The 144179-nt window shown below is 38.7% G+C and overlaps 5 protein-coding genes across 6 annotated transcripts; 1 reads left to right on the forward strand and 4 right to left on the reverse strand.

Annotated features, from left to right (window-relative positions):
• Nucleotides 1-213: 213 nt before the first annotated feature.
• On the reverse strand, nt 214-4357 carry LOC114662125 (ankyrin repeat and SOCS box protein 12-like). 2 transcript variants are annotated; one of them, XM_051934510.1, is made up of 3 exons: nt 4181-4357; nt 3053-3896; nt 214-728 (listed from the first exon to the last, which is right to left on the reverse strand). In XM_051934510.1, the coding sequence occupies exons 2-3, from the start codon at nt 3864-3866 to the stop codon at nt 595-597; spliced, it is 948 nt and encodes a 315-aa protein (XP_051790470.1). In that variant the 5' UTR covers nt 3867-3896; nt 4181-4357; the 3' UTR covers nt 214-594. The 2 variants fall into 2 exon arrangements, with proteins under 2 accessions (XP_051790470.1, XP_028671306.2); XM_028815473.2 differs by having other exon boundaries at nt 4177-4341.
• Nucleotides 4358-11720: 7363 nt separating this feature from the next.
• Nucleotides 11721-37855, reverse strand: mtmr8 (myotubularin related protein 8). Its single transcript, XM_051934504.1, has 14 exons — nt 37707-37855; nt 32023-32145; nt 31468-31630; nt 26484-26641; nt 24901-25033; nt 24547-24677; nt 23060-23192; nt 22867-22976; nt 21039-21164; nt 19894-19943; nt 19101-19301; nt 15074-15202; nt 14781-14907; nt 11721-14446 (listed from the first exon to the last, which is right to left on the reverse strand). The coding sequence occupies exons 1-14, from the start codon at nt 37728-37730 to the stop codon at nt 14147-14149; spliced, it is 1908 nt and encodes a 635-aa protein (XP_051790464.1). The 5' UTR covers nt 37731-37855; the 3' UTR covers nt 11721-14146.
• A 14586-nt stretch (nt 37856-52441) lies between these two features.
• shisa2a (shisa family member 2a) lies at nt 52442-55751 on the reverse strand. Its single transcript, XM_028815475.2, has 2 exons — nt 55101-55751; nt 52442-53524 (listed from the first exon to the last, which is right to left on the reverse strand). The coding sequence occupies exons 1-2, from the start codon at nt 55357-55359 to the stop codon at nt 52980-52982; spliced, it is 804 nt and encodes a 267-aa protein (XP_028671308.2). The 5' UTR covers nt 55360-55751; the 3' UTR covers nt 52442-52979.
• A 48576-nt stretch (nt 55752-104327) lies between these two features.
• On the forward strand, nt 104328-114188 carry LOC114662128 (uncharacterized protein C8orf48 homolog). Its single transcript, XM_028815476.2, has 5 exons — nt 104328-104576; nt 106886-107026; nt 109686-109915; nt 113083-113235; nt 113555-114188. The coding sequence occupies exons 1-5, from the start codon at nt 104351-104353 to the stop codon at nt 113660-113662; spliced, it is 858 nt and encodes a 285-aa protein (XP_028671309.2). The 5' UTR covers nt 104328-104350; the 3' UTR covers nt 113663-114188.
• Nucleotides 114189-119701: 5513 nt separating this feature from the next.
• LOC127529773 (uncharacterized) lies at nt 119702-121470 on the reverse strand. Its single transcript, XM_051934509.1, has one exon. It carries the CDS (start codon nt 121199-121201, stop codon nt 120248-120250), a length of 954 nt encoding a protein of 317 aa, XP_051790469.1. The 5' UTR covers nt 121202-121470; the 3' UTR covers nt 119702-120247.
• Between the last annotated feature and the right edge of the window lie 22709 nt (nt 121471-144179).

The following is a 144179-nucleotide window of genomic DNA, read 5'->3' on the forward strand; positions in this document are numbered from 1 at the left end:
CTGCAAGCTGCTGTGTATGTGCTATGCAATGGTAAATAGATGGCTAGATGCTGGTATGGATTTAGCAAATCCCCGTGTCTGTGCAAGTCCAATCTGGCTGTTTCATAATAACCCTCATCCAAAACATTTGCAAAGTAAATTCATTGGTGATTGTATGTGTAAGTGACATCATGCCAGGTGCCTGAGGCTGTCCACTACCTGAGACCCTGGGTTCTCTGAAATAAAGAGAAAGGACTAAGACAGTGAAGTGACTTCAGCAGAAAGAGAGTAATTTTTTTTTAAAATAAAACAGAGAAAAAGAAAATCACAATAAGCATACAGTCAAATTAAGCAAAAGGCAAGATCAGAAAAGTCTGATTGTCAGATATACACAGGCTGCAAGTGTTCATTCCATCCAATGCTTGGAGCAATTGAGCCCTGTAAACCTGAGCCTGCTGGTAGCCCTGCTGTGTGAACTCAACATGGAGAAATGGTCTCTTGGTTTTAAGAGAACCCAAAGGGCAGTTTGTGCTATTTATCATAAATATTTGAGGACTGTTTAAGGGTCACAACACTGTGTCCCGCCCCCTCCCTCCAATCACTGAGAACAGCCCATCAGATTCTGTGCTGCAAGAAGCTCTTTAAAGCAGATGGGATATCCAGGTCCTCAATGGAATGAATTCTGTTGGCCATTCTTAAGTAATGGCGAGTGACAAGCCGGCACTGGGACATCAGAGATTTTGGAATAACTGCAAAAAATACAATAAAAGGAATGATAAATATGAGAGATTCATTTTGTAGTCGTAAAAGAACAACAGTGTTTTCTCCGTATTTTGGTGTGCTCTTTTCATGCATCTTGTACAGCAGCCACAAGTGCCACGCCTGGTGAACTTTCACACTACTTGGAAAACATGCAGTGAATCAGAACAGGATTACCACATTAGCCGAATACACTGTTGTGTATGGGTGGGAGGAGAACAAGACATAAAGTAGGATTGTATGAAACTGTAAATGAACACAAGTTAATTCATTCTGGAAAGCATATTTGGCAAACTGTAATCCACAAGGTTTCTTCATCAGTCTCACTCTACACTGAGTAATCACCTTTTCAAGCCCTCCATTCACCCTTTAAATATCCTGAATTTATTGCTTTGTAGACTTAACAACAGTGTCAGTCGTGTGGTGCATTGATTATACTCCACGTCAGCTCCCTTGCCTTCACTATTGTTTCAATTTAGCTGGTGGTGAATCTCTAATCCAAAGCTCTCATTCCAGCTCACCAGCAGATGTTTGCCAAATCTGAGCTCTGGTGACAGGGTAGGCCATTGGATTGGGCTATATAGGCTTGCATTCATTTAAAGTACTGGCCCTGCATCATGAAGCATTACCCTGCCGATGAAGACCAGTTTGCTGGCATGAAGATGCACACCTGCAGAAAGTCTGTCACTTAGACATGTTGCTTACACGTACCTAGAATACCATATGCACCATAAAAAGGCACTCCACCGTACTGGTCAGCACTGCTGGCCCCTAGAAGGATAGTTGTGGGAGTTTTCTCCATTTACTGGACCACCACTTTTTAGATTAGGATTCATCAATGTAGTGCAGTGTTTGTGTTTTTTAGCCCACTATAACCACATCTTATTGGAGCTGAACTCGGCTCTTTGGCTAACATAGATCCACACAGCAAACCTGTCAATTCTAATACACCTCCTTCTGTCCCGCTAGCATATTCATCTATTAGCTGACTGACTGCAGCCGTCTGCGCAGGAACTGTCATCATCTGGTGGACCCCCTGTATCCATACTATGCTGCCTGCCATAGACCTGTCACTGGCCTGATGCTTTCTATGTGAAGTTCCAGTTCTTAGTCTCCAAATCCACTAGAGCTGGCATGTTGCATGCCCACTACCAGGCTGCATTCAGAACCACCTTATGTGCGTATGTATATTCTGGACACACCCAGAAATGTTCATTTTTTAATAGACATTGATACTTTATTTTATCAAGATATCATTCAATTGATTTAACAATACAGAAAGACATTAATAGTGTTTCTAAAGGCTATTACTGCTTGAAATTACTGATTTTTAATTTGTTATTCACATATGGCTGCAAAGTCTCATTCCTACAGCATCCTAATGGTAAACTCCCTTAGTTTATCCTTAATTAGTCATGTTTAAATGCAAATTGATTATTAGAGAAACCTTCATAATTACTTTAGCACCAATGAAACCTGTTATTCTGTTCACTTGTGTTATAAGGTACTATCATTCCTAAAATTAAGGTCTGGGTTCAAAGATGGCTAAAATGAATCAGCTGTCTCAGGGAACATGTCAGTCTATTGTTCTTTGGCAGAATGAAGGTTATTTTTAGTGACAGATTGCAAGGAAATGGAAGATTTCATACAAAGTTGTCTATTATTTCTAGCCACACCTGACTTTTTTATGAAGTTAACAGGTGACAAGCTAGATGTCAGTCAGACAGTCATTTTCCAACCCGCTATATCCTAACACAGGGTCACAGAGGTCTGCTGTATCCAATCCCAGCCAGCACAGGTCGCAAGGCAGGAACAAATCCCAGTCCAACGCAGGGCACACACACACACACACACACACACCAAGCACACACTAGGGACAATTTAGAGTCACCAATGCACCAAACCTGCATGTCTTTGGTTTGTGGGAGGAAACCGGAACACCCGGAAGAAACCCACACAGACACAGGGAGAACATGCAAACTCCACAGAGGGAGGACCCGGGAAGCAAACCCAGGTCTCCTTACTGCGAAGCAGCAGCGCTACCACTGTTCCACCATGCTGCCCCAAGCTAGATGTTCCATCTCCAAATCTGAACAAAGGCTTGGGCAGAAAACTGAAGCAAAGAGAAGCATATTTAAAGAAGCTCATGCACAGTGCAGGTCCCATGACAGTTTTGTACAGAAAGCAATTGACGGTGTCTTGCGGCCACAATTAGTTGTCAATAGGGACCACTCCCCCAATCTCCCTACCTCAGTCTGAGTTTCAGGATATTAGAAATTACAATTTCACCCCTTGAAAGTGGCTCCTTTCTCACCTCTTTCCTTTATGAGAAGCTCTACTGCCTCATTCTGCTTAGTGGTCTTGTCAATAATGAGCGTGGGGAGGTAGACGTTTGCTCCAAAGTCTATCAGGAGCTGGATGTACTCGGCTCCACAACCATGTCTAAGGCACATCTCTAGTACAGTCTTGGGCTGCTTGATCTTGGCAAGAAGCCTTTGTTCAGTGCAGTTGAAGTCTGGATCAGCTCCATAAAGCAGCAGCAGTTTAAAGCAGTCCAGGTGCCCATAGACCGCAGACAGGTACAACGGTCCAGTGCAAGCAGAAGCATTTGAAGCCCAGTCAGGAACTTTAGCTCTTACATTTACCTCCGCAGCATGCTCCAAAAGCTCCCTCAGGATCTCCACATCCCCTTCCCTGGATGCTGTGAGTACAGGGGAACAATTATTGTAGATGCTGCCATTGGGGTCCGCTCCTCCTCTCAGTAAAGCTTGGACACAGTCCAAGTGCTTCCCGCTGACCGCCGTAAACAAAGGTGTTTGGGCCTTCACATCTAAGCTGTCCACCTCAGCGCCATGTGCTAGGAGAACCTCCACGCACCTCAGGTGACCCCTAGAGGCAGCCATGCGCAGGGGGGTCCCAGGGATACCCCAGCCACTCCTGCTGTTGATGAACTTTCTGTAACGCTCCTGTGACAAGAGTTGCAGAAGCAACTGGTCATCATCACTGGAAACCGCCTGGTTGATGGCCACCCGCTCACCATTGTCTTCCTCATCCTCCTTTGGTTGGAGCATAGAAAAGATCTTGGAGATATCCACTAAACTCATACTGCCCAGGCTGCTGTGCACCATGTTTCACAGTCTTGCAATTAAAATGAGCATCTAGAGAGAGAGAGGAGAGAGAGAGTTATTTAAGCCAAGTGTAACAATGGCCTGACAACTCACTCGCTATCTGTGAACACTTCATGCCATACCATTGAGGGTTTCCAAACAGGAGGCCAGGCTGCCTATCACAAAGCAATAAACAACTTCCATACTCAGCAGCATCAAGGTGAATACTGGAGAAGCTCCATGCAGACAAACCCTAAACACCAATTCACATGTTACCTCCATCCAAGGGACTAAGACAAATCTAGTAAGGATCATAGCAAAGCCTTCTTACCCACAAGCCACCAATTTCAGCCGCTGGTCAGTGCTGCAGAGCTTAGTCCATTATAAATTGACCGTCACATTTGAAAAACCACAGTGAGAAAGAGCCTGTGGCCGAGGGCTGTGCAGACTGATGGGAGTCGAGGCGAGCAAAGTGGCCTGTTCTGTGATGCTGCTAATTTTAGATGCTTCCCCCACCCAGACTTCCATTCTTGGAGAGGTGTAGCTGGGGAATACAAATATAGCGAGGTGAGGGGCATGTGCTTCTGTCAGTCTGCCTTGGACAGCAGGGTGCTTATCTGACATGTTGGCGTAAGTCACTCTTTTGGCTTTTGGAGTCAGCTGGGATGTCACTTCATTCTTGTAAAAAGGCAAGGCCCCTGTCAGTTTTGACAATCTCAGGATAGTAGCAAAGAGGCCTGGTAACCTATAAACAACATGGGGAGCTCATGCTGTTACATTGACCAGCTTGCTTCTTATCAGCTGTGAGTGTATCAGCTCCCAGTACAGTGACTTTATACTAATTATATATATTTATTTTTATATATATATATTTACACACTGTATATTCACATCAGGCAAAAATGGACAGACAACAGTGGCTTTGACATTTATTCACTTTGGACATGTTTTTATCCAAGGCAACATACAAAGTGGAGTAGTGGTTAAGACTTTGCACTTCAAACCCCCTGGGGGTTGTGGGTTCAAATTCCACTTCAGACTCTGGGCCACCATGAGCAAGTCGCTCCAGTGGCCTGTACTCCCAACTGGAAAAACAAAACAGATATTACCAGTTGTAGCTCAAATGTTGTAAGTTGCCTTGGATGGAGATGTCAGTGAAGTAATAATAAATTTCACATTTTGGGTGACTATTTGGAAAATGCAGTTTAACATAGAAAAGTGCAAAGAGCTACACAAGGGCAAAAGGCTCCTTATAAATACAAGATGAGAGACACTGTCCTACAAGAAGCAACCTCTGAAAATGATTTAGGGGTTTACGTTGGCACATTTTTTATCATCTAAACAAGATGCAGAATCTATTAAAAAGGCAAATAATATGCTAGGTTATATCATTAAGGACATTAAATATAAACTGAGGGCCATTGTACTATGACTATAAGATGCTTTAGTAAGACTGCATCTGGTGTATTGTGTGCAGTTCTGGTCACCACACTATAAGAAAGACATAGCATCACTTGAAGCTGTGCAGAGGAGAGCAACCAAATTACCACAGGACTTAAGGAAATGTCCTACAATGACAAAGTGAAACCTCTTCAGTCTCGAGCAATGAAGACTGTGTGGGAAACCAATCCATATCTCCAAAATTCTCAAAGGCATTGATACAGGGGATCCAGCAGAATTCTTTCAACTTAATGGTGAACCATGGACTAGAGGACATCAGTGGAAATTAAGGGGAAGAGCACTTAGGGCTGAAGCCAAGTAGCAGTTTTTATGCTAAGAGTTGTGAGACTGTGGGACAAACTACCAAGTGATAAGAGTTGAAGCAGAAACCCTGACAACCGTAAAGAAGAATTGGAAACAGCTATTAGTTAAACAAATGAGCTTGAGGGACAGAATGGTCTCTAATTTGTCAAATTTCTTCTGTTTCTTATGTAAGAGAGGTCAACAGAATTAAGTAAACATCTGTCTGGAGGGCAGTTTGGGAACAAGCGTTACAAGAAAATTGATCACAAGTGAAAAGTTCAGAAGAAAATGCAAGCTAGTTGCACCTCCTTAGTTACGAGAACCTATCAAAGCCTTTACCAGTTAGACAGAAATTCACACAACAAGAGAGTCTTCAAACACTTTGAGGGAGTCAGGAGTTTGAATGGAGGTGGGTAGCTTGTCCAACCAACTAAAGCTACACATGGAAAGAGTCTGGATTAGGATTGATGCCATGAAGAGTTGACATAACCAGATGTCGTTCAACAGCAGACTCAAGTGGGCGAATAGGAGCACAGGACCTTACAAGTGTCAACCTATACAGTACATCGGTGCTGAACCACTGACTACTCTGTAGGCAAGCATCAAGGATCTGAACTACATTGCAAGCCAATAGAATGCTCTGAAAAGGAGAATGACATGTGCCCGCCTTGGCAGGTTGAACACCAGGTGTGCCGCTGCATTTTGACTCATCCACAACGGCTTAGTGTCACATGCTAGTGTGCTGAATAGATGGATGAGCTGGGATAACAAGCTGGTCTGGCTTTGCCTGGTTGAGCTGGAGATGGTGCTCTTTCATCTATATAAATAAAATGTATTATTATTATTATCTAGGTTGCTGTATCAGTGAGACATGCACAGATTCTAGTTGAGACAGTGTGATTCTCTGGCTTCTTTGGTAACAGCAGTGAAAGACTCCACTAAAGGTGACTTTAATGACCATCTCAAAGAAATCTGGCAACCACTTGATCATGTAACTGCATATTAGAAACTTGCTGCCTCTCCCTTAAACCAATCACTTTCTAACAAACAACAAAAATATAATTGGATTTCCACAAACATCTGAGTTACAAAATCAATTTTGTTTGATTAAAAAAGGTTAGTGCATATTATAATGCAAGAGAATGCAGTCATGTTCTGACTGCAAACACATGAATTAAGATGGTCTGGAAGACAGATGGATGAGAAAAGAACATATGGGGACCATCAGATTCAATACACAATTTAAGGTGCCATTTTCATGCTCTTATATTTAAAAAGCCAATCCAAAATGGACAGATATAACCACAACATGGAGGCAAATCCAGTTTATATTTTCGACTTGTATATCTCTCTATAAACATGGTGGCCCAAAAATGTTTGGCACAGACAAAGTGGTCCAGTGTGGGATAACGACTACCCTTGCCTACATCATCTGCTATTTACAATCACATCTTGTCACATATTTAGGCATTGTTGAACTCTTTATAATAATTGGATTTGCACTTAAAAGTAAGTGTTGTAGTGATGTCATTGATTTATGCTTGTTCACTGAGAAGAGAGCTAGAAAAGACTAACCCATCCATCCACTGCCTTAGCCCACTTCATTGAATTGTATTATTTCAGGATTAGCTTAGAGTCTACCCCAGCAGCACCAGGTGCAAGGCAGGAACCAAATCATGGAAAAGGCATTGATCCACAGCAAGCCACTATAGAAGAATAAAGCCTACTTTACTTTTTTGGGCGACATGGCATAGTGATTGATATTACTGCCTCACAGTTTCACTCACCCATGCCCCGGTTAGAATCAAAGAGGCAAGGCAGTTGATTTACCAATGTGGTAGACTTCAGGTGGGAGTCTACAAAATACCCAATAAGTTATTAAAGGATCATGCAGAGGAATGTAGAGATCACATTTCCATCTCACGTGGATGTAACACCATTAACAAGTTATGTTCTAATTTCCTAGTGAGCAGGAAGCTCTCTACCCTGTTTGGCATCCAGTGTAAAGACCAGTACTGCAGATACCATCCAGTTAGCTTTAATGGCCAAACAGTTCATACATTTGTCAGACACTGTGGCACAGTGGTCAAGGTCTTAGACTTCAAATCCCACTACCGACACTGTGTGACCCTCTTCAAGTCACTTCATCTAATTGGAAAAACAATAAACATGTAACTAATTGTTATCTCAAATGCTGTTAATCACCTTGGATAAAGGCACAGGCCAAAACAGAAATAATAATTATATAGTGCATTCCACTACATTTTTCATACATTATTTTGATAGAACAGATGATCACCATGTACAGACTTCTGTTATTAACGTGGATCTCAATGTGGAGATGTCTCAGGTTTTACAAACCAGCACCAGAAGAAAAGCAGCCGCATACAAGTGCAATGTTTAGCAGAAATCAGGCATATCACACCATAATCCTCTTCTGGCACAACCAGCATTTTACTTTGAGGAGAATCACCCCATTTCCCATTCAGCTATAGTGGATGGCACACTCACACAAAGTCCAGCCAGTGTCATGAGCATCTGGAAATACCCACAATATGCAGCAGGCTTTCCTAAGCCGACTGCATTCTTCAAATTCTAGCCCTCCACCAAGATAAACATGGCAGGCAGGCAGACATGCAGGGACAGCAGGGTGGAGTGGAGATCAGCTGACGGAAACATATCAGCTTTTATCTGAGCCCCACTACACTTGTTCAGGGAGGTACTTGCCGGTTCAAGGCTACCAATAACTGATAAAAATGTGCGTCTCCTACTCTCCCAACTCCCTTTTTTAACTAATAGCTGTGTGTGGTTGAGGATCAGCAGCACTCCATATACACGTGTTAAGTTTAAATGACTGGGTGAAGAAAGAGGTGGGGAGGGGGGGGGTTAACTAGTCAGATTCTTAATTCACTCACAGATAGCAGCCACAAAATCCTATATATGCCTTAATACCTCAAGACAACAACCAAGAATTACACTAGAAGTGCCCTGTCCCTCTTTGACCTTAACAGCATCATACCATTCATTCTTTAAGTGCAGTCAGTATGCTCTTTGGACTCTCAGACTTCCATGACTAATTAACTGTTGGTTTTCGTTCCAAATGACATGCCGATTCTCCCTTCAAATACTTCCTTAGTTGTCCATTTTAAATCTTATAGATTGATAAAAAATACTACAGGAGATTTCTAAGCCAAACACACATTTTAATTAGTATTTTTTCAGCATATTGTATAAATCATTTCACTCCTTCTAATATACCTAAGATATGTGGATAGAGATGCACATGACATCCCTGTTATCAGCTGCTAATATGACATTATGTCCCCCAGCTGTTTTTTTACTTCACTTTATTGCTACACGGACTATTTCATTCTAATTAAGCAAGCTGCCTCTAATATCAAAGGAGTCACCAGGCAATGGATATGACACACTATGTGGGAGTGTTTATTGTATCAGGATACATCTTTATGAAATTAAAAAGAAATGTGGAGCTAATGAGTATTTCTGCACATACCAAATTGTACAAACATTGTAATAAGAAGCTTAATTAAGCAAAACAGTTGAACTGAAGAAAAGAAATAATCCTTTTCTTCATAGAGTCTCGCTGAAATGAAATCCAGCAAACACTCCAGTCTACAAGGAGCAACATTTGACAAGTCTTTTATAAGCCTACCTATTCAGTCTAGAAAAAGTGAAACAAAAAATCTAATTAAAAAGGATTTCAATTAAAACGCAGAATTAATCTATAATTACTAGCTTGGCTGGAATAACTAAGAACAGTCATTGCAATGCGTTGTTGAACTTGAGCAGTCTGACGCACTGAACTGTATTGTTAATTGCTTTGTAAAGTGCCTGCTATGAGAAGTATAACATGGAGCTTGACTGATAATTCATCTGATGTATTCACTGTAGTAAATCCACTTTCTGTCCTAGGGGTTGTAAATAAAACAGTGCAAAAATGAAGCACTAACCCACTCCTAGGGGACTAGGTAATAAAGGGGTCTAAAAAAAAGGATTTTTTTTCTAACACTACCAGCTGGTGTCTTCAGTCATGACTGCTATGGCAAACATTCCCATTGCCTAACACTCTCAAAATAACATTCTCAAACCTTCATTATCTGAATTTGGATCCCAGCAGCATCGTTAGAAATATAGAATTTGTGCTATTAGAATAGATAAATCCAAGCCAATATACTTTATTAGATGATGTGTAACTTCAGTCTAATTATTATTTAGAAGACAATTAGACAGTGATGCTTGAGAGCTTTATAAAATGAGTGGGAGAAATTATACTGTCTTATCTTGAGCTGAAACTATGTAATTAATAGGCAATACTGTAACACAGTTACTGTCCTACAAAATGAAGAATAAACAACCAGAGGATCCAAAGAGAGCAGTAAAATTAAACTATGCAGAAAAGTTATTCCCCATATTCTACAGCTCATTGATACAGAGGAAGCCAGAAAAACATCCAAAGAACTTGGCTTGCTATGACATAACAAGACAAGACAGATGGATCTTCATTTGCCAATTTGAGGAATAGGGGACTTGGCCTTTACAGAAATTATGGCACCCTTCATATGTTCTACAACTGTTATAGCCAGTTTGATTTTCTAATCTGAGGCTGGTAACTTCACTCTGAACAGGCCCACCGAATCAGCAAGCTGATTGAAAGGACAGGCATATTTACAGGACACACTCTGGACCCTCTAGAGGTGGTAGTAAAGGAGAAAATTTAAACAAAACTGAGTGCCATTATGAACGATTCTGCACATCTTCTTTCTGACACACTAACACTGAGGACTTTCAGCCAACAAATTATTCAGCAGATGCGTGTCAAGAAATGCTACAGGGGCTCCTTTACATCAATGGTGGTACACCTGCACAATGCCTCACTGTTACTGCTCTTTTTATCCTTGTCATAATATATTTATTTATTGAACTTCTGTAAAAGGTTAGACTTCCCTCTGGTGAGAAATTAAGTGTCATCTATTTTTTTGTAAAGTGCAATATAAACCAAGAAGAAAATAATTGGAGGCACAGGCCACAGAAATATGGGACATGTAAATGAGTCAGAATGTCAGAGCATTTGAATGAGCTGCACTACTAAACAGAAAACATATTAAGAAAAATACATAACTTTACAAAGAAATCAGATTGACCTAATCACCTAGAGACTTTTTGGGGATTTCCATGTGCATTGCAGGTTGCCATAAAAAGATGAGAGAGCACGTACAGTATTTATGACTAATGTTTTGGATTAAGAATGATTGTTAATTTGTGACATCAGGACACTTACCAAGAACAGTACATTCTGTGACAATTTACTTTAAAGAAACATTCTACTCAAAAATTATGTTTTATATGTTACTTACCCCATGTAATTTGTAGAGATGGGCAAGAAAAATATTTGATCTTACGTTTTCATGCAGAATCGAGAAATTTCTGACATAATATGCGTCTATGGTGAGCAATGCTGGATAACAAAGCAATACAGTATCAAAGAGTCCATGAAAAAAATCTCATGTTACTGATGATACACAATCCACATGTCTGTTCATCCAGTTGTATACTCACAACATTCCAAGCACATGCATTTTTAATACAATATTTTTAAATAAACCACTTCTGGAAAATATTCTTGTGAACAAAAAATGGAATGTACTTTGGAGCACCTGAGCATTTGGAATTGTGAACTCTCCTCCTGTTGTTCCATTTATGTTCATAGTGGTAAGCCATAACTGGAGAACTCTGGGATTATTTAATGGCCATCAAAAGATAATTTTTGACAATGGTTTCTCTTCAAAATAACTACAGAGAAAATCATAGTTAAGCTGTTAAATATCTACTTCATAAACAACACGATTAAAGAAAAAAAATGTGATTAGATTAAAATACTTACTTTGACATTCAAAACACTCAAATTGTTGTTTTTGTCAGTTACTCACAAAACAGATATTAAAACAAGGATTAAAAATCAAAACCATATTTCGACTGCCTAAAATTTTCCTTTAAATCCCCTTATTTAAAAATGATGGATACCTCTTTAGTAAAGACATTTAAATACTTCATTAAATATTTCTGGATGGATTTTCTCCCATCCAACCACTCATAAGCATAAAGGACACTAGATTGTAAAATACATAAAGCATGTATTTATTACACAGAGATCTTGAAATAAAAAATAAATTTCACCATTTAGAAAATACATCTTTTACAGAATCAAAAATTTAAACAGAAGACAGTAAAAACATTAACAGTGCATCAAGTGTACTTATATTGACATAGAAATGTAAGCACAGCAGCCACACTTCATCACTCTGCAAGACATTTAGGTGTAATAAACACTACTGGACACCTAGTAAACTCAGATTCCACATGTTCCCTACAGCCTTTTGTTTTCCCACTCTGCTGTATTTTTACACTTTCACAACAGCAGATGGGATAGCAAAGCAGCCATAACAAAAGTTTCTCGCACATTCTGTCAAAATCATTAAATCAAAAAGAAGAATGCTGTGCTGGTGGACAAAGATACAGCATGCTGTGCCTCCTGGATGACAGACAGCTGGTTCAGGAAGAGTCCAACAGCAAACTATGGACTTGAGCAAAAATGGAAGCAAATGCAACATGCGATTTTTGCACTTTTGAGTGTTTTAATCCATGTAATAATATATGTAAGGTTTGAACTTACAGAAAGCAGTCTGGGATATGTGCTCTGAAGCACCGTAGTTCTAAACATAAAATCCAACTTTCCCTAACTAAACCAGCCGCTCCTGAGGCTTTTGACTTTTAAAAGCATGTGCAGCACAAGTGGAAGACAAGTGTGAGGATAAGGATTGCTATTCTATTAATGGCACTGAACTGATGTGTGCACAGCTGCCTAAAGTATAAAAACAGTCTACTAACAAACCCCAGACATCTTTTGTTCAAGCTGGAGAACAGCCTATTTAACTGGACATGTTACAGTATTAAGACGCCTTTCACTCCACACCGCTGATCAGATGCATCAAGGTGTGGCTCAGTACATAGCAGATGAACATAAACGTTTGGCATTAATGTCCTTATTTTTAAACTGTAAAAAATGACTGATGAAAATGACAGTCTACCATTTCTGCCTGCAAATGTCATGACAATTACCAAAAAGTGTAACAAATTAATGTGCAAGAAATAGCATCAAAATTATATTTTTTCTATTTTTCCAAAAAAATGAAACCATTAGAAAATAAATTGTAAATCATTTTCAGAGATAATACATCATGTATCTATAAAAAAAAAAAAACAAAATACAAAATTATTATTTAATCCCTTTCCACAGTGCTGAGTATAGAAAAATTAAAAAGAAGTAAGCAGTGTAAAAGGTAAAGTCCCTCAACAGAGGAAGCCTATTAATCTGTGTGCAACTGGTGAAAAGCTTGCCATAAATCAAGGCAACCAACAGCCCACAAATTAACTGCATCAAGTACTTCAGTCTTATTTGTAATCTCACACCCACTATAACCTCAGGTCAGTGCTTTTTCTAACAAAAATGAGGTGTTTTGAGGTGGGTTGCTCCCCTCTTGCTAACTAGCATGTCCCAGGACTGAAAAGTTTGTACTTTTTTTTGCCCCAATACTTTCACGCACACACACACTCACATTTGAAACAGCTAATCAAAGCAGTTTTTAACAAGTAACTACATGACTACATAATAGGCAATAACTGATATGTCACTGAGTGACACAGATGACATTGCATAGCTTTTCAAGTCAACAACACATTTTTAGCGGCACTTACTGATGGGTAAACAAGACTAGTCCCTCTCAGTTGCCCAATGTTAATATATATTTGCATATTGCTCTAGGTAAATGCCATTTTACCCATTACACTGAAGTAATTTTTCTAATAATAAGTAAGGCCAAAACCAACAACTCGCTCATGAAACAATACCTTTTCCAACACAATTAACAGAAAACAATGGATGTGAAAACTAAACTGCACTCACTTGTGCATACTCAAAAGAGCCATGGCTTTGGCAATATTGTGGCAGCTGCCCTAAATGTCATTAACAAATTAGCATTTTTTTGGTCCTCAAAACAGGATTTCAGTATATTGTGCTTGACAAACTTAGGTCTATGAACTGAGCTGCAACTGCTTTCTCATGTCCTCTTTTAGCTCCTACTTTTGGAAGAAACGGGCCTTATAACTTCTGCTTTTGGCTTCACCTTTCACTGTGGAATACCTATGTTGCTACTTGCTTACAGAATATCACACAAAGAGCTCTGCTTCCTTCCACAACACTGACCTTAGTGCAACAGGCTGAAGTGATTGGAACATTCATTACATTGTGGTGATCACACCAACACTAATGAAAAAGTCTGTTCATAATGGGAAATAAAATGTCTCAGCTTTACGTTCTAGGGTATCTGTGGTGGAGGTTGACACAACTCATGACACCAGTATGTTGTAGTTACCCCTGTGGAGATATGTAGTAAAAAAACACTGGAGGACAAATCTCTTCTTGGGTTACACAACTCTTGTATTTTTACTTACTACAGCATTCTGCTGGAACTCTGTCTAAACTACTCTTTTATGACACGGTCAGTGATGACAGCATTTTCCACTGGTGGGAGACTAGCTTCAAAGGTTTCAGTAGGTAGGTATTTTTCATGAGGACTGTGTACTTTCAGATCGCTATTTGATGGAATGCCATCTTGCTCCAATTCTGGAATGCCATCTTGCTCCAATTCTGTCCCATTGGCAAATGAAGTTCCACTATCATTCTGGATGGGTTTGAAAGCACTGGGAGATGACAACTTGATTTCATCCACAGAGACTTTATGAGAATGAGAAGAGCTCTCTTCTGATCCAGTGCTTATTTTCTGGAAAATAAAAGTTTAAGTAAAAAGATAGACAAAAAATGAATTGCCAGTTAGTACAAATTCACTATGGACTACCTTAACTCAGATTATGCCTAATAAACAATGTGGAGTGGCTTTTTTGTTTTGTTTGTCTATTTGCAGTATATCAAATCAGTTTTAATGAACAATCAGCGCAGAACAACTTAATTTCTAAAACGTTTGGGACCACAGAATAAACAGGTCAACGCAGCAAGAAACTGTTAATTTAGAAAGGGTGCAATGGAATACACATAGTTAAAGATTTTATTTATCTCTTTTCTTAACCCTAAAGGCTTGTGAAAGACTAATGAAATACCTTCTGAAGTTCCTTCATTTTTCCTTCTTCTTCATGTTTCTTACTGATGATACTCAGTAAGTGATCCAGCATTGACTGTCTGGGATGCATCCCCTTATCAAACCGATTGTACATTGCACACCAAAACCTATACAAATAAAACCAGAATCAAATAAAAAAAATAGCTCAAGCAAGTAAGTTCTCTGCAATTGAAGAGAATAAGTAATAATTAACTAAAGCTGAACAATGTTGTACATCAACCACAATAAACAAATGATCAACAAGCACAAAAATGCAAGGTGGAAAAAACTCACTTAAAGTTGAATGGTAAAGTGTTGGGTTGTAGCACATCATGACTCCATCCTTCTTTGTAAACAGGATTCATGTACTGTTGTTTTTTCTTCAAAAGAAAAGACCAGACAGAGTAGGTCTTGTCCTGAAGTCTGCAATGATGTTAAAGCAAATCGCAAATCTAATCTCAGAACACCATAAAACCAACATAACAGAGTGTCAAATTAAACAGTTTCTTCATATCTTTAACCTGGTCTAATTATTTGATAACCAATATTTTTGTGGTCTCTGACATAATATAGTAAATGAGAAAATGCATGCAGTACATCAAAGCAGTATCTTTCTTAAAAAGCGATAATCATCATGCAGTCACATATATCTGTCCTAATCCATCAAAAGGGTGAATTAATCAAAAACGTAAAGAAAAAAAAAGAAATTGTATATGCAAATAAATCTATAAAATGGACTACAAAAAACAGCCAGAAAGCTAATAATAGCATCCTGATATAGGACCCAATTTAACATTACTTTGAACAGTGCTAATTTGGTTAACATTGACATTATAAATAAAGTATGTAGTTCCAGTATATGCTGCTTTAATGTGGAGTTTGTTTTCCTCTGATACTGTATATCAGTTCTCCTTGTATTAGAAAAATACTGCTTTATTTACTAAATTTTTTTTTTAATAAAATCAACATTTAAAAACAACAAGTACTCAAGTATGCAAAAGCGTATTTCCATTAGTTCATCAATATTTGGAATGTGCAATGCCTTGCAATTTCATATCATCAATTCAAAATATTGACAATGACACAACCTTGGCAGGGTGAAGAGATAAGAGACATGCTTGTGAATTACAATTAATTAGCTGCTCTACCCATATACCCCAGAAAGTGTAGACACTGGGTGATGAGGAAATAGTGCGTGGGCATTTTAGCTTTGGACGCAGAGGTTAGTTTTGTTGTCTCACAGATTGCTGCAGCTTAGCAAAAGTAGAAGTGTTCAGTAATGTTATTACAATGATTCAAAGGTGATTCAAGTTCATTTAAAATTGCTACAAATCACAATACCATTTATGCACAAAACTCTAAAATTATATCTGCCTCATTATGAAATGGATTTGAATAAATGTCTGCCAACAGAAGACTAGTTGCAGAACTTTTACTCACTTAAACATGGCTTCTTCGATTTTTCTCTTTCTACCATATTCTGAATAAAATGAGCATGCATTATAGAAAAAAATCGTTCTTCGTTGTGTTCATTGTGGCTTGGCTATAACGCATGTCCTTTTCTTAAAATGTGCGAAAACAACATGCTGCAAAAAGCACACAACACTGAGTGCTGATTGATAAGCTTGCAATGTACAATGTGCATACAGGAGGACAACGGCACTGGCTTTTAAAAGAATGTAATGCACGGCCTTGATATATAGTTTAATCAATAATAATAATAATACATTTTGTGGAGAAGTGGTGGCTCCGAGGCTAGGGATCTGCACTGGCAATCGGAAGGTTGCCGGTTCAAATCCCGTAAATGCCAATAGGGACTCTGCTCTGCTGGGCCCCTGAGCAAGGCCCTTAACCTGCAATTGCTAAGCGCTTTGAGTAGTAAGAAAAGCACTATATAAATGCAAAGAATTATTATTATTATTATTACATTTTATTTATATAGCTCCTTAAGAGCTTGAAATGGAACCAAATTACTAGCAGCACTCTGTTTAGTTAGCATCCTCCTCCCAATTAGCTATTACTTTTACAAAATAGGGCAGGGGGCTCCCCCTAGGAGTTTGGAGTGCATGCATAGTAGTATATAGGCAGGCAGTGTGGTGCAGTGGTTAAGGCTTTGGACTTCAAACCCTGAGGTTGTGAGTTCAGATCCTGCCACTGACATTGTGTGATCCTGAGCAAGTCACTTCACCCACCTGTGCTCCAACTGGAAAAAGAAGTGTAACCAATTCTATCTCAGATGTTGTAAGTCAGCCAAATAAGTAAATGTAAATTTAGTTTATGATATCCTCTTGAATATTGAGTGCCACTGGTACCGGGCCACTTCAAGCACTACCACCAAATCTCACTGCTTATGATAAATGTTAACACCACCAAGATAAGCTACACCTGCCCCCACAACCCTGTCCAAGATAAGGAGGTTAGGAAAACAGTTGGTGAATGAAAAATATTGCAAAATTTCAGACAAGTTGCGTTAGTCTGCAGAGGACAGTGAGGTACCAAAAAAAAGTGATGCAAAGATTAAGAAACCATGGGCAGCACAAGTACCGCAGTGGTACAGTGCTACAAATATATCTTTCACTCTTCCCATTCCAACTTTGTGCATGACACACTGGGCAGACTGGCCTTCCTCAGCTATGGCGCTCTCCTACTAAATTAGCATAGCATGTACATCTAACACACTTCCTGCTGCGAATATGAGTTTCTGACAGATTTCTTGTGAGGCATGCAAGATTAAAAAAAGAAGAAGAGTGATGGCCGCACTGTGGTGCTTTGTGGAAATTTCTGTAAATGTTTGAAGTCCATCCATCCATCCATTTTCCAACCCGCTGAATCCGAACACAGGGTCACGGGGGTCTGCTGGAGCCAATCCCAGCCAACACAGGGCACAAGGCAGGAACCAATCCCGGGCAGGTGGCCAACCCACCGCAGGACACACACAAATACACCCACACACCAAGCACACACTAGGGCCAATTTAGAATCATCAATCCACCTAACCTGCATGTCTTTGGACTGTGGGAGGAAACCAGAGCGCCCGGAGGAAACCCATGCAGACACGGGGAGAACATGCAAACTCCACGCAGGGAGGACCCGGGAAATGAACCTGGGTCTCCTAACTGCGAGGCAGCAGCACTACCACTGCGCCACCGTGCCACCCATGTTTGAAGTCAATCGACGATTTTTATTTAACGAAGATGTGTGTGGCCAATTAGTGATGGAGAATATCTTTGACCATCAGCTTAACCCTACACAGATTACATTTGAATTTGTGTGTGTGTGTAAATGTATGTACTGTATATGTTACATGAATTTGTATGTTACTAATACCTCAACTTATTCCTATATAATGTACTTCCAATTAGGAACTAAGAACAAAGTACACGCATACAGACAGACAGGTGACACATGAAGCACAGCTGTCTCTTAGCTCTAAAAGACATTTCAAATTCCTGAATACTGACTACATGTGTGGCTGTTTGCACATTTTCCTCTTGTTTGAGTGGCTTTTCCTCCCACAGCCAAAGGACCTGTGTGTTATATGTTACATTAACTAATGAAACTAAACCAGCCTCGTACTTGTTTGGGTGAGTACATGAGTGTGCTGCTGTAACAGGCTTTTTGAGTTGTGTGACACTAAACTTGAATTTAAGAAGGTTAGGTAATTGTTTATAAAGCTCCTAACTATATCAGATATTTAAATTTTACCATTTACCAGTTAAGTTAACTCCAGCTAGTAACAGTTAAATAGAAAAACACAGAAAGTAAACATCTGAGGCCCGGGATCAGCAAAAGTAAATGGCAGTTCAATGTCAATAAAGCATTGGTCAAATATTACCGTTTAATAAACTGTAGATTTAATTAAGTACTCAAAAGCAGTATTCTGGGAAAAAGCAAAACAAAATAGATTTAACTGAACTGAATATGTCATTTGTATCCCCCCCCCAAATTATGGAGACATAAAGTTAATTTCTGTCAAAGACTAGCTACAGTGTTGTCTACATACTTAACTCAATATTTTACAGTAATTTCTGATGGACTGGTAGGTGGCTCAAGTCCACTTCTTGGCATGTGTCTAATGCTCTTTGAAAAGTCTTCAGCTTCATGTAACAATAATTAATTAAAAGCAGGTATACAGTATTGATTGATAAAGAGCAGCGGGCTATTTCTAGTTAATCCTCTCAAATGTTATATAAATTAATAGTAACAACTATGTCCCAATTGTTTAAAACAAAAACACATGAAAAATAGTTAAATATCAAACATTTATAGTGCTTGGCAAGACTACACTAATGACAGCTGCAGAAGCATAGCATTGCCTTACTTTAGGTCTTCTCGCTCTTTCTGGCAGTTGCCAATGAAGTTCCCAAACTGGCACGAATGGACGTGATCATGAATGTCAAGAAGCAGCTTCTCATTAAACTCAAAGGCACAGGGGAATTGCTCTGTGAGGTGCCAAAGACACTCAATGAACTGTGTAAACACTGGAGACACTTCTTTGGAATCCCCCTCTAAATGTCCACATCTGAAAAGATGCAAAAATATGGAATAAAAAGTGGTAGGTACAGTATGGGTATTCCAAGGTACAAAAAATGAGGAAAGAAAGGGTTCACCAGACAATGTATTAATACCATTATGGCATATCATGTGTAAAGAACCGAAATCAGTAGGACAAATTCATTATTTAGTCATCTACAATGTCTCTTTCAATCTGTACTTCACTACAGCATTACAGGTACTAAAGCATGCTTGTACACACTTGTGTACATGTAGTAGTATTGTTCTTGGTGGCACAAAGACATTACAGAACATGTCAAGAGTTAAAAAGCAGCATGCTAATGTCTGAGGGGAATAGATAAAGGCACTATATGACAGACAGACAGACAGACAGACAGATAGATAGATGCACTATATAAAAGATAGATAGACTGACTATCTCTGTAATTCAAACAAACACAAACAATATTTAATGCAGATACAGAAAATCACTGCAGTGTATAGCCGTTCACAACAATGTGAAATGTTCACCACAACATAGTATTATATTTCACTATACTAGGGTAAAACAATAGCAGTCAGATAGTTAAAGTGCCCCAGCTACTCTTTTCAAAAATTACCTTTGTGAAAACTTGTGTCCCATTGATACCCAATCCTTTTCAATTAGGACCTGCATTTCAAACAAAAAAGTCTTTTGCATTAACAAAACCTCAAGTGCACAAATTGGCTTTTCTATTCCATTTTTTAGTTTGTTACTGTATAATGAATGATTTATAAAACAGAAATTTAAAAATTAACCTTTCAAAGCTGGGTATAAATATAACAAATTCTATTTGGTGAACCTTAATAACAAAATACTAAATTATACAGATCTTCTCATGAAAAAAACAGATGTAAATTAATTAAAATGAGTAAACAAATTAAGAATAGTCTGCCTGATTCTGGCATATAGTTTTCCTTTAATTTTCCAAGTCTGTGTTGCTTGTACAGGGTTACAGCAATCCAGAGTTTATATCTACAGAAATAAACTATGAAACAGTCCTGGACAGAATGACAGTCCCTTTTCTACATCAGGCCAAGTCACAGGGCCAATTACACAACATGTCTCTGGATTATAGAAATAAACTGAAGCTTCTTAGAAAGATAACACAAAGATGGGAAAAACATACAACTCCACAAAGAAAGAACCCCTTTCGAGATCTGAACTGCGATCAAAATGGTGCAAGGAAGCAATGATACCCTGCTACACCAACCAGATATAGTTTTAGTTATCAAAACTGATGTATATTGTATGAATAACTGAAAGTGTGAACATAGAACATTGTGGTGTTTACCAAATTGTCCTAATTTAATAACCCAAAAGGATAGTACAGCTTTTAACAAGGAAACTATTATTCAGGGTTTTTCCACACTCTCTTTGAAGACTGACTTCCCTTCTGCATTTGAGAGACATATTGTCAGGCAAATTAAAATGTATATTACTTAATGTTATGTATTTTATGGGATGCCATGTTGTCTGTTTTGAGTCACTACCATACGTCCTCAGACAGGCTCCAGATAAAAGTGATCCAGAACAGGAATAAGTAGGTATGCACAAAGAACAGATGGATGGGCAAGTTTAAATGAATGCTTGCCCCCAAGCCAAATTTAATAGTGTAATTAGTTCAAACATAATTGACTGAATTTCCCTGATGCACACATAGTGCAAAAGTTATAAAGCAAGAGCCTAAAAACATTTCACTTTTTCTTAGCAAATGCATCTTACCATAAGTCCTTTAATGGTTCGGTAATAAGGGTCCAACAACAAACTAGCCAAGGAGCACACTTGAGCCGTTCGATCCCAACCATCTGAACAGTGCACTAGAACACTGGCTCCTTCATGAGCAACAGCCTGATGAATACAAAAAAGTTGATAAGAACATAAGAAATTTGACAAATTAGAGGAGACCATTCAGTCCATCAATCCCATTTGTTTAGCGAATAGCTAAGCTGTCCCAACGATCTGAGCAACCAAATCCTAACATGTATGACAAAGTTTATTAAGCAAATCCAACATTTAGGAAAATATGTCAAATTATCTAATATTTTTTAACTAAACATATATTCTCCCTGAACAGAGTCAACACTGTACATAGTCACATCTCAATATTTTTCAGTTCACACAGTATCGTGTCACATTTAGTACATCAGAATGGGCATCAGAATTTCCAGTGTTTAAGCAACAGATATTTTATGTAACACATTCCTTAAGTACCCATCTGCTCACAGAAATTGAGCAAACAAGTTAAGAAAGTATGTTCTGATTACACAACACAGGTAGCAACCGGGTAAATAAGAGAATGAATGGCACTACTCAGAGCAAAAAGCTGCATAAAGCCAATAGCCTCAAGTACCTCTCACTGCTGGATTGGGTGGGGTCAAATGTCTGAGTGTTACCACATAAGGAAGGTATAATGTGTGTATTTATTTATTCAGTTTGCTAATAATTATATATTTTTTAAATTTGTTAGTTTGATACTGTCTATCCATTACCTAGAATGATATTGTGTTTTTGATCACTTTACAAAGTAAATACCATAACTTACAGTGACAGAATGCAGGAGTAGGTCTTATTATATGCTAAGAATCATAGATATATACCCCCACAATATCCCACATCCATCAGCAAACACCTAGTCTTGTATGTTAAAACTTGGACAACCCACCTTGTCTATATGTGACCCCAATGAATCCCATGTTCCACAGCAAGGACCCTCTCAAAAACCTAACTATAGATGGATACAGCCTGCTCAATTACTGACTTACACTATCACTGTATGTAGAGCACCTGGGATTCACAAGTAGAAATTAACGCTATGCAGTGACATGAATAGCAAAGTCCAGCAAAAAAAAGCACTTATAACCTCTGTAGCTTTCAACACACAACCTCCAGGACAAGCACGAGAAACACAATCTTAAACCCACTTAGTCTAATTTAGGGTCAAGGGAGACTGAAGCTTATCCCGGCAGCACAGGGTGCAAGGCAGGAAAACACACTGGACTGGAAACCTGTCCACTGCCTACCCTATTCACACAGGGCCAATGTGGTGTATAAAATAATCTCCAAGTAAACTATTGTTCCATTTTCTAATTAAACACATTCTGTTATGTATGTCTGGTAACATACACTATAATGGATGTACACACCATAATATGCTCCAATTTTATAAACATGTGGTTTTCATATTCATTTTATAAAATTATCAAAACTTGTAAGAAGATAAATCGCAGTACTTCCTTTTGCAGTTTTTACAAGTGCACAATGGCACTGCAGTTATGAACACTGGTTAAATAGCACAATTTTTCAAATTAAGGAGGAGGCTGAGCAAAACAACGTTAACACTGATGGATGCTTCTGCTGAAAGTCAGTGAAACATGGACTCAGCCTTACAAATCAGGATGAAAAGTATTTGATACCTTAAACTCTGTAGTCAGAGACTGAGAAAAATCACTGGACCTTTTCTGTGAGGAGCAACAATAGTGAGCTCTCCGTTACAGCAGCTTCTCTTTTATCAGTGTTGACCCAGACTATACACAACTGCAAAAAATATCACCTTAACAAGGAAAAGTGCTGCATCCATTACAGCCTTTATGTGACGCAGCCATCCAGAACTCTCCAGGCCAGTTAAGTAGTCACTCATAGAGGGAGATTTCATTTCACATACTGTCAAGACAAATTCAATATGAAATTAATATGCAATCACACTTTAATAAAAGGCCACTTGTTTATGTTACAATGAGAATCACCTTCCAACAGCTTCTGAAGGCTATTCCTCATTATGTGGATGTTTTCAATACCAACAAATTGAAATTTGATGTTGCAATAATGGTCCTCATTTTCATAACCTTTTCCTGCTGCTCTGTTGGCTATTGCATTCAACTAAAAGGAAAAAAATACAAAAGCTAAGTCCCACTTGTAAACTTGTTATAAATAAGAAAGACTGAAAGAAAAAAAAGTGCTTTCATAGTGCAGTCACTATTCAGTTCGAAACGGCATCATATGTTAAACACTGTTATTCAAAGTGAGTTGAGAGCTGCCAGCTGACTGCATGTGTTCAGTTTACACAAAAAGCAGGAAATGGTAAAGCAATGGGTGCCAAATAAGCTGGCATGTGCATGTCAGGAAAATCAACCCTGATGGAGTTTTGGAGGATTTCTGCTGGCAAATACTCAGTTATGATAAGGGTTAATCGAAGATGAAAGACACTTGTGCAGAAAAAAATCTGAGCCACATTCAGTCAACTAACCGCTGAGATGATATGTGGTGCCAAAAGTGGTAAATAACCATTCAACCTGTCGTACATTGTCATGAAGGAAATATGGTAGCCAAGAATCCAATGGAGTTCAGCTTATTCCAACAAAAAATGAAAGAAAAAAAACTGTACTAAGGAAAGGAATGAAAAACACTAGACACTGCAGGATTACAAAACATGGTCTGGTCTGATCAATCACATGTCCTGCTGATTCTCTATGATAGAAGAAGAAAAATACCAAAAAATAAATAAAGGCAACCATAAATAAAGCTTGCCAGACACTGCGAAGGCAGGCTGGAAGGGGTGGTATAATGGCAACTGGTATGGATTTGTGGCATATGTCTGGTCCCTTGATATAAGTATATTAATGTTTTAAAACGGCAGGATACCCGAAAGATGTACTTATCCTGATATAGACGTTTTACAGTAGGGTAATGCTTCAAATTAGAAATTTTTAGTATGGCGGTATGGCTTTTTAGTTTTTAGCCTAATCAATGGCCAAAGCATCTGTGGGATGCGATGGAAATAACTAGATGTGGCAGAGACAAACAATTAGATAATTTGTTAGCAGGTGGAGATTCATTTTTAGTGTGGGTATTTTGTCATCCTGATGATAATACATAACTATTAAAAAAAAAACAACAACAACACTGTGGTGACTTATACTGGTCACTAGATTTACATTCATCTGATTTTGCTGGTATGTTCTGCCTACATCTCACTAATTCCACCATGTGCACTATTTTTAATCCTTACATTCAAACAGGTTATTACTCTGAAAAGGAAGCTGTGAACATGAGTCAATAAGAATTTCTCATTACTACAGTTTAAACTAACATCCTAGCTAACCAAGTATAAAAATTAAGCTAACACACAATTCTTATCACTGCTGATCATAATAATGGTCATAGTGACTTATGTATTTCTTTGACATAGAAATTTGTAGGTATAAACCTCTGCCTTTCACACTGGATTACATACCTTAGGGCGGGTGTCCACTACATACATTGAAGGAGAACTCTTGTTGGCATCACTGATTGCTTGCAGCATTTGTTCATCCTCTACACAGCGTGCATTGAAACCAGAAAGAGGCTGGCTGCAGCGACAGATAGCTGCCTACAGACCACACAAATACAAATAAAACAAAAACTTCATGACTCACCTGAAATAAAGTCATGTCACTAAATAAAGCAACTATGCATATTTTAAAGACTTTACCCAAGAACCTACTGCACTCAAAACTAGAGTGGTAGGGAAAGTAATTATTGGATAAAGCTGAAAAATAGTCAAAAACTGCTTCAAATATCAGTTGCATTAATATATAAATAAATGGACTTGCATTATTCTTCTTGTAAAAGTAGGAAAGTACAGGAAACCGTCCTCTGCTCCGAAACTTAGAGCTTCCCACAATAGTTGGCTTACTTGCAGTTTTGGGTACACCAAGCAGAGCTGGATATGTGCTGCAAACCTATAAGAACAAAATAGGATGAATAATATTGAAAAAAATATATTACAAGAACAACCATAATTTTGAGAATATACACAATTTTATACTTTAGGTATGTGATTTTAAAAAAAAAATTAGTAATATACCATTTCTGCTTTGTATGAGAAAAGTACATAACTACAGGAAGAAAAAAATTATCTTCTGTGATAACAGCTTCATAACCAACAACCAACTTTTAATTAGATGTCAACTCATAAACCTTTTTGTTTAAAAAAATATTTTGTCTCTCTGTCTATAGGTTCACAATTACTTAGTTTCTTTTTCTGCTGTGAAATGCATGAATGCATAATACTTTTTATGTATACTCTTAAATATGAAGATCAAAGGTGTTTTGAAAAACAATTACTTTTTTACATAGGGTTCATAAGATTCGATTTAGATAACACATTTACAAATTTATTATTTTCATGGTTATTATAACAAACTGAGCATAGATACTGTATATGTGCCGTATACACAGGAAACTGTTAGTCACCCTTGCAATTAACTTTGTCTGCTTTTTCGAAACAACCCATTTAGTTGTTTCTACAAGTGATAATTTTATTTGTATTTGTGTCTGCACATTGTTAACTGTATGTTTTTGAAAAAATTATTAACAATTAAAGTAACCCAAGAAAATCAAAAATTAAAATACATTTACTGCAAAGAGATACAACAATCCTATTTATGCTTCTAAATTTCAATAAGTTTTATATGATGACTCCACAGACTCAACAGCAGAAAGAAGCCATTATAAAGGTATTTCTTTAAAATTAATCTGAAGAAAAAAAACATCAAAATAGTGGTCTATCACACTGAAAGACAATGGGGAGATGGAGGAGAGGCTCTCTGTTTAAATCTCTGTACCTAGGAATTTTAATTCAACATTTCCCTTGACCAGTGGGTAAACTTGCTCTACAAATGAGCTCTAAACAGAGTTTTCAGTTCAGTATGTTAAAAATATATTGTAATAAGTTAATTTTGGGCATTCACATTATATGATAGTCTTTAACAAACTGTACTTACTGTGCTTTACAAAAATTTCATAAAAAGAAATATTAATATAAAAAATAAGAAATATTAATAACCTCCTTCAACAGAGTGTCATTTAAGCAAAAAACATCCCAGAAATAAAATATCATAGCAGAATACATGACAGAAAGAAATCTAAAAAAAAAAATAAACAGATGTAAATATTGTGTATGCCCTACATGCCAGTATCTCTAATTTATGTCTGAAAACATCTTATTTTAGAGTCAAAATGGCAAAGAAATACAAAAATATGTATCATTAAAGATAGATCACACTGCTATGTGTCTTAATATTGCAATGGCAAATGTGCAAAATCTAACAAAGTTAAAAAAAAACAACTATGTAAAACATATACAATCAGATGGTAATCTCAAGGACAGAGGGAAATAAATCTGCTTACTCCATAGGTGGCATTTATGTCAGTTATCTCCCAGTAATCATTGGGTAACCCCATATGCTGAAAATCTGCATTTACATCAACTGTAGTCCATCCAATTTTTCTGCTTGCTTCTCCTTCTTTAGGGTTATACAGGAACGCATAGAGGTCTTCAAAGTTAACTGCAAAAAAAAAAAAAAGACCAAAAATAAATACATACATAAGAAAGACAGCAAACTCCCAACTGGGCAATGTAAACTGAACATTAAAGGAAGTTGGAAGATATTAACATGAAAGAAAGCTACAAGAATTAAGCTGAAAGAGTAAATAATCTCTCAAAAAATGATGGACTAGAAAAGACAAGCATAGAATCCTGATTTATTTGGGAACTTGACTACAACTTTAAATTTCGTAATCATTAACTGGATAGAACAGTGGCTCAGTGAGAAATGTTACCACTTTATGTGCTTCAATGCTTCCTATATAGAACTTTAATATTTTATTCAAGTTCACTGGATTTATACACAATATTCAATTTTTTCCCCACTCCTCAAACACATATTGCTAAATAAAATATAAACATTAACTTGTTTCCATGTGAACAAATTTGGGTCCATGAAAAAACTTGGAAACAACCTTACAAACCTGTGCGTGAGGGAACAGTTACAAGACCTAGGTGTGTGTGTGCTTAGCACATTCATGTTACTTTTAATTAGCACTTAGTTACAAGCAAAATATTGCACATAGAAAATGGAAGTTGTTGCATCGGTTTAGCCATTCATTAAAGAACATGTAGACTATAAAAAACTGTCCATGTTCAATGAATATGGAAGTGATGCAAGTTTACTCCAATGGCCTGCAAAAAATGGTTAGGTGTACGTACACAGAGAAATAATGACTGATGAAGCATCTAATCAGCTGAAATGCAGGCTGGGTTCTTCCCCATGCTTCCATTATGTCACATTTATAATCAGAAATAGATTATCAGTCTGTAAGAAGTTTAAGGTCACACCTATGATGTTGCCATAATAAGACTGTCCCTCCTGAAAGTCACACCAAAAAAAACATAAAAAAAAAGAGTCTAGTTCTGGACGACGCTATAAGGAAAATGACAATTCTGAAAGCATTATAAAGCTTAATAAATGTGATGGGAGATTGAAAGGAGATAAAAAAAATCTCACACCAAGCTTGAAGAACAAAAGTATATAGTACTATACAAACAAGAAGGAAATATTATGTAATCAAATAACTGAAGAAATTGTTATATCTGGAGAAAAGTCAGAGGAACCCTCAATCAGAAGCAATTTTATAAGCTTGTCAAGTGTATGGCGTAAAGCACAAACAACATTTAAAAGAAAACTTGTTTAAGTATGATAAAGCAGTATAACATGAGTGAACAAAATTCCATTCTTTCTGCATGATAAAATAAACAAAAGACCAGAGCTACAGAGGGGTTGCTTAAAGCATAGGAAAGTTAACTTCTTAGAGTCGATAAATCTTTGACTTTAGTATCATCATATATTTTCCACAAATTAATGTCCATAAGTAATTACCAAATATCTAGATTGAGCTTTGATGAACTCTTTCAAAGAGAATGTGAAACCTGAACCACCCCAAAGCTGACATTACTTGTATGTTTTAGCAGCATCACTGAAAACAGAAAAAGATAAGTAAAATGTTTGTATATGTTATGTATGGTGTATGTTTGGAGCTATAGTCATATTCATTGCAGATCACCCAAAAGCATTGTTCTACCATATAGATGTCTGAAAATTTCAAAACACCTTTGACTAACAAACACACTTCACTTTTGCTACACACACACTAACACTCCCGATTCAATGTGCCTTATAAGTATATACAAGGTCTGTCTATTAAATGGCGAGACTGTATTTCTATCTCTTAAACAAAGCAGTGAAAACTGATTATGCGCATTTGCCATGCAGGTTTAGATCTCTCTAAACCTACACAACAAACGACAACACTCTGCTGTTTAGTTGAATGTCATACACCGTTTTCATGCAGTTGTGTTTCCCCTTGTGTGCCGTAATTGTGAGAAGTTTAAAAGTTGAGCAACATGTCAATTTTAGATTGAACAAAACACCAACGGAATCTTTTCAAATGCTTACTGAGGCTTATGGGGAAGACTGCATGTCTCTTGTGTGTGTGTTTTTTCTAAATTGAAATTGGTGCTTAAAGGAACAAGTTTTGAGTCAATGGATGCAGTAAAGAAGAAAACGTCAGATGTCTTGAAACGGCTGAGAGAAACTGATCTGCCCCACACCTTCGACGAGTGGAAGCCAAGACTGCATTGGTGCATAATTGCGAATGGGGAGTATATTGAAGGGGCCAAGCATTACAATTGTTATATAAATAAAAGTAAGTTATTGTGTCAGTCTCGTTATTTAATAGACAGACCTCATAAATTGTAAATTTAAAAGTAGAATCACCAACATATAATAATTGTACTGAATGATTAAGCCTTCAATATTTTATTAAGCATGAGGAAGAAGTAGACCATTTACATTTTTCAATTTTGTATTCTGCTAGTAATGTTTAAAAATAACACTGATAAAAGCCTGTGACGTACTTTTTTGTCTCATTTTACAGCTTGTGGTCAAGGAATATTCCATTCTGTTAACCAGAACCAAAGTCACACACTTTCTACCTTTCTTAAAAAGCAGACCACTAAACTATCAGCTAGCTGAACGTAATTGCAAGCCTATGTTCAGGCCTAATAAAACCACTGACAAATTCATGTACTCAGGTGTTATCTCACATGTGACTCTTAACTAGGATTTTCTGGCCCTAGTGTTGCAGTTCCATAGATTCCTAAAAATGTCATCTGCTCTAAAATGAGAAAGTTATTTTACATGCCTGTGTGTCCTGTAGAGGTGGGTGGTATGACCAAAATTCTATATCACTGTATTTTTCTAAATTCTGCCGGTTTCACGGTATTAGACGGTATTTTTTTCCCCATGCATGAGTGGATGTTAACCACATTTTCCACTGCAATTACTGCAGTAGACTGGCTAAGAATAACCTATTTGACTGTTATGAGAATTGTACATCGTACAAAAAGACATTTTAATGTGCACACAAGTATTAATCCAGGTTTGCATGGCCCCATAAAGTGATAGTTTTCAAGGGGGTGGCACTAAAGAGAAGGGAATCACATTGCATGACAGATGCAGTCAAAATATAGAACCTTTTAATTGAACAAATTTTGCAAAAGCTTAAACTATGATTTTGACAACATATTTTCAACCAACCAAAGAGGCATTTAGACTTAGTAAAATATCCAGAGGTGTTTGTCAAAAGTTGGATTGCACTGAACACGTCTTAGAAAAGGAATAAATAGTAAATATTTTTTGTAAACCAACTACACTTTCTGTTAATGTTAACAATCTCTGTCCAATGACACATTAAAGTGACTTTTTAAACAATTTTACCATCATTAAACTGCATAATATTTAAACTAATAAATAATAACAATAAAATACATAATTATATTACTGATACTTGCACCATTACTTCAAGGCTTCAAGCCCAGGTGCATTACACAGTATTCACCAAATTAAAATAAAATAAAACAAGTGCAACTTGGTGATGACATCTTACCAACTGTACCATCATTTAGGCAAACTGCATTAATATGGACCTTGCTTCAAGCTAAGCTATATACATAAATAATAAAACTGCAACTTGCATTTATAATACTGTTTGTGGTATAGCCCTATGGAAGCGCATTAGGGCCACTGTGAAGAAAAAAAAATATGGACACGGATGAAAAAAACAAACTATATGTCGAGAATAAATTCGACATGTTGACTTTATTCTTGACATTTCCACTTTAATGTTGACGCTTATGTCAAGATTAAAGTCGACATTTCCACTTTATTCTCATAGTTTATTTTATAATTAAAGTAGAATGTTGTAAACTAAACTTCATCCTAAAATCAATGTTTAATTTACTAGATTTTCTCAAACCCCGTCATAAGTTAATGCAGCACATCAAATACTTTGTGTTAAGTGTTCCCCGATCCAGTCGTTAATCACTATGCTTCTTAAACTGACTTCCTCCGCACTAAGAGCTGGCGCCTGCAGCAATCACCGCACAGAATCCATTCACTTCATGATATTCCTGCTCTCTACCAAAACCCCAGTTCCTATCTTTCCTTTTTCTTTCTCCACATTACCAATCACCACACGATAAATGTCTTTGTGAAATTAAAACTAGTTATTAACTTAGCCAACGGAGTGTTCAGAACTTTAAAAATATCTTCGTTATACATGTTTAATTATGCCATCCATTCAGTGTTGCGCCCATCTCTGAACGAGTCGCCAGCACATCGCATGAATGAATACAAGCAAAACATACACTAGCAAGTACAAAAACAAGTACAACTTGGCTTGCAGTATTATCCAGTAGTATAGAAACAGTATTTACACATCTGACCTTTTAAAACTAAAGTATCTCCAGGCGACGGACGTGACTCCTTTTTTTCGGCGAAAGTTCTTCTGTTGTTCATGTTCAACTTTATCGTCGGCTTCAGTTTTGAATGCTCTCTGTCCATTTTTTACATTTCACACAACTTTAATTTATTTGCGCATTTATTTATTTATTTTATTTTGTCCGAAATAGTCCTCCATATACCTATGCTACTGCCAACTATTTGGTGGTGTAGCAGTGAAAAAGAGCCCTAGTGCAACAAATCTGTGTTTAGCGGTGTAGCAGTGAAAAAGGTCCCCACTTGAACAGTTCCCCGCTGCGCCACGTTCCGAACGTCGTTTAGGCAATTTAAACCGGTGTTGCAGTATAAGAAAAATCCATATCATAAAAAAAATTAAAAACGGTTTTCGGTGTGAACCGGTATACCGCCCAGCACTAGTGTCCTGGTATAACACCTAGAATAACTCCTAGCAAGTCTGCTTTTACAATAGTGGTTTGGTAAGTAGACTTGAAGTCATAAAGTACCTAGCTACAGTTCCTGACAGGTCTACATACCTGGCTGGCAGAGTTTAAGTAGTGACAAATACACATCTTGACAGTCTCGTTCACGAGGAATAACAAAGTGTACAACACGAAAGTTCTTGCATCGTATCAATAAAGGGCATCCAGTAGCAGTGAGGGGTAGCTTTTCAACATTGGAAATGTGGTGGTGAAGTATCTAAAAAGAAAAAAGCAACACTGAAAAAAGTGAAAAGAAGTACTGTCTGAACAACTACAAAGTACAGTTTTTCTCTTTTTAAAATACTCTAGAATCCAGAGCAAGTCCTTTCTATGTATATCACCTATGTATATACTGTAAATCCATGTTTAACACACAATAGTACTCTGTATTATGCCAAGCACACCATTTAAAAAAGACAAACACTTTAATATGCAGTACAGGAAAAGTAAGTGGAAATCTTTAGAACCTGCCAGCTAACTTTAGACAAATTCATCCCACAGTACTTTGTGATATTAAAGATGAAATGAAGCTGAGGTATGAACGGCTGCAGCTCACTTCTGAACACAGAAATGAAAAGAGTGGTGATGTTCAAGAAGACTACGACTTACCCAGGTTTCTTTTCGCACATCTGCTGAAGTTTCAACAAAAATCAGGTGAGTTGCAGTTAGGTATAGGGTTCCAATGGCCGGCTTCTTATTGTTGTATCTGACTAATAATTTAACCTCTTCTACCTGCAATATCCAAAATGAACATTTTTCAATGTGTGTATTATGCATCACTGCAGATAAAAGAAACTGGTAATGGAAAATATTTTAAAATTCATATAAACAATAATGCACAATAAACTTGGCAATTAAAAAAAATCAATGAAATTAAAATCAGTAGTGAAGACTCTCTCTCTCATGAATTAAGAAGTACAGAACAGTAATACAATTATTTATATGTACATTACAAGTAAGGCACAGACAAGCTAAACTTATGGCCATGACACGACACAGTGAGCACATGGAAGGGTTTAACCAGTAGCCTAAAAGTTTATAGTTCTATTTCTTAGCCATTAGGCATACTTCAATGTTAAACACGACTTAACAGAATAGCTATAACATAATCACATAGAAACTGAAGCCCTGCAAGAGTGACATTTTCAATCCTGCTCTAAAGAAAGGCTACATGTTACATCAGCACTGCGTTATTACCCAGGTAAATGTTAATATTTATCAAATACCCTTTAGGATTAAATACACATTGGATAGATAATTTTAAAAGGAAACAAAAAAGCATAAGGTATAATCAATACACACAGTTTGCTATTCCTTACAAGTTCAATTAGCAGAAATTATTTTCCATAATTTTGATGATGCCAACCTGGACCTTGACCTAAAAGCAACAACTGCTATTGTTTTTACAACTATTTTCATTCTATTAAAAAGCTCATATAAAAATAACAAACAGGCTTAAACACATCTAAGTTCTTATGTTCATTGCTCAGTTGTGGCTCCTTATACCATACAGTTTTGTTCTACTTCCTCCAAATAAACTTTCAAATGAAATGCACCTACCAAAGAAGAAATAAAACACAGAATAAAAGTCAACACTTTTACATTGTGAATGATTACTTTTTCACCTAGTATCTTAAACCATATTATCTTATGTTGTACCACATAACTTCTTTTTACAATCCCCCCACAGCCTTTTGGAACTTCAGTATTACTAAACATAAATGTTCTGTTTGTTTTACTTTTATAAGTAAAAAATGGACCTTCAACAATAGGATATGAGAGTAAATATACACTGTTTTTTTGCAAGTTATGTTACATTTCCCTTTAGTTTTTAGAGCATCTACCATGGTTAACCAACACTGCAAAGAGAGCTGACTGTATTCCTGGTAGGCACTTTCACACTTCATTCTGCTACAATCTAGTTTGAAGCACAAGTCTGAAACAGTACTACTGAGTGCTAAATAATCGTTTCCTTGAATTTTAAGACTGCAGAACCAAACCAGAGCACACAGACCCTATGACTGAATGCATAGCCTTAGAGTAGTTTTGTAGCAGTGGCATGCACTTATCTACAATATAAATAAGATGTGTATAAAGTATTACTAGAGAGCTATGAAATACTCCTTATTTATTTTGTTTTCTAGTGTTTACTTTCTCATCTATTCAGCAAGGTTTTCTGAAATACCACTTGTAAACTTTCTAAATGCTCAAAGCTATCACATTTCAAAAATCATCTTGGTCAGTTTTCAGGATTGCTTCCTGTTTTAATGCTGAATATGTATACAGTGAACGACAAACATTATGCATCTGCATATCACTCTACTAGATGATAATGTACATATCCCTATTGTGATAAATGCATTCAGATCTATACAACAAAGTGTAGTGTACTGACAGGTAACTTTAATTACAGGAGGATGCTCCTCTCCTCCTACTCACTCTAATAAAAGGGAAGACTGTAGTAATGATGGAACACTACAAATAGCTAGGGACAATCATTAATAACAAGTTATCCTTCGGTCTCAACACAAAACAATTTTGTAAGTAGGGGCAGAAATGGCTACTATTTCTTAGTAAACTCAATTACTTTAAAGTGGACAAAACCATTGTGACATTTTTTTTATGTATTTTATTGAATCTATTGTTACATTTTCTTTTATATGTTGGTTTGGTAATCGCAGCATTAATAATATGAACTATCTTAGTGTTATAAAAATTACCAGTAAAAGTATTAGTTTACAGCAGACCTCTGTCACTGAACTGTACCACAAACAGGTCAGAAAGAAGGACAACTCAATTCTGTGAGACAATAGTCATCCTTGTGTTTCTAAATTTCATCTATTGCCATCAGGCTGCAGATTTATATCTCCAATGATAAAAAGTAACAGATTTAAGAATTCTTGTATTTCCAGGGTTATAAGCATTTTGAAATATGTTACTTGTTGGGATGATGCTGAACTCTTAATTATTTTGTGTACTGTTAAAGGTAACCATTATTCTCTGTATTAATCTACGCTAACACTAGCTTTTAGGTGTTGTGTCTTGTCTTATTTCGTGTATATGTGTAACAGTGCCTTGTGTTTGTACTTTAGTGCTGTAAACAAATTTCACTGACACAATAAAGTCTACCTTAATTGGAATTTAACAAATGTAAAAATGAACTAAATCAGTAAGCAAAAGTGGATGCAGCTCATTAACTTTATTACAAAGGATGAAAAAAAGAACCGCTCTTAATTTAATTACACTAACAAGAATTGCAAAGGTAATAAAATTTCCTGACAACAGGAAATTATTAAATAGAAAAGAGGAGTTAAGTGTACAAAAGAAAACAAAATTGCAATAATCCATGAACACAAAGAAAACAATTGCACAAAACAATGCTGCCACATATGTATCTAATGCTCTAATATGCACTTCCTCATTTTTTTCTTGGCTCTTCCTCTTGTTGTCACAAAGGGCAATGTCAAATTTACTGTGTTATCTGCACAAGAAAACCAAATATTCACACAACTGTCAAGGGTATGTGTTTTCTCTCCAACTATAAAAACAGAAAATTCTATGCATACTGTTTGCTACATGAAAAAGGAGTATTTATTCATTTCACCTCAATCCCTGTCGCAGTTTTGACCAACCCTGACCTTTCATTTTTGGACAAAGTTTCTCATGGTATGCTTATGTTCTATTCCTTTGCAAAGTCAGTCATGCCCTTTTTGACATGGAAAACTTTGAATGTATTTTAGTTATTTCTGTGTCATTATTACATATACACACATATTATATATATATATATATATATATATATATATATATATATATATATATATATATAAATATATATACACACACACATATATATATTTTCTTTTCCTTCCACATTCACACAATGCAAGTACACACAGGCCATGGTTCATGACATTCCATTATGAAATGCCTGAATTGGGGGTGCTCAGTCAGTACTAACTAGGGAATAACAGGGAAGACAGCAGGACACAGGAGTATGGCAGCTTATTTCTATACAGAAAAAAAAATGATTTAATACATGGATGAGATTAAACAAACATTAAACTGCAAGTTTAATTGCTTAAGTTAATTAAATACAAATATTTCCTACAATTTATGAACTTTCAGTGCATTATTAAATCTCTTATTACAGTAGTGTCAGGGGGCTAGGCCAACTCTAATATAAACAGATGCAAGGAAATAAACAACCATTGATGTTGCACCAAGTCGTCACAGACCACACTTCTTTCTGTAAGCACACCTGCACTCACACAAGGTCAATTTACAGATATTAATTAACTTAATAGGCATAACAATTTTTGGTTATCACAGAAAAATAAAACCACATGGCGAAATGCCCACATAGACACAAGAGAAATAGGTAAGCTCCTCACATACTGTGACTGTACCCGGTTTTAAACCCAGGACTTCTGTACTCTGGAGCTGTGAGGGGGCATGCCACCAATGTAAGTAGTGCATCTATTTTTTCTTTGAAACTTCAAACAATAATAAAGTTAAAAAAAGGTTGTTTCATTTATGTGAAATGCAGGTCAACCGCAGGATGGAGCAATGGAAGATTTGTAGAAGACGAGTTCAATATAATGGCAAAGAAGCAAGATGTGGCAGCAGCTTCAGCAGCAGAAAATGCAGCAGTGAGAGGCATGGTACATAGGGGGCTTCAGCAGGGTGAGGCAGATGGGGATAATGATGCAACCTTTACTGCAAGAACAGAAAATTATACATTTGCATGCAGTTGGTAGAATACATCTAACACGTAAAACAAATTGTGATCATTTACAATAACATATATGACTGGAACATAGACTATTAAAAAAAAGTTCACACTGTTCTTACAGACTCTACTGTATGACAAGTCACAGTTTACTTTGCCATCGTTTTACTGAGTCAGTCGTACTGGTTGAGATATCTAAAGTAAAACAAGTGTAAACATCTTGCTCTCTGATTGTTTTTTTACCTATCGTTATTTACCCAAATTAAATAAATTTCTATATAAATACATTTACTACTACTAATTTTTCTGTAAAAGGTCTGCAATTTATAATGTCCATCCATCCATTTTCCAACCCGCTGAATCTGAACACAGGGTCACGGGGGTCTGCTGGAGCCAATCCCAGCCAACACAGGGCACAAGGCAAGAACCAATCCCGGGCAGGGTGCCAACCCACCGCAGAATTTATAATGTATTTTTGCTAATATAAAGAAATTATAAAAACACTTTATATGTACATACAACATTATTAGACATTATATGTATTTTAATGGCACATCCTCCAGATGAAGTATGCAGGTGTGGATTGATTTTATGTACAGATTTGACTGATGCCCCTCATTCAATTCTATTATTACTAGATATGAAGAAAAAATACAATATATGCATAACGGAAATTCTGTTTAACATACTACATTGTGCTTAAGTCGGCGTCCATTAAATTACACAAAATCTTAAAATAATTACACAATATTAAAAATTCAAATCCTCCAACTATGTTCTAAAACTGAACTGGCAGGTTTTTAAAACATAATTTTACTGCATCTAAAAATACACTTTCTTCACTTCTCAGTTATAGCAGTTACCATATTGTCTTAAATTCTTTAAGCGGGATATAAAGTCTGCAGGGGCTGGTTTACTCCGAATATCAGACTGCCAGTGGCTATATTAGTGAAATACTGTACAGTATGTTTAACCCTGAAATCCAAGATGGTCATGAACTCTTTCAAGGTATACTAAAAAAGTGAATTGTTCCATTGTCGTCCGTAGACCGTCTTGTAACTGTTGTCATTGTCTTGACCAAAGCCTGACTTGGAAGCCAAGAGTAAAGAGGTACATCACCTTCTGGTGCCAGCAGTTTACAGTTGTTAACACTAAGTTAACTAATTCAGTATTATTTGTGTTTCTATCTGCCCGTCTCCATTCAAAAAAATACTTTTGTTTATTTTATTGTTTATGAATTCAAAATAAATCGGCTGCAAAGCAATTAGGCACTGTCACGTCTTAGTCTCAGGCGCAGTTTACTTGCTACGTGCCGCTTATATTACCCATTGCTTATAAACTATACAGCCAAGCAATGTGAACTCAAATGAACTCAGAGCAACTTTATTGCCGGCCAATCACCTTGAGGACCATACTGCCTGATAGACTCGCTGGACACGGCCTCCGAAGGTGCTTTTTGAAACTGGACGGTCATTTACCAGCTCTAGCCACTGTCAATTCGTACTAGCCAGAAGCATTAGCCTATCCTGGTTTGCACCTTTCTTTTATAAACTTCGCTCACCTTTGGGGTTACAATGTGCTCCATGTTCTAGCTTAAGCACAATGTACGTGGGTAGTTGCTGTCCCTTACCGACTTCTTCAAGAAATCTCTCTCCGTCACTCCACCATGTTGACAGCGTCACCGCCCCGCTCCGCCCCAGTCAGCTGATGGGGCATGAACAACGAGAACTAGAGGATATCGCGAGATTGAGTTCAACTAATCGTACGACTGTTGAATTATGATTTCAAAGTTTATTTGATTTTGTCAGTGAGTCATGTCTTCGGGCTTTGTGCAAGATTACGACAACTATACATGTAAAATGTAACCTATAAACTGTAACCTATTACTGGGATTAAAGAATATACATCTAAGCAGATCGCTTTTACCTATTGTGAACATCGTTTTAGTGAGCTACCAGCTGTGTAAGAAGCCAGTTTTTGCACTTTCGGAACATTTTAATGGCAAAAGGAAACGAATATTGTGATAACGGTGTAAAAAGGTACAAATAAGGTTGCCGGTCTTAAATTGGTTTACTCATAATCACAATTGATAACTGTGAAATTAAAAGCAAGTTTGTCCAGGGACCGTGAGTTTAGAGTCAAATAAAGCGGACTAGTCCACGTTAATAGTGAATGTAGTTAAACATTTCATCATAATAAAGTTTTCGAAATTACCTTTAAAATACATTTAGATTATACTTGCATTATTTCCGAATATTCATTGAAAACTTCACTTAGTGAATTGATGTGCCATAAAGCACTGTGAATAAATAAATCAATATCCTCTCTCATAACGACTCACACATTACAATAGTGCAGAATACAAGTACTCCATTTTTCAAGACACAACAAATCAAAAAACTATTAGCTTGTCACTAATATAGATCTTGTGATGTTACAGCCCTGCTAAAAAATGAACGTTTGTGTGAGAAAGATGTTAAAGACATTGATTGTATTTAATTGTCCGTAAAAGTAAAGAGTCAAGGGTTTTCAGTTGTATATGCCTAAATAAAATTTCATAATAACAAATATGCAGTACTAATAGAAAATAGAAAACTTATTTTTGGATTAACATTTCAGCCTTTATCATTTAAATAACAATATACAGATGAGAATAATAGGGAAAAACAAAAAAGAAATAACAGGGAAAACAAACAACAACTGCTGATATTAACAGTTGTTGAACCTTCCGAATTTTCCATAACTGCCTATTGCAGCTAACACGTCTTAAATTCTTTGGCGGATAAAGTCAGCGAATTTCTGAATTTGTAGTTATGTGAGCTGATCCGATTCCTGAACAATTACCTGGTAAAATCTGGTAGCCATTGAAAGACAGTGGGTTTCTTCTGAAGATATTGATATCCAGGACATCCCAGAGGTGATCTGTGAGGTTAAGATTAAGAGAGATAGGAGGCCAAAGTATCAAATGCACACCAATACTTCTCAGAACATTTACGATAATAGCAACAGTGGCTTGGTATTCTCCTTTTGTAGGGTCAGATATCTAGGAGTTGTAAGTAGAGGGCCCTTGACATGTTAAGACACCTTACTCTAAGGCGAGCACCATAGAGCCTGTCCCTCACTGTCCTATCTCTGATGGGCACTGTGTTTTTGTCAGTTTCAGCAGCATTATTGGTGGCAGACTTTAAAAGCTCTCACAGATGTACCAGTCTGATGTATCAACCCTGTTCTGGTGTGGTCACTCAAGCATAACCTGACATTGGATGGTTGGTTATTCCAGTGATTTGCTGAAATCTTGCCTGCAGTAAGGACACAGTGGATTGACTTAATCCATAGTGTCTGGCAACATTGGTACCTGACATGCCTGCCTACAGCATCCCAATGGCATTCTCCCTTAGTTCTGCAAACATCTGAGGCATTTTGGAATATACTGAAAGTGACTAAGTATAGCCTTTGACTTTATGTCACCTAAGCCTTAAAGGTGATCTGATCAGGTTTTCTTACATGTGGACCCAGAAAATGGGTTGGTGCTGTCGCTTACTTGCTAAAACAAAATGAGAAAATTATGTGAAGGAACACAAGCTATAATCATCATGTATGTTTATTATTCCAGAAAATTTTAAATGAATAGAATGTTTCAGATTGATATGAGTAAATGATAGCTAGACATAAATGTCTGTATTAAAAAACAAAATGAATTTAAACTGTCCATCTATACTCTGTCTTAGCTCCACCTAAGGAAGAAGAAAAATACACAACTGGGTTAACGTAACTCCTTTGTGAAAAATAAATAGAATGTTGGACATGTTATTATTTCTAGGGGGCTTTACCCCTGCTCACTTCGCTCACCAACCCCCCCATGGCCTGCGCTACACACCAGCGACTTCACATCTCTGCTGCTCACGTATGTGGATTTCACTTTCACCAAACAACAAATCTTTTAATTCTCTACATTGGGAAGAAACACTACTTTTCCCTAATGGCAACACAAATTAGACAATCTACAAGTCTCCGACTTAAAGTTTAAATCCGAACAATATATTCAATCTCTTTTCGCTGTTCCGTTATTTCAACGAGTATTAATTTCCATATGTTTGTGCTAATGCGATCTTTACTATCATTTTTTGAGAATTTCGAAGTTTAGTACTTTCATTATCTCTAATCTGCTCTGCATGTGTACCATGCCAATGTTTTTGAATTCTTTATGATGTTCTACTTTGTCATCAACTCTTTGTCTTTTATTTCCAGCCCCATGCATGGTTAAATCTCTTGTTACAAAGTCTCGTCACGCAGGATGTGAAAGTATCTCTCTGAAAAAGTCACATCTCATCCCAGGCTATTATTATTATTATTATTATTATTATTATTATTATTATTATTATTATTATTATTATTATTATTATTATGTATTACTGCTGCAGTTTTTGTTATTGGGATATTTGATGTTAGTATTAATTATTAATACTTCACTATTTTCTTTTTTTAATTTAGTAAAGGGATTTCCAGTTGGTTAAAAGATGCCAGAGGCAAGGGCACCAGCAAAGCAGTACAAGATCCCTCTTGAAGCCTTCACAAATCACATAAACCCACACTGGTGAGAGAACAACTTGACACACCAGTTTGCTAAGGTAAGGGCTTCATGGTGGTGATAGTAAAGCATACTGCCTTAGAAGTACGGAAGAGAGGGGTACCAGTGCAACAAAGAGAGTTGGTTGTGCTGAGTGAAAATATACATTGTTCATCCAGGACTCTTAAGGACAAGTGATTATGTATTGTTCCTGGGACATATGGTGAACTGTTCCATGTGAGATAGATTGTGTGAGCAGATTTCTCCAGGGTACTAGATGGCAATGGTACCACAACCTTGTGCTTAGAGCACTTTGTAGAAGGATATAATAACTGCAGATTTTCCCTTCCACTGATTTCTTAATTAGAAGATATCTTCATTGGAGTTAGTGCAGAGTTACATCAGTGTGCATCTTCAAAAAAAAAAAAAAAAGGTTATTCCATGCTTAAAAGGAAAGTAGTTAAAAGACACAATATTTTGGCTATATATTCTTCATCAGGTGTACAACTGAAAAGGAATAACATGTAACATATTTAGCAGGGGAAGGAGGAAACAAAGTCAGGGCAGATCATTCTCAGCCTGGGATCACAACTTTTTAATCTCCTCCTTTATCTTCTCTAATGGAATCTTTTCCACAACTACTCTTTTTCTCCTTTCATCTTCCCTGGCTTTGTTCCGACCCATATATGTTACCTGTTTTTTTCTTTTCAGTTGCACACCTCTTGAAGACTATGTAGTCAAAACATTGTGTCTTTTACCTTCTTTCCTTTTCAGCATGGAAATAACTTTTACATTTTTTTTCTTTGTAGATATTTTTAATATTTTTGTTATTCTTTTCCTTAGACAGATGATTTGTCAGCCTTTCACTTTTTTCCAAATAATTTTTTTTTAAACAGACACTATATTAAGAACTTAGACAAATGTACATAGGACACAACTACCTTATTAGCTATTTTCGTTGCTAAGCAGAGCTTCATTGCATAAAAAAGAAGCATTTAGCAGTTATGAATATAAGTAAGTCAGTTTTAATTAGAGGGCAAAGTATGTTCCTTAAGCAGCCATAATTGGCTACTACTTGAGAAATAGCAACAGTCATCATGGATCTCCAGAAACTTGGTTTAGAATGAAAAGGAGACAATAAGAAGAAGGACAGCGGTTAGAAAAACTCCCAGGCCATTATGGTTCTGCAATTATGGGGTATATTGATAAAGGGAATGAGAGAGAGTGTAGGAGTCAGGTAAGGAACTATTCAAGGAGTGGATGTCTATGAAACGGCATGCATGTTAACTTTCTCTTGATCATAAAACTGTATCCTACTTGGTCTTTTGACAAACTGTAATTTCTAGTGTTTATTGGATATGCAAATGAAGAAACACTGGACGAAAAAACACAAATCTGTGAGCTTTTTTAAAGATGTCTTTTGTTTTGAAACCATACTAACACAATATTTGTTCAGAATCCAGGAATATGTGCTGCACACTGGATAACACATGACACCTGTGTAAAGGGTTTGAATTCCCATCCTGGTCACTGCCTGTGATGCGTTTGCATGTTTCTCTCCAGATACTTTTTTTTTCTTCTCCCACATCCATAAAGTCATTCATATTAAGTCAACTCATTAGTCATTAGTAACTCAAGTTTTTGTCATGTGATTAAGTGGGCCCTGTACTAGACTGGCTCCCTTCCCCGGTTCAGTTACTGCATTGCACCCAATGGTTTTGAGATCAACTGTGGGCCCCTGCAACTTTGAATTAGATCAAGTAGATAGAATTTAATGTTATGTGGAAAAATGTTGTGCATACATTTTCTTCCTTCTTAGTGATAGCAATTCCTTTTGAACTGCCTTGGCCTTCTAATTGCCATATTTGACCAGTGTCCTTGCCTCAAAATTTCCAGTTTTGGTGTGGATTCTGTTCAACACAGATTTATGATTGTGCCATATTTCATTAATTTCTTTAAAATTTACACCCCTTTGCATGGTCTTTGGTGTTATGAATGTTTTTGCATCATTTTCCCATCTCTTCTTTGCACATATTTTTGTCTTCTTGGTGTAGTTTGTGTTAAAAGCTGCACCAAACCAGCAATAGAGCAACACAAAGAATGCCACTTGAGCTTGGAAGAAATCTCTTAATTACACACAGATTACCTCCTTTCAGTTAGTGTTGTAACTCCTAAAGACATTGAGTTGTACCAGAGTCTTTTGAGGTGTAGAAAAGTAAAAAGGATGAATATCAGTCACCTTTATTCATTATTCTTATTGTTTTTATTTATAATTAATTTGGAAATATTTGTAGATTTTTTTTCACTTTGGCATTTACGATTTCTTTTGTGTTACCATCCTCAAACCCACTTATCCTGAACAAACTTGCAGGGAAGTTGCAGTCTATACTGTAAAAGCAAGCATTGGGCATAAGGCAATAGCAGTTCCTGGACAGGGCACCAGCCCACAACAGGGTGAACACACACTGTTTAATTTGGCATTGCCAGTCCACCTAATCTGCATGACTTTGGACTGTTGGAGGAAAATGGATTAAACCCAAGTAGCCATTAGGAGAATGTGAAAACTCCGTGAATATAGCACCCAGGACATGAACCCCAGTCTCCTTACTATGAGGCAGCAGTGGTACCAATGCTTATCTATCAATCGGTCTATAATAGTGCATTAAGTTAATTATACGAATCATCTTTCTCTCTCTCTATGTATATATATATATATATATATATATATATATATATATATACAATATATATATATATATTGTGAACCACCACGGGGCGCTCCAGTCACCCCAACCCTAACACAGACTGATGCTAGCCACAAGTGCAGCACACCACACATTTATTTACAAGTGGGAAAGTGCTTTTCCCTCGCACCCCACAGCAGCACAGTGTAAAGTACCAAACACAGTTCCAAAGCACTTTTTTTCCTTCTCCTCCACTCCTCCATTGGCCCTCTTCCTCCAGACTCTGGATCCCCGAATGGACTGAGTTGGCTGCTTTTATGTTACACTCTGGAGTGCTCTAGATAGCTCATCACAGTTAACTAGAATTACTCCCAGGTGTGATGGAAACCCAATACAGCAGGGCTCTGCCATCTCAGCAGCTCCCCTATTGACCTGCATAGAGCCCAACAGGGCTGCATCAAACTCCAACTCTCAGAGTGCCCTGCGTGAATCCTTGGTGCCACAGCCAGCCAGGGAGGCTGCCCTCTAGCATCCTGGGGAAGGCAGTGTCTTGTGAATGCTCTCTCCCCCCTGATCCTTCCATTAAGCCTGTGCCCTGGCCAGGTAATGGCCGTGGCTATCTTTCACAATATATATATATATATATATATATATATATATATATATATATATATATATATATATATATATATATATATATATATTCATATATTCTTTTAAGCCTTAATTGCAATCTGATTATTAAGTGGTTACCTACCAGGTAACACTTGTGGTTTGTTCTGACAGTTGGCAAACATCCGCCACGTCCTTTCAGTTGCGAGAAGCAGCTTATATATGTGATACAGTATCTGCCAGATAATCCAAAAAGTACACAACACGTGTTTCGCTTGTGTAAAAATGCGTGCACCTAACAGACCCCAATTAGGGCGAAACACACGTCATGTACTCTTTGTATTATTTGGCAGATACTGTATCACACACATAGTTATATATACTGTGTATACTAGGGGGCAAAGACCCCTGCTTGCTTTGCTTGCCCACCCCCACTACCCCTTCGTGCCAGCCACTTCGCATTTCTGCCGCTCTCATTATGAAGAGGAGGAGAGGGGCCTGAATGCACGCTAAGGAGATGCGGACGGATCAGCTGCTGTCTTTCTGTTGCTGCTCCCAAGCTGCATGTTCTGCTTGTCGCTCATTTACAAGCCTGTACAGCAGCTGTCCTTTTGTCTCACTGCCTTGTCTCGCGGGACGTCAAAGTGTCTTCTGAGAAGATCATGTATCAACCCAGATTTTTTACCATAATATATATATAATATATATATACATATACATGTATATATTGTCACACACGTGCACATGAGAAACAGCTGAAGGGCCTAAACACTAGTAATTCTACGCCAGGCCAGGGGGTGGCGGAGTGTACTGACTATCTCTCTCGGTCCCTTGCAGACCTTTCCCAGGAAATCCCGCCTCTTGCCGGCCCCAAGGATGGCGTCACTTCCGTACACGAGGACGCCACTCCCAGTTCCTGCAACGTTGATGTCATTTCATTTCCAGGCCTTTAAAACTGCCATCTTGCCTCAGTACAGGCAGTTTTGTTCTGGACTCTGAGCTATACACATCGTGTACAAAAAAAAAGCAATTTTGCAGCCGAGCATATTATACGGGTGGCTGCCCCAACTGTTTATGATGTCTCTGACTCATTCTTGTGACAATATACATATATATTTATATATTTATATATATTTGTTGTTACACGTAAATTATCATCTTACACCTGTGAGAAGACGCTGAGTCTAAAGTCTTTAAGAAAACCAACTTTTTTCCAGTCAAGACAGGAACAATCAGGGTCTTTATTTGAATGGGAGCTAGCACTTCAACTCTTTGAGGGCTGAATATTTTTTCCAAAAAGCACAGTTTTCTGAAAAGCCCACAAAGCAATGGTTTCACACATAAATCAACATAAAACATCTGTTGCTACATGCCATGGCTGCTGTTGGTGCATGTTTGGCATCTCTGGCGGCAGAGTCTGCTTGGGGGCACCTCGATGGTCAGCAGGAATGCACGGTGGGCTGGCTGCCTGGCTTTCTTCGCACAGCAGGTGGGTGGCGGTGCCGGTGATGCAATATGGTTTGTACCTCTTGTCATCATAAGTGGTGGTTCTTCCTCCCAGATCACTTGCATCAAACTTGGAGTCCAACAAGTCAGAGTTCTATTCAACGAAATTACGTAAAACGTCCATGGAGTATTTTGCTTTGCACATTCACTTTGGTCTCTTGACAGATGACAGTGCCATTGTCGAGTTTATTCGCTCTTTGCTTCTCATGCATGCATAGGGAATTGAGGTCAAATCAACAAAGCTACAGTGGTGTGAAAAACTATTTGCCCCCTTCCTGATTTCTTATTCTTTTGCATGTTTGTCACACAAAATGTTTCTGATCATCAAACACATTTAACCATTAGTCAAATATAACACAAGTAAACACAAAATGCAGTTTGTAAATGGTGATTTTTATTATTTAGGGAGAAAAAAAAATCCAAACCTACATGGCCCTGTGTGAAAAAGTAATTGCCCCCTGAACCTAATAACTGGTTGGGCCACCCTTAGCAGCAATAACTGCAATCAAGCGTTTGCGATAACTTGCAATGAGTCTATTACAGCGCTCTGGAGGAATTTTGACCCACTCATCTTTGCAAAATTGTTGTAATTCAGCTTTATTTGAGGGTTTTCTAGCATGAACCGCCTGGTGTGTTTTGGGTCATTGTCCTTTTGCAGCACCCAAGATCGCCTCAGCTTGAGTTGACGAACAGATGGCCGGACATTCTCCTTCAGGATTTTTTGGTAGACAGTAGAATTCATGGTTCCATCTATCACAGCAAGCCTTCCAGGTCCTGAAGCAGCAAAACAACCCCAGACCATCACACTACCACCACCATATTTTAATGTTGGTATGATGTTCTTTTTCTAAAATGCTGTGTTCCTTTTACGCCAGATGTAACGGGACATTTGCCTTCCAAAAAGTTCAACTTTTGTCTCATCAGTCCACAAGGTATTTTCACAAAAGTCTTGGCAATCATTGAGATGTTTCTTAGCGAAATTGAGACGAGCCCTAATGTTCTTTTTGCTTAACAGTGGTTTGCGTCTTGGAAATCTGCCATGCAGGCCGTTTTTGCCCAGTCTCTTTCTTATGGTGGAGTCGTGAACACTGACCTTAATTGAGGCAAGTGAGGCCTGCAGTTCTTTAGACATTGTCCTGGGGTCTTTTGTGACCTCTCGGATGAGTCGTCTCTGCGCTCTTGGGGTAATTTTGGTCGGCCGGCCACTCCTGGGAAGGTTCACCACTGTTCCATGTTTTTGCCATTTGTGGATAATGGCTCTCACTGTGGTTCCCTGGAGTCCCAAAGCTTTAGAAATGGCTTTATAACCTTTACCATACTGATAGATCTCAATTACTTTTGTTCTCATTTGTTCCTGAATTTCTTTGGATCTTGGCATGATGTCTAGCTTTTGAGGTGCTTTTGGTCTGCTTCTCTGTGTCAGGCAGCTCCTATTTAAGTGATTTCTTGATTCAAACAGGTGTGGCAGTAATCAGGCCTGGGGGTGGCTACGGAAATTGAACTCAGGTGTGATACACCACAGTTAGGTTATTTTTTAACAAGGGGGCAATTACTTTTTCACACAGGGCCATGTAGGTTTGGATTTTTTTTCTCCCTAAATAATAAAAACCATCATTTACAAACTGCATTTTGTGTTTACTTGTGTTATATTTGACTAATGGTTAAATGTGTTTGATGATCAGAAACATTTTGTGTGACAAACATGCAAAAGAATTAGAAATCAGGAAGGGGGAAAATAGTTTTTCACACCGTTTTCACAAGTTTTTCACAAAGTTTTTTTATGTAACTTTCCTTCTAGCAAAGAGAGTCAAACTAAAGCGTAATAGCGTGTTTTGTTGCAGTTTGCAGCTGATTACTGTTCTCTACTCCAGAATTTTCACAAAAGTCGACACCTGCACTGAAAGAGTTAATACACACACACTGCAAGCAAGGAGTAACAGGGCCTGGTTAAAATATTTCCCGCATCAACCATTTGCCGATCGGCACATTATGTGGCAAGGCTGTGAACCTGTGGTTGCCTTGGTGATGGACTAACAATCCCTACCTGCATTGACAGAGTTTCTACACCCTGCACAGGTGAAAGAGTTTCAGGATTTCAAAACCTTCACAACACTTAGTATGTATATGTGTGTATATATATATATATATATATATATATATATATATATATATATATATAAATTTGGTTCAGACCTTCCTCTGTGTCAGTCATAATAGACAGATTGGCATGGGGGGACAATATCTTTATATCATTACTAGCTGTGCTAAGGTTGGCTGAAATCTAAGTAATCAATGTAGACCATTTGGTCTGGTATAGTAATATGCACCTAAGCACTTTCTCTGGCGGCAGCATTTTCCTCTTCAGATAGAGCTGCCTGTTTTTGCTGCTTCCTCTCAGCATCGCACTGTTCAATCTTATAGTCAAAAGTATTTTGCTGGGAAAATGTGGCAGTGATCTCTACCACATTGACCTGGTTTAGCAATTCTAGTCTAGCCATGTGGGGTGTTTGGTGTCCCAGTGAATGTTTAGCATTGTTTTCACTAATGAATTTACCCACCACATGAAGTTACCAGCCATTAACATTACAGGTATAAACCTTGCTAACGTGGCCCACGTGGATGCAGGAATATTACTACCATGCTGCTGTTGCTGACATATATTGTCGGACAACAGAATATGCCAATAAAATCATTTTTCTTATTTTTATATCTTATTAGTATTTGTATTACCATTATATTTTTATTTTTTTTGCTCTTCTTCTACACGTTTTACCCATTGTGTAATCTTTCTTCCTAATCGTAGCAACTGGAGGAACACACAGATATTCTGAAACACACACAGACATTTGTCCTTTTATTGAGATGGATTATTATATGTTCTGTATAGTTTTGGGTTTTGGACTTTTTAAATAGTCTGGTCTTTCTTTGATTTTACTCTTTTGCTTTGTGATCGGTGTTGCTGGATCTCTCTTTGGTATCAATAAACTGATAAAGTATCCATTCTGTTTATTTTAAAAGTATAAGATAGATAGATAGATAGATAGATAGATAGATAGATAGATAGATAGATAGATATCAAATATAGTGCCCAAACTATAATAGAAAATTAAAATCAGCTACAGCAATCCGTATCTAGGACATGTAATACTTGCCTCTAAATCTTTTATATATATATATATATATATACATATATATATATATATATATATATATACACACACATACAAACAGATGCACAAAGTAATCAGTAGTACATGTCAAGCACAATATTATATCATGTAGTATCCATTTTGGCAGGCGGCTGGTGTCCATGCCCAGCTGGGACGCTCCTGCACATTATATTCAGGGAGAGCAGCCCTGGACACTGCAATACTTCCCTCTGGACGCTAGATGGCAGTGCCTTGGTTTCCCACAGGGCTCCCTGGGAATTGGAGTTGGGTGCAGCCCCTTTTGGGTCCCGCTGGCACCGCCAGGGTGTATTGTGTTTGGGACTCCTGAGCCCATGTGGGCAGCGTATACATCACACCCAGAAGTGCAGCCGGAACTCGTGATCAAACACCTGGAGCACTTCTAGCTGAACTATAAAAGGAGCCAGCGACCACCACTCAGCGGCCAGAGTCTGGTGGAGAAGAACAAGTTTGCTTGGGAGGAGTGGTGGTGCCAAGGAGGAAGAGAAAGTGCTTTTGCATTACTTGTGTGCTGCGTTTTGGGACTGTGTATTGCCTGTGGGTCACGGGGAAGACGTGCGCCCACAGGGGAAGGAAAAGTAAATAGTTTTATTTGTTTTACACTTGCCTCCCGTGTCCAATCTGTGTCGGGTCGACTTACACCATATACAGACTTTGTGAGCCTGCTTAGAATTAAGACACATACAAGCTTTTGAACTGATGAAACATATGCCAAAAGCACTGGATGTAAGGCAAGAACAAACCCTGAAGAGTATGCTGTTCTTTCACAACACACATTAACATACACAGTCACAAATGTGCATTTTAGGCTTTGCCAGTCAGTCTAAGATTTTTTCAATTTGAGGGAAAATTGGAATACTCAAAAAAGCACAAATTTCACAGAGAGTGAGAGACTAAAGATCCAACTATAGTCTTTTGAGCTGTGAAACAGGAGCATTAACCACTCTGCTGCTATGCAGCCATTCACATAGTATGATAAAGACTGAAAGGATGATGCTTGCCTTCTGTCCGGCGGTGCTTCAAATGTCACTTTGGCTAAACAATGGCTCAAATTACATTCACTCGATTTTCTGACTTTCTATTTTTGGCTAATTAACCAAAAGTTCTTAACCACCAGGTTTCAGTTTAAGATCGCATACATGCCTGTCTATGTCATAGACAAAACACAGTATATGCAGTGAAACAAAAATGACGTACACATATAGATCTTTAAAATTCTGTGCACCACCAAAGGTACTATATTAAAAAAACATTCAATGTAGATTATAGTCCTTTTCCTCCAGCTTTGTTAATTAAGAAGGATAAGAGTGTATTAGCTGATGATCACAAGTTATCTACCAAGTTAATCTTTGAACTGTAAAATTGCTGAATTAGAAACATGTTAATCATTGAAGTAGAGAAATCTCAAGTACTGGAACAGACATGAATGTCCTATAAGATTAACAAAAGGAAATGAGCTCTGTCACTCATACATTATAAACACTTCTAATTTAAGAATGAGGGAGAAAAATTTAAATAGGCTGAAGCCTGCTAAACTGCTGCCCCAGCAGACTTATAAGAGGACATATACTTAAAATAAAAGCTTTTTTAAGCTAGTAAGTGCATCATCTGCAGGATGTCCAAGGATTAAATGATTTTTGTTGATGGTTTAAAACAAGACCTCATGATTACCCAGCTCTGTGTGCAGATATTTAGTTTTAATCTCCGAGACAAAGGCTCATTGTCATTGATAATAAGGCCGGCATTGTGAAAACAAAAAAGAGTGCATCTGCATAAACCTACCATAGAGAAAGACATTTCATCTAGCCTGGAGACACATTTAAAAAAATTTTTAAAAAAATTAAATAAAAGGTAATGCTTAAAAAACATGATAGCTGCCAGAAAGTGCAGCTATATTGGGAAAAGAATCCCTTTGTTTCAAATCAGAGATGGATCATCTTCACAAGTAGTGCAACTGGGGGTAGGAAAGGAACATTTCTTTATAGTTTTAAAAATCTTTTTCAGCTGAGTGCATTTTGAGTTTGAATAGCTTTTAGCAATGCCAACCCCCTCTTCAATTAGCCTTCCATTACTTACCCCCCACCAAGACAATCTCTAACAACATGCTGTAGCCATCTGCACACCATCAAGATACAGACCTGTACTGTCAGAAGGTTGGTGTGAGTCACATTCCTCAGCCGTGGATTTCAAATCCTTCCATAATCCACAGGATGTAGCCCCATCTTGTGGTACTTGTCATAGCATGTTATAAAACTTCAAGGACCCCATATTGTCCCAAGTCCTGAGCTAGAAGATGGCCTCCTTGCTAACATCTCTAGGGCTTTGTACTCTACAGGCTCAAATGCCCTTGATGAGGTGCTTCCCATGTCAGTCTCAAATCTGCAGGATGCCTACACGTTGGTTGGCCATTCAAACAGCATTCATTGTACTCAATCATACACGGTACTCCCTTGTCTTAGATTGTCCCATCTATCCAAGGGAGCATATGTGCATTATGTGAATTACTTTATTCACAGTTGTAAACACATCTTAAATCTTCAGTATTAAAATTTAAAATGTTATGTTGAACATAAGTAGACCTGTATCAAAGATTATTATACATCTATCATTAGGAATGTTTAACAGTAGCACTTTACAAAGTTTTAAACCTAAAAAGGTTGTTGGAATTAGTGTCTGTAACAGACTTAAAGCTAATCTATTTGACAACTGTAGGTTCTAAATCCCAGAATACTATAAATTAACCAGGAAATTTCCTAACATACACTTTCCTTTTATTTATTTTTTTTAACAGTGGAAGTGTTATTCTGCTTGGTTTCCATTTTCACAAAAAAACAAGCGAAACACAAAGCATATTAAAATTACACACAGGCAGATGCTAGTGGAGGAGTGTAGTCAGTAATAGGGAATCAAAGGAAATGTAGGTAGGAAGTACCTAATGTAAATAAGAGATTTTTAATGACTGAACCATTTAGATTCCATGAGCCAATCAGCTGCACAAGTCTATTTGTTAAGAGAAACAGAATGACTGCTGCCGTGTATTGTCTGGTTGTGAGCTTTGTGAAACCCCTTCCAAAACCATTTTTCTTCCAACTTCAAATGTTTAAAGCCAATGTCACATTACATGGATTTCCAATTATAGGGGGATGTCAGATTTGATGACTGCAGTTGCCAATCTCAAAATTACAGGACATTTAGTGTATCTGAAAGGACTTTCATGCAGTTCTACATTTTCAAAGCATCATGTGCCTGTCCCTTTATCCATCTGTCAGTAATGCAAGGCTTGATTGCACATTCAACTGGAATCTTGACCCTTATGTCATATTTTATGTACCACAACAGAATGACCAATCAACCATGCAAGTTGGTCTTCAATGTCCAAAACACCCATATTCCTTATTCGTCATGGCTGCATCCTACTTCCAGCTGAATCCTCATTGGCTGTCAGCTCTCACTCACACAGAGCCCACCCCTACTACTTAAATCAAACCTAATGGAGGGACTGGTTGGACAGAGTCTCTGGGTATATCGGACTACACGACTGGGAGTTATGGGAGTGTACTGGGACAGAGTCCCACTCCCTAAATAAAGCGACATTCCCTCAAAATAAACCTGGATTAACTTCACATGCTAGGTGTTGTTCCTGCTTTGTGCCCAATGCTGCTGGCATAGGCCCCTTGTGACTCTGAGCAGGGTAAGAACTGAAAAAAAATTAAAGTGACAATTTAACATGGATTTAGGACAGAAGCAAACAAATTGCTTCTCTTTAATCCCCCCCAACCCCTTACCAATTGCTGCATTTAGCAGGGATAATAAAAAAAAAAAAGTTTAACAAAATGTTTAAAACACATGCTTTAAAAACAATATATACAATTTACTTCACATTGTGAAGTGTCATTTACAATAAAAAAAATTATACATATTGGGAAACCTTCCTAGAAATGCTGCTAAAAAGTCAAATACACCTTAGTATGCCACTTAGTGTAAAATAGTCTTTCAAAAAGGTAGCTCTAGTCCTTCCTCCATTTTTTTTTTTTTTTACTGGCAAAAATAAATTACTGAAGAAATTAGGGGAAATCCAAGGCTCTCTTCAGGATGTCACAACATCTTGGACATCAACAGTCTCTTCTGGTTTTTAAATGGTATCAGTCCATCATTGACACCTGTTTGAGTGCCAGGTGGATCTTTCTACCTCACCAGCCTTGTACTAGCCCCCCCCCCCCCCCTTAGAAATTTAGACTAAGTGCCCCCTCGACATTAAAGTTAATTTGGCCAGAGTCTCACATTGTGACCCCCGGGTATAGTGCTTCTGTATGCATAGGCATCTGCTGGAAACTATGGGGAGGTTGCTGCCGTCCATAGACACCTCTGTTGTCTGCGTAGGTGGGGCCCATCAGCATGGTCTGCTCTGGAGGCATCCTATATCCAATGTACGGTTGAAGGAAAGGAGCAGACGCCTGAGAAGTGGCCATGAAACCCTGAGACTGGGGGCAGCTTAAAATGGGATAGGTGCCCTGTGGTGGCAGGTTCATGAAAAGATTCAGGCCGTCTGTGCCAACTGTGCAAATATTGTTCTGGTTGCGGCCACCTAAAGAGCACCGACTGGCAGTGCTAGAGCTGGAGCTGGAATGACGAGATGGGGTCTGGCTTTCTGAGGAATGTCCAGATTCAGTCAGTCTGCATTGGGTGGGTAGTGTTCTGCCATGTTGATCCCTGGTTTTCATTTTCAGGCACCGGCAGCAGCAAATGGCAATGAAAGTCCCAATGATGACAAAAGCCACAAAAAGGCTGCAGACAATTAAGAAGGGCAGGTATGTTGGCACAGCTAAAGACAGAAAAAAAAATTACATCAGCTCATAAGAGACAGAATCCAAAATGTACATTTCATATACAGTACATTATACCATGTTAACAGTCATGCTGAAAGGAGCAAGCTAACAAATAAGATTGCCTTCACTAGAGCTAAGGAGGAGGTGGTAGCATACAAGGACTAGGTTTTCATTATGCATTAGTTAAATTTTGGTTTCCCTAAGGGTTTAAAAAAAAAAAAAAAAAATCAGGTCAGTCTGCATATCCAGCTGCAGTTTGCATAGAGGTAAAGACACTGATGGAATAGCTACTAAAAGCAGTTTTTCAGTCATTCTTTGCATGCTCCTCTCCAGAAAGCCCCTTATCCCAAAGACACACATGACAAATCTAAAATTTATGAGTCTTAAAAGTATATGTTCTCGGATGGACTGGCACTTGGTTCATTCATGCTAGGAAAAGATCTATCCAGGACACCAGCCTGAATTATGTATGTCAGAGTCACGTTCAGGTTTCTTAAATGTATTTTTCTACAACTGAAGTACTGGAAGGATCTGTAATAAGTGAATGATGCAAGCCTTAAAATTATTCTGTCAAAACAAAAAACACACAACACTTTATATTTCTCATTTGTGAGCTTATCTATTCTTTAGTCACGTTATTTCCCCATGTTACAGCGGCCAGGCACAAATGTTCTCCAGTCCTAGGATAACCAGGAGTTGGTCAGACTGGAATGGTGCCACATTTCAACATTTAGTCAAATTTTAACCCACTTATGAATAGAGAGTTGCAGGGGTCCGCTGAACTCTATCCCAGCTAGCATGGGGCACAAGGCAGGAACAAACCCCGGAAAGTGTGCCAGTCCATCGCAGGATCAGCACACACACATAATTGCGAATTCCAAATCGCCTAGCCTGCATGTCTTTGGACTGTGGGAGTAAACCCATGCAGACCCGACGAGAACATGGAAACTCCATGCAGGGAGTTAATAAGGATATCTGGAATTTAATTCCACATTTTGAAATTCAACCCCCAACGACGCAGAATACAAATATCAAGTTTAACCAATTAAGCAGGAGCACACGAAGTCCGTAAAAGCTACAATTTGTTCGTTTTATGAATAGTTACAGGTTTGTCTCAAAGCTATCGTAGAAATCAAAACACTCATGTTTTATACATGACCAGTTTTCTTGCGAAGGTTTTTGCAAATCAAGGTCGTCGATGGAAAGCATTTCACTCACAATCAGCATTTTGGTTCGCACTGAACAAACCATGGGGATCGCCATTAAATCAAACAGTCCGTGACGTTTTTGAATGAGGTAACAGAAAAGTTGTTGCAAACGTATTTACGCCCATTGGTATCACTAGCAGGCGACGGTTTGAAGTACCAATGAACCCAGCAGACTTTTGGGTTTCAAGAAACATCGTTACAGTAGGTTTTCCACCTAGAATCTCCAATGAGATCAAGCACTTTTGGTTCCAAGAACACCCGATGTGCCTCCCTGTGACTGCGGGATGATAATCTATATTGCACTGAAATTATTAAAACGCAGCATTATTCGAATGTGTGTGATTTTTAAATAAATACTGCTTACCTTGCACGGTCTCCGCCTCCTCTTCCAAGTCCCGTTTGTCGTTGTCGCAGCTTCCCTGATCAAGACGCGCTTCAGCCGCGGTGCAGCAGTAACGAAGATGACAATTTCCACAGCAGAAGAGCGCCTCTTCGCCATCGTACAGCTCTGGACACTGAAATCCCACGTGCCACCCGCCGTGGGTGTCAAACCAGCCGTGGCAGTACTCTCCTGTGGCATGAGCAGTGCTCAGGATTACCAGAAGGTGGACTTGCGACCACATGATGACAATTTAAGGGAGGACGAGAATCCGCCGGTATTAAGAGATCCGCGCAGAGTTCCGAGTTTAGTTTTGCTTAGCTAGAAAAAAAAATAAATTGCACTCAGCGTTGTGTAGTTTTCCTCTGCAAAGTTGCTAAAGGTGTTGAGCATAACAAGATCAGCATAACCCGGGAAAGAATCCAAACCAAGGGACTTTACTGGACGACCATGAACCGAATTGAATCTCAGTAGAAGGAAGAGACGTTTAACTTCTGAGCTCAACCATTTCCCAAAGTGGCATTCTGTTTAGATGCGAAGGCTTTAACACTTAAAAAAATAAATAAAAAAAAAATCCCTTGCTGAGTTTTGGGAGCCCCTCCCCGGCATTTATCGCCCTTCTTCCCTACCCCCTGCTGTTAATGCTCACTAAAAGGGGGCTATTCTCACACCAATTAAAGTCCATTGTTAACTAAACCGGGACCAGCTAATCTCCTAATTAAGCCGTCGCGCCGTAAATGTGCGTGAACAATTCGATCAAATCTACGCCTTTCAGAGGTGCTGCTTTGCCTACAGATGGAGTCTAAGAACGAGCGATATTCTGCATACTTCGTTCACCTATCCTTCTAGTCCAAGGAAGATGCTTTTTTTGCAGTACGTCCAGAATTACAGTTCAGTTTTTCACTGTAGTAATTTTTTTTTCAGAACTTGTGAGTTCTTAACTTTTTAACTTTTTAAAATTTTGTATATGTTTCGTAGTGGGTATTGTCCCAAAACATACCCAGAAACATAGTAATAATAATAACTAGTGTTTCTAATGGCTATTACTGTTTGAAATGACTGGTTTTTAATTTATTATTCACATAGGACTGCAAAGCCCCATTTTCAGTAACCATTCCTTCAGTGTTCTAATTGTAAACTCCCTTAGCTTATGTTTTATTAGTCATGTTTAAAGGCTATTCGGTTATTAGAGAAATCTTTGCAATTGCATTAGCCCAACTGAAACCTGTTATTCTGTGGCTGCACAGTACTGGAATTCCTAAAGTTCACTTCTGGGTTAAAAAATGGCCAACATGAAACAGCTATTCTCAGGAAACATTTCAGTATATTTTTTACTTGTTCTTGGCAGAATTAAGGTTATTCTGTGTGAGAGATTGTCAAGAAACTGAAGAACTCCTACAAAGGTGTCAATTAATGTCCCGAGAGAAGAACGAAGACTGAATCTAACCAGGATAATCAGAGGAACAAACGCTTTACAGGTCCTCGGTTGGCGTCTTCCTTAAATACACACCAAATATCAGTGTTATCTGAAACAGAGACAATATGACTCAAAGGTGCTGTCCAATATTGATGTTTAATCTTTTCTTTGTTATTTACTAATTTCAGATTTGACCTTTCCCTTGAAACTCTGCCTCTTAGGCCGCCGTCGTGGAGTCATCTATTGACTGTTACAGACGAAAATGTTGCTTGTATGGATTTTGCATGTTCCTTTATTTTCTGTTTAAGGTTTCCTCCAGGTGGTGTTTCTCTCACGTCACTAAAGACGTACATGTTAATTTAAGTGGCAGCACTATGTTGCTTAAGCATGAGAATGTCCAGCTATAGACTGAACCTCAGTCCAGGCTTGTTTCAGCCATTGGCCCAGTGCTGCCATGATAGTCCATAATCTCCCAAAACACTGAATTTGATTAAGTGAGTTTTTTAAATAGTACCATATGTGTAAGAGGTGTCAGTGATGCAGCAGGTCTACAGTTTGGTTTCCTCCTGGAGTGTATACTATGCTATGAGTGGGATGATTACTCTCCTTTGTTCATGTTTTTCCTTCAGTTACTCAAGCTTCTTCTCAGAGTCTAAAGTTAATCTGATCAAAACTCCGACTTTGTCCATTGTGAGTGTGTGTATGTATGAGATGTACTTGTATCCTGTTATGAGAAGATATCCATTAATATGCTGTAGTGTGTAGACTCCAGTTATATTATGTAATGGCATGCCTTCTATATTTAGTCAGAATGCTCTTTCTTAGAGACTCCAATTTTTTGTTTGCGTTATACCTTCCATGGGTGTACATGACAATGGACAAACAAGTCAACCTGGGTTGGTCACTGGTTTGTACTCATTGCTCTCCTTCCTGGTTTCTGGTTCCTTTTAAACATTAATTTGAAAAATGTATGCATTTTCTATAAAATATAAATAGCAATGCAATGGATAGTGTTCCTGCATCCTGTTATTCTGCATCACCACTCCAGAGATATGTGTTTGATTCACAACCTCAGAGGTGGATTGGTGCATTCTTATCCATTAGAGTTACCAAAATGTACTCTGGTGTCGTCCTTTATCTCAAAGACATGAATGGAAGGATAACTGGCTGTATAAAGTGTGAGTGAGTGTAAGTGTGGCTAGCTGGATGAATGGACGTTGAAAATACCTCATAACCTGGTCAGGGCTGGCTACATGCCGAGCCAATAAACCACATTTTGGAGACATTATATGATGGAGGCTTCATTTATTATTTGTTACTAAATAGAAGTAACACAAATGTCCAGTAATGTAGTTGATATCCTAATGTGCTACCCAGCCCTTGCGAGTGGGGTGTAATTGTTTGGTATTAATGAGGAAAAGAAAGAAACCTGAAATATAAAATGAAAGTTGTTATACTGCACAGTGTAGTTATACATTTAAAATTTTACATTTAAAAACTCCATATAGGCAGCAGCCTGACCAAAAACCAAACTAAGGTCTCTGGAGCTGTGACAGAGCAGTGGTAAATACTGTGCTGCCTTAAGGGTTTCTGTTGGCAGCTAATCCTCCATTTGGTTATATTATTCTCCTTTTAAGATCAGTGTTTCAATTTGTTGTATGAACACAAAAAAAACATAAAATCAATATAAAAGGTTGGAACGTCACTAAGTTGTTAATCTGTAGCATACTCATGAGCTCACCCATTGTTTCCTGGGTTATTGTACAGTGCAATTTGACATACATTTGTAAAAAATAAATGTTTTAATAATTTAATTTCATGCCGTTGTCATGGGGTGTACAATACTGTATTTCATAGTATCATAATTTTAGACAGGCAGCAATGACAACATGGTAGTTAGCACAGCTGATCCAGTGTTTTAGTCCCATGGCCATTTCTTCTCCATATGTGTTTCACCCACATCCATAAAGACATGCAGGTGAGGCTCACATTTAACTCCAAGGTAGTGCCCGCTGTGTGAGTAGCCCCTGACGGACTGGTGCTCTTTCCAGAGCTAGTTCATGCATTGCACCCACTGCTACCAAGATAGCCTCAGACCCCCCTTAGATATTGAACTGGATTAACTAGGTTTAATAACTTTATGTGTCCTATATTTTTAGATATTCTGGTCTGAGTGAACTGTATTCTTTAATCTACTTTTTTAACCTTAGTCCAATACAAGGTCATCATGGTCAGAATCAATCCTAGCAACATCAAGGGTAAGGACCAACCATTCATTGGATGCCAGTCCATCACATTGCAAACATGTGCTATGATCACACCTACCTACGCCATCTTGAAGATTCCAGTCTGTCACCTAGCTTATACATCTTTGGAATGTGGGTGGAAACTGGACACATCAGAAGACGCTCACAGTGACTTGGGGAAGATATGTAAACTCCATACTAACAGTGATCATGATGGGATTCAAGCCTCAGTCTCCAGAGATGTAAAGTTTGATCGATTGCATCACCATGATGCCATTGTGTACTGAATTAGATTAATCATCTGTTAGAGTTGCAGGGTGTCTTTTACTTTCTTTACCTAATCAGAAACATTTCATTTGATGCTCTGATCTTTACTTCTAACATGCTGGACATTACATCACATTTATTGAAGTTTACAGCTGGCTTTATCTGGATTTCTACCAAAAATGTTATTGTATCGGTAGGCTGTAACAGCTTCTCCCAGCTGCATGTGTGGCTCTTTTCTATAAAAACAAACTGATGTACAGTACACTGACTGTGAGCAATACTGATACCAAATAACTCTGAGTCACTTAAACTGTTCACACTATGGAACTAATTATTCTGGTGGGACTTATAAATTACATTGAATGAAAACAGTTATATTTGTTCACTGTATGCTAATTTTATATGGCTTCTATCAAATATACTTTGTTTAAGGGAAGATTTGTACATACCCAGAATGCAGACTTTCACTGATGGGTCCACTGTTGTAGAATATCGTTTTCCCTTGCTTGTCCAGCTGGGGGGAACTACTAGAGAACTCACTGGAGGCCCAGCAGGACTATAAAGTCTAGTGATCCCCAGCTGACCAAACCGCACCAACTGCAAAAACAGAGTGGACACGGCCTAGCAGTGGGTGTTGTTGATTTTAGTGTCTGCCTCCCTACAAGTCTGGAAAAGTATTTACTGGCCAGGCCAAGTGACATTGGTGCTTCCCTACTCAATCTCCACAATCACAGAATCATTGGTGTTACTTCACAGAACACCTAAAAAGCCTTCATACTGCTCTTTCTTGGTATTTTTTAGTACTAGGGTGTGAAGGGGCCTGAGTTGCCTCTAAAGCTTGCATATTGCATATTGTAATCTTTTTAGTTAGCCAATAAAAGGTGTCATTTTGCTTGGTATTTTTTATTAAGCAAACTAAAATAAATACCAGCCAGGATGTCTTTAATGTCCCAGGATACAGGACAACTGAATTGGTCTCTGCGTATATGTGAAAAATGTCTAATTATTGTGTCACTTCATAGTAAAAGTGTCTGGAAGAAATTATACTAGTGTGTACAGGTCAAAGTTAGAATATCACAAAGGCATACATCCATTCATTTATATTCCAAAGCAGCTTATGAAAGGATTCAACACATAAAAATACTTTTACATAAAAATAGTTAAATGATTAATCCTTATTGAAATACTGTATTAATGCATTTTCTACCCATCCATTTTCTGAATCCTCTTTATTACAGAGTCATGGATGTTGGAGTATATTCTGGCATCTGTAGAGGTAAGACGGGAACCAACCTTGTCACACACTTATTCACCACGACTCATGCATACAGGGGGTCAGACATATGAGCACTGGGTGTTTTTTCTGGGAAACATGGGGGAAGACTCAAGGTGTTGCATCATTACTAACATATGTTTCATTTCAGTTCCTAGAATGGCCCTGCCGGTATTTAAGATATCCATGAACCAGAATTTGGTGTTCAATCTTGGACCTGCTTCTGAGAATGGTGGAGCTCCACACCTGAAAGCTTACCTTTAAACTGGTAGCTATAACCATTTATCTTTTTCACTCTAATGTGCCCTTCGTTTGTCCTTCAGATACTTCACATTAAATGGAGTATCAGGACCCCAAACCCTTCATTTGACCCTTTGCATTGCCTTCCACAACAATCACCATATACAGTAACTTAACAGTTAGGAAAATGGGAAGCATTTCTCACAGACACAGGGAGAATTGCCAAATCCTCCACTGAAAGAAACCAGATCAAGATCTTTGGAACAGGGAGGCAGAAGCTCTAATCTCTGTGTCAACTTCTTCTCTTTTTTCAATTTACCTGCTGATCTCAACTTAAGAAAGAACCATCATTAGGTATTCTACAAAGCACTTATGAATACAACATGGTTGTGTAACACCTGTGAAAAACCAAAAAACAAACCTGGAGTTGTATGTTTAGGGCAGTATAAAAATACAGAAAAGCATCTAGACAATTGTCTGATCTCTTACATCTTTTGAAGGAATTTGGTTGATGTAATATTACGTTGCATTACAGGTGCTGTAGTAGAGGGCTTGTTAAAGTCGAGGAGTTAAAAAATAAATAGGGAAAACACCTTTTTTTGTCTGGCAGCCGCAAGGCTTTACTTTAATGCCACAATCCTTTACTTGACAGGTATGAAATGTTAGACTGCAACAGTAGACAGCACACTGTACAAGAGATATATTGTATAGGTCACTTGAGGTTAGTTGAGATGTAACACTACATCTGCTGTAGGCCATGAAACACTGGCACAGTGAGCAATATTTGGAGGTATTCAGTTCTCATGAGGAATAAAAGAAAGAAAGAAAGAAAGAAAGAAAGAAAGAAAGAAAGAAAGAAAGAAAGAAAGAAAGAAAGAAAGAAAGAAAGAAAGAAAGAAAGAAAGAAAGAAAGAAAGAAAGAAAGAAAGAACGTCCAAGGCTTGTTCAGCCTTGAGCTCGGTTTGGTTGGCACATCTTTCTTTGCAGGCCCCATGTGACACTGCCAGCTGACCCCTGGAGGCTGCCTAAGGGTGGGGGAGTGGCTCCCATTTGTTTGCTTGCTGCTAATCCTCTGCCACCTGAATAGTCCCGTTTACACCCAGTGTGATTTGCCTAATCTGTGCTAATTGTGCAATGACAGTATGTATTTCTGAAGCGCTTCTGGCAACACAGTTGATGTGGAGAGCTAGAGCTCATTGTCGTGTTCCATAGTCATTTTGGGCAAGCATGTACAACTTGGTAGCCATGACCAACAGTAGTTAGCTTACTTTGTTTTTCCAAATTGTGTAAGTAATTCAGCTAAAATTGTGAGGTCACTTGGCCTACCTATGTGATTCATAACAAGTTCCTTCATTTGATAGTTGCTTTAATTGTTAAACAATATTAAACCTTACAAAGTGTATATAATAATAATAATAATAATTCATTACATTTATATAGCGCTTTTCTCAGTATCTTCGCAGAAGATGATACCTAGTGCAATGGCTGGTTTTACAGCATTTTAGCTCCAATGACTTGCATTCAGGTTCTGGTCTATTCTTGGTTCTTCATTTTTTTTTCCATGAAAGGTATTTTTTTTTTCTTGTCTTCTTAGGGCGTCAAAGCTTTCTGTCAAAAAATAGGGCCAGTTAAAGCCCATTGAGGCATTCCTTGCGTGATTTTCAGCTATAAAAGAAATAAATTGTTGCTTGTTGTTACTGTTCTTTGTTTGTGTAGAGTTTGCATGTTTTTCCTGTGCCATTTACATTTACCTATTTGGCTCTCATCTTTATCCATGATGTAATTGGTTACATTTCTTTTGTTTTTCCAATTGGAGCACAGGCAGGTCAAGTGACATCCTTATGGTCATATAGTGTCAGCAGCGGGATGTGAACTCATAACCTCAGGGTTTGAAGGCCAAAGCCTTAACCACTATGCAAAACTGCCTGCTAATCCTCCTTGTGCCTCCTTGTGTGTGCTAGTTTCCTTCCCACATATCAAGGCACAAAAGAAGATGCTGCCCTGTTCAGAGTTGGTTTCAGCCTTGTGCTCAAGTGCCACCAGGATCGTCCCTCGAAACTGGTCCCCTCGAGTGTTGAACATAAAAGTCTTCATAGAAAACTATATAGATTTTCGAAATTCCCAAAAGCACTGAAGAAATTGATTCATTTGAAATTGTTCAGTTAAATATTGAATACAAAAACACCAGTAAAAATTAAGGGGAAGTATATCTAAGAGGGAATATTCTTTATATAAAGGATCATGGGAAATTATAACAAACTGAGCTGGATAGCTGAAGCTGAAACTTCAACAAATGTTTCATCAACTTAGCTATTAGTTTACCAAGTTTGCTTGACAGACTGTATGTTACTCTCTTATTTATGATTTATTTAATCTTAAAATGGGAGCTGCTTCTGCAAAATGATGGGGAAGTAGATACATTTAACTCATTAATCTTAAATGTAGGTAATGCCTTTATTGGGAGACACCATCTTCTATTATATAAACTGGAATATGTATGTGAGTGTGTTTGATTTATATACAAATCCACACTATTGAACCTGTCTCCACTAACTGTTGTACAAATTCGTTGTGTGTACAGGGTATAGGCTATATTTCCTTCTAAAATATTTCCCCTTGGAGAACTTAGAAGTGCCACTAGGAGGCATTCTTGGGACTTGGCTCAGATGTGCAAAACTTCTTATCATGGTAGATTTAGGTAGTAAAATTTTAGTTTCAGACCAAAATTATTACCCCAGGGAATTTATTTAGTGACAACATCTGCACTTTATGCCAACCTGGGCAGCATCAGGAGCCCCATTAGTCCAAAATAAAGTAAAACATAATATATATATATATATATATATATATATATATATATATATATATATATATATATATATATTACTAACACACAAACGTGTAATTTATTTCATTGTCATAGGAAGCCCTGCACAGGGCACTGGTCCATTACGGTGCCTTTCTCACACACAGAACCACACGAGGCCAAATTGCAGGGACCAAATTTCTTTCACAGCTTAAGCATGCAGAAGGACAACAAGAAAACCTTGACAAAAACCTACATATAGACAGAACATGCCAACATTACATGAATAATAAATGAGCATAGGGTTCAAAGCCAGCACAAGGTACTACGCAATAACCATGGCAAAATATTCTGGAACCCATTTAAAGATTTGGCCAGTAAAATGATTTTAAATGAACAGTCACTATAAAAGGACTTTGTAAAAATGTCAATACTGTAAACCTCTCCCTGCTTATCTCTTCCCTTGAAAACTCAGAGTTAGCAGTTTTGGTTTAGACTGGTCCAAGTCCTACCTCTCGGACCGTTCCTTTTGTGCTTCTTGGTCTAACTCCTTGTCTTCTCTGCAGAAACTTCCTATAGGTGTGCCTCAAGTACAGTGTTGGGTACACTTATCATTTCTTTGTACATTCGTTATTTAAGCAATGTTATTTTTTCCCATAGTTTCTCCTACCATCTCTATACTAATGACATAGTGTATCTTCCTCTCATTTCCCTCTTACAACCTACACGCTTTAGTGTAGATCTTTAGCTGTCTCATTGCCAATTCATCATGGATGAATAATCATCAGCTTAAACTTAACCTTTCAAAGTCAAATATCTTGCACTTGCCCTCTGATTCTCCTTCTCCTTTTTCAAACATGTCTTTAAACATGGCCCTTGAAGATGTCTTTCTTTTACCATTAGTCATAGTCAGGAATCTTGGTGTAATACTGAACTCATTGCTTTCATTCATCCAACAATATACAGTATTTTCAGTGACACAGTCCTGTCATTTCCTTATTCATAATATCCAGAAGATTCAACCCTTCCTCACTGATTATACCGCACAAGTTCCAGTTTAGGCACTGGTTCTGTTTTGTCTGGACTATTGCAATTCTTTCCTGATGTCTCTTAATTCAGCTGCCACCACACCTCTCTAGTATATCCAGAATGCAGCTACTCAAATGGTTTTCTAGGTTTCCTCATTTCACTCCTACTACTCCTCTGCTTTGGTCTCCAAACTGGATATCTGTTGCTGCAAGGACCTAATTCAAAACTCTTGTTTTGACCTAAAGTTCTGTGTTCAGTTCTGCTGCTCATTATCTCCAATCCTTAGTCTCTCCATGTGCCAATTCAAAAAGTCCCAATTTTGCCTCTTCCTTTCTGCCCACCATCCCACAATGTTTCTTTGTTCTTGCTCCAAAGCTATGGAATGATTTACCTTTATCTATTTGTTCTGCACCCAATTTATTTGTGTTTAGGTGTCTTTTAAAAACACACCATTCCATTAAATATTTTGGATCTGCTTAGCTTTTCTCTGACAGGATAGCTGCTATTGTACTAACAGAGAGTTTAGGATACCGATTTTGTTTTTTTGTCTTAGGCTGATTGTAAGTACAGTATAATTATGTAGTAGTTCTACTCCCTTAAGCTTGCCTTTCTGTCTTGTTCTGCCTTGCTTTGATGCTTGCACTTTCATTCTTGCATGTATTATAATTTGCTCTGTAAGTCACCTTGGATAAAGGAATCTGTTAGATAATAATAATTATTTTTTTACCTTTTCAATTTCAGGTTTGTGAGCTAGGTTGGCTATTCAATTAAGGTATAAAACTTGAATTACTTCAGGAAGATCAGACACCTTGTGCAGTTCTGCTGTGGAGTGTTTGTAAACTCGGTATGTCAGTGCTTAAAACTCAAAAGCAGTCTCTTCTTCATCAGGTCTTTGTGCAGATTTTGTCCATTACACCAATGTATTTAGACTCAGTAATGTTCCCACCTGTGAGCCCACCATGAAAGCTAAAGTTTAGTAACATCAAATTTTTATGCACCTCCTGCCTCTCTTCTACTTAGTAATTACATTTATATTACAAAAGACAGTAAAGTGGTGTCACGGTTAGCACTGCTGCCTCACAGCTTCAGGGACCTGCAAGTTCAGGTATTGCATATTTTTATTGTTGTTATTTTTCTCTGGATATATAAATTCTTTGCTACATCCCAAAATATGCATGTTAGGTTAATTGGCAAATTTAAATTGACCAATTGATTTTGAGTGCATGAGTTTGTGTGATTGACTGGCATCCCATCTAGGGTGGCTTCCTGCCTCATGTCACATTTAGCCAGTCAAGGCTCATCTCCATATTGCCAAGTAATGGATAAAATGGATTTAGGAAGCCAGTGGATTTAAATTATATTTACACTAGGGGGTTCCCCCCTGCTCGTTTCGCTCACCAACCCCCCTGGCCTACACTACGCGCCAGCCTCTTTGCGTCTCTGCCGCTCGCGTCGTGAAGAGGGGGGCTGAATGCACCCCAAGGAGACGTGGTCGCTCCTCCTAAACCCCCTCTTAAATGGTGATACAATGGGAAACAAATACAGTTTTTTTTTTTTTTTTTTTTTTACCTCTTCTTTGCTCGATCAGCTGCTGGCTTGCTGCTGCTGCCATGCTGCATGATCTGCATCTTGCACGGTGCTTCAAACATTTAAAAGTGTATAGAAGCAAACAAGAAGGTTAAGAGGGTTTAGTTTATATAGTGCAAAGTGTGGAGTACAAGTCAAGGGAGCTTATGCTTAAGTGTTATAATGCACTAGTGACATCTCACTTGGAGTTCTGTGTACAGTTTTGGTCTCCATATTACAAAGAAGACATTGCAGTGCTAGAGAAAGTCCAAAAAGGACAAACTAGCCTGATTCTGGGACTGACAGCAATGAGCTATGAGGAGAGACTGAAGGAGTTGAACCTTTTCAGTTTATGCAAAAGCAGATTAGGTGGCAAATTGATCAAAGTTTTTTAAAATATTAAAGAAATTTGTACTGTAGATTCCCAGCTGTTACTTTAAAATAAATTATACAAGAACATGGGGTAACATGTTGTAAACTTGTTAAGGGAATATTTCAGACACATTAGACAGTTTTTCTTAATGCAAAGAACCATAGACTCATGGAATAAAAAAAAACAAGTAGTCTGTTAGGGAGTAGAACTTCAGGGACCTTCAGATCTCGACTTGATGTCACTTTAGACAATCTGGGTGAATAGGATTGGCAAGCATATTGAACTGAATGTCCTGTTCTTGTCACAATTGTTCTAATGTTCTAATAGTAGTAGTAGTAGTCATATTAATATTTGCAGTAGTTAGTGCTTCTACAGTGTTGGAATTAGATTTAGTTTTTGATTTATTCAAATTAATTTAGAATGGCACAGTAGTAGTAGCAGTAGTACTGATAATGTTTTCAGTAGTTAGTGCTCCTGGCTCACAGCCATTCTCCTATTTCTCCTGTTTATATTTCCTCCTTTATCTAAGGGCTGACCTATGCAGATGTAAGTGTGTGAAGAAGTGGGTGCTCTGTGACAGACTGCTGTCTTATTCAATGCTGGTTCCTTCTACTGGGATAGGCTACTACCAACCTTAACCGTGAATAAATTAAATTTAAGTTTCTGCTGAAAAAACAAAAAGAGCCAAAATTTCACTGGCTGAGCCTTCATCAGGTTCTTTGTTTTCTTTAGGGTATAATCAAATTTCAACTTTTTTTCCTTTTGAAATAGAAATAATAAACATTTGCAAATATTTAAGATAACAGCTGCATACTATATTTATGGATATATCTTATAAAGTTTCATGAAGACCTTGGATTGGGCATGTATTTTAGTTTTTCTGCCATGTCAGCTAACAGATCGCCCATCCCCCAGGTATTTCTTAGGAATGGTCATGCTGTGCTGTCTTCTGCAGAGCATTATCATAAGAAGCTTCTGAGCACCTTGCTAGTAACTACATCAAATCCTATTGTTTTCAGGCCGAACACATGTGACCCCCTAAAGAGAAAGGGATTGTTTCAGCAAACACCCTGATTGCATCCCCCACAATCAGTGCTAACACACTTTAATGAGAAAGGCATCCAATTTAGAAGGCTCTTGAGAATGGATCAAGTGAAGCTACTTAATGGAATCCATCCTGTGACTTTTTAATATCTGCAGGCTGATACAATTGTAAAACAACATTCTGTTAGGGTTGACATTAATCCGTCAGAGTCTGATCCTCTCAGATTTGCATTTCTCAAAGTTTGATGTTTTTGCATGTCTGAATTCGTTATTTTTTGTAGGTTTCTGCTGCTTTACCATCTTGAATTCTTATGGTGTACTTCACATGGAGTTGTGATGCTGTACTTGTTTGTTTTTCTGTACTTCATTATCAGTTTGTCTTTCAAAGATTTGCATCTGATGATGGTTTGGGATGTGAGGTTGAGATAGTGATCATAAAATGAGATAGCAAAACATATTCAAGTGTGATGAGCAAAGTTAGAGAAATAAAAATAAACTGCACCAGGTGTAACTCTAAAGTGTGTCCAGTGTGTGCATATGTGTGTGTGTGTGTGTGTGTGTGCGAGACTGGGCCCTGTGATGGCTGGTGCCCTGTCCAAGGTTGGTTCCTGCCTTGCACCCAGTGCTGATGTGGTAGATTTCTGCTCCCTGTGATCCAGAACTGAATTAAGTAGGTTTAAGAATGAATGAACTAGAAATTAAGCAATACAATGTAAGAAAGTATGCTTACATTTTCTTGGTAAAAATAAAATAATGCTGATATTCATACATATTTCTTATTAATTTTAAAGATTATATTAAACTGATTAAATTACAAATTAGTAATACAGTACTACAAAATAAATTAGATAACCCCTTCACTATCCAATAAAGCAAAGAATGATAGACTAAATATGAAGTAATCAATCAAAGGTTAGCACTGGTTCGGCATCCTTAATTCTTCTTCTTCTTCGTTTGGCTGCTCCCGTTAGGGGTTGCCACAGCGGATCATCTTCTTCCATATCTTTCTGTCCTCTGCATCTCGCTCTGTTACACCATCACCTGCATGTCCTCTCTCACCACATCCATAAACCTCCTGTTAGACCTTCCTCTTTTCCTCTCCCCTGACAGCTCTATTCTTAACATCCTTCTCCCAAAATACCCAGCATCTCTCGTCTGCACATGTCCAAACCAGCGCAATCTCGCCTCTCTGACTTTGTCTCCCAACCGTCCAACTTAACTGAGGAAAATATTAAGAAATGGCTGGCACATTGAAATTTTGAATTGTTCGTAATAATTTGAATTTAAATGTTTATAATTTTAAGTAAAACAGGACATCCTTTACTACTTTGTGTTATGGTAAATGGACTAAGATTCTTCAGTTGCAGAAGATAAAGTGTACATGTGACAATAATGACCCTATAAATGTAAAAATGTGTGTCCTAGGAGAGTAAAGCCATGCCGCATTCACATGTTATGCGACAGACAGGAAAAATGAGTTTCCTAGTAGGAAATTTTACGTCAATGTCCTTCCAAGTTGTAGCTTCCAGGAGGACAATTTGTAGGAAACAATGCCTCCTGAATTAGGTCAGTTATGACATAACATTGACCTCTCAATTCATTTAACAATAGAAGTATAATGTAATAACCGGTTTTACCAGAAATAGCATTTTTGTGGTTCTGTTCTATATACCGTAATGCAATGCATGCTTAGTGCATTTATCCATCCACCCATTATCCATTCCGCTATAGGGTCACGGGGGTCTGATGGAGCCAATCCCAGCCAACACAGGGCGCAAGGCAGGAAACAAACCCCGGGCAGGGCCCCAGCCCACCGCAAGGCACATACACACACACACAGACACACACACACCAAGTACAATTTAGGATCACCAATGCACCTAACCTGTATGTCTTTGGACTGTGGGAGGAAACCCACACAGACACAGGGAGAACATGCCACGCAGGGAGGACCCAGGAAGGATAAACCCTGGTCTCCTAACTGCGAGGCAACAGCGCTACTGCTGCGCCACCGTGCTTAGCGCATTTAGTTTGCTTTTTATTTTAATGAAAAAAAATTATACTTAATCCTTAATTTCATTTTGTGAAGACTAAGTATCAACAGACCTCCCACATTTCTCCCATCATGCCTACCACAAATATGCATTTAAACAGCAAAGTGGGAAAGTGAAATGTCACAATTAGTACCTCTGAAAATGACCATGTAGCTCAAGTTATTACAACAGAATGTACATTAAGGAGTATACAGTAAAACTGGTAGTGTTAACACTCTTATAGTTCATATATTTATGGGTCTGCTCTTTTCATATTTCACTTTGGCAATTTTGCTGTATAATGTCCCCTCAAATGGTTACCCCAAATAATTCTGTTATATCATTTGGGTTTATTGTGAATCCAAGATGCCTGCTAATAAGGCATGATTTTATTTTTACATGGTCTGAGTAGGGGACTTTTGATCCAGTGAGGTAGGTGCCTGACCACCTTTCTCACTGCTCTTGAACCGAGTGCATTTTGGATATTATGATTACTCTCACTTTTGGGCCGTCTCACACTGCACTGTATTAAATCAGTGATTAGTTTTAAAATCCTTAATGTATCCATCCATCCATCCATCCATTTTCCAACCCGCTGAATCCGAACACAGGGTCACGGGGGTCTGCAGGAGCCAATCCCAGCCAACACAGGGCACAAGGCAGGAACCAATCCTGGGCAGGGTGCCAACTCACCGCAGATCCTTAATGTAACTGCTTTGAAATGTCAGGCCCTCAATCTAAACATAATCTGTTCTTTCCAGTATAATTTGCTGCCTCCTGGCTGAGGGGCTGTGTCCTCCTGCATAACACCCATCCATTTATTCATTTACCGTATTTTCTGGACTATGCTGAAGTAATGTCAGGCTAATCTGCTATTTCCCTTTCCCAGTTGGTAGATTTATCCATTTATTGTGGATTATGCTTTAGTAATGCTGGTATATAGTATGGTACTGAGTATCTTCTGATGGATGGTATCTTCCTATACACCATCCATCCCTTTGATATTGCATCTATTTTCTGGACTACATTTCAACTATTTTTAATTGATTTCAGTGTTATCTTCTATGCCCCACTGGGTAAGAAGTGCATCACTGTACATCATTTACCTTCCCAACCTTCAATTTTCTGGAGCGTGTTAAAAATGCTAGTGCAATCCTGTGCTTCTCAGATGTGGGCTATAGTGCACACTTTACAGTCATCATCTTTAAAGGATAAGTTTAGTACTTTCTAAGTCAATGTTATTTCTCCACAAGCATAGTATATATTAATTTGCCACTTGAAGTTTTGTTCTAAAGTAAAGCGTTTTTTATAAATTTAAAAAAATACCGTGCCCAAACTGGCACTATACAATGGAGACAATGGGACAACTGGAAACTAAAAGCATATGTCCATTTTTCAAGCTGAGACAGTTGCCGAGTATTGATTAAAGTCTTGCGATTACACATACATATTGCAAAATAGCTTATACATATTTTTTTAACAAATAAAAAACACCAATATCATGTGATTCAGCCACTGGAAAATAAGAATGGTTGTGAACGCTTCCTCATCATTTGTCTTCTTCTGCAAACACCTTTCACCCCTTGGGGTGTAGCTTCCTCTCGAAACTCAAAATCACACTAAACTGTTCATGCCACACAGTTAGTTTTGTTTTGATTTACTTGTGTATTTATGTGAGAACTCTTATATGTGAATAGAAAGTATATCCTTACCTGGAAAAAAATAGTACCAGGAACATGTGATAAAATGAGTATTCCCAGACCCTTTTGCTGTCACAAACAAGTGATGGAAACAAGGAAAGAATGTTTTCTTTAATGGAAATTCAAAGAGTATGTATGGTACTTGACAAATTCTTAGGCTTTTACTTTCCAGTGGTGCTTTCTGCCCCACTACCTCCATTGTAAAGTGTCAGAGCAGAAAAATGTTTTTTAAAAATTATAGAAAATGCTTAACTTTAGAAACACATTTTGACTTTGCTAATGCATATATACACCATGCTTATGAAAAAATAACTTTGGCTTTAAAAATGTCAAACTTTTCCCTTAAGTGTGCACCATTTAGTCACAGAGTGGGGAAATCCTTCGTGAACACGCTTTCTCCATCTCGTATCTTTCAGATGAACAGAGCAAAAGTGATGTCAATATTGCAATTCTACATCTTTCAAATACTTTCTCTGAAACTTCTGCTGCATTTGCCTTAACTGAATGAAGGAAAATAGTCTTGTTTAGGAAGTCTAGTGCCTGAAAAGTTTATCATGAATAATCATTAGCTCAAAAATGATGGTGCTGCTTGCAAGAGAACCCTATTGTAATTCCAAAAGTATTTTCACATTTTGCTTTAGACCCTCTGCATAAAGTGATTTGATGCTTTGCATGTTTCATATGCATTATCCTCGAAAGATGGTGATAAACACTACAGTACAAATTAAAAGCTTATTTTAAGTCTCAGCACTTTAATTACTTAAAGTCTACTTTCTCAGGTGATTCAACCCATCTCGGACAGAGTTCAAAGAACATTTGATTTCTTTATCAAAATTAATGTTTTTGGGAAGGATAACTTCAATGGTATGCATAATGCTCACCCTTCTCCAAGATCTAATCAAGGGTCCTAATCAGTGGGTCTCAGACTTGCATAATGGAATCTTATTCTTATTCATGGACGACTTTAATCTTCTCAATTTTGCTGGTAAATCCCATCTTCATATATAAATCAGGAAGGGGATCAGTTGTTTCCTCTTTTTTCTAACAGAGCTAGCATTGCATAAATAGCTTTGCATACTTTTACAATGTACTTAACCCTACAGTTAAATTTCTGTTTCTTTGTCAAAGAACACAGTAATTGCCGCTAACATTATCTGAATCGTCAATCACACTTAAACTGGGCAAATATGGAGCCAGCAATTAAATTAATCAGCACAATTAACCCACGCAGAACGTGCAGGCTCCACAAAGACACTATGTAGGTACAGGCTTCAAACCCAGGAGACTGGATCCATAAGGCAGCAGTGCTTACCACTGCATCATTGAATTCTGCTGTTGTCACTTGTCAGTCTTCTGTAAATTTCGCCATTTTGAGTTTGACTTCTGTACTTCATCTGATGTTTATCCTGCCAGGTCTCAGCATCGTCAACATAGGCATGTGAACACCTTGGTGTCCAGTCATGTTGCATCTATCATGATACTATTCACTGTTATACTTCAATAAAGTTCATCGCTATTTCAGACCATTCTATCATGCCTCCCTGTACAGGCTGATCATGCCAACTGCCATTTTTTATCTTTCAAAGTTCAGCCCTGTTAATGATCTTTTACAGTTTTGTCATCCTATTCTGTCAGATCTTCTCAGTAAGAAATTCGGATACTAGCAGAATAGACAGTTTCACTTTCTTGACGTCTGATCCTGTTAGGTTATTGACAGCTTATGTTATTGCAATCTAACTCTGCTTGTGTTCTGAACATTTGGCATGGCTATGGTTTGTGGATAATAGGAAACTCTCCTGTAATATCTCTGAACTCAGAATAACACCAAGACGACCAAAAAGAAACAAAAGGGTTTCATAAGTAAAGCACACAGGGATGGATGAGCTTAAGGACTGATGTACAAAATAAACAGAATTGCATTAACTTCTTGCTGCTTCTCTGTGCTTTAACCACACAGGTCTGTCATCCAGTCTATATATGTTAATATTGCTTCATTTACCCATGTATGTATGTATGTATCAGGCAAAAGACTTCATTGTCCATCCGACCTTTTCTCTCTGTCTTTACTGTAGACTCCCAAATTCCTAATTTTCAAATGCTTGCCACTAATTCTCCTGCTGACTCTACTTATACACTAAAAATGTTTTAAATCAGACAATGACCCAGAATGAATTCAAGGGTGAGGGAGTCCATAACTGCAACAGAGACAGAGGCCAGAGCTCCCTCAGATGTCCCCAGGTGACTCTTTACTACTGAACTTGCCATAAGAGCCAAGTCTGTAATGGAGCTGCTGGACAAGCTGCACTATAAGAGAGATGGGGTGGTCTCATATGTGTCCTCCTAGGATTCAGCTATTAACTAATAATAATAATAATAATAATAATAATAATAATAATAATAATAATAAATGTTATTAATAGAGCACCTTTCAGCAGTAGAGCTTGACAGATGAGTGGTCCTCTGCTGTTTATTAAGTTTATTATGTTCTTATATGTGTCCTTTGTCATGGTCTTACATACGATGACAGAATGGAAAAAAAAAAACAAAGCTTGCTGTACCTGTAAACCCTTTGTATACCACCGGCTCTATAAGGCAGCACATTATTGGCTGTCAGAAAAAGGGGCAAGCACATGATACTTTGGAAAATGTGACACAGTGATGGCAAGTTGTCAAGCAGTCAGGTAAAGTCAAGGGGCCTCATGTATAATGCCATGCATAGAATTCACACTAAAAGATGGCGTATGGACAAAACTGGAAATGTGCATATGCACAAAAAAATCCAGATGCATAAAACTGTGCGTATGCCAAGTTCCACGCACTTCCCCTTTATAAATCCCAATGAACATGAAATTTGATGCACATGCATACACCTACAGCCCCACCCCAACTCCTCCCAGAATTTAGCGTATTTGAATATGGAAATCAATATAAATGGCCCCTTCTGTTCAATGTTTTGTTAAAAGGCAATGGCAAAAGCACATGGAAAAAAGAAGAATTTCAGTGAATGTAAAGTGGAGGGAAGGAAAAACATACTATTTGTTGGCTTAAGCAGTGGTATAAGCAACAAAAGGAAGTTGATGGAGTGATACAGGGTGGCGGAGACACTCAGAAAACCGCACAGTGCCAGAAATAAAAAAGAAGTGGTCAGATATCAAAGTCGACGTGAAAAGCAAATCGCAGCCCACCGTCTGTTTATTCAGTTTCAGACAATATTACAAAAGCTGACTCCCGTGCCAAGTACGCAACTCCAGGTGCTGCTGTGCCCAGAAGATCTTCAGACACTGGCCATACACACACCTCTGCCTCAGAAACTCCTGGGCTACCATCTGGCAGTGTGCTGACAGATGCTATTCTCGAGTCACAAAATGTAATAGTGGATGCTTTAAAGGATGTGGCAAATGAACTAAGGAATATAAGGACTATACTATGTGATATTGACCACAAATGAAATTAATTGGTTAAAAAATAAATTCTGCATTTGATTACTGTACCTGTTTTTACATTTTACTAATTATATTCAAACAAAGTTGTAACACTGTCTGATTTGGCTGATCATTTGGTGGGTGAGGGTCAAGTTCATTATACTGCATCTCTTCAGATACGGGCAAGCCTCGATTGTGTGCCACATTATTCAGCACACTACACACTTGCACAATGCAACACACTTTCTGTGGACTATAGAGCAGCACATTAATAGAGTGGAAATGGTTTCTATTAACATAAACAAATGAATTCCCTGAAGGCTCCTTTATAGTGTAGCATCAGCACTGACTGCCACCATGGACCGATTCTCTGCTCTTCACCTGGAGGTGACTTGCTATGCTTAAAAGGACTACTTGCTTTTTGCTGCACTAGTTGGAAAAAGCACCTGCGACTGTGCAGAGTTGTCGTTTTTATAAGCTCTCCTGCTACAGATGATGTAATGCCAGCTCATTCTTTTGGTGATTCATCCCTGGCTGATATAACTTATCCAGCATTATTGCAATAGCAATGTGTGTGCAGTTGACTGCACCGATTTCATTTGGAATTGCTATGAATTGTGCTTTGATGTTTCCCAGTTCATCCACAGCATAAGTAAATCTTATCTATCTGGATGACAAGTAGATAATACCATCCTATACGGCTGGCATGGCACGACTAAGTGATGTTTGTGAAATACCTGATTGGTCAGCAAGTTCATGTTGAAAAGCTCCTATGGCTAAAAACTAGAGAGTGGACAGAACTTATAAAGGAACAGGTAGAGCACAATTCCTCAAAGTCTGTCTTTGTAAAGCCAACACCAGATCAGCACATGGCTCCAAGAGGATAGTTCTTGGAAATTGAAATCGACTTAGAAGCCAGTCATTATCATCTATAAATATGTGCTCTCTTCTAATTCTTCCACTTGCAATGTTATCTAACTACACCAAAGCTATGGTAGTTGAAATAGTCTGGCCATTCCATACACCATTATATTGTTAGAGACTGATTGCAATCAAGTGAATTAAATTTGTAAACGATATGCAATTAATTTTGGTGTATTTGTTAACATCTGCATCATGGATGCGAATATGAAAAAGAAAGAGAAACCACACAGAAACAGTAGCATTGCTTTGACGTTGGGTGCCACCTGTTTGCAAAGCTGAGCAGAAAAGTGTGTACACATGGTGTGAGGCTGCTGTGAAAATGTCCGTGGTTTGACATCAAGTTTACTTTTTATACATCTCAAAGTGAGCATGAAAATGGGTGTACGCAACATTTTTGTGTGTATGCACCATTTATACATGAGGCCACTAGTGTCCTAAAGTTTCCAGATGTCACTGATCTTGTCCCACTTCTACATTCATAAAGTTTACTTCATTGGAAAATAATTGTAGGAACAAATCATGCCTAATTCTAAATCTGTTTCAACTACACATTCTTCAGAAACTAGAGGACTGTTCCATGTAATGTACAGGTAAATGACAAGATAAAGCATGTATTTCTGATAATGAGGACTACAAATTCAGTTTAAGGGAGTTGTACTTTTATGGTCATTGATGTGGTTAAGAAATTTATATCCAGTCATATTTAACAGCAGGTGTAATAAAGATACAGCCAGGAAGTTCTGTTAAGCTCATAAGCACTTTCTGGGTCACTTCTGGCTCCCCTGGAAAACACTTTTAATGTACTGACTAAAAATGCCTCAAGCCAATATGGAGCTTCATCTAGTGAAGCATGCTGTTTATGTAATTCCACAGTCTGACTATAGTGTAAACTAGGGTCCCGTGCATAAAATACAGTTCCATGATGTTTTCAACCATGTTGAATTTCACAATGTATTATGAAACTTTGTTGAAATGCACAATGAAAAAACTTGAACTGACATGGTTAACCATAGAAAGGAAATCCTTCTCTAATTCCTCTCTGTATTCTTTGCTCTTTAATTACTGCCAATTAAGTAGAAATCCGGTGATTCAGTACTCACTTAGAATGTGGTATCAACGCAGGAGACACGTTAAGGCTGACAATTAACTATAAATTACAGCCTTGTTAAACAAACATACAGTGTACACCACCCTTCTTAAAGTAGACAATATTTAATACATGGAATACTCTTGGTATTGGAACCTGCAGTGATTTGTATATTGAAAAATGTGTGCATCCTTTGAACAACTGCGCATCAAATATAACTTCTCATTAAAGAATTTCCTTTTACTACACGCAAATTAGAGACTTTGAGATATACTGTATATATATATATATATATATATATATATATATATATATATAGTGGCACGCGGCTGGGGGTGGTACCCAGCCGGGATGCCCAAGAGGACCGGAGGAGGGCTCAAGCCTCCTCCAGACCATGAGGGGGCATCCGCCCTGGTTGTGTTGGGGACCACGGGTACAGGGCTGTGAAGCCCAACCATGTAGGGGCCCGTGGTCACTGCCAGGGGTCGCCCCAATGCCTGGAGAGCCCTGGACCTCAGCACTTCTGCCACACCAGGAAGTGCTGGGGGGAAGAGGAGCAGGGACACCCAGAGTGCTTCCAGGGATACAGCCGGCACTTCCGCCACACTGGGGCGTGTCAGTGGAAGATTGCCGGAGCACACCTGGAGCACATCCAGGGGACAATAAAAGGTGCCGCCTTCCCTAATTCAGGGCTGGAGTCGGGTGGAAGAGGACGAGGTCTGGGAGAGGAAAGAGGCGGCCTGAAGAAAGGAAAGGCAGACTGTGGTTTTGGCCTGGACTTGTGGGGTGATTGGTGCTGTGGCACTGAGTTTGGGCACTTTCATATTTTGTAAATAAACGTGTGTTGGATTTAAAATGATGTCCGTCTGTCTGTGTCCGGGCTATCTACCACAGTGACGTAGCTGACAGGATTCCGGTCCGTCCAGTTGGACCGGGACCTGTATTAAAAATCAGTCTGTGGACAGCCCGGCGCAGCAGCAGAACCCACACACAAATGTGCCGCGGGAGTGGCACATGCACAACCCCACGGGAGCGACTCACCCCAGGGAGCGCCACCGGTTCGCAGAAGGGCCATGTTCCCCTGGTGCAGGACAACAGTGGGCGGTGCAGGAGTGCAGCGGGCTCCTACAAGCGTGCCGTCGTTGGAGGCGCCCGGGACAGCATGTCGCCAAAGGAGGCCACACCGAGGACATCTTCTTGGACAGACGGGACCCGGGAGGTAAGTTCCCTGCTCGCCGGCAACCGGCCCTACGGGGCCGCGTGTGTTTTGTGTGTTGCAGGCAGGGGCTGCCTGGATCCTTGTCGGTGGCAGGCGCATGTTGCTCCGGATTTTCCTCCTCCAAATGGAAATCAAGTTAATGGCAGTGTCACAGCCAAATCCTTCCCTATAACATGAGATGTCCCAAATCCTGACTGACATACCCCATGCTCACATGTTTGACTATATTTATATATACTGTACAGTATATTTTTTTTTTCCTAAATTTCACCTGTTGTTATAAGGCTGCAAATTTTAGTACCCAGGAGTAAAGAGCAACAGATTTAAAAACTCTTTTATTCCAAGAACTATAAGCATTTTGAATTCATTTACTTGTAGAAATGCTGCAGAATTCTGAATTATTATTGTGTGTACTGTTTAAGGTAATCATTCCTCTTTGCAATAATCCTGTGTATATTTTTGATAACACTGATTATCGATTGTTATATCTTGGCTCCTGCGGTGGGTTGGCACCCTGCCCAGGATTGTTTCCTGCCTTGTGCCCTGTGTTGGCTGGGATTGGCTCCAGCAGACCCCCGTGACACTGTGTTCGGATTCAGCGGGTTGGAAAATGGATGGATGGATGGATATCTTGGCTCATTTTTCTTGTATTTTTGTAACAGTGCCTTATGTTTTGTATATACATCCGCAAGCAATGTCTTTCTGGGATAATAAAGCCTGCCTAACCTAACCCTAACCTTACCCTGCCTAACCTAATCTAACCTAACCTCCATATAATTTCATTGGAAGACAATGTGGGAAGCACTGAACTGAACATTGTGTATGACATACTCCTTTCTCAACTCAAACTATCCAAAATATACCCAGGTCAAGGCCCCTATTGTCAGCGAAGTAGTCAAGCACCTGACTCTCTAGATCAGGGGTAGGCAACGTCGGTCCTGGAGTGCCACAGTATGTGCAGGTTTTTGTTCCAACCCAGTTCCTTAACGAGAACTCAATTATTGCTGATGAAGCACATATTGCTTAAGTGACATTTTAATGCTTCATTTTAGTGGTCTCGCTTGTTAAGGTTCTCCAACCTTAATTGCTTATTTCAATCTTAAACTGCTGCATTCAGTGTTTTTAATTGCTCCTTATTAGCAATAAGATGTAAAAGACAAAGCAGCCAGCAGTTCTCCAGCTAGCTTTTTTCCAATTACATCTGTGTGTGTTCATCATGCACGGTTTGATTTAATAAAACACTTAATAGAAAAATGTGACAGACTGGAAATGATCTGTTTTAGGCTTCATATCATTTGGATGATATCCTTGGAAAGGAAAAAAATCTACGATATAAGAGCCTTACATTGCACAGACTAACAAGCCATAAAATTAAATAAGGTCTGAGATTGGCAATGATTGGTTTCTAATTAAGCAATTGGGTTGAATGAAAACCTGTAGCCACTGCGGCTCACCAGGACCGACATTGCCTACCCCTGTTTTTCATCTTATTGCTAATAAGGAGCAATTAAAACACTGAATGCAGCAGTTTAAGATTGAAATAAGCAATTAAGGTTGGAGAACCTTAACAAGCGAGACCACTAAAATGAAGCATTAAAATGTCACTTAAGCAATATGTGCTTCATCAGCAATAATTGAGTTCTCGTTAAGGAACTGGGTTGGAACAAAAACCTGCACATACTGTGGCACTCCAGGACCGACGTTGCCTACCCCTGCTCTAGATAACTTGTTTTGTGAATGACCCTTGTTCAGACCTTATTGGAATAAGATTGTTGCATATTTATCAGACAGTCTTGAATTTATAGTAATTCTAATTCTCTAACAGCTCAATTTGGAGCAAAACCACTGTATTGTGATAACGTATTTACTGCACTGCTAGTACATCATCATGTCTTATTCAACTGGAAGAAACCTAATCTGTGTAGCATAACACACTGGGAAAAGGATGTCCTGTTTTACTAATTTGAAAAAGCTCAAATTTATGTTTGCAGTAATTCATGTCTGCAATTTTGCAGATATTCACAATATAATTTTCAATTAATTAACCACCCTGAATATCTTCTATTATTAATTCCTCAGTATGTGTGAGTGATTATTTCACATTAAAAGTTCTACTTCCATTTATCTGTAGATGGGTGGGAGAGGAGCTATTGCATTAGATTTGACTAAAATGTTACACTTCGTGTCTGACTGACTTAACTAATGTAATGTGATCTGTTAAAATAACCCAGCAAGAGCTTTACCAAGAGGGATTATTAGGTCATGCTGAAGTACTAGGGTGTTGTACCATGTTAGCCATTATGAATGTAGTGAGAAGTCAAGCAAAAAGACACCTTTTATTGGCTAACTAAAAATCTTGCCCGAAGAAGGGGCCTGAGTTGCCTCGAAAGCTTGCATATTGTAATCTTTTTAGGTGATGCTGAAGTATATAAAGTCCTTTCTATGCCTAAAATGCATTTTTGATGAGGAGGTACAAAGAACACAAGAAGTGGTCTGATTGAGTCACATTAGTCAGCCACCATCATGTGCTCAACCAGCAGTCATGTATACATGTGGTGTACACAAGAAGGGCTCTACAGGCCTGAATGCCTATTACTTATAGTGCAGGATTCTGATGGCTGGATTTTTCTGAAGGATGCATTTACTTGACATGGTTTGGGTCTACTTAATCCTTTACATGATAATACCATACCATTTCAGCCCACTTAATCCTGAGCAGGATCGCTGGGGCTGCAGCCTATTCCGGCAAACATAGGGTGCAAGGCAGGAACAACCCCTAGACAGCATGCCAGTCCATCGCAAGGTGGGCACACAGAAAGACACAAATTTGGGCCAATGTAACATTGCCAGTCCATCTAACCTGCATATCTTTGGAATGTGGGAGGAAATCAGAGCACCAGGGGAAACCCCATGCTCAAAGGGCTTCACAAATAACCTGAAAGATATAAAAGCAACAAAAAAAGAGAAAAAGATCAAGTAAATCACACTGTACACAAATTAATATCATACATTAAACATCAAATAATAGATTAATACATGAAATATTAAATTTATAATTAAAATAAGAAACAATAAGCAAGAATACAAAATTCTTTAAGTGAAAACATGAACAAGTAATGTAATTTGTATAAGGTTCCACGAATAATATCAATGTAGATATCAAAATTACTCACAAGGTGATTTGCTAGTTTGCCAGTAAGTTCAAAGAAATTCCACAAGATTCACATTCACCCTTCTGTTCTTAATGCAGTAGACACATTTAGTTTGCAATGGATCGTTTGAAGGATGTTGCAATAACGTAAACCAAAAACAATTGAAATCCCAGTCAACAAGGACTCAGTCCAACTGAACAGGCCTGAGACAGCATTTTCCACTACAATTATCAAAATACCAAATTATATAATTTAACATACTTCAACAATTAATTCTTGGACAGTTATTGCTGGCCTCCTTTTTTTGTTAATCAGTGTGAATCACTTAGTTTTCTGTCTGTTTAAACAAATCTGTGTCTTTAAATGTACTCATAATGTAATTAGTAACTTGTATACTTTGTGTTTACATTTTCCTTGATGACTTGTCACAATGCTCTGCACCTGTGCTCAGTGAAATGTACTATACAAAAACAAACTGAATTCAATTCAATGATGTCATTTCTCTCCAATACAGTTCCAACCAGTTTTAGATTTAAAGTGTTCTTGCAGGCCAAGGTGGCCCAGAGAATTAGTAATTAGACACTTTACTTATAGATTTACTTTATTTTATTCTGTTTACCTTATGACACTTATTTCAAGTATTGTTCTGTGGAAGGTAGAAATAAATAGCTTCCCTTACTTGTTTATGTGGCCTCATAATTTCCATTAATAAAAGAAATATGTCTCCCTGACAGAACCTTAGAAACCTGGCAGTCTGACATGTTTTCGAAAACATCTTACGTTAGCCAGCAGATGTAATTATAGCTACTGGCAGATTGTCTAAACTTTGCTTTAAGCGGTGCTTAGTGTGTGGTCTGTGGACAGGTAGCATTGCCACTCTTTGCATCTGTTGCACAGCAAGTAAGAGTGCATGAGAATTAATTGCAGAGCTGAGCAAATGGCTAGCTGATCAGCAGCTGCAGCTTTTATGGACTGCCTTTTAATTTCATTCATTGCAATTTCACACTTACCCCATATTTAGTTCTATGTTAGGAAAAATAATCTAATTATCTAAATAAAATAAAAATTACAGGAGAAGCCCTGCGGCTTGTGTGACTCTGTGAGTTGAGCACAGACGCACGTTTTCCATTAATGCATGTATGTCTGATGAACATTTCATGATACCCAGATGGTGTTCTAAGCCCTTAAGTCTGACCCATTGGCTAACAAACCAAATTTGTAACATGCAGGTTACTTGTTCTTATAACCACCTCATAATATGACCAATAAAATCACGTTATTTGTGCTGCCATTATTAATACATAATGCAATATGTAACAGAAATCACTAAACCACAAACATTTAATGGATATGACAGCAGACTGTAAAGAATAGGTGGAGTTTGATATTTAGGCTTGGGGGAGACAGACCAACCATAAAAATTAATTGCATTGTTTAGTCCTAACTATACTGGTACATATTTATATCACATCCTATGTCCATCCAGCCATCCATTTTCCAACCCGCTGAATTCGAACACAGGGTCACAGGGGTTTGCCGGAGCCAATCCCAGCCATCACAGGGTGCAAGGCAGGAACCAATCCCATCGCAGGACACACACACACACACACACACACACACACACACACACCCACACAACAAGCACACACTAGGGCAAATCTAGAATCGCCAATCCACCTAACCTGCATGTCTTTGGACTGTGGGAGGAAACCGGAGCACCCGGAGGAAACCCACGCAGACATGGGGAGAACATGCAAACTCCACGCAGGGAGGACTCAGGAAGCGAACTCGGGTCTCCTTACTGCGAGGCAGCAGCGCTACCACTGCGCCACCATGCCGCCCACATGTGCCATCCACATCCTATGTCAAATAGAATAAATTGTTTTATATTGTGACGGATGGCCAGGGCCCATGCCCAGCCGGGTCGCCCCTTTGGCAGTGAATCCGGGGAAGCTGCCATTGGAGGCTCATTATATTCCCTGGAACACTTGGTGGCAGCCCCGCTGGGCGGTATCGGGGCCACAATCATGGAACACCAGAGCTCATGTCTTTTGGGCTCTGTAGCCACCGCCAGGGGGAGCTGAACGACTTAACGAGCCCGTCTGGGCTGTGATGATTCCGGGTGGGCTATAAGAAATGCCTGCAGCCACCACTCAAGGAGCCAGAGTCGGGAGGAGGGAGACGAATCTGCTGAGAGGAGTGGAGGAAAGGAAGAGTGTTTTTGTGGTGGTGTTTGGTTAGGTGTGTCTTTTGGGACTGTGTTGTTCCTGTGGCACATGGGGAAGATGTGCCCCACAGGTGAAGAAAATAAAAAGTTTATTTATTTTACGTGTGCCTCACGGTGTCAATCTGTGTCGGGTCAGTGCCCATATAGCGCCTTTTCACTATATACATATATAGTTAAAATATGAGGAGAGTCTCACTTACATTAATACATTTACACAAACACTGTTAATGATATTTAAATGACATGAAATGTTGCTTTTTTAAGTTTCTTTGTCTACTTATTGAAATTGCTTCAAAGTAAGCACTTCCTTATTTTTTTCAGAAGTTGGAAAATGTATGCATGGCCTAAGATTCCAATGTGTTTGGGGGCCAATTTGAAAGTTGGAGCATTTTCAAAGATTTATTTACTTCACCATAGAGACAGATATCCCAATTTTCATTTTTAAAGATGTGGTCGCAGTGGTACAGAGGTAGGCAAATTTGTTGGTACGCTTCCACAAAAAGAAGAAGAACCACAATTGTCTCTGCAATAATTTGAAACTGACAAAACTAATTGGCACCCATCATTGTGTATTCCATATTTAACAAAAATGAGACTTTGCTTTAGATTTCTGATTCAACAGAATATTTAAAAAAATAATACAAATGAAAATGGCATGGACAAAAATGATAGAACCCTTGAGCTAATATTTGGTTGCCCCACCTTAAGAGGCAATCACTGTAAACAAGAGATTCCTGGAGCTTTCAATGAGACTTCTGCTCCTGTCCATAGGTAGTTTGGCCCACTCTACCTGAGCAAACTTCTTTGGCTGTGGCAGGTTTGAAGGGGTCTTCTCCAGACTGCAGGTTTCAGTTCTTTCCATAAATGTTCGATAGGATTCAAGTCAGGGCTTATAGAAGGCCACTTCAGAATAGTCCAATGTTTTGTTCTTAGCCATTCTTGGGAGCTTCCAGCTTTGTGTTTTGGGTAATTATCCTGTTGGAGGATCCATGACCTGTGACTGAGAAAGAGCTTTCTGACACTGGGCAGTATGTTATGCTTGAGAATGTCTTGACAGTCTTAAGATTTCACTGTTCTCTGCACAGACTCAAGGCACCCCATTTCAGATGCAGCAAAGCAGCACCAAAATATAACTGAGTCTCCTCCATGTTTCACAGTAGGAGGTATGGTGTTCATTTCTTTGAAAGCCCCCTTTTTTGACTGTGGACACAGACCTAATGCGACTTGCCAAAAAGCTACAGTTTTGTCTCATCTGTCCAAAAGACACTCTCTGAGAAGCATTGTGGTTTGTCAGTATGCATTGTGGCAAACTCTACTCTGACTTTTTTATGCTTCGCTTCAACAGTGGTGTCCTCCTGGGTCTTCTTCCATTGATCCCACTGTCACTTAAAAAGCAACGGATGGTATGATCAGACACTGATGGACCTTGACCTTGGAGTTCAACTAGCATCTCTTTGGAAGATATCCTTGACTTTTTGTCTATAAGTCTCACTATCATTTTGCACATTCTGGGGTCGATTTTCCTCTTGTGGCCACGTCTAGGAATGCTGGCTACAGTCCCATGGACCTTAAACGTCTTAATAATATTTGCAACTGTTGTCACTGGAACATCAAGCTGCTTGGAGATGCTCTTATAGCCGTTGCCTTTAACATGCTTGTCTATCATTTTCTTTCTGATCTCCTCAGGCAACTCTCTTTTTCACTTTCTCTGGTCCACGTTCTGTGTGGGATACACGTTGATACCAAACAGCAGAATTACTACTTTTCTCCATTTAATTAGGCTGAATGACTGATTGTATGATGGGAGATATGAGTGATAGTAATTAAAGAAAACAGTTTGAAAAATCACTCTAATATAATTTTTTATGATCTTTTCTGGGGGTGCCAAAAATGTGTCCAGGCCATTTAAAAAGTCTTTATTGTATAAGCAATACTTGATCTCTTTTAAGACTTGCTTTGTGTTACTTGATGGCATGTCAAATGCATGCAGGTATACATGGGACAATTGCTTTTCATTTAATCATTTTTCAAGAGGCATATAGCACTTTTTCAATGAACTGTAAGGATTCCAACAAATTTGTACACATCCACAATACATGTATGTGTGCAGTGTGATAGAGATTAACTGAGATCAACACGCCACTGGCACAGGCACAGGCACTGAACACACACGCTACACCATTTCAATCTTTCATGCTAACTACTGACGAACTGTTTTGGTGACAGTAGCGGGTATCAAATGTGTAAAAGAGAAAAATACTGAAACAGTAAACTAATCTGAAATTGAAATTGTACCTAGTATTTCCTTATCAGTAATTAAGGATTGGCAACACGCATAAGAGTTGCTTTAAACAGGACATATTATCTAATTCATGTTGCCATCAGGGAAAAGTAGTGTTTCTTCCCAATGAAGAGGCGTATCCGCAAGGATTAAAAGATTTGTTGTTTGGTTAAAGTGAAATCCACATACGCGAGCAGCAGAGATGCGAAGTTGCTGGTATGTAGCACAGGCCTGGGGTTGGCGAGAGAAGCGAGTAGTTTATTAATAGAATTTTATACTTGATCCTGTAAGACACAGGGACCCAGTGAAGGTGAAGCAAGAGGGGTGTGACATGCTTGCTATTGCTGGTTCTTGTAAGGACTCTTGTAGCAGAGTTTTGAATTAACTGGAGATGCGATATAAGATTTAAAGGGACAAGCATAAGGAATAAGGCAGAGTTTCTTACACCAGAGTGCACCTAGTGGTCAAGAAATGACTGATAGCTCAATGCTGAGAGCATACAAGGGCTAGTTGGCAATGTGGTGGGTGTATCGTGACTTGGGCTAGGCCCTTAGCCCCTCCTTTTGCCCATATTATGTCCTTGACACCACCTAGCAGAGTTTGTTGCTATACAACCTTTATCATGCATCAGAAAAAGAGATAGAAGAGGAACTACAGATAAAAGGGAACATTTCAGGGTCCTTTTATTCTGACATCATGTTCATTTTCTCTTGTGAAAGTGTCTAGTTTAGTGCTGCCTAGGACTTCTGTCAGGTGCATGCACAGGAGCCCCTTACTGCTAGCCACCCTGCAGTCAGAGAACTTCAACACCATGAACCAACATGCACATTTATTTTTTTAAGTGTGTGAATGAACCCTATGATACATTGGCGCACTACCACTGCCAATGCCTCGTTTTTAGGTTTAAGTGCAATCCTTGACATGCAGGGACAGCAGCCATGACAAGACAGGTAGAAATGAAATATGTTTTATTAATATCTGTAATCCGTGAGGGAGATCAAAAACAGGCAGAGGTCAAAATTCAAAAATAAGGACACAAAAACAATTGAAAGATATCAAAAGTAGTAAGGCAGCACCCAGTAACAAGTATATTAGTCATTACTGTTGTATAAAGGAGTTCCAAACATGCCCCAAAGCAGGCCAGGATCTTCACCAGCCTGTTCAGAAAAGGCTCACTCTAAAGCCATCGGCCCCAGCCGTTGCCTGCAGTCTGTAGCCTACACAGGCTCAAAAATGGGAGAGCTAGCTTTAAAAGTTAGATATACTGTACATAAAAATGCCTAATGAGAGAGAGGAATTGTTAAAACCTCTGGCACGATAAGACAAGTCGCACAATGAATCTTTATAAATGAAAATATTTATTGATAAATAGGAAAGTATAACAACAATGCTTAAAGAACAAAAAAGACTTACCTACAAAGGCAATCTGATGTGAACAAGTCCCAATATACTAATCTGGAGAGTAAATTCAAAGACAGAAACAAAATTAAGTAAAAAAGTATATACAAAGAATAGGCGGTATTTTTACAGCGATTCCAACACAAACTCAATAATCCACTGCTGAGATCCGCAGTGACGTCACTATGGCCTCACCTCTGACACACATTTCCAGACTCAGTACAAAAATGTTAGATTATAAACTAACAAAATAAGAAAAAAATAATTCAAAATTAACAAAAAACAAAGAAAAATCCAGGTTGTAATACAGCAATAACAAGCCAAAACAATTAAACAATAAAGAAGTTATAATATACAAAACTAGCCTTTCACAAGAGAAAATGAGCACAATGTCCTCTAAGTAAGCTCCTTCTTTTACTTCTGGTGCCCATAAAGCGTGAATAACAACAGACGGTGCCAAGAGGGCCCATGGGTCAAAAGCAGAAATAAAGAGTGGCTAAAGGTGGACCCCAAACCCATGCCCAAAACCCAGCAGAATCAGGCACAAAGAAGGTACTAAAAATGGACAGGGAGTCAGTCCATAGCTGAAGAGAAAGTCATAATATAAAATAAAACCTCACAGTTGCCATAACCCCACAGCAGGGAGTGCAGTGAGGGGCAGGTAAAATGAAGTACAATATGGGCAGATTTATAGAGACATTATAGCTGTAGTGTTCAGCACTGGCAGCAGGCACGTGTTGATTGTCTTTGTGGTATAGGTTTTGATAGTATGGGGCTTACTAAATGAAAATTTCTAGGTGCAGACATGGAAGAATGTAGCTGTGTGACGGTAATGGCAGGCTTTAGCAAACAAGAGTCCACTTAACTTGGGCAGTGCAGCCACAAATGCCATAGTGCTGCAAGGAAGAGTACTAATTGCTGTCTGTTGTAATGCATGTTGTATCAGACATGGTGAGAACCAGGGCTTGCAGGGAACAAGGCACCAACTGCTGAGCAGTAAGCAGGGACTAAATCTGGGCTACCGTGTCAGTAACTTTAGCAAGGGTTGTCTGATTTAGAGCCATTAGCAAAGCTTTCTTACTACAATATTCATGAAGTTCCTGTCTAATTGATTATTTTGTAAAGCTCTGAATTTGCAGAAGTTGAAGAGCCTCTTTTAAATGACTTGTTAATTGAGTCACCCACTTGCTGGAGGCACTATCAAAACAGAATGTGCCAAAAAATTACACTCTGCAGGGTGCAGACAATGGGAAGCCAGCAGATCTAGAACAGTAGGGCATTCAGCCACAGGTCTGAGGGTTTTCAAAATGGCATGCTCTTTTATACAGGTTTTGCATGCATCTCTGGCTGCTTCCAGACCAACATCTGTTAAATATACCTCAAAAGACTTTTGCCAGTGGCTCCAAAACAGAGGAAGCTCACCCAATAGTTAGAGCAATGGAGAAGGAAGTAGAAATGTTAGTCAGTGTTGGGCGGTCAAAAAGAGAAGATGGTGATTAGTTGATCAGATATGATTCATCTTTACTATCTATGCCAACCACACCATTGACTTCATATGTCTGTTTAACGGTAAAGCATGTAGAATAAGAATTTTTTTCTTGTACAGTACAAAGAGATAATCATATCAAAATGCCAGCAAGTACACATAGAAATCATTTGTGGTATTATGCCCAGTCTGTTGGCAAAATCTTAAGGTTTTTTGTCTCGTATTTATTTTTTTGGAGATTATTTTGTTCTGTCGGATAGTGTTGACTACTGTGCAGACCCATCTAGCTGTCAGTAACCTGCAACATAGATGAGGTATCCAAGTCTATTGGCATAATCAGCACAAACTGTTATTTGTCAGTTCCTAATATGGATTCTTTTCTTTTTTTAATTTATTTTTGAAAAGCAGAACATTACAATGGCAAGCTAATGAATCATAACATAATAACATAACTTACAATTATTTACTTCATAATCAATACAGAGAAAACCAACAAAAATATTAATACAAAGGAAAAAAAAAGGCAAATTAAGATTCAACTCCCAAAAAAAGAAAGAGAAAAAGAAGAGAGACGCAAGCAAAAAAAACCCTTCTAACTTTTTTAATGTAATAAAACAATTACTACAATGAGGCAGGCCCAGCATGCTTATTCTTGCCATGTTTTACAAGACTTTAGGACATATCCTCTAAGAGAGAATATGATTTTTTTTCTAATCCGAGACGTGTAGAACATCACTTACCCACCGAGTTATAGAAGGTGGGTTAGGATTACTTCAGTTGAGCAAGATATGTCTGTGCTAGGAGTGTGGTATGGCCCCATACACAGAACAAATGAATCCTTTGGGCAGGCCACAGTCTTGCACAAACATTACAAAAAAATGTCACATTTCTTGCTTTTACTGCAAATCAGCCTACTTACCATATTGTACTTATAGTCAATTACCTTTTTTGTTCAGTGATTCTTCTTAGTGCTTCAGTGAAATCTTCTTAAGTTGGTAAGTGTGTCAAGTGTCTCTTTATTCTTTCTGGTCAAACTGTGGATGTAGAATTTGTCTTTTCCTCTTCATATTGGAGTCCCTTATAAATATAGAGAGAATGAGAAGTTATGTGGTATGTGTGTAGTTCAGTAATTGGCATTTTGTAGCAGAACCCAGTATCTGGCAAATCCTGTTGTTTGGATATTGTGATTTTTGCATATTAGTTTTTTGTGTAAGTAAGAGCGGACATTATCGAGCATTGAATGAAATTCAGGAGTCCAAAATATACAGTGAGCACTTATTAAGTCAAGGATTGATGAACATAGTACATGCATATTTACGTGATGAACCCTTGAGTCACTTGTTGTGTCAATATTTCTAAGTCCTGTCCTCTCTCCTCAAAGCTCTCCTCTCGACTTTCCACTCTCTGCAGCCATGGATGTGAGGTGGTTTTAACTTCTGTCCTCATGGGACATTCAATTGAACCCTAAAATCACTTCCAGTATCTTAAAGCCATGGTGCTCTTTGTTGGTACTGGAGCCCCTACGACAGTGAGCTTTCTACTGCCTTTAAAGAGACTGGTCCCCACACTCCTAGTAGGGAGCCATATACAACCCTCAGCCTCATACTGTAGGTAGTCTTTTATCTACACAATTTGTTTTTACAGTTACTAGTGATTACATCAGGGATCGGCTCTGAGCCCTTTCTTATTTGCAATGGTGATGGACAGGTTAACAGACGAGATTAGACAGGAGTCCCCATGGACTATGATGTTCGCTGATGACCCTGGAGAGGTGGAGATATGCTCTAGAGAGGAGAGGAATGAAGGTCAGTAGGAACAAGACAGAATACATGTGTGTAAATGAGAGGAAGGTCAGTGGAGAGGAAGGTCAGTGGAATGGTGAGGATTCAGGGAGTAGAGTTGGCGAAGGTGGATGAGTTTAAATACTTGGGATCAACAGTACAGGGTAATGGGGATTGTGGAAGAGAGGTGAAAAAGAGAGTGCAGGCAGAGTGGAATCGTTGGAGAAGAGTGTCAGGAGTGATTTGTGACAGACGGTTATGACCAAGAGTGAAAGGGAAGGTCTACAGGATGGTAGTGAGACCAGCTATGTTATATGGGTTGGAGACGGTGGCACTGACCAGAAAGCAGGAGACAGAGCTGGAGGTAGCAGAGTTAAAGATGCTAAGATTTGCTAAGACTGGGTGTGACGAGGATGGATAGGATTAGAAATGAGTACTGTACATTAGAGGGTCGGCTCAAGTTGGACGGTTGGGAGACAAAGTCAAAGAGGCGAGATTGCATTGGTTTGGACATGTGCAGAGGAGAGATGCTGGGTATATTGGGAGAAGGATGCTAAGGATAGAGCTGCCAGGTAAGAGAAAAAGAGAAAGACCTAAGCGAAGGTTTATGGATGTGGTGAGAGAAGAAATGCAGGTGATGGTGTAACAGAACAAGATGCAGAGGAAAGAAAGATATGGAAGAAGATGATCCGCTGTGGCAACCCCTAACGGGAGCAGGTGAAAGAAGAAGAAGTGATTCTGCCTGTTACTCATCTAGAGGGCCAAGAAAAGGTACAGCACCATCCCCAGCGGAATCCATGTTCCTGTACTAGTAGGAAGATATTTAATCTCTTTTCATCTCTGCCAGTACTGTGTATTATTTTTATCTTAATGCCTTGCTCAATTCTTCCCATATTCGGTGCCAGGTCTTTATAACTGAAATCCCCCATCTACCATGCTCAGCCATCAAGGCTTCTATTACTTATCCTGGAGACTCGCCTCAGATTTGTACTTGCCTTGTACATAGTGATGCCAGAATAAGCTCCATCCTTTTGTGACCCAGTAACTGGGTTAAACAGTTTCAGACTTAAATGGGTTTCTTGTTCCCCCATCCAAAAATATATTGTTAAGTGTTTTGAGATGGAAGTTTAGCCCAGCATGAGCATGCATAGCTGCATACACCCACTGAGCAAGTTGTTAGAACTGCAATAAAAATACTGGGTAAGGCTTCCTATTGCTCTCAAAACAGTTTCAGTTGTTCATGGCATGGATTTCATGTAAACATTCCTTTGAGATTCTGATCCATGCTGACATGATTGCATCACACAATTTCTGCAGATTTGTCAGCTGCACATCCATGCTGAGAATCTCTCAGTCTACCAAATCCCAAAGGTATTCTATTGGACTCAGATCCAGTGACTGGGAAAGTCACTGAAAAACACTGAACTCATTTTCATGTTTGAGATGATACTTTGCTTTATAGATAGATAGATAGATAGATAGATAGATAGATAGATAGATAGATAGATAGATAGATAGATAGATAGATAGATAGATAGATAGATAGATAGATAGATAGATAGATAGATAGATAGATAGATACTTTATTAATCCCAAGGGGAAATTCACATACTCCAGCAGCACCTTACTGATACAAAAAACAATATTAAATTAAAGATTGATAATAATGCAGGTAAAAATAGACAATAACTTTATATAATGTTAACGTTTACCCCCCCCCCCCCCCCCCCCCCCCCCCGGGTGGAATTGAAGAGTCGCATAGTTTGGGGAGGAACGATCTTCTCAGTCTGTCAGTGGAGCAGGACAATGACAGCAGTCTGTCACTGAAGATGCTCTTCTGTTTGGAGATGATTCTGTTTAATTGGATGCAGTGGATTGTCCATAATTGATAGGAGCCTGCTGAGCGCCCGTCGCTCTGCCACAGATGTCAAACTGTCTAGCTCCATGCCAACAATAGAGCCTGCCTTCCTCACCAGTTTGTCCAGGCGTGAGGCATCTTTCTTCTTAATGCTGCCTCCCCAGCACACCACCGCGTAGAAGAGGGCGCTCGCCACAACCGTCTGATAGAACATCTGCAGCATCTTATTGCAGATGTTGAAGGATGCCAGCCTTCTAAGGAAGTATAACTGGCTCTGTCCTTTCTTACACAGAGCATCAGTATTGGCAGTCCAGTCTAATTTATCATCCAGCTGCACTCCCAGGTATTTATAGGTCTGCACCATCTGCACACAGTCACCTCTAATGATCACGGGGTCCATGAGGGGTCTGGGCCTCCTAAAATCCACCACCAGCTCCTTGGTTTTGCTGGTGTTCAGGTGTAGGTGGTTTGAGTCGCACCATTTAACAAAGTCATTGATTAGGTCCCTATACTCCTCCTCCTACCCACTCCTGATGCAGCCCACGATAGCAGTGTCATCAGCAAACTTTTGCATGTGGCAGGACTCCGAGTTGTGTTGGAAGTCCGATGTATATAGGCTGAACAGGATCGGAGAAAGTACAGTCCCTTGTGGCGCTCCTGTGTTGCTGACCACAATGTCAGACGTGCAGTTCCCAAGATGCACATACTGAGGTCTGTCTTTAAGATAGTCCACGATCCATGCCACCAGGTATGAATCTACTCCCATCTCTGTCAGCTTGTCCCTAAGGAGCAGAGGTTGGATTGTGTTGAAGGCGCTAAAGAAGTCTAGAAACATAATTCTTACAGCACCACTGTCTCTGTCCAAGTGAGAGAGGGATCGATGTAGCATATAGATGATGGCATCCTCCGCTCCCACCTTCTCCTGATATGCAAACTGCAGAGGGTCGAGGGCATGTTGAACCTGTGGCCTCAGGTGGTGAAGCAGCAGCCTCTCCATGGTCTTATGACATACTGCATTATCATGTTGGAAGCAACCATTAGATGAAGGGTAAATTGTGACCATGAATGGATTGATGCACATGGTCAGCAACAATAGTCAGATATACCATGGCAGTCAAGCATTGATTGATTGGTATTAACAGGCCAAAAGTGTGCCAAGAAAACATTCCCCACACCATTACACCATTACGACCAGCCTAGACTTATGGAATCTTTAGTTAATTTATAATCTTTTACAATCAATTACAAGTATTTATTTAAATGATGTTGTAACCATGAATTATTAATACATAAGGAAAAAGAATGAAGGTAAATAAAGGATAAACTAAATGTTGTTTTAAGCTTAGGCACATGAGGCTTTTGCCTCATCTTAGAGGATCCAACAACATACTTACTAAGGTTAAAATGAAGTAAATGAGTAATGAACACCCCCTTCAATAGTGAGGACAAACTAGTGAGAAAGCCTAAACACCCCTATTATGAAGCAGTGATAAGATCAATGGGAAGACCCATAGGACACCCCCAGTAATAAAGTGATGTTTAGAATAATGGATGAATTGACATGTGTACGAGATTACTGGTGGCTGTAGATGATTGGTTAAGATGACAGAATTCTGCGTATTAATAATAATAATAATAATACATTTTATTTATACAAGGCACCTTTCAGAGAACTCAAGGACACCGAACAAACAATAAATAAATAAATAAAAGACACAATTATAAACAACTTAAAACATCAGAAAATCTAAAAATTAAAACCAAACAAAACCACTATAATCAGGAGGAAAAAGAAAAAGCCATTTTAAACAGATGTGTTTTAAGTTTACATTTGAAGGATGAATATGATTTGATATTTCGGAGATCCGCAGGTAATGAATTCCAGAGCTTGGGAGCAGAACGGCTGAAAGCTCTGCTCCCCATGGTGGTTAGACGGGCGTGAGGGACGGACAGATGGGTGGAGGAAGAGGATCTAAGGTTACGGGATGGAATGCAACATGAAGAAGGTCAGACAGATATGGAGGGGCGAGGTTATGGATGGCCTTAAATGTTAATAGCAGAATCTTAAAATCAATACGAAACTTGATCGGGAGCCAATGAAGCTGCTGCAAGACCGGAGTAATATGGTGAATAGATGGGTTCGAGTGATGATATGTGCTGCAGAATTCTGGACTAACTGAAGCTTATGAAGAGATTTATTAGGGAGACCAAAAAGGAGTGAATTGCAGTAGTCCAGCCGAGAAGTGACAAGACTATGAACAAGAATGGCAGTAGTATGAGGAGTGAGGGAGGGGCGAATGCGATTAATATTACGTAGGTGGAAGTAAGCAGACCGGGTGATGTTATTAATGTGAGATTGGAAAGATAGAGTACTGTCGAGGATGACACCCAGACTCTTGACCTGAGATGATGGGGAAACAACAGAGTTATCAATAATAAGAGAAAGATTATTGGTTTTGGATAATGATGATTAGGAATAGGACAAAGTTTTTTTTCTCAACAGACTGTTGACACAAGGCAGGTTGGGTGCATGGATTCTTACCCTACCATCTGTGTGCCTCAACACATATTGAGATTCATCAGACTAGAGTTACATTCTTCCAGTCTTCAGCTGTCCAGAGACTGTCCCCACTAAAGCCTCAGCTTTCTGTCCTTGGTGGACAGGAGTGGAGCCCAAAGTGGTCTTCCGCTGTTGTAGCAAGTGCATTCGTCTGAAGGTTTGACGTTTGGTGCATTCTGAGATACGTTTCTGCTAATCACAGTTGTACAGATTTAGGTTATCTGAGTTACTGTAGCCTATTTATCAGCTAGAACTAGTCTGGTCATTCTCTCCTAACCTATCTCATCAATAAGGTGTTTCCATCTGCAGAACTGCTGCCTATTGTGTTTTTTTTTATGGTTTGGACCATTATAGGTAAACTTTAGAGACTGTTGTGCATGAACATCCCAGATCAGCAGTTATAGAAATACTCAAACCAGTTCATTTGGCATTAACATTATGCCACAGTTGAAATCACTGAGAAAATTTTTTCCCCATTCTGTTGTTTGATGTGAACATTAACTGAATCTCCTGACCTGCATCTGCACAATTTTATGCATTGCACTACTGCCAATGATTGGCTAAGTAGATAATTGCATGATAAGCATGTGTACAGATGTTCCTAATAATTTATTCACTGAGTGTAAATTGGAGTACACTATGGTGGACTATTCCATGTAAGGTCAATGGTGGCTTTGCACTTGTTTCTGTCAGGATTGGCACCACTAATCAATGATCTATGACATACATATTGAATTATTTTTTAACTGTTCTCATGTAGGCAAAAAAGAACTTGGATGACATGGTTTCAAACATTTCATTCATAATGGCTAACACAGAACAACACCCTAGTACTACAAACATTTTAGAGTTATTACTCAATAGGCAAAAGCAAAGAGTCAGCATGGTGAAGCACCCCTTCTGTATAAACTGTTTTACTTTGTATAAATGAAGGCAAAAGGTAAACAGAAGTATGAACCAGCCTCACACACCCTACCCTACATTAAACACTGAAAATTCACTTTTGCCTGAGTTACATTAATGTTATAGGAAATTTTCCTTTTTTAATGTTACCAGAATATTGAAGCAAAAGAAAATGGATGGCCATTTTTTTCCATCAACACTTATCTAAATATATATTTAATTTTTAAGGGTGTGTATTTACATTAATAATTTGTAATATAGTTATTATTTTATTTGTCCATATCATATTTATAGGAAGTTGGCCTGGTAGCACAGTGGGCAGTGCTGCTGCTTCACAAAGCCAGTGTCCTGGGTTTCAGTCCTATGTCCATTGATTGTCTGTGTGGAGTTTCCACATTCTCCCTGTGTGTGTGTGTGTGTGTGTGTGTGTGTGTGTGTGTGTGTGTGTGTGTGTGTGTGTGTGTGTGTGTGTGCCTTGTGGGGTATTCAGGGCCCAGTGTAACTGGCAATTGTGAACTGGACACCATATACAGTGGTGTGAAAAACTATTTGCCCCCTTCCTGATTTCTTATTCTTTTGCATGTTTGTCACACAAAATGTTTCTGATCATCAAACACATTTAACCATTAGTCAAATATAACACAAGTAAACACAAAATGCAGTTTGTAAATGGTGGTTTTTATTATTTAGGGAGAAAAAAAAATCCAAACCTACATGGCCCTGTGTGAAAAAGTAATTGCCCCCTGAACCTAATAACTGGTTGGGCCACCCTTAGCAGCAATAACTGCAATCAAGCGTTTGCGATAACTTGCAATGAGTCTTTTACAGCGCTCTAGAGGAATTTTGGCCCACTCATCTTTGCAAAATTGTTGTAATTCAGCTTTATTTGAGGGTTTTCTAGCATGAACCGCCTTTTTAAGGTCATGCCATAGCATCTCAATTGGATTCAGGTCAGGACTTTGACTAGGCCACTCCAAAGTCTTCATTTTGTTTTTCTTCAGCCATTCAGAGGTGGATTTTCTGGTGTGTTTTGGGTCATTGTCCTGTTGCAGCACCCAAGATCGCTTCAGCTTGAGTTGACGAACAGATGGCCAGACATTCTCCTTCAGGATTTTTTGGTAGACAGTAGAATTCATGGTTCCATCTATCACAGCAAGCCTTCCAGGTCCTGAAGCAGCAAAACAACCGCAGACCTTCACACTACCACCACCATATTTTACTGTTGGTATGATGTTCTTTTTCTGAAATGCTGTGTTCCTTTTACGCCAGATGTAACGGGACATTTGCCTTCCAAAAAGTTCAACTTTTGTCTCATCAGTCCACAAGGTATTTTCCCAAAAGTCTTGGCAATCATTGAGATGTTTCTTAGCAAAATTGAGACGAGCCCTAATGTTCTTTTTGCTTAACAGTGGTTTGCGTCTTGGAAATCTGCCATGCAGGCCGTTTTTGCCCAGTCTCTTTCTTATGGTGGAGTCGTGAACACTGACCTTAATTGAGGCAAGTGAGGCCTGCAGTTCTTTAGACGTTGTCCTGGGGTCTTTTGTGACCTCTCGGATGAGTCGTCTCTGCGCTCTTGGGGTAATTTTGGTCGGCCGGCCACTCCTGGGAAGGTTCATCACTGTTCCATGTTTTTGCCATTTGTGGATAATGGCTCTCACTGTGGTTCGCTGGAGTCCCAAAGCTTTAGAAATGGCTTTATAACCTTTACCAGACTGATAGATCTCAATTACTTCTGTTCTCATTTGTTCCTGAATTTCTTTGGATCTTGGCATGATGTCTAGCTTTTGAGGTGCTTTTGGTCTACTTCTCTGTGTCAGGCAGCTCCTATTTAAGTGATTTCTTGATTGAAACAGGTGTGGCAGTAATCAGGCCTGGGGGTGGCTACGGAAATTGAACTCAGGTGTGATACACCACAGTTAGGTTATTTTTTAACAAGGGGGCAATTACTTTTTCACACAGGGCCATGTAGGTTTGGATTTTTTTTCTCCCTAAATAATTAAAACCATCATTTAAAAACTGCATTTTGTGTTTACTTGTGTTATATTTGACTAATGGTTAAATGTGTTTGATGATCAGAAACATTTTGTGTGACAAACATGCAAAAGAATAAGAAATCAGGAAGGGGGCAAATAGTTTTTCACACCACTGTATGTGGGAGTGGATCTTTTGATTGACTGATGCCATGTCTTTCCAGCCTATCTTTGCTGTCAAGATACGCCACGTTCTGCAACAATGATTTGGATAAAGAAGGTTTGAGAATGCTGTTATGTTTATTATGCTATTCAACATCCATCCATTCATTCTTTTTCTAATCTACTTATCCTGAGCAGGAAGGCATGCAGCAATTACTGTGCACAAGGCAGGAACAATCATTCGACAGGGCGCTAGCCCATCACAGGATTAAAATACTCACACACAAACACACATTAAGGCCAATTTAGCAATACCAGTTAATCTTACTTGCATGTCTTTGGAACACATCACAAACTGTACCAAAACAGAACTAGTGCTTGCGGGTGCAGCGACTACACGGGCCCATTTCGCTGTTGCTCCCCTGTTGCTAGTGGAAACGTATTGGCTGTGTTTCCCGTATTTTCCGCCAATTTTTTTTTTGAGGTAAGGAGACTATTCAATTGAGTTAACAGCTTAATCACCAATATTTGAATATTCAGATCAACAATAATTTTGTATTTTTTGTCGTTATTGACAACAAAGCGCTATCAGAATTTCTCATTTTATGCGTGAGCTACCAGGCAGCTGTCTTCCCAGGGAGTGATCGGAATAGTTTAAGGGCCACTGTAACATAGATTTGTTTGTTCGGTTTATATAAAAAAAAATTTGGTCGATGCTTCCGTGATAGCGCCTGCTTTCAGCGACCATAAAATTAGATTAAACAGGCTGAATGACTGGATATATTGGGATTTTATCTTGGTGATCAGCTCGCTGTAGGACACCGCCGCCTTTTGATTAAGTCTTCTCATTAAAAAGTTTATCTGAACGTCTTGTGTCTGGAGATAAAAGAACACTCCTGCGTTAGGGTAGGTGTAAAATTTAATTTTCCGTCGTTAATTGAGCCGTCCTTTTAATAGAGGCCGTGTTGTATATTCGTTTTCTTAACTGACGCGTTAGGTTTGCGTTTATCCAGAGCTGCAGTTTTAGGCTCCTCACCTCACGACAATATAGTGGCAGGCATTGCCACACAATCAGATCAGACCATTTATGACCGAGTATACACTTGAAATAATGTTACACAGGTTAAATCTGAATTCTTACAGTAAAGCCAGACATGAATTATTTTAAGGCATAGTTTCCTTTGGGTCTTGCAGGGTCATGACTTACTGTTGTATAAAACGGGAAAAGGTTGCGGCAGGTTGTTCCATTGATGCTACTCTGCATTGATGTTCGGTGGCTAACCCCCAGCTTATGCAACCTGCATTGACTGTTACCAGCAATTCTCCAAGGCTCTCCACACCCGTAGATGATTTGATGGTCATCTTTAACGGGGCCTAAAAAGGGCAGCATTGGGTCACAAGACAAAGCAGTTTAAGAACAGTTTTAAGGAATTCAGTTGTAACAAGTGTTATCTTTTAACCAGAAATTAACAGAATTTCATTGACGTGGCTTCCATCGAAAAACAAACCCTGTTCTAAATCTTCCTTTTCTACCTTGCTTTGTGCTCCATTCAATACAAACTACTGACAATTTTCCACCAATCAAGTCGTCCACCAATCACTTAAAATATGGATCCAATACAGGATACATTTCAAGGTAGAGAAGCACATATATGTTGCTCCTATACATGATAATCACTTTTTTCCACCTTCTCAGACCTACTCAGTGTTTAGTATATGGACAATGCTTTATGTACATAACTTTTTTGCATCTTGTGATCAATTACCTTTCAAATTTAACTTTCCAGCTGCACATATATATATATATATATATATATATATAATATACACTGTATATATGTATGTATTAGTAGTTCTATATATATTATCTAGCAGTTTAGTTTTTATTTGTATTCACTAAGGATTATCCATTTACATTTTGTGATTCAGCCAAACACATTATAGGGTCTTAGTGAAGAAGGCCTGGCATGTTCTGGTGCCATTGAGCACTAAGCTGGGTCCCACCCTGAATGAGATGCCATTCCCACATAGTTGACAAACTCACCCAAGCCTAACCCTTTTCCACTGTCACCACCACCCCACAACATTATACCAATGCCAACATATAGTACAATTGTTTACTGTGCATTTTTTATTCAGGGCTGCAGAGTGCAAGACAGACTCACCAGTTGTAACAAATGTCTGTAGTATGCCTGAGGGAACCAGAAAACCACTCATGTAGACTCTCCAAACTAATGGTGACATGGAGGTAGGTGGCTAACTCACTGTACCAAAGTGACCACTCACAGATATTTATAGATAGATAGTTTATACATTATTTATTTACTTCGTATTAAGTTTTGTTATAAATTACCCATCCAAAAATGGCTGTTCATGCAAACATGGGCACAGTGCCCTAGCAACCTTTATAGGTTACACTGTTGCAATACTGTAATGGAAGTAATTTTTTTTTTCTTTTTCTTAATTATCAGTCCAAAGCTGCAGTCATCTTATTTGTGCTCTTCTGTTTCCATGATTTTAATAAATTCTTCCAGTACATGTTTATTTTAGTCGAGATATTATGTTCTGCAAAAATTATCCTCATTAGATTACTGGAAAGCACTGAGGCCTACCATTGGACTAGAAAGCAAATATGAATAACCCTTATACTTTTTGATGCCTAATATTTTAAAATAAGCTTTTGAGTGTCTCATTAGCCCTGTAAAAGATCTCTGAATGGTAGTTAAAAATATTTACCCAACCTCAGTGCCTCCTATGTTAATCATACCGTGTATTGTCTGCTGATTCACACTGTTGTCTAATTGGAACTAATTACTTCAATCACCCAGTGTGTTTTACTGCTGTCTCCCCTCATTAAAATGTGTAAATGTCTTCAAGACTATTTTCATACATCAAACACCTACCAAGTAAAGAGTAATCGTGGCATCCCATGAATCTCGCACTTAAAGTTGCTTTCTACTGTGACATTTATACATTTACAGTTGATATAGTAGAGAAAAGCCAAGCAAAATGACGCCTTTTATTGGCTAACTAAAAAGATTACAATATGCAAGCTTTCAAGGCAACTCAGGCCCCTTCTTACATCTTACCTGAAGAAGGGGCCTGAGTTACCTCGAAAGCTTGCATATTGTAATCTTTTTAGTTAGCCAATAAAAGGTGTCATTTTGCTTGGCTTTTCTCTACATTCATAATGGCTAATAAGGTACAACACCCTAGTACTACAGTTGATATAGTTAAACTGAGCATCATTTGAAAAAAAGGAAGGGAATCAAAAAGAAATGTTACATGAATGAGAGAAGGTGCAAATGAATCAACTGTTCACAAAAATTAAGACCTTTCTGATTGACCTAAACCAAGGGTGCCAGACTTGGTTCCTGAAAGCACCATGATTTCCATGTTTTCACTGTTCTAACAGTCAATTGAGTTATTGTTCATTATTGAGAATTTCCAGCACCATTGTTCCAAGTATCACCATTTAGCCTTTAGAACATTAGGACAAACAAGAATATACAACTAAGATCAGCATACATCCTCAACTACTTTTCATCTAAATTTATAAAATAATATAACATAAGTTTCTCAAAATGGACAAATCTAATTCTGGGCCGCAGGTGGCTAGAAACTATCCCGACAAAACAGAATAGTTTTTCATGTGGCAACAGCTTAATGATGCCATTTAACCTCACCTTGACATCTTTGGAGATGTGGGAGGAAAACCCATGCAGTTACAGGAAGAATATGTGAAGTCCACATATAGACAGCAAAAGGGCACAGGATTCATATTCAGTATTACAGATCCTTGACATGGCAGGCCTCCGCACTGTGCCATCCTACCACCCTGTTCATAAAATATCAAATGAAAATATAAAGTTGCTGAAGGAACTGTTCCACATTTCTACCACCCCTAAGCAATTCAACACTTTTGATTTTATAGGGTGTCACTTACTGTAGTGCAGTGCTACCTTAAATCTTATAAGTTCTCAATTCAGATGCAAAGACTAAGTGTTTATTATACACATTTTCTCTGTGCCTGTGTAGTTTTTTCCCCGCATCTCAATTATGTGCAAGTTAGGTTGATTGGTGACTTTTAATGTTTTAATGGGTTTTGTTGCCCATGTGAATGTGCCACACGATGGACATTGTCCAGGGTTTATACTATTGTGTGTTTGGCTGATGTCTTCATCCAGAGCAAATTACAAGATGTGTATTTTTTAACATTTAGAGCAAAGGTTGTTTAAATGACTTGCTCAGAGTCAAACAATGTGTTTAAGGCAGAGTTTGATATGTCAGTCTTGTTGTTCAAAGCAAAGCACCTTCATCTTCAGACAATACTGCCTCCCAGGGTTGGTTCTTACATTGTACCTGATACTAATGGATCAGGCTGTAACTACTGAAGACCCTGAAATTAGATTTTTGCAAATCCTCTAGACCTGGGGTGGGCACTGTCGGTCCTGGCGAGCCGCAGTGGCTGTAGGTTTTTGCTCCAGCCCAGTTTCTTAATGAGAAGTCAATTATTGCTGATGAAGCACTTACTGCTCAAGTGACATTTTCATGCTTCATTGTAATGGTCTCGCTTGTTAAGGTTCCCCACCCTTAATTGCTTATTTCAGTCTTAAACAACTGCTTTCACTGTGTTCTGTGTTTTAATGGCTCCTTATTTAGTAATAAGATGTAAATGGCAAAGCAGCCAGCATTTCTCCATCTAGCTTGTTTCCATTTACATCTGTGTGTGTTCATCATGCACTGTTTGATTTAATTAAAAAACTTAATAGAAAAATGTGATAGACTGAAAATTATCAGTTTTATGCTTCAACTCATTTGGATGACATCCATGGAAAGGAAACAATCTTAAGATGTAAAGAATCTTACATTGCAGACTAACAAGCCATAAAATTAAATAAGGCCTGAGATTGGCAAGGATTGGTTTCCAATTAAGCAGTTGGGTTGGAATGGAAACCTGTAGCCACAGCAGCTCTCCAGGACAGGGGTAGGCAACGTTGGTCCTGGTGAGCCGCAGTATGTGCAGGTTTTTGTTCCAACCCAGTTCCTTAACGAGAACTCAATTATTGCTTATGAAGCACATATTGCATAAGTGACATTTTGGTGCTTCATTTTAGTGGTCTCGCTTGTTAAGGTTCTCCAACCTTAATTGCTTATTTCAATCTTAAACTGCTGCATTCAGTGTTTTAATTGCTCCTTATTAGCAATAAGATGTAAAAGACAAAGCAGCCAGCAGTTCTCCAACTAGCTTTTTTCCAATTACATCTGTGTGTGTTCATCATGCACTGTTTGATTTAATAAAACACTTAATAGAAAAATGTGACAGACTGAAAATGATCTGTTTTAGGCTTCATATCATTTGGATGATATCCTTGGAAAGGAAAAAAATCTACGATATAAGAGCCTTACATTGCACAGACTAACAAGCCATAAAATTAAATAAGGCCTGAGATTGGCAAGGATTGGTTTCTAATTAAGCAGTTGGGTTGGAATGAAAACCTGTAGCCACAGCAGCTCTCCAGGACCAGCATTGCCCACCCCTGATCTAGAGACCAATGGCACCTGCTAAATAAAAGAATATTTTATTTTTTCTTAGACTCGATGTTTTCTAAAATCTAAATGAAATTAATCTGCTCCAGCTTAATTATTTGCGTTTTTACATCAGTGTGTTTTAAATTATGAATACTCTTAGACTGTTTGCTGTGGCTGAACAGATTTAACCACTTAAATTATTCTGCTCATATCCCGCACTCCTAAAATAAGCAGATGCCTATCAACAGTCTGTTTTGGTTACATCTTAAATTTAGGATGGAGTCAAGACCTTACATTTTTTATACTGCATATGCCACCATGGGCAGTAACCTAGCCCTTATAAAACACAGGACTTGTGGGGCCTTCAGTTTGAAGTTCAACATGGTTTTCAGTATAGATTAATGCATTACTGGTTTTGTGAATCGAATGGTCTTGATTTTTCTGGCTCAGTTTGTTGGGGTTATTGAAGTGAGAGGCTGCATGTCAAAGGCTAACCCCTTGGACATGCGCTAAACACATTTCTTATAACTGAGCGGCAGAGGCTAACTTTCTTAAAAAAAGGTTTACTGTCTTTATTTTATTATTTTACTGTTTATTTTTCAATCATACTGTGTTATTTTCTTCCTTAGCTCCCAAAGAACCTTCATTGTAGACTCCTACAGAATGCAGTGTTCTGCTTTTATCGTCTGTTTGTAATTACATCCTTCTGCAGTGTAAATCAATCAGTGTTTTATTATAGCATCATTAACAGCATGCAACATCACAGTGTGCTTTAATGTATTACCAAAGCTACAATACAATGTCAGATTTGAACAACTCAACTGTACAGATTTATCAATGAATACACACCTTGCAGATGCAGCACTAGTAGACACCAGGACAATTTGGGTAGTATCTGTTGCGATTCTAAGACCTCATGCAATTGATTGAATCATCTTTAAAATGTTTATATGCACTAGCAACAGGATTTGAAACCATGAAGTTTACTTTTGTAGATCTATTATAAACCATTTCTAGCTGTTGAGATGCTTGAGGGTATTCCTACTCACAATATGATTTCCTGACTTCTTTGTACTTGGAAGTGGGACATTCTGATTTAGTGTTTCTTAACCATGGTTTATGAGACATTCATTGTCTTGTATTATTGTGCATGGCAGCTCTTTAGTATGAGCTGTTCATTTTATTTCTTGTGAATGTCTTTGATTAATTTGTTTTTTGCCACTGTACATTAAACTGAATGTGTTTACCTTTCACAGCTCAGTGAAATTCATTCTTTATCATGTCAAGTGAAACCGAGCCAAATGAAAAATCACATTTGTGTGGACAGTCTGTAAATGACTCTTGTGAATCAGAGGCAGGTTCCAGTAGCAGCAACAGCAGCTCTGTGCGACATCTGCAAGCATCCCTGGAGTCGGCTGGGATTGAATCTGTCAGGAGTGAGTCATTTGGGTCCTCATACTGTAATGAAGAATTCAATTCTCATGTGTCACTGAAGGAATATGAAGGTAATTCCACAAGATTTTTTACTTTGGATGCTGTAACTTCCCTTTTGGTGTGCTTTGACTGAACATGCCATTACTATACAGAGTAGTACACGATCACTTTCATTTTCTTTACTTTATTTATGTATTTTTTAAGTAAAATCTTTGTCTTAAACCCAGCCACATGTAAAGGATAGGTAGGGTATCAGCTAAACAAATACCTGTATTTCCCACTTGGACCTTATAAAGCTAGGTGTTAAGCAATATGTCACGAGCAACTTTCCTTCTAGACAACATACTTTAAATGAAAAATAACTTATTTTCACATTCCAATCTGTAAGCATTTGTTCTCTTTCTCCTGTCACCAAGCTTGGGTGCCTCTGTGGCTAAGTAGTCATTTATGATCACCCTGTACTGGGATTCAGTTTTTCTATGCAAACCTGTGGCTGGCTTTAATGTTACCAAGGTAACCCACTTCACAAGTGGATCAGCCAGCCAGTTAAAGTGTATTTAAGTAATATACCGGTATATTGTGACTTAAGATCCATAATACAGCAGTTGCATCCATCTTAAAGAAGTAGATTTCCACTTCACCATCTTTATCTAAAACAGTGTCTCAGTGTTATTTTTCTCATTAGAAAACATTATACAGTAAGTTATATTTTAAAAACTGTGTTAAATTTAATCAGTTCGTTTTATTCATATATCCAGCAGTTGAAATGTGCCAGTTCTGATCGCTGCATTTTTGATTTCTTGCTGAACTGTTTAAACCCTTGCTAGGGATAGGTGAGGTGGTGTAGCTAATGTTTCCTTTAAGTGTTCTTGACATGAACTTCTCAAACCTGCCTAAACTTCTTGATAAGTGCAGTAGTTAATACTGCTGCTTCATATGTCAAGTATCCTGAGTTCACAGCTTATGCACAATTATTGTTTATTTGGAATTTGCACAGTCTCACATGTCAGTGTGGGTTTTCATCCCATATCCCTAAAGATGTATAGGTTCAATTCACTGGGAACTCTAAATTGGCTGTGGTGGGCTGGCCGCCCTGCCCAGGATTTGGTCCAGCCTTGTGCCCTGTGATGGCTGGGATTAGCTCCAGCAGACCCCCGTGACCCTGTGTAAGGATATAGCGGGTTGGGAAATGACTGGCTGACTCTAAATTGGCCCTGTATGAGTGTGGTTGTATGTTTGATTGGGCCCCTGAATTGGACTAATGCCCTGTTCAGGGTTAGTTTTTTTAACTTAAGCCCAGTGATGTTAACAAAGACTCGCACCCTGCACCCCTAAAATGGGTTAAGTAGATTACAGAATTTTATGCTATGTTATTATCATATATTTAGTTATTAGGTCAGCAAACAGTACAAATGATAGCAGTTGAAGCTCATACGATGAAAATTGTTTGTTCAGGGTCACATTGAAGGTGGAAGGTATTAACAACAGCTTTATTGTATGACGTCCAATACCTTAGCCATTGCCCCACCAGACATATGCACTCACTTTATGTTTTGTTTGACTTGTCTGAAAGTATGTTATTTACTGTAGCTTAAAGGATGTTCATTATTATTTTAAAAGATTCTAGCATAGAATTAATAATATTTTTACATTCATTATTAATTTCTACTCTAATGGTGTATATAATGTGAAATTTGATTTTGACTTACATCCAGAACAGTACCCTGGTATTCTCTTCTGGGCTCCACTAATTGCTGCATTCTGAGAGATGCAAAGCATTCCCTTCATTTAGATAGATAACATGGATATGTTGACTAGCATTAGTGTTCCCAGAAAGCTGGATGAAGTCCCATACAGTTTTTTGCATAGCCACATTCTGTAGCCTATTTACACCAAGAATTTCAGATACCTTAATCCATATAAAATTAATTCTTCACGTTTGTATGTTTTGGGGAAAATATGAGGCACATAATCTCATCTTTAACCTATATGACTAATTAAAACAACATTAAACTACTTTGTTACAACTTAGAACAAAAAAAAATACAACACAAACACACTGTTGGTATCAAAACATATCAACTCATGTTTGGTATTTTTAAAGCCTTGTGCACTCAGCATTTGACCCTGGACAGAATGCTAAGATATACATTAAACAATTGAAAATAACACAGTGATGAAAAGTGAATCAGACCCCTGGTAAAACTCATCTGCTTCAGCCAAGTTATTCTCAGTTTTACTATCTTTCTTCACCCCTTATATGTATTCACTTTATGCCACGTTTGTCTTGCCTGAAAGTGTTCTATAAAGACACCAAGGTTAAGAAGTGTCTTGTCAGTGACTGACTGAAAGTGCTGTTTATTTCAAATGTCTGTTTCAGATGAAGAGTTTGAATCTTACGATGAGGCAGAGATCTTGGGCGAGGATGTCCTTGCCGAGAAATGGATTAGTATACTGAAGAAAAAAGCTTCACATTCATGTATGGACCACAAAAAACGGCTGCATTCTTTTCTAAAAACAGGTATGGGCAACTTTAACTTTCCCAACAAGTGAGATAAAATATTTTGACAAGAATAGGACTTGGCTATTGTTGCCACTGGGACATAAGCATCATTGTGGGCAACTGTATTATCCATTAGAAACAAAGTACTTAAGATATTGGTAAAATATTGTTTGTTAGAAGAGCATTTCATGCAAAAGATTGTTTTTAATTTTAGTTGCAGTGTTAATAATAAGAGTTTTTTTAAACACAGGTAATGCTTAGGTTTCCTTATTTATCATTTCTCTAGTAATAGTGTGACCAGAGGAAGAATGAAACTTTAGTGTTCTCTACATTACAGTAACCTTCAGAAATTATTCAAGAGGAGTATAATCATATTTTGGTACTGTACAAAATGATTGTCATAATGAAATGACTTTACCCTTTACAAATAAACTTTAATTTTGGTATTGTCTGCATAATTTGTCTGTCGGAGCTGATCTGCAAAAGCATGGCTTTAAACTAATATATGTTAGAATGGAATCATACCACGACCCATCCCAATCCATATGTTTGTACTATGGCAACTGCCACAGGATCACACCACAACATCTGGATTACAAAGTACCTTAAAATCAGGTCCTTTTATTCTATGAGCTAATGGGAAAATTTCTTGTGCTCACGATGAAAGGGATTGCCGCTAAGCACTGCAAGCAAAGCACTTTTTGGTGAAGGTATCTGAGCTCTTTGTGCAGCATTGCCGCTAAACTCATCTCATCTACAATGTAAATGCTGCTTACTACTCAGAGCTTTGTCATGGATTGATCATCATGATCCATTCCAATTCAGAACTGCTGACAGCCAGATGTGTGCCTGTGACATCTAGATTACAGAGGTCCTCAGAAGCAGCTCATTTTACACTATGTGCTAATTAGACATCACTGGACTAGAGGCTGGCCGACAACAGTTACTGCATTGTAGATGTCCAGACTGGGACAGATCCTGTTTGATTCCTCATCAGAACATGGTATTTTTAATCTCTTGCTGCCACTTCTTTGTGAATAAAATAAAAATGTTATTTGTATTGTGTTGATGTCCGCTCACCAGGGGTCGCATTTATAAAACTGTGTATGCTAAAAATAAATCTGACTTATGAAACTTGGCATATGCACATTTCTAGGCAATTTACCTCTATAAGTCATAATCGTCTTCATATGGACTATGCTAATCACCCGCATACATATGCAGTCATGGTACTGCAGAACTTCATTGGCTGGTAGAGCAGCCTCTCTCCTAATGCATCAAAGCATTATAACCTGCATTGAAGAGTATTTGGCTGCCCTCCGCAATTGAACATGCAGGGTCTTGCATGCATTATAGCGCCTCTCATCTGCGTTCTGGTGGTCGGAGAAAGGTGTAAAGCACCAGCATCTGAGTAAGTAGCTGCCATTACATGGTAGATGCAATGGCATGATTGCTGTTACAATAAATAGTAAAAGCCATGTGAAAAACAGAGGTTTCAGACAGTTACCGTACCAACAAGTCAGCCACTATGTACACATGCCAATGCTACTTTGCCTAAAAAAAAAAGTAATTATGGATTGACCCAGGTCACTGCTACAGTGTTTGTCAGTCTAATCTTGGTATCACAGATGACATCTACTGTACATTAATGGAATGTCACTGTTTACAGTTAACAAAAGCAGTTTCATTCTTACTAGATGCCCATATTGCAGTATGAGTATGGTAAATTGCTCCAGTTATACTAGGAAAGCCAGATACTGCTACAGTTTTACTTTTTATTTTGGCAAAAATATGTTTTATGTATGTACACCCACACAATACAAAAAAATGAAAGTAGCACCTCAGCGGTCAGTTAATGGCTTGAAGCATAGCTAGTATGATGGATGGAGAGATGCTTGGCAGAGATATTCCTGACCTGTCTGCCAGTTCCATGAGAAATGACAACAGGTAGCCAGAATAAACTGACAAAAGGTGAAAAAAATGCTTCAGGACAAATACGCAGCCATGACCCTCTTAACAGGAAACTAAAATATAGTCTGTATATCGTAATTGTCACTTTTGAGTTATATTTATCACGCCAATGGACATTCTAATAAGAAATCGGTGATATGATTTATTATGGGTGCAAGTCATCATTTAGTTTGACTGCATTTCCTTATTTAATCAAGGGTGTTGCCATTTCCCAGTTTCTCTGAAATGGTGCAAAATGATGGTTTAAAGTTGCCATAAATATATGCAAGTTCTCCCATCAAGTTTTCTTTTATAAATCCTGTTGTTTGTGTGGAAAACTGCATACTCACATTCTGAATCTTGTTTTGTGCATGTCCACATATTTTTAGATCTGACCCCAATAGAGTATGTGTGCTATTAATCTTTATTTGTCTATGTCAGAGAGCACCTAGTTCTAATACTTGATTACTGATACATTTTTTCCAAAGGAACAAAAATTGAGCATTATTTATTTTTTGTTCATTGTAACAGTGTATTTTTAATTTCCTTGACTGAATGATCACAGTTTAATTTTCTATTTTTAGGAGTCTCAGCTGCTAGGTTTTCATTGAGACCAATAATTCTCTTTGCAATATTTTATAATTAATCCCATTTATTATCCTGTGCATAGCTATTCAAGGCCAATGCTGACAGTTTAACGCATTTTGCATAAATTAATTTTATGTAGATACTATAACTATGGTCCCTGAAGAGAAAGAAGCCCTGAAATCATATTGCAGAAAGAAGATTAGAGTAATGCGCCAGCATCATCAGAAAGCATCCACTTCTGGAAAAACCAGGCAGACAGAAGCTGATGATTTCCATTTAAAAGCAGTAGAGTCAAACTTGAAGTGTGTTGTCCCAGAACAGATAGTCAAAAGGCTACAGATGAAATCCATCCTTGAGGCACTTAAGAAGGTGTGTTTCACTTTCATTCTCCCTCCATATTGCTTGTGATAATTCTGAAGTCCCAGATTGTTTATAGGTATACTTAACGTACCTGAGCATGTAAGGTTATTTTCATTTTTCTTCTCCACATTATTGTATTAATTTTTATGGCATTATATGTTTTCATTTGCCTTAAGTACTGTAGTATGTTATTTACATACTACTAGTTCTATTGTTGCATTAAAAACTACATTTAAGTAAACTGTAAAATAAACATCTTTGGAAAAGTACAATACAATAAATGCAACATAGATGTGATTATACTTTGAAATGAGACCAAGATGGGATATCATTGTTGTTATTTGATTTAGAGCAGGAGTTGGAATGTAAATGGCACAAACAGGAAGTACACTTAGAACAACTACTTGTCTAAATGTGTTGGTATAATTGGGTCATCACTGTGTGAAGGCTTTAAAACAGCAGATGTATATTTAGGTGGAAAATATTATGGAAAAGACAACACACTAGGTTGCAGCTGGGAGAGCCAATATGTTAAACATGGCCTGCACTTCTTTGTGCAATATGCAGGTGGCATGAGGTTGTCTGGCCTTTAAGTATTAGTTGAAGCCCGGGGTTGCAGGAGCATCTAGGACTGCCAATGGACACAAAATGTGTATGGCACCAGGTGTCTACATAATATACGAGACCCCAGAAACTATGGGGTAGGCCCCAAGTGTTTTAAAGCTGGGAATTTAATGCCATCCCTTTCCCACTAGTCCACTTGGAGTGAAAAGAGTAGAAAGATGTACAGTGGTTAAGTGTTTTTGAGTACATTTGGTATGTAAATGTGATAGGCAAACTGCCTGATAAGGGCTATTTATTTCTTGGTTCTATCCAGAGGGGAAGTTATCTGTTTATTCCTTTGTTACTTTGTTCACTTTCATATTGTTATAAATTTTTTTCACAATTTACTCTCAAATTTACGGAAGCCCTGAACTGCACAGTGAAAAAAATTATGGGATATCCCTTATCTCGTACGTACGGGATACTTTCACGTACGTACGAGATGTTTTCGCGTACATACGGGATACTTTCACATACGTACGAGTTGTTTTTGCATACGTACGAGATGTTTTTACGTTCGTACGAGATAGTTTCATGTACGTACGAGATAATGTTAGATTAAAATATTACCTAATAACTACCTAATTATGCCTTTACCAAGGCTTCGGCGCTTCAGTTTGACGTCGCTTCCAGCTCTTGTAGCGCGGTGATATAAAAAAGCAGACGGCTGGGCTTTTATTTATTAAAGAGTGAGGGGTGATTGGAGATGGGTTTAACTGCAGCTTACAATACCTGTGACGTATGTCAGGTACTGCCCAGAACATCAGTCATGAAATGCCCATCGCATACCCCGTTACACTATGGTTAAGATTAGGCTTGTGGAGGGCGGGGGGGGGGTAAGGGTTTCGGTACATGCTTTATGTTTACAGATATTTGTCTGCTCACTCGTACGGAGCACCTGAAGAGATATGGTGTTTTTTTCTTCCTGGGAAACAATTTGGTGCGTACAACTTACTATCTCATGCCCACCACTTACCATAGCCTGCGCACCACGTGCTTTAAGGTCATACAGGCCCATACTGCGTGTTCTCCTCATACATTCAGATGCGCACCAAATGCCATCACGTGCTACTGTACATCATTTTCTGGAAACAGGACATATCATTGAACAGTCTGATGTTTTCCTCACACAGTTACAGTCCATAGAAATGGATATTGGCAAGTTTATAAAAGCAGGCTATGCATTCAAGCCCAGATCGCTAAATCCGCAAAGCAGCACCGCTAACCACTGCACTAATTTATAGTAAAAGGAAATGACATTAGTTAGCCATCTACTTACTAGCTCGCAGCTTCTTATTCACACAAGTTACGAAAGGAATTCATATTTCACGTATTGAGTACATGTGAAGTTTACGCAGTCCAATGTGGGTTCACTAATTTAATGCACTGGTAAACCTGGCACACTCGATCGCTTATCTGCACCAGTGAACTGTGGGATTTAACGTGCATCTAAAGAGTTAAATCCAAATCGGGCCACTTTAACTCCCGCTGTTTTCAGACAAGAAATATACCCATGTTAAAATGCCAAACTTGAATATCCTAGTCAAATCCACTGGCAAACCTGGCACACTGGGTCATTTGTTGCACTGTGCAAAACAAACTACAATCTTTAAAGGCTCAGCAGAGATCTAAATTGTGTTGCGGCTGATTCTTATTGTCACGTTTTTGACAAGATGGATCCCTAAGTTAAATGGCAGGTAATACTTCCTTAGTCCAAACGTAGGGAAATTAATTGACTAACTTGCCCTGTTATCGCTGCTACGAAGAAGACACCTTTTTTCAGTTGACTGTGATATGTAGTATGCACTTTCAAGAGTTTAATCGATTTGGATCTCTGTAATTTTCAAAGTTTTTTGACAAAGAGAGATATATTTTTTGTTAAATGCAGTTGAATTTTGCCTAGTCCACCGCTGGTAGAATAGTCAAATTGAGTGGTAAATTTGGCATACATCTCTCTCTTCATATAAACGGCACTAGACTGATTGTAATATTGAAGTCACACTCTAAATTGTTAAATGAATTTGGCTCATCATTTTAGAGTTCTGTAACAAGAGAGACTGCAGTTAGATTTTGACAGCCAAATGCGGATACAAGTCCTTTTTTTCTACCAAAGTTTACACATTCCCATATGAGACTATGGAATGGCGCAAGAATGCCACCTGTTGACCACAGTGTAAAGTGAGCATTTGTGAATATATATCAGAAGAACACTTTTAAATAATTTAAGAACATTTATTGTGCAGACTTACACTCTTAACTACTATTTCTGCCTCCACAACAACCGTCCAAAGCACATCATTTTAAGTTTGTTTCTGGGATTGGTAGTCACAAGCATAATTGCAGCAGTCTACAGAATAGTTTGAGCACACATTGACAGATATGTATCATACTGTATATACATAAACAGGACCTGTGCTTGCAGGTTTGTGTCCATCCTTATTTGTCAAAGTATACTTCTTCTTGACTTGCTCGTTCTTCCTCCCTATTTTATAAAATTGCTATGGTCTTTAAATATTTTGTATGACTACATCAAATACAACACTGGTTTAGTTGTTATTTTTCTTTGTGAAAAGGCAATGAAAGTGGAGATGCATGAGCCACAACAGTGTGCTGCTTGTCAGGCACGGCAAGGTGAACTAGCAGAAAAACATTTCATAAGGATTAAAACAACCCAGCTGGAATCAAAATTGCTGCAGCATAGACTGGAGGAGTTTATCTACACAAAAGTAAGTCATCTTAGGGCAAGAACTGATATCCATTCATTTTATAATTCCAAAAATTAAAATAGCAACTAGTGTCTTTAATATGTCAGCATCAGCTTTACAGATCTAATGAGTTCTAGCAGGGACCCATAATGTCACATTTTTTCTTATTAATAAATCTACAGTAGATGTAACATTAATATTGGTACAATTACAAAGCCAAATATAGTTTGCAGTACTACTGATATATAATTTCGTGTTTGTCTTAATTTTGTACTTTACAGTATGTGATTTACTTATGAAAACAACAACAGGTCTCATTTTGACTATTCTGTTTTGAAAGGATCCTGTTTGCATTGTTGGAGAAATGTTAAGAGATATCCCGAAGAACTCTACTGATCCTGATGCAGTGTGGCAGGCATTTATCAAACATAAGGGTACCTCTGAATGAGATTCATTATTTTGTTAAGGGACCAAACAGTGAACACTTATTTATCTCCAGAGTTCTCCTCAGCTGTAATCATGAGACAAGACTAATGCTTGTTTCTAAACTCCAAAGTGTTACATATTTTCTTCCTGGGTCAGGAATGCTGGCTATTGAATTGTCACAATCATCATTTGGTATAGTACCTGTACTAATGAAAACCAGGAGGGCTACTTGTATGGTGTAAACGTTCATGATTAAAAAAGTTACAATATGCAGACACCCCCAAAGCTGTTAACTTTTACTTGATCTAATTGGGGAGATACTTTTGGATGTTAACTAACTGGAAGAAATATTGAATATGTTCAAAGACTTTGGCAGTATGGATGTTTTTATATGATACATGGAACATAATCAAATGCAACCACCCCAAGAAAGGTGCATTTACAACGCAGTCTTTGTTGCACTGATTTGTACTGTTACTGTTACCTGTCAAGGTAAGCACTACAGGCTATTTTTATTGTGAGTTTATCAAATTCAGAAACACATAGCAGCTGTCTTAATGCTTTTGTTAATATCATTAGAGAAGCATTTCACTTTGCAATTTAAAATGTTTTTATCAGTATACTAAATGCATCTTGTTATGATTTAGCTAGTTTATTTTCAAACATTACATAATTCATTATTTCATTTTACATGGATAATTTTATTTTGCCTTTAAATCATCCATCCTTTAACAATTTTATATCACATCTCCATTGTATAACTACAGCAAACAAGGTGATCTGAATCTGTTGTATTAGGAAATGTATAGTAAATGTCTTTACAGATGGGAAGAATTAGAGATTCTTTCATTGTTGCTGTTTAAGAAGAGGATTCAAGAAAATTCAGCATTGCTTAAAACTGATCAGTGTTTTTAAGTGAAAACTATCTGTTGACATTTTCTTCTTTTCTTTCAGGATAGTCTGATCAGCAGATTGTTGGGAAATAGCTAAAATGTCCAGAGGTCTGCAGGAAAAGCTTGATTGAATTCAATAATACTTTGATCTATAAGAAGGTACAGTAGTGTGAAAAACTATTTGCCCCCTTCCTGATTTCTTATTCTTTTGCATGTTTGTCACACAAAATGTTTCTGATCATCAAACACATTTAACCATTAGTCAAATATAACACAAGTAAACACAAAATGCAGTTTTTAAATGATGGTTTTTATTATTTAGGGAGAAAAAAAATCCAAACCTACATGGCCCTGTGTGAAAAAGTAATTGCCCCCTTGTTAAAAAATAACCTAACTGTGGTGTATCACACCTGAGTTCAATTTCCGTAGCCACCCCCAGGCCTGATTACTGCCACACCTGTTTCAATCAAGAAATCACTTAAATAGGAGCTGCCTGACACAGAGAAGTAGACCAAAAGCACCTCAAAAGCTAGACATCATGCCAAGATCCAAAGAAATTCAAGAACAAATGAGAACAGAAGTAATTGAGATCTATCAGTATGGTAAAGGTTATAAAGCCATTTCTAAAGCTTTGGGACTCCAGCGAACCACAGTGAGAGCCATTATCCACAAATGGCAAAAACATGGAACAGTGGTGAACCTTCCCAGGAGTGGCCAGCCGACCAAAATTACCCCAAGAGCGCAGAGACGACTCATCCGAGAGGTCACAAAAGACCCCAGGACAACGTCTAAAGAACTGCAGGCTTCACTTGCCTCAATTAAGGTCAGTGTTCACGACTCCACCATAAGAAAGAGACTGGGCAAAAACGGCCTGCATGGCAGATTTCCAAGACGCAAACCACTGTTAAGCAAAAAGAACATTAGGGCTCGTCTCAATTTTGCTAAGAAACATCTCAATGATTGCCAAGACTTTTGGGAAAATACCTTGTGGACTGATGAGACAAAAGTTGAACTTTTTGGAAGGCAAATGTCCCGTTACATCTGGCGTAAAAGGAACACAGCATTTCAGAAAAAGAACATCATACCAACAGTAAAATATGGTGGTGGTAGTGTGATGGTCTGGGGTTGTTTTGCTGCTTCAGGACCTGGAAGGCTTGCTGTGATAGATGGAACCATGAATTCTACTGTCTACCAAAAAATCCTGAAGGAGAATGTCCGGCCATCTGTTCGTCAACTCAAGCTGAAGCGATCTTGGGTGCTGCAACAGGACAATGACCCAAAACACACCAGCAAATCCACCTCTGAATGGCTGAAGAAAAACAAAATGAAGACTTTGGAGTGGCCTAGTCAAAGTCCTGACCTGAATCCAATTGAGATGCTATGGCATGACCTTAAAAAGGCGGTTCCTGCTAGAAAACCCTCAAATAAAGCTGATTTACAACAATTTTGCAAAGATGAGTGGGCCAAAATTCCTCCAGAGTGCTGTAAAAGACTCATTGCAAGTTATCGCAAACGCTTGATTGCAGTTATTGCTGCTAAGGGTGGCCCAACCAGTTATTAGGTTCAGGGGGCAATTACTTTTTCACACTTTTCACACCTACTTTTTGTAGGTTTGGATTTTTTTTTCTCCCTAAATAATAAAAACCACCATTTACAAACTGCATTTTGTGTTTACTTGTGTTATATTTGACTAATGGTTAAATGTGTTTGATGATCAGAAACATTTTGTGTGACAAACATGCAAAAGAATAAGAAATCAGGAAGGGGGCAAATAGTTTTTCACACCACTGTATATAAAGCTTGAACAGCCACATAGCCAACCAAAAAAGCAAGTTTTATTTGAGAAAATATAACCAGATTTGTTTTTAATTTTGAACCATGTACCTGCTAGAATAAAATCGTAATTTTTGTAAATGTGTTAAATCTTAATTAAGCTAGCTGATGTAATAGGATTTTAATGAAATGTTGTAACATTTATTTGTTCAGAAGCAAACTGCTGTTTTAGACAATTGAAATATTCTTTACCAATGTGGAGCCATTCTTGGGCAAAAACTGTATGAATGTTTCTACATATATAGTTTATGTTAGGGAAATATATTTTTGTACTGTTGTTACTTTTACAAAACTGAAATACAGGGATTCCTAAAATTGAATTTTAAAATTGGCATGCTGGAATATTACTTTTGCATTAAGTAAAACATGCAGCAAATCAGGTTATTTGCACACCTTTTTGTCAAGGCCGAATGGGCTAAACCCTGAAATCATGTAGCCCTGTCACTTTTGACCATATCTTCCTTTGTTCCAGTTGTCTAGATGCTCTGCTGAAGCAGCATGCACAGTAGAAGAATCGCTGTTCTACCCAGTCCTGGCAATCTGGATTTGATAATAAGTGCCTATTTAAATGCAAGAGTGTAATTTGTAAACTTATCTATGTCTTTTTCATGGCAAGAACATCATTTTTTTTCTGTTTGTATTTTATTTTAAAGTCTTTGGGAATTTAGTGATCATACAATGAACAAGGTTTATATTTATATTTTTAAAATTTTGTTATGCCTTTTTATTATTGAAATCATCTTGGCAATGATTGGTTACCTTTTCAGGGTTAGTTGTCTACTCAGGCCTCAACCCTCTGCAATTCTAGAACTAAGTTAAATAAGTTTTGAAAATGAGTAAATGGATGGAAGAATAAGCGAAGAGAGTAAAAGTACACATTCACTGTGCCTGCACCAGAAAATGAAGAACTCTTTTTTTATTGTATTTGATAAGATACAGTACTTAACTATACAAGACAAAACACTTTGCTGTACTTTATCATTGCTCTTGTCCCAGTCATGTCAAAACAGGGGATTACTAGATGCTTTACAGTGCTTATTATGATGTGATGATGCCGAGTACTTTAAAATGCTTTTTAACGCAGACAAAATACTGCAACTACATAAATCTGGATTGTACTGCTTGTCCAGAACATTGTATCCATATCACAAGCTTACAAGCTGTTTAGACTTGCATTCCTATCCAGCTCATATACTACTGTCTGGATTTGATTATAGTTATAATATACATGCACTATTTGATACCAAACTGGGTTCCCATACTTTTTCAAGTGCGTGCAAAACCTACATTTGGAGAGCTTTGTCATGTGTACAGAGCACAGGTAAAATCTTGCATATGCCGGTCTTGCAAATCGATATTTAGAAAGACACAGATTCACTTTAGATTTATAATTATTATTATTAATAATGTCACCCTCTTGATACTCTTAAAGTAACATGGTCAAATAGAGGCAATGCATGAGATGGAGAGAGCCTTTTCATCACTTTAATAAAGGGGCATATTACACAGACAATTGTAAAAGTACTATTGCATACATTATATTTGGTTGAAACTCCTCATAAATCATTCAGTGCAATTAATTATATCATATTGATTAATTAATTATATTCCATTGATCCAAAACCCAATAGACTTCATAACTTTAAAAAATATTCTGCCATTAAATTTGTGTCTTCAAATCAGCTAGACTAATGACAGTATATTATGTAAGTTTACAATCATACCTATGAAAGAAGAGCTCATTATTGAATTATTTGTCTAACAGTGTCACAGAGGTTAACACCCTGTTAGACTTAATTTCTTTTTACTAAGATAAAAGAGTTGTATTTCAATGATAAAGCGTCAAGGTGATATTGGAGCAGAAACATTAAAGGCCAAATGCCCTTCTGTGTGCATTTAATTCGAAGAGGGATGGTGACCTGATTCTAATAGGCTAAAGCCAGCGTGAAAGATGCATGGAAAAAAACCCTGAAATCATGTAGCCCTGTCACTTTTGACCATGTCTTCCTTTGTTCGAGTTGTCTAGATGCTCTGCTGAAGTAGCATACACAGTAGAAGAATCGCTGTTCTACCCAGTCCTGACAATCTGGATTTGATAATAAGTGCCTATTTAAATACAAGAGTGTATTTGAAAGCTTGTCTATGTCTTTTTCATGGCAAGAATATCAGTTTTTTTCTGTTTGAATTTTATTTTAAAGTTTTTGGGAATTTAGTGATCATACAATGAACAAAGTTTATATTTATAATTGTAACATTTTGTTGTGCCTTTTTTTTTATTAAAATCATCTTGGCAATGATTGGTTACCTTTTCAGGGTTAGTTGTCTAGTCAGGCTGCAACCCTTTGCAATACTAGAACTACAGAAACATTAAAGGCCAAATGCCCTTCCATATGCATTTAGTTCCAAGAGGGATGGTGACCTGATTCTAACAGGCTAAAGCCAGTATGCAAGATGCATGAAAAAAATTCTGGGAGCTGTCCCCAAGTCTGACTTGTACAGGAGTTTCTCTGGCATTGGAGAGTAAAGTTTATGAAAGCTGTGTGAGGGGTAGTATGTTTTAAGGGAATGACACATCGCCAATGAAAGCAGAACACAAAACACTAGATGTTTGTGGAGTGTCACTGAGTGAGAGGAAAATGAATGCTGAGTTACAAGTAAGACTTAGTGTTAAGGCGATAGATGTTGTGCTGAGGTGAAGGAGACAATAGTGATTTAAGCATCTGGAGCAAATGACAGAGGTTTATTGGGTGAATTGGTGCAACAAAATGGCAGTTTGAGGGGATGAGGCCCAGAAGACGGCACATGACATGGTTGTCAGACAAAGGTTGCTAGTGAATGTGGAAGAATGGAGGAAAAACCTCTAGGGGCAACCAGCTAAACTAAGTAAACCCAAAACATGGCCGTTAAACAAATTTAGCCATACAAAGTTGTGTGGGGTAAACACATGTTTTAATGTATACATTTCTCATTTTATGAATAATTACAGAATAAACAAGAAAATTTTCTTTTTTTGTCCTTTTAATAACAATGTTCTTTAAAGATTTGTGTTGACCAAGATTTTTTTCTTCATAATTGTAAGCATTGTAATTAATCTGCATACATGTACCACAAAAGCTTCCATAAAAAAGCAGCAAACAAGCATGTAAAACATTTGAAGAATGTTGGTCATTCGGTGACAGCAGTTGTTTAAGCAAACTTTTATACAGGGTTTAACTTTAAACTAAAAATTTGGGGCTGGACTGAGATTTTTATTGACAGTATCATATGTTCAAATTGACCATTTAGTGTACTGTATTCTAGAATTTCACAGGAAAATAGAATTGAATTTCACTGCATTTCTGAAGTTTGGTGAGTCTGGTGGAATGAAATCTCCTGGGACCAGGGTTCCAATTTTTTGCCTGGCCATTGGCTTAGTGGAATTTATATGTTCTCCCCATATCCATATGAGCTTTTTCTGGATACTCTGAGTCTCCTGTACATCCTGTATAAGCACAGAATAGATGAGTAAACATAAATGAAACCTGAGAGAGTGTAGGTGTCTTTTTGAGAATATCCCATGGTTGAATTATGTTTAGTCCAGATTTGGTTCTTAACTTGTGCCTAATGCTGCTAGGATAGGCTCTGGCTCTCATCAGTAATGTGACTGTTAAAACATTTTAAAAAGTGAATAGGTAAATGGTCATTGTTTCTGAAAATCTTTTTAAAGATCCCACCCCATTAAAATGTTCTTATATTACAAAATGTCTATGGAAAATATTGCTAATTTCAAGGTGCAAGGACAGTAATGGGGGCTTTAGTCTTTAAGGTTTCTGCTGCCTGCTCTTTTTAAGTCTTTCTGGTGTTTCTTATGATCTGCTGTTTGTGGATCCTCCAGGCACCCACTATGGTCTTTGCACAGTTTGGCTGTTGTCTTGTATTTCTGCACTGCTTTCCTGAACTACTTGTTTAGCTTTTTGGTTGCTACCTTCAGCAAGATCTTCTACTTTTTTGGGCGATGTACCTTTTATAGTACTATGAAGTGGTTCTTGTTTTCTTCTGTCTATGGGCTTTCCAAAGATAACCATAGGATTGCTCCATTTCTGGCTTACTTGTGCCTCATGTGGCCTTTTCTCAGTAAGTGTTTTGCTTTCTTTCAGACCTCCTACTGCTTTCTGCGAGACATGTTCAGCTTGCTCCCCCACTGTTTCCAGTGGTCTGCTCTGTGCAGTCTTTCCTAATTTATGTGAGCCACTCCATTTTAGGCCCCCCAGTGGCTTTTGTTGAATTCTGCCACCTGAATACTCTAGTGTTACTTGTGACCCACTTTCTGTTAGTCCTGTTAATGTATCCTGACAATTTCTTTTTACAAAGCTACTCAGGGTTTTCTCTGCCTTACTTGCTGTTGGGCCAGCTTTGCTTTTTTGAGCTCTTGCCTCTTTCAAGCCTTCTGCAATTTCTATTGCTTGGACCTCATGTATTCTATGTACCTGGCCTTTTTTGGGAAGCCCTACTCGCACATTTCCTCTGCTATGTGCAGATGCAGCTAGAATTTTCTGTAGTCTTTTCTGTGCATGGGCCCTGTGCCGTTTCACATCCTTTTCATATTCTTGCTGGGCTTTCTTAAGCTTTCTGTCCCTTAATTTTGATTTGTGACAGTGGAATGTCACCAGAGATAATCCGAGTATAGTGAGGGCTAGTGTGAGCACCACAAGAAGAGCAATAAGAGAGGAGGAGAAATCATCCACATGGGCCACACTGGTTACAACTGCAGTTTGATTGACTTTGGACATGTTGTGCAGAACATTATTTGTGGACCATGGAACAGACATGAAGCTTCTCTGAATCCTGGATCTCATTCGGGCTATATGTGTCCCATTTATTCATCCAAACGGCTGATTAGGCACGTGATTTTCACTGTTAATGAAAACTTTGAAATGCAGTCCTAGAAAATCTGAAATGGATAATGTTGTTGAGGCTTAATAGTTGCTCAAGAGATTTTTTTAACTAACTTTCTCACCCTTGAACTTTGTAAGCCGTGATGGACATCTTTATTTCATTCACAGTAGTAGTGTTCTTGTATTATCACACTGGCAAACACCAAACAATTTAGTGAAACACAATTAAGTCCCAGTTTGCTAGTAATAAATCCTCTTCAATGGTGCTGTCATTTGTAACATCATTTTGATGATAGCTGGGAAGTCTTCAGGTTTGATCTTTCTTTGTTTTTTTTATTTCTTCATTTTATCTGAAAGAAAAAAAAGAAAGGCATTTCCATTTATTTAATCTCTGAGGTGTCATGTTAGACTTCTGCAGAGTTAAAAATGCAGTTAACTATAATGTTTAAAGTGAAATTGATGTGATTAGCAAACCGCTGTGCTTCATCAGGCAAGGTCTAGCAAGTGTAGTAAAACTGTAAATGTTGTATTAATGCTAAATCAAGGAAGGCATCCATCTGTGAGGCAGCGTATATCTCTAATTCTGAAATAAATGCATCTCTTAATAAAAGTGCACAATTAACACCTTTCATCATTATCGATAACACAGCAAGTTTTAAATTGTGATGCTCCACATGACATTTTAGAATGTTACTATCAGAAAACAATGTACTTCAGCAAACACTGCAGCTTCCAAGGCATCTTTTCAAGCAACTGTTTTTAAACCAGTGCCAGGGGACCCCTGTGGCTGCATACTTTCTTTATGAACAATGTATTAATCAGAGGCTAATTCTGGCCTTAAACTGAACCTCAGTTTTAATTAGAGGGCTTGTTTTCTGTCTTGGAATGTAAAGTTAGATGTAGGCAAAAAGAGCTCACTTTGCCTTTTTAAAAATAGAGGATTTTATAATAAGTATTACTCTTATCAGTTCACAGATGTGTGATGTGTCTTTTTTGTTTCTTATTCCTTTGGATATACTGTATATGCTTTTTAACATTTAATTAACTCTTGACAAATATATATTTTTAAATATTCAAATGAGTGTGGCACGTTGGCTAGAACTTCTACTTTATAGCTTTGGTGTTCAAAGTTTAAATTCCATCTTGGTTACTGTCTGTGAGGAGTTTGCACATTCACCCCACGTCTCTGTGGGTTACTTTCCTAATGCTAGTTGTTCTCTCACATCTTACCCAAGTGTCTCATATGTAATTTGGTGACTCTAAATATGTCAGAGGTGTAGTAGTGTGTATGAGTGTACCCTGAACTGGACTGGCACACTTTACCAAAGTTGATTTTTGCCTCATTCAAACCGCTAGAATCCGCCACCACACCCAAATGCCAAACTGGTTCGGAAATGGATAGATTATCTTGTACCTATAAAAATAAAATTGAAACAGCAATTTAGAATAGCTAATTTGGCTTAATATGCATTTGTACATGTTTTTTATTGTCTCATTTGTTTAATTGGGACAAAAATATAATGTAGGCGTACTTTATGGTGGGTTGGCAGCCTGTCTAGTATTACAGACAGACGCCTTAATTGAAATAAGCAGGTTTGGAAAGTGAATGAGTATATCCACACATTTGAGCAATAACTAAAAAATCCATTCTCGGGACAGCTCGACCCATTTATTATGATATGACAAACACTGAGCAGTAGCCAACCTTGGAGAGGACATCAGTTTTTTCTAGAATGCTTGCCTTTGTGGATGCATTGTTGTCATTTCGTTCTTCTTTAGTATTTGAAAGATGTCAGCGAGTTTGAGTATACCTTGAATCAGGTTTCCTGCATCTTCTTACCACCTTGTTCCTGGTTTAATTCCCATCTGGTGTGCCACTTGTGCGGACTTTGTACACATTCATTTCTTTTTTTTTTTTCAAATGATGTGAATTCAGGCTAACTCTAAACTACAAGTTTATGTGTATGTGCTCGCTTGACTCTGTGATTGACTGGTTCCTACCATATGTCCATTGTTGCCAGAATGGGTTCCCACAAACAATACAATTTTCTTGTACATTATGCATTGTAAAATGTCGGTCATTCAGTCATTTTCCATCCCGCTATATCCTAACACAGGGTCACGGGGGTCTGCTGGAGCCAATCCCAGCCAGCACAGGGCGCAAGGCAGGAACAAATCCCAGGCAGGGCACACACACACACACCAAGCACACACTAGGGACAATTTATGATCGCCAGTGCACCTAACCTGCATGTCTTTGGACTATGGGAGGAAACCCATGCAGACACATGGAGAACATGCAAACTCCACACAGGGAGGACCTGGGAAGTGAACCCAGGTGTCCTTACTGCGAGGCAGCAGCACTACCACTGCGCCACCATGCTGCCAAATTGTAAAAAGTTGTAATAATCAAATTCATGGGTGTACAGTGTCAGTTCTGAAGGACAACAATTCTAGTAAGCTTTCAGTGGGCTGCAGTATGTGTCTGTGCCTTTTGATAATTCCCAAGTTAACTTATGTCCTACTATTGGATTTAAAATGAGACAATTTTAGAATATTTTAATGGAAGGTATGGATGGACCATCATTCATGCATTCATTAATTTTCCTAACCACTAAATTCTAATAAGGGGCCACAAATGTTGAAGCCTATCCAAACAGCATTAGGCACAAGAGAGAAACTTACCCTGTAAATCGTAAGGTATTCTCACATACATACCCATATTCACACATCCCTCCATTCATCCAGTTTCACATCATCCCAATTCAGTTCATCAGACAGGCAGGACACTCCACCATCAGGCTAGTTTACTATATACCCAACAACGTATTATAAATGTGGATGTGAACTTATAATGCCTACCTGAAAAGAATAACTCATACAGACACAGAGTGAACATGCAAACTTCACACAGGCAGTGACCAGGCTGGGATTTAAACACTGGAGTCTGAGACTGGAATATTCACCATTGTGAATACATGGTGCTCATAAGAGCTCTCACTCTGTTTGTAATGTGAATTCATTTCACATCTGTAGTGCCAGTGTAGATCAGTTTTTGTCCTTCAGTGGATCTGTATTAATTATTAGTCATGTCTGTAGTTCTTAATTGCAAATTTAAAAAATAGAAATGTATCAGATACATAGACTAGACAACATATTACAGTATATACTAAAAAATATGAAACCAGCGATGTGCATATTGCTAGGTAATAATGTGCATTGTTGCTTTAGCATTTTAAGTACAAATAAAAGGCAACAAGCTGTTTAAATAAGTGAAATGTTCTGTTCCAAGCTGAGTTTGACTTTATTTAAAAAAAGTAATTGTAGTGAAAATCTACAGCCGCTGTGGCACTCCAGAATGAAGAAGGAGCAGCCTGACCTAGAAAATACTGAAACTAGCATACATGAAGTCTATGTCACCCTCCAGGACTGTAACTGAACCACAGCTATAATTGAATAAAGAATTCAATTTAAAGGAGGAATTTGATAAAGAGTCCAACAAAATGACACCTTTTATTGGCTAACTGAACAGATTACAATATGTAAGCTTTCAAGGCAGCTCAGGCCTTGGTAGTACTACAACTTGCCTGAAGAAGGGGCCTGAGCTGCCTCGAAATTCTGCATATTGTAATCTGTTCAGTTAGGCTTCGGGAAAAGGTCAGGGTTCCCTTGAGCGCCATCCACATCGCTGCAGGTTGAGCTGTCGGTTTTTGGTCCCATGGGTGCTCAGAAAGGCACGGGCCATCACCACCTTTTTTTTTTTTCCGTCTGTTTCTTTACCGAGGTCCCCTAATATTTAAACCTGTTGGAAAGTGTGTTTTTAATTGGTTTATCCAGTTTCTTTCTGCATTTTTTCTGCCTTTATTCCGCCAGTTGGGATTATGTTGGATGGTGGTTACTGTTAGCAATTTTAGGCCTTGTGTAATAAATGGATGTGCCTAATTTATTCAAAAAATTAAGTACTTCGATGTAAATTTTACTACAGGGGGAGGGCCGTTCTAGCTCTCCTGTACATTTTTTGGATCTGTTTGGCTGTCGTCTACTTAACCTTATTTTGCTTATTATTTATACCAAACAAAAGTACTACTGTTTTCATTTCCATATTGGGTGTTCATTTTTGTAGGAGCCCTGTCACATTTAAGAATTTTGCCCCTGGATAACTGTCTATTTGGATTTGGTTGTGTTGGTAGTCCAGGGTTCTACATAAGTTGGAATCGCCTGTTATGAATATGGAGTTAAGAACCAATCTGCATTTTTCTGATGAGTGTTTATGTGCCTACTTGTTTGTTTGGTATTGGGCTCGGGGACTGAAGATGACTTCTTCTCTTGCACCTTCTGTGTTTTGGGTTGTAAGTATATTAAGTTTATTTGTATCCATAATTTTAGTGTCCTGTTGTACACTGGGTTTGGATCAGGGTTAGTGCTAGAGGGAGCAGGACTCAGTTGCCATAAGTACACATCTGGCTGTTTGCCCTTTGGTGTGTGTACTTTGGCCAGAATCGTCATTATTCCTTTCACCGTTTGTATTCTGTTCAGTTAGCCAATAAAAGGTTTTATTTTGCTTGACTTCTCATTGCATCCATAATGGCTAACATAGTTACAACACCCTACTACTACAGATGTACAAGGCATCAAAATGTACCGCTACTACAAGGAGGAATTTGAAGATGCATTCCAGGGCCACCCACAGAAAGGCCCATAGAATTTAGTTTAGAACCCCAGATGTTAGAAAGAATAGCACTAATTCCTAATTGAATTCCAAGTAATAAATGCCTCTGTGCACAGGTTGTTTGTGCCAGTGGCATACAAAGCACAAATACAAGCAGCTGTTAGGATGCAGCTGATGTAGAGTGGAAATTACGCTGTTCGTGAAAGTAAGCTATTGTGCCTTCATTAAGTCTTTCAAGTAAGATTCATAAAATTAAAATTTTGTTCTCAGACTGTCAGCACTTGAAGAGTACCTTTGGAATCCGCTTCCAGGAAGCCACAGTCTTCGAGAAGTTTTGACTTGTGCTGTCTGTACACTGTACTGTGTCCTCAGAGTACCAGTGGTCTCTTCTCTAAGAATCTGATTTTAGGAAAGTTTATCTGTTCTCTGGTTTTGTATTGGGAATCTGGTCTCTGAAGACCACTGTACCATCTGGAATTTTGTATTGGCTACCTGGTCTCTGAAGACCACATTATTGTTTGGCCTTTGCATTGGGTGCCTGGTCTCTGAAGACCTCAACATTTTCTGGCCAGTGTATTAGGAAGCTGGCTTTTGATCATCTGCTAAATCCAGGTCACTCAATGGAATGCCTCCAAAATATTTCCAGTGATACTTGAGGCTTTTGCTGTATTTTTTAATCGCAAAATTAATGATATTAGAAATAATATAGTACATCTCCTCAATACTGAACCACTTAAACCCCGGTACTCCATTTTAAACAAATTAAATTCTTTCACCAGGATAGATTTACCTGATTTATATAAAATAATTTCTCAACTGAGTCCCTCCACCTGCATCCTCGACCCAATACCAACAAGTTTTTTCAAAGAAGTATCTGGTGTGCTAATTGATAGTATTCTTGACATAGTAAACTCATCATTAGATACGGGGGTCTTCCCAGACTGTCTTAAGACTGCTGTAGTTAAACCCCTACTCAAGAAAAATAATCTTGACTCCTCTGCTTTTGAAAATTTTAGACCTATTTCTAACCTGCCTTTCTTAAGTAAAATTCTAGAGAAGGCAGTCATTATGCAGCTTAATGACTACCTCAATAAACATGCTATTCTTGATAAGTTTCAGTCGGATTTCAGAACAAATCACAGTACAGAAACTGCACACGTTAAAGTAGTAAATGACTAATGCAGACAGAGGCCGTCTATCTGTTCTCATCCTCTTAGACCTGAGTGCCGCATTCGATACCATCGATCACAATATTCTTAGAAATCGCCTTAATCAATGGATGGGCCTCTCTGGTAGTGTCTTAAATTGGTTTCAATCCTACCTGGCAGGTAGAAAATTCTTTGTAAGTTGTGGTAATTATACTTCAAAGACACATGATATTCTATATGGTGTTCCACAAGGCTCTATCCTGGGTCCACTGCTCTTTTCGATTTACATGTTTCCATTAGGTCAGATTATCTCGGGGCATAACGTGAGCTACCACAGCTATGCTGATGACACACAACACCTGATGACCCCGACTCTCTTGATTCACTGAGACAATGTCTTACTTGTGTTTCTGAATGGATAAATAGTAATTTTCTCAAACTAAATAAAGAGAAAACAGAATTTTTAGTGATTGGCAATAATGGATATAATGAGGCTGTTAGAAATAAACTTGATGCATTAGGATTAAAAGTCAAAATGGAGGTAAGGAATTTAGGGGTAACTATTGACTCTGACCTGAATTTTAAATCACATATTAATCAGATTTCTAGGACAGCATTTTTCCACATAAGAAATATAGCAAAAGTTAAACCCCTTATAACATTGCAAGATGCTAAGAAATTAATCCATGCTTTTGTTTTCAGTCGACTAGATTACTGTAACGCTCTCCTCTCAGGACTACCCAAAAAAGACATAAATCAATTGCAACTAGTGCAGAATGCAGCTGTTAGAATCTTAACTAGGAAAAGAAAATCCGAGCACATCTCTCCAGTTTTGATGTCACTGTATTGGTTACCTGTGTCATTTAGAATTGACTTTAAAATCCTGCTTATAGTTTACAAAGCCTTAAATAATCTCGCTCCATCTTATATTTCGGAATGTCTTACACCTTACACTCCAAATCATAACCTTAGATCTTCAAATGAGTGTCTGCTTAAAATTCCAAGAGCTAAACTTAAAAGAAGTGGTGAGGCAGCCTTCTGCTGTTATGCACCTAAAATCTGGAATAGCTTGCCAATAGGAATTTGCCAGGCTAATACAGTAGAGCACTTTAAAACACTGCTGAAAACACATTACTTTAACATGGCTTTCTCATAGCTTCATCTTAGTTTAATCCTGATGCTCTATATATTCAATTAATTATCATTATTATTCATGGTGGCTCCAAAATCCGTACTAAACCCTACTTTCTCTTCTGTTCTTTTTCCGGGTTTCTGGGGTGGCGACCTGCGCCACCACCACCTGATCAAAGCAACATGATGTCCCTACATTGATGGATTACATGGCCAGAAGTCCACATGACCATCATCATCAAGTTCTCCCATGAGAACCCTGAATACCATGAGGACTGATTGAGGTCATTTATGTTAGGTAGAATGCCTAGAGGGGGCTGGGTGGTCTCATGGCCTGAAACCCCTGCAGATTTTATTTTTTTCTCCAGCCGTCTGGAGATTTTTTTTGTTTTTTCTGTCCTCCCTGGCCATCGGACCTTACTTTTTTCTATTTAATTAGTGTTCCCTTATTCTAATTTTATTTATTTTGTCTTTTTTCTCTTTCTTCATCATGTAAAGCACTTTGAGCTGCCTTATTTGTATGAAAATGTGCTATATAAATAAATGTTGTTGTTGTTGTATTGGATTCCTGGTTTCGGAAGACTATAGTACTGTCTATAAAAAAGACTAATTCTGAGGACCACACATGTTGCTGTAGTCCATGATGGCCACTGGACTTCCCACCCTTGACCATTTGATTTCTGCAGGGTATCTTTTGAGCAGTTCCTCCAAAGTATTAGTCATTTTTTTGGCTCCAATGTTTGTTTATTACAAGTTAGCCTTGTCTTTAATTCTTTATGAGCATGAAATGTAAAGTATTAAATATTCAAAATGGTACTCGAGTCACAACTAGGTTAATACACAAGTCTGCAAGGGCAGCTTTAGTTCTATTTCTCATAGACCCAAAGGCCAGTGTGACCAGTCTTCAGACTGTGCTAGCCACATGGTGGCTTGAACTTCATCACTTAAGAGCCACAGGGCCCATAGACTCCAAATCTTAAAGACTTGAAGATGTGTATGAAGTCAACCCCACCAATTATTGATTTTGAATAGGCTGAAATGTAACAATTGGAATTTAAAAAAAGCACAGAGCAGTTTTGCTATGGTTGAATTTATAAGTGTTTGAAGTGAGCAGACAATTATATATGTATGTAAAGCTCTTTCAGGAATGATTAAGCATTTTTGGGAGATTCAGTTTGACAGGACAAAATCAAAGCACCCGAAGCACAATGCAACATGTACAAATTTTGATGAATGCTGATTGGCAGTTTAAATTCTCTACACACACCCTTGAAAATTAGCTTCCTTCCAGAAGAGTTGTGGAGCCCAGATTAGTTGGGATGCTGGCCAGAATGATTTCAGAAATGCTACCCGTTCTGTTTAACACTATGCCAAGCCTGAAAAGACTAAGATGCTAGAATGGAAAAAACAAAATTACAATATGAATGCACAGAGCTGCAAGAATGCCAGTCAATCAACCTTTTTTTTTTTTTGTAATAGTTCCCGTTATCATGCACAGATTTGCAAGATGTTATGCAAAAGTAGTCATTGTGTTGTGCTACATTGAATAAACAGAAAATTCAGACGACTGAAAACTCCATTCTCTCCTCACTTAGGATGTGATCTCTGGGGATTGAAATATTCTCTAGCATTGGAACCTTGATAGTGGAAGGCCATCTAAGGATCCAGTGCATATACTGTACAATACAGGAAGGCGTTGTAAGAGTTTAGCTACAGGCTCTTCACATGCTTGGCTGTTTCTCTCTTCCTATCTGCTCATGGCTGAGAAAGAAAATGTTCTTTCTGTGTAGATAGGCATTGATTTTCAGGCATTTGTCTGATTGTGAAATTTTTTGAACTAATAAACATGTACATAAACTGGCCAGAAATGAGAGTACTGCCAAAGTGGTACATGAAATGACAAAAGTCTCTTGATAATCCTACAGTGAACTAGAACTGACAGTGAGGGGGTAGCTTGATACTCCAAGACTCTGTCATATGTGCTGCTTTTGAAGTGAAATAGACGGGTCATTAGAAAGCAGGAGAGAGAGAAAGTTGCCTGAAGTTGTTCCTTGAAATGCTTGGAGGCAGATGACTTAACAGAAAGGCAGGGAAGCCTAACCGAGATGGACCATATGACCCAGTCGTCTACAGTTTCCAGCATCTTGTATCAAGCTGTGAAAGATATACATATTTGTATATCAATTAATTTATTTATTTAAAGAGCTTCTGTCTTCTTCTTCTTCTTTCGGCTGCTCCTGTTAGGGGTTGCCACAGCGGATCATCTTTTTCCATATATTTCTGTCCTCTGCATCTTATTCTGTTACACCCATCACCATATTTCCCCCGGGATAAATTAAAGTTCTATTTATCTATGGGGCCAGGTTGGTAATATAAGAGTGATGTCAAGGAAAACTAGCAGGAGTCCAGTACTCTTGTCTCTAATGTCTAGGGGGTATCACACTGTCCCACACCCAAAGAAGAAGGGTGGAGATGATTAGTGAGCAGCAGTATGGTTTCATGCCAGGAAGGAGCACCACAGATGCGATGTTTGCTCTGAGAGTGTTGATGGAGAAGTATAGAGAAGTCCAGAAGGAGCTGCATTGCGTCTTTGTAGACCTGGAGAAAGCATATGACAGGGTGACGAGAGGAGTTGTCTTATTGTAAGTCGGGAGTGACAGAGAAGTGTGTAAGAGTTGTGTAGGATATTTACAAGGAAAGTGTGACAGTGGTGAGAACTGTAGTAGGAGTGACGGATGCATTCAACGTGGAGGTGGGATTACATCAGGGATCGGCTCTGAGCCCATTCTTATTTGCAATGCTGATGGACAGGGTGAGAGACGAGATTAGACAGGAGTCCCTGTGGACTATGATGTTTGCCGATGCCATTGTGATCTGTAGAGAGAGTAAGGAGCAGGTCAAGGAGACCCTGGAGCATTGGAGGTTTGCTGTAGAGAGGAGAGGAATGAAGGTCAGTAGGAACAAGACAGAATACATGTGTGTAAATGAGAGGGAGGTCAGTGGAATGGTGAGGATGCAAGGAGTAGATTTGGTGAAGGTTGATGAGTTTAAATACTTGGGATCATCGATTCAGAGTAACGGGGATTGAGGAAGAGAAGTGAAAAAGAGAGTGCAGGCAGGGTGGAATGGGTGGAGAAGAGTGTCAGGAGTAATTTGTGACAGACGGGTATCAGCAAGAGTGAAAGGGAAGGTCTACAGAACGGTAGTGAGACCAGCTATGTTATATGGGTTTGGAGACGGTGGTACTGACCAGAAAGCAGGAAACAGAGCTGGAGGTAACAGAGTTAAAGATGCTAAGATTTGCATTGCGTGTGACGAGGATGGACAGGATTAGAAATGAGTACATTAGAGGGTCAGCACAAAGAGGCGAGATTGTGTTGGTTTGGACATGTGCAGAGGAGAGATGCTGAGTATATTGGGAAAAGAATGTTAGTGATAGAGCTGCTAGGCAAAAGGATAAGAGGAAGGCCTAAGAGAAGATTTATGGATGTGGTGACAGAGGACATGCAGGTGATGGGTGTGACAGAGCAAGATGCAGAGGACAGGACGATATGGAAGAAGATGATCTATTGTGGCAACCCCTAATGGGAGCAGCCGAAAGAAGAAGATTGTTGCAGATATGTTAGGTACTGCTAGAGTTAGCTTTTACATAGTGTTCCTGTAGTTAAACCAGGGCTGAACGTCCTTCCGGAAGTATTTGAAGGCCTTAGTTTAAAGCTTCTTCATGCCAGCTGCCCAGTTTTGTCTGGAAGACTGTCTGAGATAAAAGACCCACTGGCTGAATGAAAAAGGGCTTTCATTGTGAAAGAGAAGAGTGTGTTTTAAGCTGATGTCACATAATGTGACTTCTAGTCTTGGGATATGTCAGACTTGCCGACTGCAGTTGCTGATCTCGTTGTTGGACCATGTCTGCTTACATGACTGAAAATTGCTGGGCATGTCACATTTATCGACCACATGCTGACCTTCCAGCATATTTGTCCTTGCCCCTTTTTTGAGATGGTCAATAGTGTTGGAGCCGGTGCTATATGAAGAGCTGTGAGTTTTGCTGCATTCTGTGCCTGTTTTTTTTCTTTTCTTTTTCATTTTTCATTCTGTTGTGGTGCATAAAACATGTGAAAAATGGTCTAATGTTCTGTTTGTGAGGTCCAAAACAGCCATGTTGCATTATATGCATTGTACTTCCAGATGAGCATTCAGTTGTTGTCAGCTGTCCTGCACACACAACCCACCCCTCCGACTAATGGCAAAGTAAAACTTGTTTAATTTTGCACAGAGAGTTGCTGAGCAAGTCAGACCAAAGGACTGATCTTCACGGAAGTGTGGCGCCGACCACCTCCGACCTGCTAAGATTATGTCAGTGAAGGCTATAAGTGAAATTGGTGGAGAATCATCTAATATGACATGACCTTAACTGGTACTGAACAGGTGAGTAAGTTGATAAGCCATCTTAGACAAGGATTCAAATATCTGAGATGGCAGCTCCAGAGGAGAAGCTGGATTTGATACATCTTCTATTATTTTGGTCGGTTGTGTTCAGTCTGTTTATCTGTTTAGTTGGTTGTTTCTAATAAATGTACCGTTTTTGTATCTGTGAGTTTCCTGGCAGTTTTTGGACATGTTGAGTTCTTACAAGGACACTCTCTACTGTTGCATAACAGAAGCTGGACGTTCTAACTGATGATGTTTAGCACCACTTAGCAATGTCTTAAGAATATGGTGACTTTGCATAGTTAGCCATCAAGAAATGGGCAGGAAGTAAAGAAAGAACAGAGCAAGTAGCAGATTTGGGAGTTATTTTTTAAAATTAGCTATGATAAGGAGCAGAGCTGTTCTATGGTATAAATTGTTATTCTCCCCAATTGGAAAATTCAGAAGTTTAAAATCTCAAATGTATTAGAATCCCTGTGGACCATCTCTGAAAGCAGAGAAGATGATGACGCTCAGATTATCCTGCTGGTTACAAATGAAATCACAGTAGGAACTGCTTTATAAAGGCTTCCTGGACTGGACTTAAGGGACACTATCTGATGGCATCCATTGTGTGAAATTTGCGTGCAGCTCCTCTCTATTCCTACGCATAGGCATTATCTAAGATCAGCCCACGTATAAAAGCTTTTAATAGTAGCAAGCTCATGTATATTTTTATCTTCAAGACTTCTTTAACAGAGGGGAAGACGCTTTTTCTAACTGATTACCACCCCCTGTAGTCACCCACCAAACTAGCAAAAGTGAGCTCCCAAAGGAAGAGCAGAATATTATCAGTTTAAAATTTCCAATTAGCAACTTGGTCAGGACCAGCACTACAAAAGTAACCATTTTAAAATATGCATAAAAACTTCCTAAAAGCACTTGCTGTTTCCTCCCTGACTTCCATTTTTTGTTCCAAGTTTAACACCAGCTGGTTATCTGGAAGCAACATGTTTTCTTTTTTGCAGTGTTTTAACATAAATTGGAGCACAGTGCATTGCAGTCGTCATGAGAAGTTCCAGCTAACACTTGGATGGTATGTGACACCAAAGCCCGTAGAATAACTGGTTACTTACCAGTCTTCAGTTATTAAAAATGGAAACATAAAAAGTCGACTAATAAGATTCTAACGAAAGGCAAAAACAGATTTTCAGGAAGCCTTAAAGAGAAATTGTTCCATGTTTTCTCATAATATGTGGTCTCCAGCCTCACTGCATATTTAACTGACAAGGGTAGCATGGTGGCACAGTGGTTAGTTGTGCTACCTTTACAGTCATTGTCTGTGTAGAATATATTCTGTTTTTCTTACCACATGCTAAAGTTGTGAATGTTAGACTAATTGGTGATTCTAGGGAAGATAGGAGTGATTGTATGCTGTGATAGCCTAGCACCGTTTTCCAGGTCTCGTGCTGGGATACTACTGGGATAGGCATCTCCGAGCAGCGACCTCTGATTAGCTTTATATTGTGTTTCTAGTTTGCTTTGTTAATAGCCTTGTGTTGGTACTGGTCATGAAAGGTGCTGTATAACATAAAGATTGACTGAATGTTTTTGTGTTTCTGTTGGTTTTCTCCCAGTGCTCCCACATACCAATGACATGTGTGTTAGGTGAATTGATGACTTCTACTTGGCCAGATCTAAGTGAGAGTGGTTGTGTATGTGTCCTGTGATGGACTGGTGATCCCTCCAGAGCTCATACCTGCCACATGGACAGGCTCTAAACCCTGCAGTTCTCAGATGGATTAAGTTATCTTAAAAGAGGATTAATTGAAGTTTACAATAAGCAGTTAACAATGCTATTATTACCCTTGAAATGAGAATATTGCACATTTAGTGTATTGCATTTTCTACTTATAGTAAGTAGAAAATGCAATACACTAAATGTGTAATATTCTCATTCCCTTTTGACATAACTTAATCCAACTGAGAACTGCAGGGTTTAGAGCCTGGCCATGTGGCAGGTACGAGCTCTGGAGGGATCACCAGTCCATCACAGGACACATACATACTCACTCTCACTTCGATCTGGCCAAGTAAGAGTCATCAATTCATCTAACGCACATGTCACTGGCATGTGGGAGCATTGGGAGAAAACCAACAGAAACACAAAACCATCCAGTCCATCTGTGTTATATAGCACCTTTCGCAACCAGTACTATCACAAAGCTCTTAACAAAGCAAACTAGAAACACAATATAAAGCTTCACAAGATAATCTATGACAGGTCATGCTTTGCTAGTATAGTCTCCAGTTACCCCAATGTACCCATCAGTGGCCGCAAATCCACACAGATGCACACATGCAAACTCCACCAAGAATGTTAATTTTGAAATAGAGCATTATTGGATTCTGAAATCAATTTTGTCATCATTATTAGACCTTGCTTGATTGTTATTTCACATTATTGTCCCCTAATGCAGCATGGTGGCACAGTGGTTAGCACCACTACCTTACAGATTAAGTGCCCTGGGATTGAATCCTGTGTCCATTCACTTTCTTTGCAGAGGCTGCTAGTTCTTCCTATGTTGTGCATAAGTTTTTCTCTCATGTTCCCAAAGAAGTGCAGTGTGGGTAGTGTTAAGTGTAAATATATGCATGAGAGAGCCCAGTACCACTGGGATAGGCCTCACCACCCTGAAATGGATTATGCACACTTTATAATTTTACCATCTTATGCACACTTTATAATTTTGCCATCAGTCCTAAATTAGTATGTAAGTCTTCCCAGTTGAGTGATGAGGACATGCCCAACTGAGTACTTATACCACCCCTTATCTTCACCAGAAAACACATTTTCATATAACAGCTTAACTTTCTGAATACCACGTCCGCGTGCTTTACTAGCAGCCACCCTCACCAACCTGACCCTCTTTCAGCTCCTTTTCAGTTTAGGTGGTACAAGCGCACTTTTGCTTCACAGATCCGACGTCCTAGGATTGAGAGTTTGCTGCCTGGGTCGGAATTCCTTATCTGGTTGTTATCGGTGTGGTTGTTCCTGCCGCCATCCCCAAAGGTGTGCTAGTTATGTCGATGGTAAAGTCCAGGTTGGCCCTTTCTGAGTGTTTTTGTGGATATACACATCAGTCTGCCTTACACTGGACTGGCATCCTGGCCAGGGTTGTTTCCCACCTTGTACCCAGTGATGCCAGGCTCCAGACCTCCACAGTCCTGAAGTGAACTGTGTACATTTGAGAATGTTATGTTTTAATCTGTGCTAAATTCCTAAATTTGTTCTCCCAATTAAGTGAAGAGGATATGCTCAGCTGCATCTGATTTCTAACTCCATTTCCAGTAATTTAGTTAATGTGCATTAACAAGGCTTAGTGAAGTGTTTCTGTAGTTATTAAAATGTATTCATTGTGAAATCTGTTTTTATTGTTAACTGCTAATGCCAGCCCTCTCCATTTTTGATGCCTTACTAGAACACAGATTTTTCATACAACACCTTTCAAAGACCATCCCCAATAAATGGCTCCTCTTTCATCAGACAACAATTTTATGTAGTGCTGATAGGAGTAGCGATCCTGTGTCCTGTGTTTGAATCCCCTCTCTGGACCTTGTCCATGTGGAATATTTATGTTCTGCCGGTGTCTGCATCATTGTTATTCCCACATCTCCAAAGATGTGCTGGTGAGGTTGATTGGTGCTGCATGTGTGTGTGTGTCTGTTTGGGGTATATGAGTGGACCCTACAGTGGCCTAGCACCCTGTACATAGCTGTAAGGTGTATCCAGCAGGGGGCATTAGCTCCCTTGTTGGAATGAGTTCTTTTGTAATTGTGGTGTGTTACATAACCCGAAACTGTATAGATATAATATAAAAAGGTGATACCCTTCCCTTAGTGATACGGTGGTAAGAAATCACATAGGAGAAATAACTTAACTTTGTTTAATGACGGCTTACGCTGCATAACAGACGAAGGAAGCCAATGGCAAGAACCCAGTTCGGGAGTGGGGGCATGATGTGTAGAGTCTGCCATTTTTGCCATGCAGTAGAAGGATTTTCAGGATCGAATGATGTTATCTCCCATCCATCCGTTGGCTTCCTTCATCTGTTATGCAGCGTAAGCCATCATTAAACCAGGCTAAGTTATTTCTCCTATGTAACTTCTTACCATCGTATCACTATGGAAGGGGTATCACCTTTTTATATTATATCTACAATATATAGATTCGGGTTATGTGACACAATTAAGAACTCATTCCAACAAGGGAGCTAACGCCCCCTGCAGGATACATAAGGCTAGGCACCTGATCACCACAATCCTTAATTACATTAAAAGGATTACAGAATTTCAAGTTGTTTTACCAAATCCATTTCCAGTAAAACACTTTAATGCACCCAAAAACGAAGTTGTATGTGATACCGTCTCCCGTAAAAGAACAAGCAGTTTGATAGCTTTCCATTGTGAGTGGCATCTCAGGGTGCTTTAGTAAGGTCATACCCAATAAGCAGAATCACTCACATCAACTAACAAACAATCTTTATATTGCTCCAGATGTATGTTTTTGTATAGGTGACATTTCTAAATTGGCCCTGTGTGAGTGAGTGCCAGGGTTAGTTCCTACTGCATGTCCAGTATTGCCAGTATAGGCTACACCCCCACAGTAACCCAGATTTTGATTATGTGGCTTTGAGAATGTATCATTCTGTAGTGAACACTATGGCCAATAAACCATTAGTCACATACTGGTCAACACACAATTTAGCATATCATCTTCTTTCCTAAGTTTCTGAACTAACATCGTCAAGTTTATACAGCACTATTTCTGTGTGAGGTGGCACAGTGGTAGCCCTGCTGTCTTATAGTAAGGAGACCAGGGTTCACATGCAGGGTCCTTCCTGCTTGCAGCTTGCATGTTCTCCCTGTGTCTGCATGGGTTGCTTCAAAGACATACAGGTTAGGTGAATTGATGACACTAAACTTGCCCTTGTGTGTATTTGGTGTGTGTGTGTTTTCCCTGGGATGGACTGGCACTTTGTCCAGGATTTGCTTGTTGTCTATGCTAGCTTGAAGAAGCTCCAACTCCCCATGACCCTGGTTTGGATTAAGTGGGCTAGAAAATGTCATGACTTTTCCATGTGACCACCATTACCATTAAAGCCACCATCATTCGATAATCCACAACATTTACTGTACCTTTTCTTTCTGAATAAAATTTCAAGACATACACTTTGAGATTGCTAAAATATAAAGTGCAATATAAATAAAATTTATAATTATTATAAATATTACTAGTAGCCTCATCAACACTTGTTTCACATCAATGAGTGTACAGTTTAATATAGCACCTTTTCATTGGGGTGGCACGTCGGTGAAGCGGTTAGTGCTGCTGCCTCAGAGATCCAGCTGTCGACATGGACTTAAAACATACTCCCCACGTCAGCTTGGCTTTTTCTGTGGGCTCCCTGGTGTTCCTTTACATCCCTACACTTCATTTGTTGCTATGAATTGGCTCTATGTGACTTTAGGTGTGGCTTTGAGATGCCCTGGCACCCCATCCCATCCCATCCAGGCTTTCTGATTCATCCTGTTGGCACATGCCTTTGAAATCATCTGAGGAGGTTTGAGAACATCGTCTTTTAAGTTATTTTACAAACAGTTTTCTCACCAGGTCATAAACTATTGTGTAAAGCACTTTTTATTCCGAACAGTATCCCATAATCCACTGTACATAATAATTTGTTACTCTGTTATCAATTAGTCCTCCACTTTTATACTATGTGTCTCCTTTTCCATGTGAACATGCTTTACTAATGTCATACCCACTAAACACTTCTTAGATTTAATAAAGCACCTTTCACGGTAAAACCAAGCATTCCATTGATTCCATACATAGTACTGCTATTTCAGATGCACTGGCAGATTCAGTGACGCGCTCAGTGTTTGCATGAAGGGTGTTGAACCTGCTACTGTACTCAATATTTTATAGTCCCCATACTGCACATTATTAAACAAAGTCCCAATTAAGCACTTTCTATGTTTAATTTGAAATGACATACTTGTCTGCGATGGGTCTGCTAACTCCTGAAACATCACCCATTTGAAATGAGCAGCGAGTGATTTGGAGTTGGTGACTCTGATCTGTCCTTCCCAGCACACCGACTCCTGCATCACTGCATTTCCTGCTGCTTTCTGCTGGTGGCACTGCTGGGCAGAATGAATCCGTGTGAAGTGCTGGCCCAGCTGGAATAAGAACTTGTGTGTCTTGATTGTTTGTGTTCGGAAATGCATCTGTATTAGTCAAATCAGATTTGCTTTTCTGCTTGAATCAGTTGTGGAGGACTGTTTAAATCATGGTCTGCGTGTTTTTTGACAGATTCATGTCTTCCCTTCTCCGCTTGGTAGACAATTCACAGTTAGCAGCAAAGAAGATAGGAATGGTGGCATATCAACTTTATGATTGCCCAGTAGAATAGTCATGTGGGCTGCTTAGCTGTCCTGGCTGGCAACAGCTTCAAGTGGCAGGGTACATGAAGGTTGCCACCCAGAAACACTAGCCCTAGAAACAGTAGCATAGATGACTTTCAAGGCAGTTTTGCAACTCTGCAATGCAAATGACGAAGGACACTAAAGTGAGTCGTACAGGCTATTGGCAGATTAAGACCTAACTACTTATGAATCTTGTATTGTGCATTTCCAGTACGCCTTTTTTTGTCTCAGCAGGTTTGCACTTGACAACCTCTTGCTCTGCTTAGCTAAATTGCATTTGGCAACCAACACAGACAATGCAAAGAAAACAGCCATAGAGCACCTACCTGCACTGCCAGATGGGGAGAAAGTGCAGAGGCTCTGTATGCCGTCCGGGCTGGTGCAGGTGGCACGGCAGGTGGGAAGCAGGCTGCGGAGAGACCGGAGTCTCTTTCCAGGGATGTGCTGCTGTAGAGGCTGCGTGTGTGTTGTGTGTATGCGCTGCAGTCACCGTATCGCTGAAGATCCCCTCCCCGCTCTCTCTCTCTCTCTCTCTCTCTCGCCCACTCACTCACTCGCTCTCTTGCTCTCACTCTACAGCCCCCCCCCCCCCAATCTCTCTGTCACTCTCACACACCCCTTTGACTTTCACTTTTACCCTTTCACTCTGTCCAGTTCAGTTAGCTGCATTTCAAAGATGCAAGCTGTCTGCCTGATTGGTACAATATTAAAGCCAACAGAGTACAAATAAAAGTTAATAATCTGTATCTAGCCAAACACTGTCAGAGGTTTATTAAGCTGCAGGTCTCAGCAGTAATGTGATCTTTGTTCATGTTGTCTTAACTATTCCCGAGTTGTGATTTTTGTTACTCCAAGATAATACCAATTGCAATAAGTACCTACTTCAGCAGAGATAGGTGGGAATAAGAGCTGCTAATATATGGGGAGACAGCATTGAGAGTTTTCGTTGTGTTTCTTTCTAATTGATCATTATTTATTTGCTTGTGCTTTGTAAAACATCCTATTTTTAATTTCTGCTCTGAAAAGGTGCCATGTAAAATAAGCACTGATTGTGGGTCTGGTATACATGTTAATTTGGAATGCCTCCATAGACATATCTGTTAATGGTGTTTACTGACGCACAGTCACATATGCGTGTTTGTTAACTAATGAATTTTGAACTGTCTCCATGCACAGGCCGACCAAGATATGAATAAGTATTAACTATGAAGGCAGTCAGAAGAATTCATCCTATCATTTTACACTGTTATAATATAGATCATTAGTGTATCAACTTGAAGTTCTCTTTATTGATAAATTCTGTAATTTCAAAATATGAAATCTGACAGCATATTTCTATGGATTCTTCTCATCCAATTAGAAATTAAATAAACTCATTCTCCTCCTGGCTGCATGGTATTGTGCTTGAATACGACACAGTGAATGTGCTATTAGGCAGACTCCCATTAGCAAGTAGCAGAGTACAAAAGGGTCTTTCTTTGGAGTAAAACCAAGAGTAGTCATCATCTAAAACAAAGGTCATTTTGCAGAGAGAAAACCAAAATTGAAGTCGTAACAATACAAAATTCTTAATCAGTGTGACGGACGGCCGGGACGCCTTCTTAATGGAAGGATTGAGGGAGAGAGTGTGCACAGGGCATTATCTCCCCCAGATCACTAGTTTGCAGCCCTCCTCTGTTACAGCAGTACCTCAGATTCCCACAGGGCACTCTTGGAGTTGGAGCTTGGTGGCTCAGCCCTGTTGGATTCCAGGGTGCCACTAGAGGGTGCTGCGGGGACTCCTGAACCCTACTTCTTTGGGCTTCCACCTCACCTGGTAGTGCCTCCAGACCATATTAACGAGCCACTGGTAGTACTCCAGGGTGCAACATAAATGAAGCCTGCTGCTTTCATTCATGGAGCCAGAGTCAGGAGGAAGGAGGTGAAAGCTTGTCAGGTGAGCGGAGGAGGTACCGAAGAAGACAGAGCTGTTGTGTGTTTCCTGTATTGTGCTTCTACTACATTGCTGGTACTTGTGGCTGTGGTGGGAAACACTTACAAAGGAAGTGTTTCCCATGAATAAAAACTCTCTTCATTTTATACCAGTGTCTGAGTCATTCTGCATCAGGTTTGGGGAGCTGGTGCACCCCCTACAGTCCATACCAGAAAGTTTTATTTTTCTTTTTATTGTTTGATTCATCAGGGTTTAGCAGATGTCTTTCCTTTGGTGGGCCAAATTCTAGGAATCTGCAATGGCAATCGGAAGATTGCCGGTTCGAATCCCGTAAATGCCAAAAAAGGGATTCTGCTTTGTTGGGCCCTTGAGCAAGGCCCTTCACCTGAAATTGCTGAGTGCTTTGAGTAGTGAGAAAAGCGCTATATAAATGCAAAGAATTATTATTATTTTTAATATGAGTGTCCACGTTATATGTCGTAGTCATCATAATGTCGTCGGTCACATGGTACATATTACAAGCCTAGCAACCATGCAGCATTATACATCATGCAGAGGATTCAGAAAGTATTTAGACCCCTTTACTTCCTGCACACTTTATTGCGTGATAGATTACATTTTAAAGGGATACATTTGCCATTTTTGCCCATCAGTGTACACTCTGTAACCCATAATGACAAAGTGAAAGCATGTTTTCAGAAAGGTTTGCAAGTTTGGAAGTAGTCAGACCCTTTGCAGTGGCACTCCAAACTGTGGTCAGGTGTGTCCTCTTTGCTGTAATTATCCTTGAGATGTGTCTAGAACTTGACTGGAGTCCACCTTAGGCCAATTGAATGGACTGGAATCTACAACATAATAAAGTGTGCAGAAACTGAAGGGGTCTGAATTATTTGTGAACCCACTATAGAAAATGGTGGCACATATGAAAGATTGGACACAAAGAGGAAACATGAATGAAGAAAAAAAAATACACCAAATGATGATGATGATGCCAAAAAGCAAAAATAAGTTCTAATATTCTTCAAAAAGAAGCAAAATATGTTATGTGTCAACTAGGGTGTATGCATATTTTCTGCTTTATTGTTTGTTTTAGTTATGCATCTATGTTAATGTTGTTATGTTTATTATGTAAGAATCATGTCTGTAAGTGTTCTAATGTGACTTGTGCTTTGTGGGTTGAACCCCAGGAGGCAGGACCACGCTGACATCATTGATGCTGGTCCTCCCTCTGCCAATGTTTTGAGAAACCCAGCAGTGGATCATTGAGTTTGTTTTAGAGTAATGGATGTATTATATTTCGTTTGTTTGTTCATTTCTTCTTTCTAGATTTGTGGATTTTTTACTCTGTCATTGGTTTCTGCTCTTTGGATTATGGACTTCTTATAAGAACATAAGAAATTTGATAAACAAGTGGAGACCATTCAGTCCACCAAGCTTGTTTGTTTAACTAATGACTAAGCTGTCCCAATGTCTCTTCCATATTCTTGTTAAATGTTCTCAAGGTTTCTTCTTTGACTGTATGCCTTGGTAGTTTGTTCCAGATTTCCTTAACTCTTTGCTTAAAGACGTTCTTCCTGGCTTCAGTCCTAATTGAGCTTCCCCTTAATTTCCACTAATGTCTTCAAGAATGTCATTCATCTTTAAGTTGAAAGAATTCTGTTGGATCTACTTTATCAACATCTTTGAGGAGTTTAAATACCTGGATTAAGTCCCCATGCCAACTCCTCTGCTCAAGAGTCAACATGTTTAATTCTTTGAATCTGTCACAGTAGGACATGTCCTGAAGTCCTGGGGTGCACTTGGTTGTTCTCCTCTGCACAGCTTCAAGTGCTGCTAGGTCTTTTTTTGTAGTGTGGTGACCAGACCTGCACACAATACTCCGGATCCAGTCTCATCAGTGCCTTATATAGTCTGAGCAGAAAAATTTCCCAATTAATATTCAACAGTTTTTATGATATAGCCTAACATTTTTTCCCTTTTTAATAGCTTCTGCACATTGTTTAGAAGATAGCCATAGGTTGCCTTTTTATACCCTTTTTTGCCTTTTCAACATTTTTTGTCCCTTTCTTGAACTTTAAATAAATTTCTGTATTTGTAAAGGTTCTTGTTTTGAGTTGTCTAAACAAGCCATTGCTTCACATTTTCTCTTGTAAGACATTTTTATAAACTTTGGGATATTACTATTTTAAAGTTTTAAAGTCGGCTCCCCATTTTGGGTCTGTGTAGGCGGAAGCCTGCAGGTAGGAGTTGGGCACTGGCTGAATTGTTGTGAGCCTTATCTGAGCAGGCTGGTTATGCTCCTGGCCTACTTTGTGAAATGTCTTGAAGGCCTCACACCACTCTTGCTATGTTTGTGATTCAATCATATGATACTAGCTGTGTAAGCAAGTGCTGTAAAAAGCCCGGGGTCCTAGAAACTATTGAAATCATCAGAAAAAAACTAAAATGTAGAGATGTCAGGTAATTGAAAGGAACTACTCTGGACACCTCTCTCCTAGGAGGATTTGTTTTGCTGACATGCTCATCTCACTTGTGTATTAGTGGCGGGAGGAAAAGTAAAAGGGATACTGTTTTGCCGATGTTAGCGGTGTGATGGACAGCCAGCGGTTCAGTCCAGCCAGGACATCCCTGAAAGAAAAGAGTAGAGTAATGCAGTCTTTTCAGGGTACTGCATCCCCTGGGACACTAGGTGGCAGCTCCCCTGGACGGCAAAGCATCCTGGGACGTGGAGTCTGTTTCCTCAGCCCTGTTGGGTGCCGTGGGTGCCACCAGGGGGAGCTCATAAAGAACCTGGGGACTATTACTCTTACGACAACCCGGAAGTACTTGGAGTCACGAGGATGGAAGCCTGCAGTGCTTCCGGGCTACTTGAAAAGGATGATGTGGTGTTTGACCCGGAGAAGGAACACTTCTGGGTCATGGACTATTTAAAGGACTTTGGGAATCCCAGCAAGGAGAGCCGGAGTTGGGTGGTAGAGTGACGGAGTTGCTGGGAGGAGAGGAGGACTATTGTTATTGTTATTGATTTGTGAATTGTGGAGTGTGTGGTGCTTTGCGCACTAGTTCTGAAGAAAAATATTAAAGAAATCTTCTTGGTGCTTTTACACGTGTGTCTTGGACGTCTGGTGGGTTTACCGGGACAACAGTGCCTCTAGC

The sequence above is a fragment of the Erpetoichthys calabaricus genome, chromosome 12, assembly GCF_900747795.2.
Source record: "Erpetoichthys calabaricus chromosome 12, fErpCal1.3, whole genome shotgun sequence".
Lineage (NCBI taxonomy): Eukaryota > Metazoa > Chordata > Cladistia > Polypteriformes > Polypteridae > Erpetoichthys > Erpetoichthys calabaricus.

What these genes read in the sequence shown, in the direction of transcription:
- LOC114662125 (XM_051934510.1), bottom strand. Translation starts at nt 3,866, where the DNA reads ATGGTGCACAGCAGCCTGGGCAGTATGAGTTTAGTGGATATCTCCAAG. An exon ending in GCTTCTCATAAAGGAAAGAG is followed by an intron (nt 729 to 3,052) that starts GTGAGAAAGGAG and finishes TATTTTTTGCAG; the next exon opens with TTATTCCAAAATCTCTGATG.
- shisa2a (XM_028815475.2), bottom strand. Translation starts at nt 55,359, where the DNA reads ATGTGGTCGCAAGTCCACCTTCTGGTAATCCTGAGCACTGCTCATGCC. An exon ending in GGAGGCGGAGACCGTGCAAG is followed by an intron (nt 53,525 to 55,100) that starts GTAAGCAGTATT and finishes TTCTGTCTTTAG; the next exon opens with CTGTGCCAACATACCTGCCC.
- LOC127529773 (XM_051934509.1), bottom strand. Translation starts at nt 121,201, where the DNA reads ATGAGATCCAGGATTCAGAGAAGCTTCATGTCTGTTCCATGGTCCACA.
- LOC114662128 (XM_028815476.2), top strand. Translation starts at nt 104,351, where the DNA reads ATGTCAAGTGAAACCGAGCCAAATGAAAAATCACATTTGTGTGGACAG. An exon ending in TCCTTGAGGCACTTAAGAAG is followed by an intron (nt 109,916 to 113,082) that starts GTGTGTTTCACT and finishes CTTTGTGAAAAG; the next exon opens with GCAATGAAAGTGGAGATGCA. An exon ending in AGGAGTTTATCTACACAAAA is followed by an intron (nt 113,236 to 113,554) that starts GTAAGTCATCTT and finishes CTGTTTTGAAAG; the next exon opens with GATCCTGTTTGCATTGTTGG.
- mtmr8 (XM_051934504.1), bottom strand. Translation starts at nt 37,730, where the DNA reads ATGGAGCACATTGTAACCCCAAAG. An exon ending in AGCACATTGTAACCCCAAAG is followed by an intron (nt 32,146 to 37,706) that starts GTGAGCGAAGTT and finishes TGGATATTGCAG; the next exon opens with GTAGAAGAGGTTAAATTATT. An exon ending in GAACCATTAAAGGACTTATG is followed by an intron (nt 19,944 to 21,038) that starts GTAAGATGCATT and finishes TTTGAAATGCAG; the next exon opens with GTCCTAATTGAAAAGGATTG.